Source organism: Nelumbo lutea, chromosome 1 (assembly GCF_056320005.1).
Source record: "Nelumbo lutea isolate HS-2025 chromosome 1, American lotus-T2T, whole genome shotgun sequence".
Classification (NCBI taxonomy): Eukaryota; Viridiplantae; Streptophyta; class Magnoliopsida; order Proteales; family Nelumbonaceae; genus Nelumbo; species Nelumbo lutea.
The window spans coordinates 57,941,550-58,085,728 of NC_142684.1; the positions used below are offsets into that span (position 1 = coordinate 57,941,550).

At 40.7% G+C, this 144,179-nt stretch overlaps 2 protein-coding genes, 2 long non-coding RNA genes and 3 other non-coding genes across 9 annotated transcripts; 3 read left to right on the plus strand and 4 right to left on the minus strand.

Moving 5' to 3' along the window:
- Positions 1-260: 260 nt before the first annotated feature.
- On the minus strand, positions 261-35,875 carry LOC148874705 (amino acid-ligase). Of its 2 annotated transcripts, none has more exons than XM_088964590.1 (4): positions 35,271-35,875; positions 3,525-3,641; positions 1,028-1,440; positions 261-945 (listed from the first exon to the last, which is right to left on the minus strand). In XM_088964590.1, exons 1-4 carry the CDS (start codon positions 35,566-35,568, stop codon positions 667-669), a joined length of 1,107 nt encoding a protein of 368 aa, XP_088820716.1. In that variant the 5' UTR covers positions 35,569-35,875; the 3' UTR covers positions 261-666. The 2 variants fall into 2 exon arrangements, with proteins under 2 accessions (XP_088820716.1, XP_088820717.1); XM_088964591.1 differs by having other exon boundaries at positions 261-912; positions 35,271-35,873.
- Positions 35,876-61,289: 25,414 nt separating this feature from the next.
- Positions 61,290-61,396, minus strand: LOC148874706 (small nucleolar RNA R71). The gene has a single exon (XR_016106252.1). It is a non-coding gene; the product is annotated as a small nucleolar RNA R71 (small nucleolar RNA).
- Positions 61,397-76,980: 15,584 nt separating this feature from the next.
- Positions 76,981-78,559, plus strand: LOC148874707 (uncharacterized). Its single transcript, XR_016110905.1, has 2 exons — positions 76,981-77,540; positions 78,246-78,559. It is a non-coding gene; the product is annotated as an uncharacterized LOC148874707 (long non-coding RNA).
- Positions 78,560-79,329: 770 nt separating this feature from the next.
- Positions 79,330-85,012, plus strand: LOC148874708 (uncharacterized). The gene is made up of 3 exons (XR_016110922.1): positions 79,330-79,760; positions 79,839-79,929; positions 84,750-85,012. It is a non-coding gene; the product is annotated as an uncharacterized LOC148874708 (long non-coding RNA).
- A 12,185-nt stretch (positions 85,013-97,197) lies between these two features.
- On the minus strand, positions 97,198-100,295 carry XRI1 (x-ray induced transcript 1). Of its 2 annotated transcripts, none has more exons than XM_088963620.1 (9): positions 100,002-100,295; positions 99,216-99,271; positions 99,007-99,129; positions 98,765-98,904; positions 98,400-98,463; positions 98,217-98,316; positions 98,090-98,130; positions 97,911-97,994; positions 97,198-97,820 (listed from the first exon to the last, which is right to left on the minus strand). In XM_088963620.1, the coding sequence occupies exons 1-9, from the start codon at positions 100,004-100,006 to the stop codon at positions 97,543-97,545; spliced, it is 891 nt and encodes a 296-aa protein (XP_088819746.1). In that variant the 5' UTR covers positions 100,007-100,295; the 3' UTR covers positions 97,198-97,542. The 2 variants fall into 2 exon arrangements, with proteins under 2 accessions (XP_088819746.1, XP_088819747.1); XM_088963621.1 differs by having other exon boundaries at positions 99,013-99,129; positions 100,002-100,139.
- Positions 100,296-121,673: 21,378 nt separating this feature from the next.
- Positions 121,674-121,780, minus strand: LOC148874710 (small nucleolar RNA R71). The gene has a single exon (XR_016106135.1). It is a non-coding gene; the product is annotated as a small nucleolar RNA R71 (small nucleolar RNA).
- A 17,950-nt stretch (positions 121,781-139,730) lies between these two features.
- Positions 139,731-139,837, plus strand: LOC148874711 (small nucleolar RNA R71). The gene has a single exon (XR_016106064.1). It is a non-coding gene; the product is annotated as a small nucleolar RNA R71 (small nucleolar RNA).
- The last annotated feature ends 4,342 nt before the right edge of the window (positions 139,838-144,179 follow it).

Sequence of the window (144,179 nt, forward strand, 5' to 3'; positions counted from 1 at the left end):
GCCTAAGGGCCAGAATGCCGAGCTAACAAGGACCCCGGCACCTCATCAATGAAGGCCAAGTGTTAGCGCCAAAGCAAGCTGCACGAGTATGGATCCCGAGGTGCATAGCCCGGGACCCAATTCTAGTCTACGTTAACCAACCCAGGCGAAGAACAAATCGGGCGTATAGCCTTACTACGTTAACTCGCCTCGAGGCCTAATTCTAGCAGTTCGGCAAAAAAAAGAGAGAAAATGACAGTGCACAACACTTAACCAAAAAAGGGACATTTCATTGCAAAATATCTTGTTTACATTTCATTCCAAAAAAGAGAGAAAAAACAAACAAAAACGAGCTCGCAGGCTCGGCATACATCAACTCGGGGGTACATCTCCCTTGCCTTCAGAAGGAACCTCGGCAGCACTCAGAGGGTCCGCTTCGTCTTCAAAGTCCGCATCATCGTCAGCCGCGGCAGCCATCTCCGGAGTGATGCGCGACGTGGTTATGGCACTGGTGTCGAGCTCATGGTACGCATGCTTTATCATCCATTGGCTCAACTTGAAACCCCTCCGGTACGAGCCCACCATCAGGTCATCAAAGCGCGCCGAAGCAATGTAGTCATCGACGACCTTCACCTTAGCATCCTCAAGGCCCTGGAGGAAGATCTCGGTCTTCTCCTTGATATCGGCCTAGAGGTATTCGACCTCGTGCTCCAAGATCCCTTTCGAGGTCGCGAGGTTCTTCACCACAAGCCTCAGAGCCCCGTTGTCCCTCTGAAGCCTCTCCAACTCGGTCTTCTGAGCCGAAGCATCGCTCTCAAGACAATGAATCCGCTCCCGAGCTGTCTCTAGCTCGGCCTGCGCTGCCCTTAGCTCTGCCTGCGCCACGTAAGAAGTCTCCTTGGCAGCTTGTGCCCACTTCAAGTCCCTCTCCGCCTGAAGAGTTAGGGTATGGATGGAGGAGTTTAACTACCAAGCGAGAACAAGTCAATCCAACAAGAAGAGAATAATAGCACAAAGGAAAACACCAAGAGAAACCACTACGACTTACCACCATAGCATGTGACGCAGCGCACGCCCCGATGTGACTTAGAGGGAGGTCAGCCCACACCGCAACCTCCTCGGGGTTGACAGCCTTCTTGCTCTTGCGAAGAGCGTAGCTTGGCGTCAGTATGCTACCAACCCCCTCCTGGCTCCCCGAGCTGGAGAGCACCGTCCGAGTGTGGGAGGCTGTGGTATCGATATCCCGAGCCTCTACTATCTCAGGCTCCGTTGCGGCCTCCGGAGTAGGCCCAGCCACCTCGGGCTCCCTGGGAGACTCCAGGTCGATGACTGGGGGACGACTTGGGGCTTCGGGCTCCACGGCTCGAGGAGATCCAGCGCGAGCCCGCTTGGTAGCCCGTTTTAGCCTCTTCATCCCTTCGAGCAAGTAGGCACCTCGAGTCTTCTTCGCCTCCATGACACCTACAAAAGGAGCTCGGCATCAATAAAAAAAAAAAAAAAAAAGAGAAAGGAACTGAGCAAGAAACCTACCCGAACTCAGACCGGCCTAGATAAGTCTGGCATCCGTAAGATAATCTTTGCATCTGAGCCCAAGCTGGGCCCAATCCTAGGGGGCAATTGATGGAGGGAGATTTGGCCCGACCCCTTGGCCGAGCGACACGTGGAAGCAACAGAGTATGACCTGGCAGGAGCGCCAGCTCGGCATAGCGGCATGCCCGACCCGAGCTCCCCCAAAAGGAACCCACACTTCCCAGGAGGAAGAGCCCGAGCTTTCCCTTGGAGACCCCGAGCCTTACAAGGAACACCGCAAAAAGCAAAAACCCAAGATGGCCCACCTCAGGTCAGTTCGGGCCACACTTCTATCCGAACTCAAGGCCACCTCACGAACCACCCCAGCACTTCGGCTCAAGGTCACGTGACTAGTCAAACCGTACCTGATACCATAGAAATCCGTACCCGGAGGCAGCACACCTGACTGATTAGGGGTCTGACACATGACAACCGCACTTCAACAGCCACTTACTACCACCATCTTAGTCGTTGCAGAGACGACCCTAACAGGGAAGACAGTGGCAGTTATGTCTGTCCCCGCAGAGGTGACGGCACCCGATCTGGCAAAAGTTTGGGAGTGAGTGTACCTGGGTGGTTATAAAAGGCCTTCTTCCCCTAGAGAATGGGGTATGTCATTTTGTGCTTTCTGGTCTTCAAATCTCTTGTTTTTCCTTGCCTCCTCAAGAATATTAACTTGAGCTTCGGAGTAATCCCACTGGGTTCCTCCCCGAAAATCTCTAGTTCCTTCCTTGTTTCAAGTATCTTCAGCTCCATCAGAGGCAAGGCCATCAGCAATTAGGACCAACTGGATCGCGCATCATCAGAAAGAATAGAAGAAAAGATGTCGAGGTCGAAAAGAAGGTTATAGTCGTGAAAAAGAGAAATGGTTCCTACGACATTGCGGATTGAGTTCGGGTGCAATTGGTCTATGGTGATGTTGAATAATTTTATGACTTCGACTATCAGAGGATGAAGTGGAAGACGAAGACCAGCTACGAGTTGCTCCTCGAAGATCACGATCTCGTCGTGTTCATGTTCCCAAGAGAAATTACCTAAGGGGATACTGTAGACGAAGTTGTTGAGAAGTCTATACCGGGGTACCAAGGATAGGAGCCCGTCCGCCGTCATTGTTGACAGGCCAAAGTTATCTGGCAACCGACCTCGTTGTGAGGTGGAAGCCAAGCTACCAGAGGCCTCTCGCTCCCCCCGGAGTAAGTCCACCTCGGGAGGACCGTGGACCGCATCCTGACCCGAAGTAACCTCCTTGGTAGGACGAAGATCTACGGCCTGAGCCGAGGTACCCACCTCAGCTCCAACAAATTCACCGCTCCCATCTAAAAGGCTATCGAAACTAAAGCTAGACATAATGGATAGATGTGGAATCGAAAAAGAGAGCTAGGGTCACATCGACATTCAATCGAGTTCAAAACTAAAAGACTTAAGTATCAGCTCGGGGCTACCAACCTGGACCACCACGTAACGATCCCAGAAGTCTCTCCAATAGACTCCGAACCTCACGAGATCACGCCACATAACAGCAAGCCTAATTTTCTCCCTGCCCGGATCGGACGGAATTGATAATCTTTATTAATTGATGTATTATGCCCCAATTAAAGCGAAAACGAATCCCATCAGGGCAAAGATCCTATAACCAATCCGCAAAGCCCACGATGACTCAACTATATAAAGGCACCAACCCCAATGACACAAGGTACGCATGATTTTTCTACTCTCTTAACTCTCTAGCTCTTTCAGCTCGCGCCACCCCACCCTGATCCGCTATCATGCAGATTCATCTAGTTTGATCTGCTACATCAATAGGCATTTGATATTGCATTTTATTCAATGCCAATGATTGTCAAAAACTCTTTTGATGGCCTCAAAGAGCACGGACTCTAGATGCTTGCAAATCCCGTCCCCCCAATACAAAGAGTCACTTAATAGTTAGAACATTTCGTGATGTTTTAAATGAGTATAGACTAAAATTAGTGTACCTGAATTGGTTTCATTTAACTTTTTCTTCTTAAGCAAGTTGAATTCTTCCAGCCATGTCTTTCTTTTACAACCAAGGCCAATGTACTCAATGGTCTGATGAAGCCCATCTTCAACGCCTGAAGAACCACAACTAAAATTTATTGGTGTTGTAAAACTTATGGATTTCTTGAAAAGAAGAGCAAATAATGTAGTTTTGGTAAAATGGAAGAACAGTAGTTAAAATCATCCATAGTGCCAATACAATCCAGTGCACTTAGAACAAGCAGAGGTAACTGTAGAGGCTCCTAAAATTCAGTATACAATATTACATCAAACTAACATATCCAAGTTGTTTTCTTTCATCTTCTGCTTCTTGAGTTGATTGACATCATTCAGCTGTGCCTTCTTTGTCAGGGCAAGGCCATCACATTCTGTTGTTTGGTGATTCCCACCTTCACCATCTCTAGGGTTATGAGCTCCTGGAAGATCATGAATCAGTAATGTAGTAAACTAATTAATTCCGTCGATGAAAGATACAGAAAGATATCGAGTCACTATTTGTAGTGTACAGAATGTCTGTCACACCATTCATTGACCAAGGATGTTCAATTTGACAGATACTTGATGCAGGTTGGGGCATCAAGTAGAAACAATTAGAAGAATTACCGTGGCAAGGTGCCAGACGTCTCTCCATTATTCTATTTCTATGTAAAAAATATTTTAAGATATCATGGTGAAAATGGTTAGAATCACCCAATTCCTTAGGACCTGAGAACATAGATAAAATTTAGTCAGAACTATCTCTGGAGACTGCAACTATGGCTGTGTTACTGGGGCTCCCCAAAATACAGCCATCAAAATTAAATTTAACTTGGTTTGCAGTTGGAGGGGACCACTCCATGCAACCATGGAGCTTTGAACTTGATCAATGTGTTACAACTTGCCACCCATGGATGATAACCTTATTCCACAGTTTTTCCTGACCATGAATGTTGCTAATAACCTTATACCACAGTTTGTCTTGATCAATGGGGTACTTATTCATCAAATAAAAAGGGGAATATCCAAAGCTATTTCCCAAGTAATGCTTAGTTCCTATGAATCAGTCTGCCCAGCCCTTAGTCCTCTCTCTTACTCTTACTAACCAACTCCCACCTAATTAAATGTTCTTTCTTAAACCTCCTCAGGCTCCCACAAGAGACCTCTCATAATCTTTCCTAACTTCTTCAAAATTGAGATTGGCATCCTATAATATAAAAACCAATAGTAAGTACATGGAAGGTTGGCCAGGTATGCTCTAATAAGTGATTCTACACCCATGAGAAATACAATTTCTTTTCCTTTATTGCAAGCTTCTTATTGAACTTATCAACCACTGGATTCCATAAAGTTCCAGTTTTTACATTTCACTCTAACAGTAGTCCTAGACATTTCAATGGCCACTGCACCACAGAACAACCCAAGACTCTAGCATACCTTCTAATAGTGCTCTCTTCCAAATTAATCCCCACAATGCAACCCTTATCAAAGTTTACTTTTTGATCGGAGATCACTCCGATCACTTTAAAGCACTCAATCAGCAATTGTAAATTTGTGAAACACACCTGCAATAATTCAGAAATATAGAAAAAGAGAAGAAAAGAAAGAAGAAAGAAAGATTTCAGCAGAGGCTTGTGGAAGAAGAAGAGAAGGGAAGAGAGAAGAGAAGAGAAGAGTTTGATCCTTTCTCTCTAGCCCCCCCCCCCGATAGCTTTTATTCTCATAATATGGTTGAATATGTTTGAATATATTTGAATCTTTTTTAATAGGAATGTAAATTTTAACTATTTTACTTTTAAATTTTTAAATAAAATATAAACAAAAACAAAATGATTGACATTATAAAAAATCACAAGGAGTGGAGATCCCACGGGGATGGGGATTTTCGTGGAGACAGGGATGGGGAGTGGCTCCTCATCCCTACCCTACCCTACCCCGTTGACATTCCTACTAGGAAACAATGTTCCCAGCTACCATAGTGGACCTCCTATCATCACCATTATCTGTCCAATCAACATTTATATATGCTTATACCTTCATGTGACCATGTTTAGCAAATAGTATACCCTTTCTGGAAGTTCCCTTAAGATAGCATAATACCCTTTCTACAGCAGCCATATGTCTGTTTCTAGGAGCATGCATGAATTGGCTAATTACACTCACAGCATATGAAATGTTTGGACGAATCATAATAGGCAAAGAAGTTTCCCCAGTAATCTCTGAAACACTCTCCTGTCTACTAAAAGTTCTCCATCATTAGCTGAGTTAATAATTCACGTCAACAGGGGTGGAGGCAAGTTTAGCATCACGTTTTCCAATCTCAATAAGAAGATACCTTCCACTAAGAAATAAAGATACCTTCTTTAAACCTAGCAACCTCAATGCCCAAAAAATATTGCAACTTTGCTAAGTCTTTAATCTCAAATTCATAATTGAGGAACTTCTTGATACCATTAACTTCTTCTGTATCACTGTAATAACAATATCATCCATATAAACAATAAAAAATGTAACCAAAGTATTTCTCCTTTTAACAAAGAGGGTATGATCTAATTGAGTCTGAGTGTAGCCGAACTGAACAAGAGCAGCCTTAAGCCTATCAAACCAAGCATGTGGAGATTGTTTCAGGCCATAAAGTAACTTCTTCAATCTACACACCTTACTTTGCATCTCCTTACCATATATACCAAGGGGAAGGGACATATTTACTTCTTCAGTGAGATCACAATTCAGGAATGCATTCTTAACACCAAACTGATAAAGAGGCCAATCACAACTCACTGTTAAGGATAAAAAAACTCTCACAGAAGTCATTTTAGCAACTGGAGAAAAAGTCACAATATAATATATCCCATACACCTGGGTATATCCCTTGGCAATAAGACGTGCCTTATATCTCTCAATTGACCCATTTGTATGATACTTGTGAGTGTAAACCCACTTGCACCCAACAGGTTCATTCCTAACTAACAAGCAACAATATCCCAAGTATTATTTTTATGAAGTGCTTCTATTTCAACCCTCGTAGCATCCCATTCAGCCCATTCTCACTACAAGAAATTCTTATCTCCCTGCACTCCATCTTCTCAAAAAAGAATGATGTCATATGCAAATTCTATATAGGTAGCAATCTTACCACCTCTACCTACCCTCCACCACCAAGTCTATTTGCCCTCAAAATTAGCAAACTAAGAACATCCGCAACAAGAGTGTAGTAAGAATGGGCCGAACGGGCCTTAGTTTCTTTAATTTTATTGAAGTCATGTCATAGATTTCAAGGCACCAAGACGAGGCTAGGTGACAGGGGAGTGCTTAGTCGCCTAGGCAGGCGCCTAGGCAATGGATTTTTTTATGTAGAAAACATAGATCCTAGGGTGGTTCCCTAGGTACCATAACCATATTTCCTTTATAATTATTCATAATTTTCATAAGAAACGTATAGAGTTTGTGTTATAGTATATAAAATCAAAGTTTTAGTGAGAAGAAGAAAAAGAAGGAAAAGAACATTCAAAAAATATAAGGGCTGAACCCTTATCTTTGTTATAGGAAAAGAAGAAAAAAGTAGTAGTAGAAAATGTGTTGATTAGACAAAATTTAAGTTCTTCCTTACTTATTGGGTTCAGGTTTTAAAGTTTTTGAGGGTTCAATAGAGCATTTAGCAATGTTTGCATTGATTAAACCCTAACAAATAAGAAAATAATAAAAAGAAATTAGTGTATAAACACACAAAATGAATATATTAGTTTAATAGTGCCTATTTTATAATTATAATGTCAAAAAATAAAGAATAAAAAAAGTATTTTATAATACATAGTACAAAACTAGGCGATTAGGCGAGGTGAGCCTCAAAGGGTGCCTTGTCGCCTAGGTGTCACCTTGACAACTATGAGTCATGTTATGTTTACGTTTTTTGAGTAGTGGGCCTTAGTTATGGGCCTGTTACTTGTTTTTTATTGTTTCTTTAAGTGTTGCCCCCCCCCCCCATTAAGGGCACTCATAGAATTGTACTTAGAATAAAATTAAAAGAATAAAAGAGATCAAAGGGGCTAGAGAGAAAGAGATCAAACTCTTCTCTTTTCTCTTCCTTCTCTTACCTTCTCTTCTTCTCTCATCTCCTTCTACAAACTTCTACTGAATTATTTCTTTTCTTCTCCTTTTTATTTTTTCTGAATTACTACAGGTGTGTTTTTCAACTAAGAGTATATAGGAACAAAGAGAGGGGATCTCCCCCTAAGACCTATTCCTGCAGGAAAAAGTCTTTCACCAGCCCATTAACAATGGTAGGGTAATGGAAATTAAAATATACAAGGGTATAGTAATCAACCTAGCTTCATCTTCGGCCATTAAGGAGCTCACAACCTCCGACTTCCTTCATAACTCACTCAGTAAAAACATAGTACTGAGTCGTTTAATTTGGTCACTTCAGCTGTTATCGAATGGCTACATAAAACATAAAAATAAAATATGAACTGAGAATTTTATTTTGGTAATATAAAGCAAAAGCCAAGATGGCAAGGTATCCAAACTTAATAAGATTGGTTTCATTTTTGGGTGGATTTGGAGGTCATCATGATTATATATACAGAGACCAAGATACAATGAAAATGCCTTTATCCGTACCAACCAAAGCTGTAGGGGAGACCTACAGGAGGTCAATCTCCAATACCATTGGATCCCACCAAGAATATCTCATATATAAAGATCTTATCCAACTGTATGAGAACCAACCACTTATTTCATTGGGTTGTTATCATTTCATTGAGTAACCTAAAGATAATATGGCATAGATTACTATAAATTAAAACCATATATTTTTAACAGGTTACTTTTTTCAATCGATAGTGCCCTTTTTAAATGTGGATACCATTTAATCACCATATCATAAACACACTACTTTCAGAAGTCAGGTTTGGTGCACGTATTAGCTCTAGAATTACTACAGTTATTCAAGTAGTATATGCCATTGGAAAAAACTATAACTAACTTAATGACCCATTAGAAATTTTATATTCTGAATTAGTTCATACTAACACAAGTTTAGCTTAACCATTGAGAAAAGGCATACAAATACTCATAGGATCAACCAATTATCATTCCTTTACAATGTCACAGAGAACTTAAACCATATCCAGCTGCTTGTATACCCAAGACAAGTACAAAAATCAAACATGTCTTGAGGAAAACACAGCAGTTTGGCAAACCTAGTGGCCCCTGCCCACAGGAAGTTTTGATTCCACAAGTACATGCAATAGACTTGGAACAAAATCCAACACTGCACAGGCAAGGAATGGTGGCATGCCTTGCATGTGTGGGGCCACTTCACATATCTCCACAGGGAGAGCATGAGGCAATGAATCTTTTAAAGGGCACCAATTCAATCTTATTAGGCAGCAAAAATAGTAACCACAACATCTCTAAGCTAACAAGTTTATTTTGAGTTGTGAACAATGGATAGACTCAATAGTAAGCAACTTCTCTAATGCATGCCTCCTTAATTTTATCATTTGTTCTAGATTTTCTTTTATCAGCAATACAGAATAAATTTCATTAATATTAGATAAAACAAGTACAACAAGAAGTTGTGAACCCAATAAATCGACCAAGTCATTTGTTCTAGAATGTTCTTGAATGTATCTTCCACCCAAACCCTCACAAAGCTTCATGAACTGTAACTGTTGACATGAATACATGATCCATCCCCAGGTCCATCCCCAGGCCATAAGAAGGAAATCCTACCATGTCTCAATGAAGTCAAGATTGCTCTGAATACCCTTAGTAGAAGAATATTGGGTATCAAAAAATATCCTCAAACAAGAGGTTCTAGATCTTAGACATAAAACCATGGTTTAAAAACGAAGGCAATATACAAAGTTGTAATATCTATCGTGGCGTTAAAATCATGAGCCACATTATGAAACTTTGGGAAGGAATAATTAAACAAAGGTTACAACATAAAACAACTATATCAGAGAACCAATTTGGACTTATGCTTGGGAGTCAACCAGGAAGCTATGTTTCTTTTGAGACAATTGATAGAAAAGTTTAGAGAGAAGAGATCTTCATATGGTGTTCATTAATCTAGAGAAAGCATAGGATAGAGACCCTAAAGAGATAATATGGTGGGTTTTGGAGAAAAAAGGAGTTCCAAATAGGTATGTGGACCTAATTAATGATATGCATGAAGGTACAACAATCAATGTTAGAACACTTGTGGGAGAGATACAAGAGTTTACAGTTACAATGGATCTTTATCAAGGCTTAACACTTGGTCCTTGTTTATTTGCACGAATCATGGATGCCCAAAAAATGGAGAAAGAGCAGTTTGGTGCCTATATTTAAAAACAAAGACGACATGCAAAGTTGTAATAATTATTGGAAAATTATTATATCAAATTATAAGAATACACTCTATATATGTAGGGGTATCATGACCTGACAGGACCAGGTAGTAGATCTGAACTCGACTTTGGTTGAAGAATTAAAACCCTAGCCTGACTATACACCCAAACAAACACAACTCTAACCCAACCTTATACGGTTGGATCAAGCCAGATTTACTATTTAACCCAACCCGTTGACATCCCTATATATTCTATGTAAATTTAATAATAATAATAAAAGGACTGCAAATCAAGGTACACTTAGGATTAGAGACTAAGAGATAACTCAATGTGACCCTTTTTTGGAACCTTGGTTCAACAATTCATAACAAGGGAGAGATTGAGCATTGAGCAATAAGGGTGTCAATGGTTGGTAAACAGTAAACCCAGCTTGACCTAACCTTATTGGATAGGGTTCAAGGCAAGCTAAGTCAGTTGTAAGGTCAAGGGTTTTTAATGCTATCCTGAGTCAAGCTCACAACTGCTTCTAAAGATCGAAAATTTTTTGGTTTGGGATACCTTGCATTCTCATCACCAACAATGGCAAGCAATTCAGTGATGGCCCCTCTAGGGTATTTTGTGTGCAACTCACATCAAGTAGACACTCACTTCAGTCCACTACCCACAACCCAACCGGCAGAACAAGGTGACAAACAAGACACTGCATGGGTTGAAAGCAAGGCTCAACCAGGCAAATGGCTTATAAGCGGAAGAATTGGACATTCTATGTGCATACCGAACTACACCCAAGTTGGCAACAAGTGAAACACCCTTCAACCTTGCCTTCAAAACCAAGGCCATGATACCTACAAAGATCAACTTACCAACCCTGCGAACAAGCAATTCGATGAGACTACCAATGACAAGTAGCTCAAAGCAAACCTAAACTTGTTGGAATAAGTCTGAGAAATAGCTTGACTCAGAACAACCATTTACCAATAGAGGACAGTTAAGTATTACAACTGTTTGAGTTATGGTTGAGCTGGCCCCGGGTGCCACGTGTTACCTTCACAGCCGCCTTATCACTTCGGCCACGTCGGCACCACGTCATCAGATAAGCGTGACCAAGATAGGAGAGCATCATACGGATAAGGAGGATAGCTCTGCCAGGGATTAGGTCTTATCTCGAAGACCTCGACAGGCAATCTCATCCCGACAACCTCAGAAGCTTCATCTGAATCGGACACGAATCTTTGACTATAAGTAGGTAATCTCCTCTCAAGGTAAGGGACTTTTGGACTTTCTAGCACCCATATTGTTACTCTGCTTGGACCAGCATCGCTCTCTCAACTACTCAGCCCAACAACTCATTCTTCTCACTGACTTGAGCGTCGGAGTGCCTACCCGGGGAATAACTCCTCGGGCCTCTGACTCTATTCTTGGTTTTAGATCTTGCTGCACGGCTTCATCCTTCCACCTCGGCTTTGTCCAGTTGGCAAGATTATCTGACTGTGACCTCGGTTCGGAACACCTTAGATCGAGCAGCATCATATTGGTGTCGTTTGTGGGAATCGCACAAAAAGGTCAACCGGATCCTGCTCTCACCGCAGCCCCTGCATCGCGAATCTCAACAACAGCCTCAACTGTAGACCACATCGACCTTGCCCAGGTCTAGGCGATGCAACAGAAGGTCAACCAGATCCTAGCAATGATGCAGAAGTTGGAATCTACAGCACAACCTCCTCAGACCGTCTCCCCTCTTGCCCCAACGCTTACTGCGTCCGGTTCTCACTAAAGCGCCGATCAAACAAGGATAGGGCACGGTCTAGCCAAGAAAGGCAACAGTCTTCAAAAGGACGGTCTGAGGAGGTTGGCTCCTCAACCCGGTCCCGTGAACACAACAACCGCAGTAAGACACACCATTTTGTGCTAGTTCTGGCGAAAGAAAGGCTCAGCAAGAGGACGCAACAGCAACCAGTCTCTATCGCAAAGTCTAGCTTGGTAAAAGATCGCCCGACAATGCCCAAGAAAGAAAGGGTAACACATGCAGCCCCAAACGACAGGGACGCAGAGATCAGAGAGCTCAGGCAGCGCCTAACCGAGCTGGAACGCAACCAAGATGAAAGAATCGTGGCTCCTCCCATGGTTCAGCCCGCGGAACCAGTGATTTAAAAGGCGTGCCTCAGACGTGCCTAGGCGCACAAGCGAGGCACATTTTGGGGTATGTGCCTCGCCCAGGTCCTAGGTGCACTTGCGCGTGATGCGCCTTGCATCTCAACCTAGGCGTGCACCTTTTTAAAATTTTGCGCTTTTTGCTTTTTTTGAGTCTAACGGCTGAGGTATGCGCTTTTTTTTAGCTTTTTGCGAAGCTCCGAGAACCCCATATTTTCTTATGCTGTTCATTCATTCATTGCAATAAAATATTTTCTTAAAAGGCAATGAATGTTGTAAAATCATTATTTTTTATGAGAAATAAGAATTTCAAACCATAACATAGACTTGTTCGGGCTTGCCTCGAGGGGCGTGCTACGAAGGCAACTCATAGAATCAAGAATGCAATATGTTTTACATCACATTAACTACTTGAAGCAATGCAATTAAGGAAAAAAAGAGATTGTGGGTTTTACATGCTTGAAAATGCTTTATATGTTTGCTTTTATTTTTATATTTTCATTTGAATACACTTTACATGTTTATGTATTTTAATTTTAGATAATAGGTTTTTTAAATCATTTCTTTTAAAATTTAAGTTTATATTTTTATTCACATTATGTTTAATATTTTTTTAATTTTTTTTGCATTTTTTTTAAATTTTTTGGCATTTTTTTTGGAATTTTCTGACTTCTTTTTATTTTTAGCTTTTTTTTTGTAATTTTGTGCCTTTCTTAAAAAGGCACATACCTCGCCTTGCGCCTTGCGCCTCAAGTGCAAATTGGCCCTTGCGCTTTTAAAACACTGCACGAAACTCAATAACCAGCCCGCCAAAGAACTAGTCTTCACCCAGGACATCGTGGACGAGCTCCCCCAAGCTGAATGGCGAGTTTCGCAGTTCGAAAAGTACGACGGGTCAGCAGACCCCAGCAACCACGTGGAAGGCTTCAAGGCCCTAATGATGTTGCACGGTTCCTTTGAAGGTTTAATGTGCAAGGCCTTCGGCGCCACCCTCAAAGGAGTTGCCCGGACGTGGTACTCTTCCCTTCCCCTGCACTCCATCTCTTGGTAGAAGCTGGAGAGCCAGTTCCTGGCACAGTTCACGACAAGCCAGCAACAATGGAAGACTTCGGTCAGTCTCATGCAAGTGCAACAGAGGAAGGGAGAGACCCTAAGAGAGTACTTGGTGAGGTTTAACACCAAGGCCCTAAAAGTCTGCGCCCTTAACCAGTCAGTAGCGGTCACAGCCATCATGCAAGGCATGCGCCCCTCCCCCTTCAGTTTCTCAATATCAAAGAAGCTTGCTCAAAACATGGCCACGCTGATCAAACATGCCCAAAAGTATATCAACGTCGAAGAGACGAAAGCGCAACTGAGAGACGAGGAAGAACATCTCGACAGGAAGAGGAGGGACCTTGACGACCGCAAGATAGAGAGGACAGACAGAGATAGCAAGAGACAAAACCGCAACCAAACAGAAGACCGAGGACTCCACCGCTGACCTACAGAAACTTCACGCCATTGAACGCTCCTCAATTGGAGATTTTGATGCAGATCCGTGACCGCAGCTATGTCAGGTGGCCTGAAAAAATCAAGTCCCAGAACAACAAAAGAAATAGAAACAAATATTGCGACTTCCATTGAGACCACGGCCACGAAACGAACAACTGCCACGACCAGCACCACCTCTCGAGGACCTGATCAGGCGCGGGTACCTTGGGGGATTCATCGGCATCAAGGAGGACAAGCCAAATAAAGAATCGAGTCCTGTAGCCAGACCTCCAACCTGAGCTCCCCCAGCCAGATCGGTCCCTCATCAATGATCCAGATCTCACTCTGATGACACTTGCCACACATCTCATGATTAAGGGGTTGCTCTAACAAATTCCTCAAAAGATGAAGAAATGCATTAATGAGAGCACCAATGCCAGCCACACGAGCAAAGGCAATGCAACCACCTAGATAACATGTACAGCCCACATGACATGGATAGGAAAAGCCCATTGTGTCTCCTCAGATTGGCCACGGCATAGCTCAAACTCGGTACCCACTCTAACAAGCCACTCAATTACTTTATTTGACTATGCCAATCTCTCACTAGACAAGAAGCAAGACGACCACCTCAATTTTGAAAGTGGGGGGCAAGTGATGAGGCCCATTTACATGATCAAATCCCGAGCCAATGCATCTCCCTAAACAGAACACTCAAGGAACTCGCCGATGACTCAAATCAGCCCAACCACTGATTCAACCAACTAGGCACGATCAAACACCTCCAACGGGCCAAGATCTCAATAAGGACAATCACCAAGAACCTTGAGTCAGGCATAGAAGCCATGGCACCCCCCCTATAAGTAGATGAGGCGCATTCACATCGTCTTTCAACTTTCACCGTTGACCTAGCTTCATCTACTCATCCGACAAACTTTTGCTCAATTAATAAATTAAGCATCAGAGAGTTCTCCTCCAAGGACACACCTTGAGACTCTCTGACTTTCTTGCAGGTGCCTTTGCTCAATTCATATGACCTCTTCAACTTGTTTGGTCCCAGAACTCTACCCTCTCTCATCTATTGCTCAAATTTCGACTGCAACACTATAGTAACCTCCTAACTTTGGTTAAATAGACTTTTATGTTGAAATCCAAAATCTTCCACTTGTGTGGTCTGATAATAACCTCCTACTTATAGTCCACAATTGACCTGTCTTCTATAGGTCACTCTAGTAGTCAAAGGACTACTCCAGCTCTGTCTTGCTCTAGTAGAGCATACCCGAATCTGTTATGGATCTCCCTGGACCTTCTTCCAAGGGGAAAACCCTATGAGAAACTCAATAAACCAGAACCAACACTAGGGTTTTAAACAACCCAAAAACGGAAATAAGGAAAAAAGGGAAAAACAACAGCTAATTTGATGTCAAACCAAGAAAAACTAGTATTAATGCTCCAATACCACGTTAGTTTTCAAATTAGAGAAGAAAAAGGTTGAGAGAAATGGGGCAACAGATCTAACCAGCCCCTAATCTTATTATTTATTTTAGGGTTTAAGACAAGAATACAAAGACAAATCTACCCCTAATTAGTAGGCAGAAAAGAACATATTAGTATAGAAGAGGCCCAAGCCCATTAAGCTTAGAAAGAAACATAGCAAAGGACCACATAACATAAATAAAAGAAAGCCCAAGCCCACTATGCTAGGCCTCACAACATTAAAAACTGGGAGAGACGATAACCTAAATTTAGAGGTGAAGTAAAGGATGGAAGTGGGGATCTAACATAAATAAAAGAAAGCCCAAGCCCACAATGCTAGGCCTCACAACATTAAAAACTGGGAGAGACGATAACCTAAATTTAGAGGTGAAGTAAAGGATGGAAGTGGGGATCTAAGGAAAATTGCTGAGAGAGATGAGGAGGTTGGCAAAGCTTTGGATCTTTTTTTCTTGGGCGATGAGGCTTTCTCCAGAAGAGCTTTCAAAGAATTTGAGAAAAGGAAGAAGGAAGAGAGGCTGAAGATTCCACAACAGGAGTAGGAGGAGAGGTGTGGGATGAGGGGGAAGGACAAGAAGTTGAATTAGATGGGAGGGAATAATGTTGTGCAAAGGGAGAAGTTTGTTAGTCATTAAATCATGTTTTTTCCATTTTAATATATGTTGTAAGGTTATGATGAGAGTTGGATGTTTGTTTCGAGGGTCTTTCTTCTCTCGGGTGATATCTTATCACCTTTCTCCTGTATTCTCTTTTTCATTTTATGAATTTTTAATTTTACTTATCAAAAATCAAGAAAATATTTTTAAAAAGGGTGTAACTATGCTACTTCTATCATTTCATAAAATATCATTCTATGTTTCCAAGTATTTCACAATGTTTCCACTTTATATATAATTTTTACAATTTTTCAATACAACATTTCCAACATGTGTCCTATATTTGGATGACCAATATTTCCATTAGCACAAACATTTCATAGATTCTCTCACTACCATACACAAGCAACACACACTAGGCATAATTGTTATTCTAAACCAATGTTTTAAAACGCGGAGGCGTGACGCGAGGCATTCCACTACCTAGAGGCGTGAGTCGTAGTTCAGAACACAAGAGGCGTAAGCCTCCTGAAGAGGAGGGGGTTAGAAGGAGGAAGGGGGATCTCATTTTTTCTTTATTTTTAATAAAAATCTTTCATATTAAGAAGAATAAAGATGCATAACATTAGTTGAAAGGGGGGGTCTTGTCGAAGCGGAGGCGAGCGAGCGAAGAGAGGGGTCTCGTTGGAGCGGAGCAAAACCCCCCTAACTCAAAAAAACAAATTGGGCTGCATTGAGAAGGAGGCAAGGGGGTCTGGGGGGCGAAGCCCACCAGCCGAAGGGGTAGGGGGCAAACCACTTTCTTTCCCCTTATCTTTTCTTCTCTTCCCTTTTCTTTCCTTTTCTCTTTTTTTCTTCTCTTTCTTTTTCTTTCCCTTCCCTTTCTTTTCTTTTCCTTTCCTTTCCTTTCCTTTTTTTTCTTTTTTCTTTTCTTTTTCTGTCTTTTTATATAAGATATGCATGAGGTGTACGCCTCTAGCACGCCTCATGAAAAAAGCGCATGAGAAGTATGCTTCAGAGGTATCAGCGCCTCTAGCATACGCCTCAAGGCATTTTGGGAGTGCGCCTCCAAGCATACGCCTCCCATGCCTTTTAAAACACTGTTCTAAACTGTGATACCCAAATATATGTACATATAAATTACTTGGCATAGCAATGTCAGATAACATACCATTATGACATTTGATGATGCATGGACACTTCTAGAGAATATTTTATAATGTTAACACTTTTAATTAACAAATCATACCATAAAAATCATGTATATGTTAGAAGTTTAATTCACTTTGACAAATATTTTAGTACTAAGAAATGACACTTAGCTTCAAAAACTAGACATAACAATAAGCATGATATAAGTAGGGGTGTAATTCGAGTTAGCCCTTAGTTAGCATTTTACACTGCTTTGGGCTTGACCTTCAAGCTGGGCACATTCAAATTAAAAAAAAAAAAAAAACCCAAGCCCACCCAAGTTGCACCCCTTGATATAAGGATATTAAATGGGATACCAATATCCATATTCATGACTAAGATCTTAAGAAATGCTTCCCTACTTAAAAAGTATTCATCTTCCAGTGAGCCACTTTTAACAAATAGTATTTATTTCAGGATAAGCATAGACATCCTACAAGATCTTAAGAGGGAAGGAATGAGGTTAAGAATAACTAAAGGCAATGACAAAGAAAAGAAAAAGAGGGCAAGAACATTTGACTCCAGCACCCAAACCTTATTGTCCCCTCATTGGAAAAGGTAGAAATCTTCTGAATTAAAAATCTGCAAAGAAAAGAAGGGAGAGATTCTGTTGCTCTACTCGGATCTCTTAGGAGTTGGAGACTCTATCAAGGCAGAGCTATTAGCCTTTGTACAAGGGGTGCAATTTGCAAACCAGTTGGGGGTACATCATCTAATAATTGAAGGGGATTCCAAAGTGGTGGTGGGCTGGTTGAAAAATCCTGAAGATGCTATATGGCACTACAAGAACGAAATGAAGAAATTCAGTTGGTTGACAAGGGAACTGTTGGTCTCTTTACAGTGGGTGGGGAGATCAGCAAATACTTTGTCCGATGTGTTAGCCAAGCAAGGGGTAAATAGGGAAGAATTGTTTTGGGCTCAGCTGTGATTCCTGTATTTCTTTCCTAATTTACTTGTAAGATTCAAGGAGGGGCTGCAGCTCGCGCCTCACCCCGGGATGTTGTATGAATTCACAACCATAAATCAGCTTCTGAATTAATAAAATTTACTTTTATTCATCAAAAAAAATTTGCAAAGAAAAGAAGAGTTTCTTGTGGAAGTAGAGAAAGAGAAGAGAAAAGGTTGAGAAAGAAAGAGAGAGCTAATCAGATCTGGCCACCCTCCCCCATTGGCATTTATACTTCTAGTAAAAAATAAGTACAATGACTAATATGCCCTTATAGGGTGGCTAACACATAAAACTGCATTAAAAAAAAAAAAATCTTAAAATCATCACTCCAAAGGGTCTCAACAAGAGTGTTGTGGTCCCCAATTACTATCTAAACAAATAATAAACAAAAACAACTAACAAATCTGCACAAAATCCTCAACAGAAAATGTCTTCACCTTTCATCCCTTGCAAACCCTTCCCAAACCCAATGTTTCATGACACACAAGGGTTTTATGCAGACAGATAAAAAAAGAATGAATTGACTATGGAGGCAAGAGAAATGGAAGAGTTAGGCAACCTCTGGCCATGGAAGGAGTGCCCCCACCATGATTTTTCCTAAATCCTATGCTATAATCAGAAACCACATTATACAGACTTAAATTGGAGCTGCAAGGAGGATTAAGGCCATGTTCGGGAGTGCTTATTTGGGCCAGGACCACAACATTAAGCACTTATTGGTGTTTGGGAAATAAGCCTGAAATAAATGCTTATTTTACAAATAAGGGCTTATTTTTTAAGCCCAAATTTCCAACTTTTCTTTAAGTGCTTATACAATAAGCACTTGTTCAATTCTTTTCTTCCAAAATTGTCCCTAGTTGAATCTTAAAATACCACTTATAAAATTATCCCTAGTTGAATTTTATAAAAGTACTTTCATAAAAGTGCTTTTATAGTTATGAAAGTACTTTCGTAAAAGTATTTTCATTAAAATTTTTCGTAAAAGTACTTTCATAAAATTGCTTTCATAAAAGTACTATAAAAGCGCTTTTATAAAAGTATAAAAGTGCTTTCATGTAAGTATTTTTCATAAAAGCGCTTTCATAAAAGTGTTTTTATAAAAGTAATTTAATAAAAGTACTTTCATAAGGGTATATTTTGAAAATTTGAAAGAAAATGAAGGACAAAATAGTCACAAATGCTTATTTAAGTGCTTATTGGAGAAAAAGACTACCAAACACCCAATATGAAATAAGTGCTTATTTTAAAAAAAAAAAGCACTTGAAAAAGTTGGGTAACAAATGCAAGCAAGTGCTTATTCGAATAAGCACTTGCTTTTAAGCACTTATTCAATAAGCACATATTTTTAACATAAGCACTCCCAAACTGGGATTTAGTTAAGCACTAAATCCTAGTGTTTTAAAAGGCATGGGAGGCATATGCTTGGAGGTGCGCCTCCAGGTGAGGCACTCCCAAAACGCCCTGAGGCATATGCCAGAGGCACTGACACCTCTGAGGCCTCATGTGCTTTTTTCATGAGGCGTGCTAGAGGCATACACCTCATGCACACCCTATACAAAAAGACTGAAAAAAAAAAAAAGAAAAAAAAAGAAAAGGAAAGAAAAAGAAAAGAAAGGGAAGAGAAAGAAAAAGAAAGAAAGAGAATAAAAAAAAGAGAGAAAAGGAAAGGGAAGGGAAGAAAAGATAAGGGGAAAGAAAGTGGTATGCCCCTGGCCCCTTTGGCTGGGGGGCTTCACCTCCCTTTTCAATGCAGCCCAATTTGTTTTTCTTTTTTTTTATGTGTGTTAGGGGGGGAGGGGGTCTTGCTCCGCTCCAGCTTGCTCGCCTTCGCTTCGACAAGACCCCCTTTCAATTAGTGTTGTGCATCTTTATTCTTCTTAATATAAAAAAATTTTATTAAAGAAAAAATGAGATCCCCCCTTCCTCTTCTTCCTCCTCCCCTTCCTCTTCCTTCTTCCTCTTGACCCCTCTCCTTTTAAGGAGGCTTACGCCTCTTATGCTCTAAACTACACCTCACGCCTCTAGGTAGTGGAACGGCTCGTGTCACACCTCTATGTTTTAAATCATTGCTAAATCCAACATTGAGCAATGAATAGCACACTCATAAATATTTAAACCTCCCATAGGATTTCTATCTAGGAATAACTTATGATTGGAAATTAAAAAGATAAACCCAACCAATCTAGGGAAATTGAATTGTGACTGACAATGCCTGTGTTGAATATTAGAAAAGACTAATGTTTAATCAAATCTAGGGCACTTTTTGAAGGAAGGGGAAATCCATCATATAGATGGCCGAACCATGGTAGATGGTTGGGTGAAATTTCAAAAATTTTCTTTTACCCTTCCGGGAATCATATTCCCGGTTTTAGAAAAACTGCATTTTCCAAGGTGTTAGACAGTTGTATGCCCTTAGATTTAATCAGAACTATGTACATTATGAATTTATTGTAAATGAATAAAGTACACATTTGATTCATGTTCCTATGGTGTGTTTCTGAGTAATACCCTTAAACTGGACACTTAATGAAACTTGTGTTAGTTTAGAATGTTCACAACCATTGGGTAAATATGGGGAGATTTATCCTGCCATGGCTGACACTGGTGTACTGCCAACTGTTGGGGTGGTTTGTCTCAGCTACCAGGGTGAGACCCGAAGCACATGCAGTGTAGGATTAATACAACCTTTGAACCGGACCAGATTTCCAATATTGCCCTGGACCTTGGAGATAGATGGGCAAAACTGAAAAGTTACACCTAACCCCTAGACTCGATTATGATACTACACTAGGTGTCGGATTGGGCTGTCTTTGATGTGCCAATCAGTGAGATCCTTAGCGGGGGTCAAAACCTGGGTATGTTGGGGCAGTCCGAGAATTCATCTGAGTGGGTGATCATAGTGACAAAATCAACCCCTTTTGTCGGACAAAGGTAATGATCGGGGATGCACTCTCTCTGATGGAAACCAAGACTGCCGGCAGCCGATTTCAATTGTTGAAGTTTTGTTTTGCAAAATATATAAAGATATATATATATATATATGTTATGGTTTCGAAATGATTTGCAAAAGGATTTAATTCCTAGGATCCATGTAAGCAGAGAGTGCAACGCTGTTCCTTGCAGTTGAGGGAGAGGTCCTCCCTTGTCGGGCAGTGTTTGATCATTATGGGCTGAGAGGTTAAGTGTAAGACCATTGAGGATAATACCTGATGGGCTAATCTTGCATCTGCCCACAGTCCCTGGGTGTTACAAGGTGGCTTGGCCCAGGACCACTTAGAGTAAGTGTTGGGCCCATAGAGCCCATAAGATGGGTTTCAGGGGGTGCACTATCTATAACAGTGTATTCGGCCAAGCCTTGTAACAAAGGTTGGGCTGAACCCATGTGGCTGATGTGTAGATCAATGTTTGGGTCCCACGCCATACAAGGAAGCCCAACTGGGCAGCAGTTTGGAAGGCTAAGTGAGTACATAACCTTAAATGGGCCTTAAGCCCATTTCGAACTGGGCTGATTTGATCAGTCAATAAAAGGGGGCGAATTCTGAGATGGATCAGTTGATAGGATTGGGTCTAAACCCTATCCACTTAGAAAGTCCAAGATCTAAATAAGATTTAGATCTGGAAGCCTCCTAATTAGATTAGGAGATGGCTGATCTGATCTGCATAAAAGATAAGGGTTCTCCCTTATCACTTAAAGGAACTTCTAATCCAAATATAATTTGGATCAGCAGCTCCTAATCCTATTAGGAGCTGATCCCTTTAAATCTATAAAAGGAGAAAGGGGGTGACAACCTTTAGAGAAGCAATCTAAGTGATGAACTTACAATTTATCTATAATTTTTGAGGACTTTAGCATGGATTTTTATGCCGATTTTATTAATTTTTGCCTTAATTTAGCTTAATGCTAAGAATAAGTTCAGGGATAATTAATCCAAGAAAAGGAAAGAAAAAGGCAAGAAAAGAAGGTTCAAAAAGACCAATTTCAGTCCAGTCCGGTCGTGGAAGCAAAAGAGAGCACTTCGGCCCAAGAAGAGCAAGTGAATTTCTTGAGAAAACCCAAGAAAAGAAAGCCTAGCTATGAGTAGAATTCGGCCCAGCAAGGAAGGCCCATTCTCAGCCCAAAAGAGCAGCTCAATGTATAGCTATCATGTGCTAAGAGAGAGCCTAAGTGCAGCCCAAATAGCAGCCCTTATGAGGCTTTCAAGAGAGCTCTAGAAAGTTCAAGAAAGGGGTGTAATACACCCCATTCTAGAGGCTTCAAGAAGGGGCAAGAGCCCCCTTGAAAAACTATATAAGGAGGCCTCTAGGAGGGGGGAGAGGTGTTCAATTGCTTGAGAGGAAGGCTCTCCCACTCTTAGAGGTTCGGCCACCTTGAGAGAAGAGAAGAGAAGAAGGCTAGGCGCAAGGAAGAAGAAGAAGAAGGGCTGAAGGAAGTTCAAGACAAGCAAGCTAGAAGAGAAGGTGAGTTCGAATTGAGGGTTTGTGATTCAAAGATCTTTTGTAATAAATCAATTGTAGTTTCATTCTCTTTTGATTCGAATTCAGTTTCTTTGTTAAATTTTCTTTCTTCTTTCTCCTTTTTTCCATTCTTCCTTGATGTATTTCAGCTTGTAAAATTTCAGTTCAGCAATCTAATTCTTTTTTATTCATTCAAATGGTCATGAATTGTACTTGAAGTTTCTTGAATAAGGGTGTTATTGCAGATCAATTCGGCCAACTAACCTTCAAAACTCAGATCTGAATTCTCAGATCTGAGATTGCAATATCTGAATTGCTTGAAAGAGAATTCAGATCTGCAATTTTCAGATTGGCCGAATTAATCTACAGCTTGGAATTCCTAGAGTGCTTGAGAGAGACTCTAGGAATTCAGATCTACTATTCAAGAACTGAACTGAGTGCAAGGTTAGAGATAACTTGCACAATTCAGTTGGTGATCAATTCAGATTTAAATTGATGCCTTAGAAGTGTTTGAAGAAATGCATGCATGGGGATTAGATTCTTGCTAGAGATAGAAGAACCGTCACTCATGCATAGGATGAACATGCGCTTGAGAGAGGCTGTTCATGACCTTGGGGTTTCACCAACCCAAGGCTCAATCATGATTTATTCGAATGATCCAAATTGATAGATTGCTGAATTCTGAGATTGACATTTACTGCTTACTCTTCTAACCTGATTTGAAGGCAATTGGGCCAATGATTTAGATAGATTTTAATTTAGGATTTTTTAGCTTTCATTAAAGTTTTGATTTATTTGTTGATCAGATAAGAAGTGCTCAATTTAGTATTGGTAATTGTTTCCTAAATCCTCGTGGGAACGATACTTCACTCACTACTTTATTACTTGAACGGCTAATGCACTTGCTAGTGTCACAATGAGCCACACATCACTAAGACTCTTGTCTTCAAAGCTGAAATCATAGAAGAGAGATTTCTGCAACCTCTGCAAAATCTCTCTTGCCGCCTCCTTCCTGCCACCGCCATTACCTTCAGTTCGATCTCCAGTTCTTGGGAGAAATCAAGATCATACCAATCTTTTGGGAAAAGATTGATTGGAGTTGTACTCACAAGCCATCCAGTTGATTCTTGCGAAGGGTCAAGTTCTTTTGAACATTGCTGATTCTGCTCCATCCTGCACTGCGCCATCTTTAGTGGGCGTGAACACCTCCATTGGAAGATACTAATTCTCCGTATCAGGTACATCCTCCCTCCTACTCCTTTTGGTTCAGATCTGGTCTGGTTCATGGTTCAAGATTGATCCTTGAAAAATATGTTTTTCTAAAATAGGGAATTCGATTCCCTGCAAAGATGGGAGAAATTTTTTTGAAATTCGCACAGTCCATTCCGCAAGACTTGGGCGTCCATGTGATGGATATCCCATCCCTTCAGTAGTATCAGAGCCATGGTTCAAATCATGAATCAATTTAATTCAGAACTGAACTTGCGCAAATGGGCAGAAGGTGTTCTACTCAATTTGCGTAGAAAAGTGTTTTGGGGAATTTGCTCCCAAAATTATGGGCGAATAATCTGAAATTAAATTTTATATAAATTTGATTATTGTTTAGAATAGCTCTTTATGATTTTCTTGATTTATGGCTTGTTCGTACAAGAGGAGATCGAATTCTTGGTTTGCGCAGGGAACCTGCAAGATTTGCAGTTTCTTGATTTATTCATTACATTTGGTCTGTAAATAATTTTTTTATTTTTTAGACTAAATGTATTAGGTATTCGATCTGATGTAATTATAATAGAAATTAGGTTTTCTATTTATATTTTTTTTTGGATCAAAGATGGCGGCGCAAGGAAGGAGATTTTGCAGATGGGTCGTTCGCACTTGCGATTTGCAGTTTGTGAAACTGCATTCTATGATCTAACCTCTGTTTTGCAAGATGGATTGTACAAATAGCCCTGGATTGACTAATTCTTGTTTTGCTTCATCAGTTCTTTAATTTCATATTATTTTCTTGAATTAAAGATTTAATTAAAAATCAAACCCTAGACCCATTCGAACCAAGATTTGTTCAAATTGTTTGGACCAAATCTAGGGTTCGATAAAGGCTGAATATCAGCCCTTTTTTTTGGGCCTAAGGATTGATAATTAATTGGATATTTAATTCAGCCCAACCTGTAAGGCCTAGTTTTAAATTGTTAAAACTGCCAAAAGCCCATTTCAAAGGATAAAGCTATATGGGTCGAACTGGGAAACCCTAATTCAACCCATATACCTAGATGTTACTAATTGTTAATGTTATGGATTCAAATGGGTTTTTACAGATAATTAATTGATTGGATCAATTCCTCCCTGCATGTGATGTATGGATGTGTGATGTGCTACGTTCATGGGCCATAAGTGCTTGGCCCATGCAGATTTGATAGGGGCTCTTGCGCACACCATGGCTGAATGCACATCATTGCCATGGTGTCCCTCCTGGTCATTAGATGACCTCCAATGGTGGGCCCCACACCTCCTCAAGAGGTTACATGCGGAACCCTAGCCGATTTAGGTCCACCGAAATCTGGCTTTATGAAAGTCAGTGGGAGCCACATTGGTTTGACCTAAAATAGACTAGGGAATAATTCTTGTTCCCTCTAATAAATATGAGTGCACGTGATACGGAGATTCTGAAAAAATGGTAGGACTCATCTAATGAACGCCATGAAAGGTGCGGAATGGGTGGGCGAATTTCAAAAATTATCCTACCTTCTGCCAACTGGGAATCATATTCCCTAAATTTAGAATACAATATTCAAATATTCTACTTAAACCATAATCGAACCAGATCTGAACCAAAAGAAATAGGGAGGATTATACCTGATCCAGAGAAACAGTATCTCCCAAAGTTGGTGTTCACGCCCAAAGAAAACACCAAGATCCGCTCCTACTGAAGATGATATAGCTGTGGATGGAACGGATCCAACAGGTTGTGTCCTACACACTGGATCCTTCGCAAGAACCCACTGGAAACTCTGAACACCGAATCCTTTTCAGTCTTTTCTGCAAGACTGATGTCAAGAACTGATTTCTTGACTTCTTTCTTCTGCAAAGATCGAATCTTGCAAGAGGGGATGGCGGCGGCTGGAGGAGAACTCCTGGGACGAAGATGGCTGAACAGCTTTTCTTCTCTCTGGAGTTTTGTGAGATCTAATCTCTGTACGCAGAAGACTTTCTTCTCTTACTCTAAAACTTGGTTTGAAATCTGATATTTTCGAATTAGTTTTCTCCTTTCTTCTTGATTAAGAAAAAATCCTAATTAGGAGTTATCCCAATCCAAATCAATATTTGGATAGGGGATTATCTTAATCCTATCTGCAGGTTAAGTTAGTTTACTCCTGATCTTATCAGGAGGTTACCAGATTCAAATCTGATTTGAATTTGGTCTCCTAGAGTGGATGGGTTATCATATCAGCCCAGCTCGTAATGGGCTTTTGGCCCATTAAATGTTCAGTGTTTAACTAGTTTCCAATCTGCTGCCCAGTTGGGCTTCTTTGTATGGCGTGGAACCCAAGCATTGATCTACACACCAGCCACATGGGTTCGGCCCAGCCTTTATTACAAGGCCCAGCCGAATTCACTGAAAAGCTCAGTGACCCCTTGAGTCCATCACATGGACCCTATGGGCCCAACACTTACATTAAGTGGTCCCTAGGCCAAGCCATCTTATAAAAAACCCAAGGACTATGGGTAGGTGCAAGATTAGCCAATCAGGTATTATCCTAAATGGTCTTACACTTAACCCCTCAGCCCTTAATGATCAAGCACTGCCCGACAAGAGAGGACCTCTCCCTCGGCTACAAGGAACAGTGCCACACTCTCTACTCACATGGATCCCGGGAATTAAAACCATTTGCAAACCTTTTGAAACCGTACATATACATTTATATATATTAATTTTGCAAAACAAAATTCCAACGATTGAAATCAACTGCCGGCAGTTTGGTTTCCATCAGAGATAGTGCATTCCCGATCATTACCATTGTCCGACAAAGGGGCTGATCCTGTCACTATGATCACTCACTCAGATGAATTCTCAAACTGCCCCAACATGCTCAGGTTTTGACCCCCGCTAAGGATCTCACTAATTGACATATCAAAGACAGCTCGATCCGACACCTAGTGAAGTGTCATAATCGAGTCTAGGGCTCAGGTGTAACTTTCCAGTTTTGCCCATCTGTCTCCAAGGTCCATGGCAATACTGGAAATCTGGTCCAGTCCAAGGATTCAGGTAATCCCATACTACATGTGCCTTGGGTTTTATCCTACTATCCGAGACGAGCCATCCCAACACTTAGTGGCACACCAGTATCAGCCTTGGCAGGATAAATCTCCCCATACTTATCCGATGGCTGTGAACATTTAAAACTAACACAAGTCTCTATAAGTATCCAGTTTTAGGGTCTTACACAGAAATATACCAAACAACATGAATCAAACATGCACTTTCTTTATTTACACTAAATGTCAAAAGTACATCAAATTGGATTGAAGCTATACAAAACTGTCTAACAGATTCATGTAATAAACTCTCTAAAGGCCTTCCATCATTAGCATGAGGATGGGTCCTTCAGTAATGAGGAGACGCACCAGAAAATGGGCTATCCATTTGCTGTTGGGCTTGTCCAAGTGTTTCATAAGATGATAGCGGCATCATAGACCGATGTGGGAGGGGCTTCACCAGAAAATGGGAACTCTCTCACGGTACCTTGGCGTTCACGAATATGATGGGTGAGCACTCATTGGACAGAAAGGTTTACCTGAAAACGGCTCTGAACCTTGTCTGACAGAGGCCAAAGGGAAAATTCATATGATGAGTGGATATGATACTTCACAGAAAGGTGGTGGTGGGGTTTTGCAGTTGAAACAGTTGGCTCCATGCACCCTATGTAGTTTCCCACATTTCCAGAGACAAGTCGCTGTCTCCGTCCCTGAGAAGGAGGGAAAACTCGGAGATGAATAAATGGGAATGGAACATAGATTAAAATCCATGTTTGTGATATGAACATGAATCAAATAAGGTTGTGGACTGATATTTGTTGTTTTATCAGAAAATGGCAAACAGACAATTTGCAAAGCTTTTTGACGACAACAAGCTTAAGGGCCCAAACTATGCCGACTGGTACTGTAACCTAATGCTAGTTTTAACATCTGAAAAATTGGACAAGGCAGTCAAGTCTCCTGCCTCGGAGCGTCCGGGTGATAGGACTTCTGAAGCCTGAAGGAGAGAATTCAAAGATTGGGAGGATAAAAACTCCCTAGCCCGCTGCTATGTCGTTGCTTCTTTGAACAACTCAATACAGAGGCAGTTCAATCAGATCGAACTCGCTAAGGACATATTGGACAGTCTGAAAACAATGTACGAAGAGCAGAACCGTTCTACTCGGTAGATGTCCAAGGGGCTGAAAGTTCATGACCATTGTCTTCGGATGATGGGATACATTAACGAGTTGGAAGCCCTTGGATCCGAACTAGATCTTGGCACTCAAGTGGATGTCATTCTGAACTCCTTGCCCTCTTCCTTCAATGGGTTCATATTAAACTACAATATGAACAAGCTGAATGTCAGCGTCCAAGAGCTCAGCAATATGTTGCAAAGGGCCGATGACTTACTTAAGAAGGATGAGCCTGTGGTGATGCTTGTTGAAGCTAACAAAACGGGCAAGAAAAAGAGGAAAGCAAAGAAGCCTCAGAAGAAAACTACCAAGCCCAATAAGCAGAAGAAGGACAGGACAGCAGATGCATGTCACTTCTGCAAACAAACCAACCACTAGAAGAGGAACTGTCCTCAGTACCTGGAATCCAAGAAAGGTAATTTCGAATCTTCTGTCATAGAAACCAACTTATTGGTGGCTTCTGCGTCCTAGTGTATTGACTCCGGGGCTTCAACTCATGCGTGTATCTCATTGCAGGGGTTCAAGGTAAGCAGAAGGTTGAATGATGGAGAAGTGATGCTCTACTTGGGGACTTCTGCAAACGTTGCAGCTACGGCAATAGGCACCGTAGAATTAAAATTTAGAGAATGAAATATTGTACTTAAAAATTGTCTTTTTGTGCAAAATCTAAGAAGAAATTTGATTTCTGTCTCAAAACTGTGTGCGGATAGATATTCTGTCTTTTTCAATAATACAATTACTATTAAAAGAAACAATAAATTCATCGCATATGGGGAACTGGAGAACGGTCTCTATGTTCTACATCCTTCTCTAGAAACTAACATAGTCGAAACTACGTCGGCTGAAATCCCCAAGAAAAGAGCATATGATACAGTTAATCCCACGTGCCTGTGGCATTACCGACTTGGCCATATCGGTATTGACCGAATCACAAGACTGGTAAAGGATGGTCCTTTGGATTTTCTAACTGTAGAAGATCTTCCCACTTGTGAGCCTTGCCTTCAGGGTAAGATGACAAAGAGGCCATTTAACGGTAAGCCTGAAAGATGTACAGACACGCTTGACCTTGTACATACTGATGCATGTGGTCCCCTGAGTGTTAGGACCCGTAACCAACACGTGTATTTCATTACATTCGCCGATGACTATTCTCGATATGGTTACGTGTACCTAATGAGACATAAGTCTGAATCCGTTGAAAAATTCAAAGAGTTCAGACAAGAGGTCGAGAAACAGTTAGGGAGAGAAATTAAATCCCTTCGATCAAATTGAGGCGGCGAATATCTCTTTGACGAATTCAGTGACTACTTAAAGGTAAATGAGATAGTATCACAGTTAACTCATCCCGCTACATCACAACTTAACGGTGTTTCAAAGAGGAGGAATAGAACCCTATTAGATATGGTCTGGTCACTACTCATCCATTCAAAATTACCCACATCCTTTTGGGGATACACATTAGAGACTACGATATACGTGCTGAACCGGGTTCCAACCAAATCGATTCCTAAGACGCCCTATGAGCTTTGGACCGGAAAGAAACCAAGTGTACGACACTTGAAGATTTGGGGTTGTCCGGCTCACGTTAAAAGAACGAATCCAAACAAATTGGAATCCAAGACCAGTCATTACCTATTCGTAGGCTACCCAAAGGAATTAGTGGGCTACCTATTCTATGATCCAAGTGAGCAGAAGGTGTTCTGCAGTCGGAATGCACAATTCTTGAAAAATGACTACATCCTGGACAATCTTCGTCAGGAAATTGTTCTTGATGAGGAGAGCTCAGATGCAGTGGGAGGTAAGTTCCAGGTAATAACCAACCTAGAAGATCTACCTGGGTGTCCAGGCCACCGGTCCGTTTTGGTTACAATCAGGATAGTTACCTGGTCGAAACCTTGACTAGTGAAGAGGATCCCGTGACTTATACGGAAACTATATGGGACATAGACTCCCTTAAATGGGTAGATGCCATGAGAGCTGAGATGGACTCAATGGAAACCAATGAAGTCTGGACTCTAGTGGATCCGCCCTCCAGGGTAAAAGCAATTGGTTGCAAATGGATATACAAGAGGAAGAAGGGTCCCGATGGCAGGGTTGAGACCTACAAAGCTCGTTTAGTGGCGAAAGGATACACTCAGAAAGAAGGCATCGATTATGACGAAACCTTTTCGCCCGTGGCCATGCTTAAATCCATTAGGATCCTGCTAGCTGTAGCAGCTTACTATGACCATGAGATTTGGCAGATGGATGTCAAAACTGCGTTCCTGAATGGAGATCTTACTGAAGATATCTATATGCAACAACCGCAAGGTTTTGTAGCTGCGGGTCAGGAACACATGGTTTGTAAGTTGAATAGACCCATATATGGACTCAAGCAATCTTCTAGAAGTTGGAACATCCGATTTGACTCTACAGTCAAAAGGTTTGATTTTGAGCAGAATCCGGATGAACCCTGTAGTTAACATTGTAGGAATGTTAACTACGATAAAAGTATGGCTATCACAGCAATTCTCCATGAAAGACCTTGGAGAAGCCTCCTATATACTGGGTCTTCGACTCTATAAAGATAGATCAAAGCGGATAATAGGATTATCCCAATCCGCTTATATTGACAAAATAGTCAAGAGATACAGCACGGAAAACTCCAAGAAAGGAAATGTTCCTTTCAGGCTGGAGTCAATCTCTCCAAGAAGATGTCTCCAAAGACCTCTGAGGAGATCGTAAGCATGAAAGACGTTCCCTGTGCCTCAACCGTAGGGAGCATCATGTATGCCATGTTGTGCACTCGTCCTGACATCGCCCAGGCAGTGAGTGTAGTAAGCAGATTCCAGGCCAACCCAGGGCAGGAGCATTGGACTGCTATAAAATGCATACTTAAGTACCTTCGAAGGACAAAAGAGTTTTGTCTGGTATTCGATGGTAGTTCACTACAAATCCAAGAATATACAGATGCGGATTTCTAGTCGGATCCGGATGATAGAAAGTCTACATCTGGATATGTTTTCACGATAGGATCGTGTGTTGTTTGCTGGAAAAGCAGAAAACAGGGGTACACAGCAGACTCCACAACCGAGGCCGGATACATTGCTGCAAGTGAAGCTGTCAAGGAAGCCGTGTGGATGAAGAAGTTCGTTCACGAATTAGGAGTAGTTCCGTCCAGCACATCACCCATCCCATTGTTGTGTGACAACAATGGAGCGATTGCTCAGGCTAAGGAGCCACGAGCCCACTCAAAGTCGAAGCACATCGAGAGGAAGTACCACGTACTCCAGGAGTTTGTTGGTAGATAGGACATCTTGATTCAGAAGGTAGCATCAGCGGAGAATGTAGCAGACCCATTGACTAAGCCACTGACACAGAAAGTGTTCGAGAAACACATGAAAAGTATGGGACTTCGGCTTATACCAGATTTGACCTAACTGCAAGTGGGAGTTGTTAGACAGTTGTATGCCCTTAGCTTCAATCAGAAATATGTACATTATGAATTTATTGTAAATGAATAAAATACACATTTGATTCATGTTCCTGTGGTGTGTTTCTGAGTAATACCCTTAAACTGGACACTTAATGAGACTTGTATTAGTTTAGAATGTTCACAGCCATTGGGTAAATCTGGGGAGATTTATCCTGCCAAGGCTGACAATGGTGTGCTGCCAACTGTTGGGGTGGCTTGTCTCAGCTACTAGGGTGAGACCCGAAGCACATGCAGTGTAGGATTAATACAACCTTTGAACCAGACCAGATTTCCAGTATTGCCCTAGACCTTGGAAATAGATGGGCAAAATTGAAAAGTTACACCTGACCCCTAGACTCGATTATGATACTACACTAGGTGTCGGATCGGGCTATCTTTGATGTACCAATCAGTGAGATCCTTAACGGGGGTCAAAACCTGGGTATGTTGGGACAGTCCGAGAATTCATCTGAGTGGGTGATCATAGTGACAAGATCAGCCCTTTTGTCGGACAAAGGTAATGATCGGGGATGCACTCTCTCTGATGGAAACCAAGACTGCCGGTAGCCGATTTCAATTGTTGAAGTTTTGTTTTGCAAAATATATAAAGATATATATATATATATATATGTTATGGTTTCGAAATGATTTGCAAAAGGATTTAATTCCCAGGATCCATGTAAGCAGAGAGTGCAACATTGTTCCTTGTAGTCGAGGGAGAGGTCCTCCCTTGTCGGGCAGTGTTTGATCATTATGGGCTGATAGGTTAAGTGTAAGACCATTGAGGATAATACTTGATGGGCTAATCTTGCATCTACCCATAGTCCTTGGGTGTTACAAGGTGACTTGGCCCAGGGACCACTTAGGGTAAGTGTTGGGCCCATAGAGCCCATAAGATGGGTTTCAGGGGGTGCACTGTCCATAACAGTGTATTCGGCCAAGCCTTGTAACAAAGGCTGGGCTGAACCCATGTGGTTGATGTATAGATCAATGTTTGGGTCCCACGCCATACAAGGAAGCCCAACTGGACAGCAGTTTGGAACGTTAAGTGAGTACATAACCTTAAATGGGCCTTAAGCCCATTTCGAACTGGGCTGATTTGATCAGTCAATAAAAGGGGGCAAATTCTGAGATAGATCAGTTGATAGGATTGGGCCTAAACCCTACCTACTTAGAGAGTCCAAGATCTAAATAAGATTTAGATCTTAAGGCCTCCTAATTAGATTTGGAGATGGCTGATCTGATCTGCAGATAAGATAAGGGTTCTCCCTTATCAGTTAAAGGGACTTCTAATCCAAATATAATTTGGATCAGCAGCTCCTAATAGGATTAGGAGCTGATCCCTTTAAATCTATAAAAGGAGGAAGGGGGCGGCAGCTTTTAGAGAAGCAATCTAAGACTCTTGTCTTCAGAGTTGAAATCACAAAAGAGAGATTTCTGCAACCTCTGCAAAATCTCTCTTGCCGCATCCTTCCTGCCGCCGCCATTACCTTCAGTTCGATCTCCAGTTCTTGGGAGAAATCAAGATCTGATCTTGATACCAATCTTTTGGGAAAAGATTGATTGGAGTTGTACTCACAAGCCATCCAGTTGATTCTTGCGAAGGGTCAAGTTCTTTTGAAGAACATTGCTGATTCTGCTCCATCCTGCACAGCGCCATCTTTAGTGGGAGCAGTCTTTGGATCCTTCCTTGGGCGTGAACACCTCCATTGGAAGATACTAATTATCCGTATCAGGTACATCCTCCCTCCTACTCCTTTTGGTTCAGATCTGGTTTAGTTCATGGTTCAAGATTGATCCTTGAAAAATATGTTTTTTCTAAAATAGGGATCCGATTCCTTGCAAAGAATGGAGAAATTTTTTTGAAATTCACACAGTCCATTCCACAAGACTTGGGCGTCCATGTGATGGATATCCCATCCCTTCACAAAGATCATTCTTGCACCGAATCGGACCAGATCTGAAACCAAAAGGAATGGAGAAGTATACCTGATACAGAGAATCCACAAGTATAGCTCCCAAAGTGGTAGTTCATGCCCAAAGAGGGTACCAAAACCAGCTTCCACTAAAGATAGCGCAGCTTAGGTTGAAGTCGGTTCAGCAACATAGTCCTTCAGCAAGAACTGTAATCCAACAGCTTGGATCGAGCAAGGGAGGTGAGCACGAATTGAATTTGATTTTTCTCGCAAAAATCAGAAACCAAGACTAATCAAGATCAGTCATAAGATGGAGAATGAACTAGGGTTTTGGGTGGCAAGAACAGGAGAGAACCGAGAGCAGATGTAATGTAACTGGAGCAATTTGCCCTCCTTTTATAAACCTTAAGGATCAGCACTCCTAATCCAATTAGGAGGAGTCTAATCCAAATTTTTATTTGGTTCTAAACTCTTTAAGTGGATAAGACTTATCTTCTTATCCTAATTGCTGATTGAAACCCATATCCATACCCATATTCGCCCATGTTACATGACTACTTAAGTTGTCATGTGACTTCTTGATTAATCTAATTAATCATGGGCTTTAGGCCCATTAAGTGGCTCACGACCCTAGATAGTTGTCGGCCCATTTGGCTTTCTTCAGTATGGCATGGGACCCCCACAATGACCTCACATAAATGATCCTATGAAAAAAGTTGGTCAAATTCACTATCAAGTACAGTGAACCCCTAAGTCCATCAATATGGGCTCTTAATGGGCTCAACATTTACACTAAATGATCCTCGAGTCCAACCATCCTATGAAGGCCCAAGGATAATGGACTTAACTGAGATATAGCCCATCAGGTAAAACAGCCCTAAATGTTCTCTTACACTTAACCTCTCAGCCCTTAATGATCAAACACTGCCCGACAAGGAAGTACCTCTTCCCTGGCTGCAAGGTGTAGTGTTGCACTCACTGCTCAGATGGGTCCTAGGAATTAAAACATTTTTGCAAACATTTTTCTTAAAACATAATATATATATTGTCATATAAATATATTTTGCAAAACAAATCTCAAACAAGTTTGAAATCGACTGCCGGCAGTTTTGGTTTCCATCAGAAAGAGTACAGTCTCGATCATTCACTTTGTCCAACAAAGGAGTTGATCATAACACTATGATCACCCACTCGAGTGAATTCTCAGACTACCCCAGTATACTCAAGTTTTGACCCCCAAAGGATTTTATTGATTGGCATATCAAAGACAGCCCAATCCAACACTCAATGCAGTACCATAATCGAGTCTAGGAGTTATGTTTAACTTTACAGTTTTGCCCACCAGTTTCCAAAGTCCAGAGCATAATTGAAAATTGGTCCGGGTTCAATGTTTCAAACAATCACACACTGCATGTACTTTGGGTCCAACCCTAACAACTGAGACAGGATGCCCCAACCTTCTTGGCATCACACCACTGTCAGCATTGACAAGATAAACTTCTCCAAGTCTATCCAATGGCTAAAAACATTCTAAACTAACACGAGTCTCATAAGTGTCCAATTTAAGGGTAATTACGTAGAAACACACCAGTTATAACATAAATCAATCATATACTTTTATTTATTTACAATAAATGCATCAATACATCAATGTGATTGGAATTAAGGGCATACATTGTCTAACACTTTCTAAATATTCTGATTTTGAAATAAAATACAAGTCCATATGAGTATTGTTGCATAGAATTCCTAGTATTCAATGAAATTGAAAGAATCAGGTAGAATTGCTGCACAACAGTGACTTATGATAAATGGTCCTAACCCACGACCATGTGAGGGTGAGGCATCAAAGAGAAGAGGCATGATCACCTAAGCATCCTGAAAATTGGAAATGTGCACCAGAAACCAGAAATGGCTACAACTATCTACAAAGTACAATTTTCTACAATCTTGGAAACACTCATCGCAAAATAAAATTTGGGAAATAAAGAGATAGATGAGAATATCATACAAAACCTTACCGAATAACCCCATAACACTATAGAATAACCCATAGCTATCGGGCAACTTATGGTAAAACCTTAATGAATATGCTAATACGCACCAAACTTAATCCCCAATTTTATCCAGGGCAGTTTCTTCAACAATAACCAAGACACCATTACAGACACAGATAGAAACACGATTAAAGCACTTTAAGAATCTAAGACAGCTTTCAAGAACCAAAGACACCATTAGAGCCCACTTATTTATAATATTGACTGGTTTAAAGAAAACATACTCTTGGTTCCGACCTTGCAGAGCTTCCCATCGACGATGAGGGCGTTGGCATCATTAGCTCCGGTGGACAAACCCCGAGCAGAGAAGAAGGAAAGGAGGGATTTCCAGGTGACGGAAGAAGCTATGAGATCGACCCCTCTGCTGATGAAGTGTCCATTCAGCTTCAAGGTCGCCGGGTCAAGCCCGAACGTCCGAGCAATGGAACCCAAGTCGAGCCTCTGCTCTTCCAATGCCACGAATGGCAACAGCTTCGATATCGATGGGCAGAAAAGCTTGATCGTTCTACTCGTCTCAGACATCAGTATCTATAACCCCAAACCCAGTATCTCGTATTTCATCTCTCTCTCTCTCTGTGAGCGTGTGTGTGTCACTCTGTGAAATGCTTCGTAGAATCACTAAACACTATAAAGAAAAGACTACAGAGAGTGTTTCATAGCCTCAACTGCCAGCTCAAGCGCTCTACCGCTACCCTGCTTTCAACGGATTCTCGAAGTTTCTGAAAAGGCCTTCTAGAGCGAATGCTAGACGGTGCAACTTAATATGGTGTGCAAAATACATTTTGATCTAACGTATTAAAATACCATCCATCCAACTATCCAAGATTCGAATTTTGGTATCGGATGAGTTGCGCTTTTAATCTTGTGAATTACTCGCCTTGAATTTGACAACCCCACCTTTTATAACAAATCTGATAGATTTGGATATTATTACGTAAGAAAATAATTTATAAAAGAAAAATTTTTTACTTACAAGTTTTTGGAAAAACATCTATTTAAAATAAATAAAAATTTATGGATAATAATATATTTAATTATAAAATAAAACAATAAATAAATAATCATGGCCATCGAGCAATAGAGTGAAAGAGGGAGAGATGATTTTTGTCATTGTATTTTTTGTTTGATATAGTGGAATAATTGTAAACAGTTAAATAATTAATTTAAATAAATAAATAAATAAATTTATAAAATAAATAAGATAAATAGACAATCAAGTGAGAGAGTAAATATATATATATATATATATATATATAAATATATTCACGATTCTATGTCTTATTTTGCTAGCAATAATAATTTGTTAGATTATTAAATTATTAACTAATTAAATAATTTAGTAAAATGAATAAATAAACAAATAAAACTTTTTTTATTTTGTATCTATTTTTTAATTTATGTTAATTTTTTCATTATTTTTTCAAAATTTTAAATAACATGGGTTAGCCTGGTTTGTGGCTCGGCCTAGCCTAAGACTTGGCCTGTGACACAACGCAAGCCTACATGGACTTGGGCCGAGGGCTATGCCAGGCTGCCCCTAAAGTAACCTAGGGGAGGGAAGCACGGCCCACATGACACAGCCCGATTGTAAATAAAATGAGAGATAAAGACAACTTTTAACAAATATGAAAAAGGTAGAAAGCATTATTCTAAGTTGTAAATAATTACATGTTTAGTATCAATTATGAAAGAGGAAAAGGAGAAAGGACAAGTTATGACTATCTTTTTGTTTTATTCAATGATATCATTATAATTAGTTAAATTTGTAAAGGTAAAAAGCATTAAAAGGGATTATAAGATTTCATTTAGGTTATATAAAAAAAGATTCCATTTGGCAAATGTACAGTAATTGGCCATACCCAAAAAAAAAAAAAAAGATTTTTTAAATGTAAGGGAGTACAAATAAGCCGAATTAAAAATTGAAAGTTAAAAATGAAGTGGTGTCTACTTCATATGGAAGAGAATAGAGATAGGAAGGGGGTTATTTGTTTAGGAGTGTTAAAGAAAGAAAAATGACGTAATCCCCATTTTATGATTTCTAACTCGTGCTGAATTCTAACTGCACTTATTGGGACTCCCCATTGACTATCTAAATGCTAATGCTGTGGAGAAGATTGCTTCATCAATCGGATATCCATACAAATCTCCCCATCAGTAAAACCAATTGAATCTGATCCGTTGCTGCATAATAAACTTAACTAGCAGGGAAGCCTTTGCTTCGCAAGGGCAAAATAGAAAAATGCCATTTGAAGATACAATAATAAATTAAGATATATTTTTCAAATAAAATAACTATAATTATATTATTATAAATAATAAATAACTATAGAGGGCTCTTATCTAGTTTAGGGTTGTTAATAAGTTAGGACTAAGTAGAACCAATCTTAAATCAATTATTTAATTGGGATCAAATCAAAGGCCTGATTATATTGAAAACAATAGTTAAAATAATACTAATTTATTTTTATGTTAATAAGGTAAACATATTTAACTAATATTATCTTATTTATTATTTACCAAATTTACTATTTCAAACATGAAGCATGATAAAAATTACAAGAAAGAAAAAATTATATATTTCATAAAATATTTCATTTCGGACTTGAATCAATTCTAGACAGGTAAGTACAAGAATCAATCCAATAATTAATCAAGACAAAATCATTGAATTGAAACAATCATAATTATGTTTGGTCAATTTAACTCCATCAAGATAGACCCAACGCATTGGTTCAACCCTAGTTTTTCTTAAATAAATTAACGTTTATTGGGATGGAACTGGTATAGGCTATCTCAAAATAGACCCGACTCATTGGCATCCCTAAATATGGGCTCAAGGGGAGAGAATAATTTGTTAGTAAATTATTTCTAAATAAATAAATAATTTAGTAAAATAAATAAATAAGTGTTTATTAAAATCTTTCTCTCAATGTCGCAACTCCTTTATTTTACTTATTCATTTTATTAAAATAAATAATTTATTTAATTTCATTGGATAAATATATGTTTAGATTGATAAATAAAATAAATGAATAAATAAATAAAAATTTTGATAGAGAATAGGAGAGAGAGAAAATCAAGAAAAAAGAGGGATAACATTTTATTTATAAGATGGCATAATCATAAATTATTGTATGTGGCACTCTTGTAATTTTCTTATTAATTACATAAGAAAGTTTGTGTTATATGTGATATTCCTATAATTTTTTAATATCATAAAAGCAATTATATGGCAAAGTAAAGATAAGTGCATTTGTCTGATATATGACATTTTTATAATTTTCAAATATTATAGAATCAATTATATAGGGATGGAGGTTTGTCTTATATGTGATATTCTTGTAATTTTCAAATGCCAAAGTAAAGAGAGGTGGGAGAGAGAGAGAGAGATAGAGAGAGAGAGTAAAGGAGAAAGCATGCCTATCAAGGTAAAAGCAAATCACGTGTCAACCTCCAAATGCCTCATACATCTTTCCAATGCTTTAAGTAAATAGTTATAGATATGAAGAAACATGCAAGACTCACTATTGCGACCTCCAATTCTACATCAACAAACACACAATGATCAACATCTCTAAGTCAAGGGTGGAAGCTGTCAATTACCATCCCATCAGCCATGAAGACTCTTGCATGGAATTGCCAAGGCGGGGAAAGTCCCGTGGCAATTCAACATTTCAGAAGACTTCTCCAAGACAACAATTAAACCCAATATCATCTTCTCATCAAAAACGAGGTGTTCAAAACATAAATCCTGAAACATTCTTCAAAGATTTCCTGATAATCGATTTGATGTTGTTGCTAATAGAGGACGAAGTGGTGGACTCTGGATCGGTTGGGACGGATGCATTTCTTTGCAAATCCTATACAAGTCTACTCATTATTACATTGTTACCATCCTCAATCAAGCACACGAATTGCTTTAAATGGACCCTAATCTGTATGTATGGGCATCCACAATCATGACAACGGGTTGGCCTATGGAGAGAAATAAGTTCTATATGTGCACAGCTAACATCCCCATGGATCATTATAGGCGACCTTAATGATATAGTTTCCCAAGTTGAAAAAGATGGAGATCGCTTACTTATACAGCAACAGAACAATAGTCTGAATGAGTTTATTCAATTGCATCATTTACACAATCTAGGATTCCAAGGATCCATATTTACATGGTCAAACAAGAGAATGAATGGATTAGTTCGAGAACAGTTTGATTGCTCTTTATGTACACAAAACTAGATAGAACATACGGATCCTGATCTGATTATGATAAGAATTCAGAATTTATCTTGATAATCCTTGTAGATAATCTTGGCAGTGTTCATGTTTATTGCAATAGAAAAGAATTGTTCTACTGATGGTTCTTTTGAAGAAAACAACCATAGAAGGAAAGGGAAATTGAATAAGGAATGATGCATAGACCACGTCCATGCAACAATATAAGTTAAAATCATATCTCATGAAACTAGTATACATATTAAAAGAAAGATAGAACATATCAACAGTAGCAACCTACAAGATATTGAAGTAAAACCTAGAAATCTGAAAGACAGAATCAGTCACAGTGCGTAGACTATCATACAATAGCATGCCGATTGGCTTAGCCGAATGCATCAAAAAGAGGCTTAACCCCAAAGACATACGCAACCCCAAACACTTTCATTCTTTTAAGTCTTAGAATTTATTCTTGCTTTCCCCTCTTTTCTTTTAATTTAAGCAATTTTCTATCGGATTTTCATCGACCTCGTAATGATGCTATTGCCAAGAAGCCATTTCCTTCTCTAGCATTATATTTTAAGGGAGCCCTCCCCCCCCCTTACTTTTATTTTTTATTTTTTATTTTATTCTATTGTATTTATTATTTTCTGCTTCAAGCAGGCTTAGGCATCTAATGGGGTGTGTCAGATTCAATTAAGGGGCCTCCATTCTTGGATTAAGGTATGGTTTTGTAAAATAAACTCCAACCTATCTTGTTACATCCAACAATCTCGGATTTATTATGATTTATGTACCATTTCTATTATCATTATTGTATATATATTTTTTAGCATCCTTTTCTTTTACAAGATACCCAAGTCTGTTATTTCTATGATATGGATGAAAGCTCCTCAATTTGATACTTGCTCATTACTGTAACACCAGATTCCTGTTGTTCTAAAGTTTATGGTATGTTGTCTGTGGGACTGCTGATTGGAAGGAAGGAAAACACGTTGGACATTATTTTGTAAAAGAGGGGTTAGTCTATTAATGATCAGTATTGTCAACCTTGCATTCAAAGATAAGAAGGAAATGGAATTCACAAAAAGAAACAAGGTGACAGGAGTCAATCAAGCTTGAACCTAATTAGTCAGCTGTGGCTTGTCTGCTTGTCTATGATGACACGAAGTGGAATGGGTAAGCAGCTGTAAGGTAGCTCATGCATGTGCAAATTACACATAAAATTCTGGTGTTTATGCATGGTTTTCATGCTGGTTTGTGTGAGTTTCTACCCCAATTTAGCTTAATTTCAGGAAATCATTAAGGGAGAACAGTTTAAAGAAAAGAAAGCAAAAAAACCAAGAAAAATGAGCTAAATTTGAGGTAATTCAGCCCAGCTGGAACAAAAACCTAGCTAAGAGGTCAAAGGAGGGTTGTTCGGCCCATGCAGCCCATGCTGCACTTTTTGGGAGATGCTCAAAGAGAGAGCCTAGCCGCAGCCTCCAAAGGAGCATATTCGACCCAACAAGGAGGAGGCCCATTTGCAGCTCAAGAAAAGCCCAAATTGCAGCCCAAGAGAAGCTAGGGGCAGCAACTTCTAGAAAGTTCAAGAGAGGCTAGGGGCAGCAAATTCTAGAAAGTTCAAGAGAGGCTAAGGGCAACAACTTCTAAAATTCTTGGAGAGCTGAAGGAAAAATTATTTAAGGAGGTCTCTTGGAGGAAAAAGATGTTTAGCACCTTGTGGTTCAAGCCCCTTTGGGGGTCAAAAACCTTTTGGGCAAAATTCCTTTTGGGGGAGAAGAGAAAGATAGGCGCAAGAAAGGAGAAGAGAGGAGAAGAGAGGAGAAGATTCAAGAATATTCAAGAGAAGAAGAAGCTGATTTCGAATTTGGAGAAGAAGTCATTGGAGGATATCAATCTAGGTTGTCTTCTTCCTTGATTTCTGCACAAATGATAATCGAATTCAGTTAGGGCTTTCATGTTTATTTTCTACATTAATTCAATCTTTCTTGCTGTAATTGAATGATGTTTCATGTAAATTCAGATCTGTAATTAGTTCTCTAGGCGAATGAATTAGATTCAATTTTGATGTTTCTTGATTAGAAATTCAATTGTAGAACTATTAGCCAAACTGCTATCTTGTAATTTCATATCTGAAATTTCAGATTATGAACTTGTAAGTCTGAATTGCTATTTTGTAATCTCAGATCTGTAATTTCATCTCATGAAAATATAATATCTGAATTGCTTGAGAGAGAATTCAAGTAACTTTAACTTAGTTTGGCCGATTTGTTTTTTGAAAATCCTAGAGTGCTTGAGAAAGACTAAGATTTCAGATCTACTAATCAAGAACTGAATTGATTGTAAGGTTAGAGACAACTTGCGTAATTCGGTTGGTGATCATTCAAATCTGAAATGATGCCTGTTAGACAGTCTTGTATGCCCTTAGCTTCAATCGGATTTGATGTACTTTTGTTATTTAGTGGAAATAAAATAAAGTGCATGTTTGATTCATTTTGTTTGGTATAATTCTGTGTAAGACCCTAAAACTGGACACTTATAGAAACTTGTGTTAGTTTTAAATGTTCACAGCCATTGGATAAGTCTGGGGAGATTTATCTTGCCAAGGCTGATACTGATGTGCCACCAAGTGTTGGGATGGCTTGTTTCGGCCATCAGGGTAAGACCCAAGGCACATGTAGTATGGGATTGCTTGAACCCTTGAACTGGACCAGATTTCTAGTATTGCCCTAGACCTTGGAGACAGATGGGCAAAACTGGAAAGTTACACCTGACCCCTAGACTCGATTATGACACATCACTAGGTGTCGGATCGGGCTGTCTTTGATGTGTCAATCAGTGAGATCCTTAGTGGGGGTCAAAACCTGGACATGTTGGGGCAGTCTGAGAAATCATCTGAGTGAATGGTCATAGTGACAGGATCAACCCCTTTGTCGGACAATGGTAATGATCGGGAATGCACTCTCTCTGATGGAAACCAAACTGCCGGCAGTTGATTTCAATCGTTGGAATTTTGTTTTGCAAAATTAATATGTATATGTATATGTACGGTTTCAAAAGATTTGCAAAAGGTTTTAATTCCCAGGATCCATGTGAGTAGAGAGTGCGGCATTGTTCCTTGCAGCCGAGAGAGAGGTCTTCTCTTGTCGGGCAGTGTTTGATCATTAAGGGCTGAGAGGTTAAGTGCAAGACCATTTAGGATAATACCTAATGGGCTAATCTTGCACCTTCCCACAGTCCCTGGGTTTTTATAAGATGGCTTGGCCCAAGGACCACTTAATGTAAGTGTTGGGCCCATAGGGTCCATGTGATGGGCTCAAGGGGGTCACTGAGTCTTTCAGTGATTTCGGCTGGGCCTTGTAACAAAGGCTGGGCCGAACCCATGTGGCTGGTGTGTAGATCAATGCTTGGGTCCCACGCCATACAAAGAAGCCCAACTGGGCAGCAGATTGGAAACTGGTTAAACACTGAACACTTAATGGGCCAAAAACCCATTTCGAACTGGGCTGATATGATCACCAGTTCATGGGGCGAATCTGAGATTAATGTTAGTAAAAGGATTGGGTCTTTGACCTTATCCACTCCAAGAGACCAAATTCAAATTAGATTTGAATCTGGTAACCTTCTGATAAGATCAGGAGTTAACTAACTTAATCTGCAGATAGGATTAAGATTAAGCCCTATCCAAATACTAATTTGGATTGGGATAACTCCCAAAATATTGGGAGGTTTCTTAATCAAGAAGAAAGAGGAGAAAACCCTAGTAGAAATATCAGATTTCGAACTAGGGGTTTTGAGCAATCAAGAAACACATCCTGCAATCTGAGATTTGATCTCTCACAGACTCCAGAGAGAAGAGACAGTTCTGCCCTCTTCGTCCCTGGACTTCTCCTCCTCCAGCCGCCACCACTCCCTGTTGGATGATTGGATCTTTGCAGCAACAGGAAGTCAAGAAAGCGGTTCTTGACAATAGTCTTGCAAGAAAGACAAAAGGATTCGGTGTTCAAGGTTTCTAGAGGGTTTTGTAAAGAATCCAGTGTGTAGGACGCGCCCTGCTGGTTCCGTTCCATCCACAGCTGTGTCATCTTCAGTAGGAGCGGATCTTGGTTACTTCTTTGGGCATGAACACCAATTTTGGGAGATATTATTTCTCCAGATCATGCATAATCCTTCCTATTTCCTTTTGGTTCAGATCTGGTTTGTTTATGGTTCAAGTAGGATCCTTGAATAATGTATTCTAAATTTGGGGAATATGATTCCCAGTTGGAAGAAGGTAGGAATTTTTTTTTTGAAATTCGCCCTCCATTCCGCACCCTTCTTGGCATCCATTAGATGGATCCTACCATTCTTTCAGGCCGATTTGTTCTTTGAAAATCCTAGAGTGCTTGAGAAAGACTAAGATTTCAGATCTACTAATTAAGAACCGAATTGAGTGTAAGGTTAGAGACAACTTGCGTAATTCGGTTGGTGATCATTCAAATCTGAAATGATGCCTGATGCTGCGCAATCCGGGCACTCCTACCTGGTGACGAACAGTTCCTGAGAAGAAGACAATGAAGGATTCTCGGGGGGCTTGCCCGATGGGAATACTCCGATGCTTAAGTTAGAATGCTAGAGAAAGCAATAAAGAGTGCAAAGAAGGTTAAGAGTGCAGGTCACACTAGATCACTGAGTGTTCGATATTAGCTCGAGATAGAGCTCAGATATGTTCAAGATGTAAGATATAAGATACCTTTTCCCCTTCGACCATGGGTCTCTTAAATATGAGCATTCTTGTCAAATCGGGCGTAACCGCCACTGGACCTCTGTCGCAACCGTTATCTGCCAGGGCTGCGCAAGTGACCGTTGCAGAGTACTACCCAATTGGATGAGTGACACATCCTGGAAGGACAGACACACCACCATCTATTGAGAGACGTGGGTGCAGTATGTCGGGCTGGTAGGGATTGTGCCGCCAGTCAGGAGACATGGTACAGTCTGACGGGTATGGTCTTGTCAGATAGAAACTTCCTAAAAATGTCACGTCACTTAGTAACGAACTGCCTTGTAGCAAGCTACCCTGTTGCGAGCTACCTTGCAACGAGCTCCTGGGGGTACTTCGAGGTGATTCCTCTTGAAGTGGCCCTTGAGGCAGTTTTTCTGCCTAAGTATGGAGCGAGCTGGTTACCCTAGCTCGTGAGCTGGGATAGACTTGCCTTGGAGTATTCCCTTTCAGTACGCCGGGGGTCCTCGAGCTCGCGCTATAGCAAGTTCTCCCTGTGGCGAGCTGTGACGTAGAAAGCTGCCCTGCGGGCTTGTTACTTAGTCACGATCAGGCCATTGTGATGAGCTGTTACTTGTGCTGAGTCATGTCCACGTGTCATCGTCTCAAGGGATCGGGTCAAATCACCCTCCATCAATTGCCCCCCACTCCTCGGGTTAAGGGTGCTACCTTAGCGTGAGGAGTTCATGAAGTGTGATTTGACTAATCTCATAAAATACGTGCGCAGAAGTCAGGGGGTCTCTGGACCTTTTGAATGTCAAAAGATGTGCCAAAGCGGCTCACGGTTCCGGAAGACGTGCAGCCGTCATTACCTTAATCATGGGAGATGTGTAGCCAATCACATTTCAGCTTCAGGAGGCATGCAATCAGCCTAACTGTGAACCGTCAGATCCATTTTAATCTGAGTTGTCGATTGAAGGGCACCGTGGCTATAAATAGGAGGGCCACAGGCCTCCTTTCTTTTATGCTAACTTGCCATGCCTTCGGATTCTGAGGACACATCTTCATCTAGCTGCCTGAGCTCTTCTTCTGTTCACACTATCTTTTCGGTTCTTCCTTGTGAGTCTTATCATTTTGTCAGTATGTCTAGGTATCCGTACCACATCTTTTCTCGGGGTGATGACCAAGATGACGCCCCCTCGAGCTCACGGGGAGCTTGGGGGCAGGCTCCAGAAGCTCGAGAGGCTTCTGGCGAAATTACTTCTACCTCTCGAGGCAGGGAGCCAAATAGATTTGGTCCTTCCTCCATGTCAATGGAAAGACTTAGGACCTTGGTTCTCCAATTTAAACTCCCCAGAGACATTGTCTATAGTCTCCCCTCCAGTGACTATCCCTGAGAGCACGGTCCTGATGAGATAGTGATCTTCTAGGAGTAGCTCATCGCTGGCCTACGTCTTCCTCCGCATCCTCTGATAGTGGAGGTTTTGAATCACTTCAACGTCACTGTTGACCAGCTTCACCCCAACTCCATCCGAAATGTAGTTGGGACTATTTCTTTATTTTATGAGTACTGTATTCCCCTTAACCTTGACTTCCTCTCCACCATTCTTTGCATTAAGAATGCTTCCCCCGGAGCGCCTCCAGAAAGGCGTTCCAACTATTTTTCTCCCCACCGCGGCTTCAAGCTCTTATACGAGCTGCCAAATAGGATCCCAGCCTGGAAGCAGGACTATTTTGTAGTTCGCAACCCCGAGGGGTGGTCCTTCCCAACTCATTGGAGGGCCGCCATCCAGGATTTGGGGATCAACTTGGATCCCAAAGTTTGGGAAACGCTACAGTCCTGGGCAGCAGTTGGCTTTCATTGGTCAGACTACTTGACCAATGACAAGCTCGTGCAGGCCGGCCTAAGCCCTGGTAGGTTGCCTTTTAGGTTGCATAGTGCCTTGTAAATTTTTTTTACTAGACTAATACCTTGTGATTTTTGGCAGCCATCATGTCTGGTGTAGACGCACGCCACCTTCTATCCAGCAACCAGAAGCGCAAGGCAAAGAGGTCGCGTCTTGACCGAGCTTTCCACTTCTGGGGGTGCTGAGCTCGAGGCTGCTGACCCAGCTTTCGCTTCTCCACCGCTTGAGGTCCCACCGGTTCCATTCAAGGGAGTTTCCATGGAAGGTGGCACAGAAGAGCCCGAGCTCCCGGCGTAAGGGCAGTTCCCTTCATCTGGGCCATCTCGCCCCTTCCCCTTCCCGCAGTTCCCTACCAGGAAATGGGAGGGTGTTAATGACTACATCGTGGCTGCACGAAAGAGCCAAAGATCGGTCTACCACGAGGAGGTTGCTTGCTGGGGAGAGATGGGCCCCAAGGAGCTCGCCAGGCTAGCCTCCGCTCACTACATGGTGGAAAGTGGCATTTTTCTTCCTTCTCTTTCTTTTCTCTCCTTTTCTCTTTTTTGACCTTAGTCTTCTGTTGGCAGGTGAACTCCGACATCCACGCCATGGCCCTCCAGACCAACATTCACTCTGGCGATGCTCGTGCTCAGAGGTCAACCATGCAAAAGCTCCAGGGTGAGCTCGACCGGGCCCGAGGTGAAGCCCTCCAGGCTCAAAAGGGGAGCGAGGCCCAGGAACTGCTCGTCCGGGACCAGGAGGCGCAAATCTCCCGACAATCTGAGGAGAGTACTCGCTACCAAGAGGAGTCGTCGAGGGTGGCAGCGGAGAGGGAGATTCTTTGCTAGCAGGTTCGAGACTTGGAGTCCACGCTTCAGAACCGAACTCAGAACTTCGACTCCATGGTGGAGGCTGAGCGGGCAAAGGCGGTGTGGGACTTCAAGGACTCCCAAGAGTACCACGACCTCCAGGTGGAGTATGGCTCGAGCTTCTACCACTCTGGATTCAAACTCTGCCGCTAGCTGGTCCGAAAGAAGTTCTCCGGGCTTAACCTCAACAACATAACAATGAAGGGTTTGGATCCTGAGACGGCGGACGTAGCGGAGGAGGAGGAGCCTGACTCTCCGGAGGATGATGATGAGGTGGAGGCGGTGGACCCCTGAGGCTGGTTGCTCTTCTATTTTTCTTCTCTGAATGGATTTTGGTGGTTCCCGGGTATTAGAACTCGGTTTTAAATATCTCTTTTCGATGAATTTTCTTGGGCGGTTGGGCCCTACCTTTTTTTATATAAATTAGTAATGAAATTTTTATCGTTTTTCTGCTAAATATGGTGTGCTCTTTACTTTCTGCCAAAGCGATTTTATCACTCGAGCTGTCAGAGCTATATACCTGAAGTAGGATTTTTCGGTAGTTGTTACCCCGAGCTATCCTTTGATGTTTGAGGTATTTTTATAGTATACCCCAAAGCAATTCACAGGTCGTTCCTCGTTGGGTCCAACTGGTATACCGAGACGAGCTATGCTCCATAGGATTCACCCCCGAGCTGCCCACACCTCTGGTACCAATACTTAGCCTTTGCTAGTGAAGTGGTTAGGTCTTTCACAGTGCCGATGTCTTAGTTAGCTCGGTGTTTTAGTCCTTAGGCTGATGGAGTGACTTATAGTCCACTCTTGGAGTTCGCCCATGCAATGGATGCGACTGGGTTTTATTGCGCCGAGGTCTGTGTTAGCTCGGCAGTTTGGCTCTTAGGCTTTGAGAGTGACTCGTGGTCTGCTCAGTTGTTCATAGGTAGTATTGCCTTAAGTTAGCGATATTATATGCCTGAGGTAATTGTTTCCCTTCTAGGGTTTCAAGCTCGTATGTTCTTTCCCCAAGCACCCGTTTCACTCGTTAGGGTCCTTCCCAATTCGGTCCGAGCTTGCCAACACCGGGCTCATGTACCATAACTTTACGAAGGACCAGGTCGCCGATGCAGAGGTTCCGCTTCTTGACCCTGGCATTATAGTACCGAGCTACTCTTTGTTGGTAGGCTGTGGTCCTGATATATGCGAGGTCCCTTACTTCATTAAGTAGGTCGAGGTTGGTACGTAGCTCATCTTCATTTGCCTTGTCGTCATATGCTTCCAGTTGTAGTGAGGGAACCTCGATCTCGGCTGGGATGACTACCTCAGTGCCGTAGGTGAGGTTGAAGGGGGTTTCTCCCGTGGCGGTCTTTACTGTGGTTCGATAAGCCCATAGAACACTGGGTAGCTCGCCTTCCCATAGTCCTTTAGCTCGGTCTAACCATGCCTTCAGTCCATGGAGGATAGCTCTGTTCATGACTTCTGCTTGACCGTTTGCTTGAGGGTGTGCAATAGAAGTGAAGTTCTGTCGGATCCCCATGTTTTGGCACCAACTTTGGAATTTAATGTCTTTGACTACTTACCGTTATCAGAAATTAGTACCCAAGGTAACCCAAAGCGGCACACTATATTTTTCCAAAAGAAGTTTTGTACGTTTCGAGCTGTGATTGTCATGAGAGGTTCAGCTTCTACCCACTTGGTGAAATAATCAACTGATACCACTAAGAACTTCCTTTGGCCTGTCACTAGTGAAAATGGTCCGAGTATATTGATGCCCCATTGTGCGAAAGGTCACGGGCTAGTGAGATACTTGAGGTCGGCAGCGGCTTGATGGTGGATATTGGCATGCTTCTCGCACTTGTCACACTTTTTGACGAGCTCAATAGCATATATTTTCATTGTTGGCCAGTAGTACCCCTGTCGTAGCGCTTTTTGGGCGAGGGCCCTGCCGCCCAAGTGTCCATCGCACAGGCCCTCATGAGTGTCGCGGAGCACAAGCTCGGCTTCGGAAGGTCGTAAGCAGCGCAGGTAGGGAACTATGTAGGATCTTTGGTACAGCCGTTCGTCTATCATGACGAATTTGGACGCCTGACGCTCTACCCTTCTGGTAGCATTGCAGTCTGCAGGGAGGGTCCCATGTAGCAGGAAGCTCGCAAGCGGATCAGTCCAGCTCAGCTCTGCTTGAACAACAGGAGCGACATCCTCTACCCCCCCAAGAATGCTAGTCGAGGCAGGTTCTCTATGTACACGGTTCTCATAGTATTATCACTGATAGCTATAATTATATAACCCTAGCAAGTGCACTAGTTATCAAGTTTTATAAAGATATCGTTCCCATGAGGATTTAACAAAATAAGTATTAGAACTATAGCCTTCCTTAATTATTTGGACAACCGAATTTTAGATCTAACAATAAGAACTACTGAAAATTAAGAATAGAAGAAAAAGAAGAAATAAAAATAAGGGAAATCAATGATATCAATTTATTAGATTAACCAAGATAATTTATTATTTTCATAAGCTGAAGTTTTTCCAAAATTATTTAATATTCCCTCTCAGGATATATCAAATCTACATCTATCAAGTAACCCTTCAATCTCTCGACTAGAGTTCTCGTGATAGAAATGCATTGAGTTCTATGAAAAACTTATATCATCAGATGAATCACGTATATATATATATATATATATATACCATTCAATTCACACTATGAATTATTCAGTCGATTATGTGAATTCCTTTCTTGATTCATTCACATAAACCAAATCAATCAAGAGGTGGCCAAGCTCTTAATCGCATTATGCATAATAACTCATAGACAATATGAAAATAATAATCTTGGATAAATCAGAATAAAAATCAATTCATTGTCGTGGTTAGGCTTCCCACAGTCCTAGCTACAAATAAATTAATTCATGATAAAGGAAATAAAACAAACAAGGGGAAAGAAAGAACTCATGATGTTGCCCTTGAAGCTGAGATCTTGTCTTCTCCTTGCCGCCACCTCCTTCTTGAAGCCTTCTTGCCTTGCTGATCTCCTTCTTGAAGCCTTCTTGATTGTCTTCTTGATTTCTTTAGAGGGAGAGCTTGAATGCTTGATGCCCAAAAGCTAGTCCCCCCCCTCTCCTTTATATAGCTTTAGGAGGAGGAGTTGTGTCCAACTCCTCTTAGGAGTTCTTTCTTAAAAATAGAAAGTCCTAATTAGATCTAATCCTATCATATCCTATCTAGTAATCTCAATCTTTTATCTTTCTAGAATTACAATTGAAATTTAAATCTTATAGGACACTTTATTCTTGAATTCGAGTTGGGATTCTTTAATAAATTGGGCTGCTACAAGGCTTTTATGCGAATTGGGCTTTAGCTGTGAAATGGGCTTTGCTGCGATTTACTTCGACTTCGGGGCAGATTTTGAACTCGATCAGACCGAATTTGTCAAAACCATAAACATGAAAGTTGTGGAATTCTCCCTTATCTTTTTGATGCATCTTGAATCATCCCAATTAAAGTCTGGATGTGAAAGTTATGCCCAAATTACTAAACGGTTCCGAAATTGTGCAAAATCATCCAATTAGCCTTGTTTCCCTCCTGTCACCTTATTGCTTGCCCTGAATTGAAATACAAGAGTAATGAGTCCAATTAAGTGTTAATTAAGTGTAAAAGAATGAATATTTAGGGATAAAAATATGATAATTTTTATTCACATCAATCACTGGTGCTGGCTAACCGGGACAAGGCGCCGGTTTCAGCATTCTCCGACCTCGGGATTTGCCTAATGAAGTGTGAGTGGAAGTTGAGCAGAGCCTCTCTTACTTTGGCTAAGTAGGCAATCATAGTTGGTTCACGAGCTTCGTATTCGCCTGTGACTTGATTGACCATGACCTGGGAATCACTGTAGATGACGATATGCTTGGCTTTCACTTCCTTGGCTAGAGCTAGCCCGACTATTAGCGCTTCGTACTCCACTTCATTGTTGGATGCCGTGAACTTGAAGCATAGTGCGTACTCCAGTTTTGTGCTGCTTGGGCCATATAGAATGATTCCGGCTCCGCTGCCCTACTGGTTTGAGGAGCCATCAACGTGAAGGATCTAGGGCTCCTCATCCCAGTTCACACTTGGCCTGATTGGGAGAAATGCCGCGCTGGTTGCTACCTCACGGTGCTCGAACTCAACCTACCCAGGAACTTCGGGCTCGCCCGAACTGGGGGCCTCATGCTCAACCGGCTTGGGTACTTCGGAGCTGAAAGTGCATTCTGCGACGAGTCTGCTAAGGCTTGGGCCTTGATAGCAGTTTGCGGCTTGTATTGAAGGTCGTACTCGCTGAGCTCAACAACCCACTTCGTCAATCGACCAGAGACCTAGGGCTTGAGTAGAACATGCCTCAGAGGTTTGTTGGTGAGTACAACAATAGTATGAGCTTGGAAGTACAGACAAATCTTTTGGGCTGCAATAACTAGTGCGTATGCCAACTTTTCTATCTCTGAATATCTCGTCTTTGCTCTCTGCAATACCTTACTAAAATAGTAGATAGGTCGTTGGGCCGGGTTAAGACCGGTATGCTAGCGAGGTACTTTTTGAGCTCGTCGAACATGAGCTGGCAATCTTTAGTCCATTCAAACCCTTCACTTTTAACTGCTTTAAAGAAAGGTAGGCAGCGGTCTGCCGACTTGGACATGAAGCGGCTCAGAGCAGCTATTCGTTCATTCAGCCTCTGAACCTCCTTCATTTTTCAGGGAGGTCTCATGTCTAGGATGGCCTTTATTTTATCTGGGTTAGCCTCAATGCCGTGCCGGTTAACGATGTACCCCAGGAACTTACCCGAGGTGACACCAAAGCCACACTTATTCTGGTTCAGTTTTATGTTAAATCTATGCAAAATTTCAAAAACTGAATGCTAGTCTTGTATTAAATCATGTGAAAATTGGGTTTTGACGACCATGTCGTCTACATAGCATTCTACTTTTTGGCCAATCAATGGCTCAAACAACTTATTTACAAGTCTTTGAAAGGTTGCCCTGGCATTTTTCAACCCAAAGGGCATGACCTTGTAGTAGTACAGGCAAAGCTTGGTTATGAAGGCAGTCTTTTCTTCATCAGTCGGGTCCATTCTGATCTGGTTGTAGCCCGAATAAGCATCTAGAAAGCTCAACAACTCATGCCCTGAGGTCGCGTCCACCAAACGATCAATTATGGGGAGTGGGAAGCAATCCTTTGGGCAAGCTAGATTCAGGTCGGTGTAGTCGACACACATGCTTCATTTACCATTAGCCTTTTTCACCAGAACGAGGTTGGCCACCCAGCTCGGGTAATGGGCTTCCCTGATAAAATTGGCTGCAAGGAGCTTCCCAACCTCCTCGTCGACTACCTTCCATCGCTCTGGGGCTAGGTTGCGTTTCTTCTATCTAACAGGCCTAACTACAGGATCAGCATTAAGCTTATGAGTTATAATGTTGGGGTCTATGACGGGCATTTCTTCCATGGACCATGCAAAAATATCTAAATTTTCAAGTCAGAAGCGTACTAGTTTAGATCGCAGAGGCTCTTCAATGGAAGCGCCGATCTAAAGTGTATGAGTTGGGTCCTCTGTCGATGCTGGGATGGGGCGGTCTCTTCTGTGGGTGCAGCTCGCTCCTCGCTCTACTCTGCAGGTCACTCCAGCTTGAGGTCGTCGGCCACCTTGGCTTTCCCTTTGAGGGCGACGACGTAGCACTTGTGAGACTCAAGATGGTCACCTCGCGCTATCCTGATTCCGAAGTTCGTTGGGAACTTCATGGCCAAGTAGTAAGTGGAGACCACAACTCGTAAGGCATGGGTGATCGACCGACCTACTATGGTGTTATACTGGGAGGGGGTTGCAACCACTAAGAAATCGTGGTTGAGCCTCACTATGCTAGGCCAAGTGCCGACTTCCACAGGTATTGTAATCCTTCCCAGAGGCCTGACTTCCTCTCCGCTGAAGCCTACCAGGGGAGTGTTCGCGGGCTTCAGTACAGTTTCTTGGAGCTGAAGCTGGTCGAAGCCTACTTTGTGACGAGCGCACCATCATGGGGGTAGTTCACCCTACGTGCGTCATCTTCTCTGAAGAAGATCGAGTCTTCCATCCTTGGCCACTTCGGGAGGTTCTGTTCTTCCCTGGCGTCCTCGTGAGCTGATGCTCGATGATGAGGGTAGAATTTATCACATTTTTATCCCCAAATATTCTGTCTTGCATACTTAACTAGTATTTAATTGGACTCATATTTCTTGTATTTTCGTTCAGGGCATGAAAGAAGGCATCAGGAGCAAAGAAAGGCAAATCGGATGATTTTTCATAGTTTTGGCACCATTAATTAATCTGAGCCTAACTCGCGTATCTAAACTCCGATTGGACTGATTCAAGATCCACTGGGTGGGTAAGAGAAAAATCCACAACTTTCATGTTTTGGACTTTTGTAGATTCGGCCTGAATTGAAGTCAAATCCGGGCCTGAAGTTGGGGAAAATTTGTAGAAAGGCCCAATCCGCAGCTTAAGCCCAACTTGCAGAAAAGCCTGGCAGCAGCCCAATTCGTAGAGGATGTCTAATACGAATCCAAGAACAAGAAACTAAGAAGAGTCTTATCAGATCTAAATTTATGATGTAATCCCATAAAGATAAAGAGATAGGAATAGGATTAGACTAGGACTTTCTATTTTTGAGAGATTAACTTCAAGGAAGAGTAGGAGACCATCCCCTCCCCTTGAGCTATATAAAGGGGTAGGGGCGGACTAGAGAGGCATCAAGAAGCAGAGGAGCAATCAGTCAAGAAAGCAAGAAGACTGCAAGAAGAAGGTGGCGACAAGGAGAAGAGGAGATATCAGCTCCAAGGGCAAAACCATGAGTTCTTTCTTTCCTCTTGTTTATTTTATTTCTACTAGTATGAACTAATTTATCTGTAGTTAAGGTTGTGGAAAGCCTAATCATATCAATGAATATATTTTTATTCTGATTTATTCAAGATTGTGATTTCCATATAGTCTATGAATTATCTTGCTTAATGCTATTAGGAGTGACCATCTCTTAATTGATCAGGTGTATGTGAATGAATCGAGAGAGGAATTCACATATCTGACCACATAATTCATGGTGTGAATTGAATGGTATATAGGGGTATATACACATGATTCATCTGAATGTAATAGTTTTTCCTTGGACTTAATGCGCTTCTATCTTAAGAACTCTAGTCAAGAGATCGAGGGGTTACTTGATAGAAGTAGTTTTAGTATATCTCGAGAGAGAATATTAAATAAAATTGGAAAGACTTCAGCTTATGGGAATGACAAATTATCTTGGATAGTCTCATCCATTAATATTCATTGGAATGGTTAGGTGGACTGAAAGCCCTAGCGAATTCAACCAATCGTTACATACTTCAACATTGTTACTTTTGCTCTTGTTTTCTTGTTTCTGTTTTTTCATTAGTTATTATTCTCAAATCTAAAATTTGATTGTCCAAATAATTAGGGAAGGCTGTAGTTCTAATACTTATTTTGTTAAATCCTTGTGGGAACGATATTTTTATACTACCCGAGCTGCGGCTGAAGTGCAGCCCGCTACAACCAAACCTCCGACAATCACGTGGATGGTCTCCCAAACTGGTCTCTCTTTGGAGGGGCTACTTTTGCAGCTGTTCTGCCTGCCTGCCTGCTAGACTCGAGAGCATCTCTACTCTGCTCCCCTTGCCGATCTGCTTTATTACTACTATTATTTTGTACAAAATTTTTCAAATACCCGCGACGGACGAGCTCTTCTATCTCGTCATGAAGGCTTTTACAATTCTCGATGCTGTGACTGTGGTCTCTATGAAATCTACAATACAAATTTTTATTTCTTACATTGCCTTCAGCCAAGGTGGCCACTTCACATACGGGCGGCATCCTTGATCGCTATGAGGATCTCGGCCCGCTTCATGTTGAGGGGCATATAGTCCCTCTCTACTACTGGAGCTCGGAAAGGCTGATTTGGCTTTGCCCCCCGAGTTTGGTCCTTCTTCTTCTTGTTGTCACCGTGAGCTGGGGATTTTGGTTCTCTCTTTCTTTTCTTGAGGGCCTACTTGCCCCTCAAGCTGGGAGTTCCCCAATCTTGAGGAACTCGATCACGGTCTTAGGCTGATTGACAACCACGTGCCACTTGAATTCTTTATGGGTAATACCTTGCTTGGCTGCGGTGAGACGAACTGCGAGGTCCAGGTCGGGTATTTGCAAACAAGTGTTGTTAAACCGCTTGATGTAACTCCAAATGGACTCCCCTTCCTTTTGCACTATGTCGAGAAGGCTTTCTTGAGTACTTGGGCACCTCTTGCTGGTGACAAAGTGGGAGGTGAAGACTTGCACGAACTGCGCCTAGCTTCTTATCGATCTAGGCGTGAGATTTCGGTACCATGTGCGGGCTACCCCTTTGAAGGTGGTGGATAAAGTCACACACATATAGGATTCACTGGCTCTTGCCAGATGCATCTGGGATTGAAAGGCATCCACATGATCATTCGGATCGAAGGATCCATCATACTTATCCAGGGGGGAGCTTGAAGTCCCTTGGCATGGGGACAACAAGAAGTTTGGCGACAGCAAGGAAGGAACTGAAAAGAGAGGAGTAGTTTTTACTTCATTTGAGCTTACCTCCTCCTTACCTTTGAGCTCGGGCAAGACACGAGTAGTAGTTCGGCGAGCTCGTCGGTGTCTCCACTGCTACTTTGTCAGCTCGGTGTTGGTGTTGCTTGCTTCAGTATTACCAAGCTCGATGGGCTCGGACTGCTAATGGTAGCTCTAAACCGAAGGGCCCTGCCTGTAGTCTGTTGTTAAGACCTCAAACGGGTTTTTTGTGAGCGAGAGCTCGAACTGAGAGTTCTGGGGCAATGCGGGCTTGTTCGGCTAGGAGGCCCCCGACCTACCCACAGGCTGTGAGGCGGGGGTGGCTGGCCTCTCCTTTATGCCATGGGGTGAGGCTTGGCTCTTGGAAGGATCCTGGGCCGGAGAGGCTTCTCCCTGGCGAGGTCATTTGCTCTGATGGGAGGGCTTGGTTTGCTTTGTGGCCGGGTGCCGAGGGGGAAGCGGCTGTTGGGCCTGAGGCAAGGAAGGGAACTGCCACTAATACTGGTACTGAGATACTTGATGCAACACTTGCTGCTGGTAGAGTTGGAACTGCTGGAACTGCTGCATTTGAGCTTGCATGGCTCGCATGCACTGCACTAGGTCTTCCAACTGTTTCAGGTTGGTCACTGGGGGCACAACCGATGGTTCAGCAAAGGTCGCTCCAACCGTGGAAGGGAGTGGAGCATTCACGGGTGCCACTCTGAGATGCACGTTCAAACTGGGGATTCCATCCACAGAGAAGGGAATGGTGAACTGTCCAATACAGACAATGGGGAGCTGGGGTTGCTCCCAAGAAGCGTTCTGGTTGGCACCACGTCCGGTATTGCTGGAGGAGGCCATGAATGTTAATTCTTCAAAGGGAAGTTGTTGAAACTTAGAGGAAGGCTTTTTTGAAGTGTTTCCCACAAACAACGCCAAATGATGCTACACAATCCGGGCACTCCTAGCTAGCGACGGACGGTACCTGAGAAGAAGACGGTGAAGGATTCCCTGGGGGCTTGCCCGGTGGGAATACTCCAATGCTTAAGTTAGAACGCTGGAGAAAGCAATAAAGAGTGCAAAGAAGGCTAAGAGTGCAGGTCGCACTAGATCACTGAGTGTTCGAGATTAGCTCGAGATAGAGCTCATATATGTTCAAGATGTAAGATATAAGATACCTTTTCCCCTTTGACCATGGGTCTCTTAAATATGAGCGTTCTTATCAAATTAGGTGTAACTGCCACTGGACCTTTGTCGCAGCCATTATCTGCCAGGGTTGCGCAGGTGACCATTGCAGAGTACTACCCAATCAGATGAGTGATATAACCCGGAAGGACAGACACGCCACCATCTGTTGAGAGACGTGGGTGCAGTCTGTCGGAATGGCAGGGACTGCACTGCCAGTCAGGAGACGTGGTGCAGTTTGGCGGGTATGGCTTGTCAAATAGAGGCTTCTTGAAAACATCGCATTACTTAGTAGCGAACTGCCTTCTTGCGAGCAACCTTGTAGCGAGCTCCTGGGGGTACTTCGAGGTGATTCCTCTAGAAATGGCCCTTGAGGCAATTTTTCTGCCTAAGTATTGGAGCGAGCTGGTTACCCTAGCTTGCGAGCTGGGATAGACTTGTCTTGGAGTATTCCCTTTCAGTACATCAGGGATCCTCGAGCTCGTGTTGTAGCGAGCTCTCCCTGTGGCGAGTTGCCCTGCGGGCTCGTTACTTAGTCGCGGTCAGACCGTTGTGCTGAGCTGTTACTTGTGCTGAGTCAAATCACCCTCCACCAATGGGGGTCGGATCAAATCACCCTCCATCAATGCCCTAGAATTTCTAGATCTTAATGCATGCATGGGGATTAGATTCTTGCTAGAGATTGAAGAATCATCACGCATGCATAGAATGAACTGAAGGGATAGGAAATCCATCACATGGACGCCCAAGATTAAGGAATAAAGGGGGCGAATTTCAAAAATTTTTCTCTCCCTTCCACTGGGAATCGAATTCCCTATTTAGAAAATCATATTTTCAAGGATCATTCTTGAACCATAAACTAAACCAGATCTGAACCAAAAGGAGGAGAGAGAGATAATACCTGATACAGAGAAATAATATCTCTCAATGGAGGTGTTCACGCCCAAGGTAGAAATGAAAAACTGCTCCCACTGAAGATGGTACAGTGCAGGGTGGAGCAGAATCAACAGTATCCTTCCTAAGAACATGATTCTTCCCAAGAATCACCTAGACGGCTTGTGAATACAACTCCTACCAATCTTTTCTGCAAAAGATTAGAATCAAGATTCAATCTTGATTTCTCCCAAGCAATGGAGATCGAACTGCTATAGGCGGCGGCTGTAGGAAGGAGGCGGCTAGAGAGAATTTGTAGGGTGCAGAATTCTCTCCTCTGTGATCTAAGCTCTGAAGACAAGATTTGAGTCTGTTGAATGTTGTGTTGGATGTCTAAAGGCTGCCGCCCCCTCTTCCTTTTATAGACTTAAAGGGATCAGCTCCTAATCCCATTAGGAGTTGCTAACCCAAATCATATCTAGATTAGAAGTCCCTTTAAGATAAGGGATAATCCTTATTTTATCTGCAAATTAGATCTGCCAGCTCCTAATCTAATTAAGAAGTTTCCAAATCTAAATCTCATTTAGATCTTGGATTCTCTGAGTGGATAGGGTGTGGGCCCAATCCTATCAGCTGACCTTATCTCAGAATTCGCCTCTTAAAGACTAATCAAATTAGCCCAGTTCGAAATGGGCTTAAGGCCCATTTAGGGTTATGTATTCATCAAGCCTTCCAAACTGCTGCCCAGTTGGGCTTCCTTGTATGGTGTGGGACCCAAACATTGATCTACACATCAGCCACATGGGTTCAGCCTAGCCTTTGTTACAAGGCCTGGCCGAATACACTGTTATGGACAATGCACCATCTGCAAACACATCAGATGTGCTCTATGGGCCCAACACTTACCCTAAGTGGTCCCTGGGCCAAGCCACCTTGTAACACCCAGGGACTGTGGGCAGATGCAAGATTAGCCCATCAGGCATTATCCTCAATGGCCTTACACTTAACCTCTCAGCCCATAATGATCATACACTGTCCGACAAGAGAGGACCTCTCCCTTGGCTACAAGAAACAGTGTTGCACTCTCTCAAATTTGGATCCCGGGAATTAAAACCTATTTGCAAACATTTCAAAACCATAATATATATACTTTTATATCTCATATAAAATATATTTTGCAAAACAAATCTCAACGATTGAAATCGGCTGCCAGTAGTCTTGGTTTCCAACAGTGAGAATGCATCCCCGATCATTACCTTTGTCCGACAAAAGGGCTGATCCTGTCACTATGATCACCCACTCAGATGAATTCTCAGACTATCCCAACATACCCAGGTTTTGACCCCCGCTAAGGATCTCACTGATTGGTACATCAAAGACAGCCCAATCCGACACCTAGTGCAGTATCATAATCGAGTCTAGGAGTCGGGTGTGACTTTCCAGTTTTGCCCATCAATCTCCAAGGTCCAGGGCAATATTGGAAATCTGGTCTATTTCAAAGATTCAATTAATCCCACACTGTATGTGCCTAGGGTCTCACCTTGGTAGTTGAGACAAGCCACCCCAACCGACTTGGTGGCACCACAGTGTCAGCCTTGTCAGGATAGGTCTCCCCAGACCGACCCACTGGCTATGAACATTTTAAACTAACACGAATCTCATTAAGTGTCCAGTTTAAGGGTATTACACAGAAACATACCAAGGGAACATGAATCAAATATGCACTTTTATTCATTTACAATAAACTCATAAAGTACATCATTTTGATTGAAGCTAAGGGCATACAAAACTGTCTAACATGAACATGCACTTGAGAGAGGTTGTTCATTGCCTTTGGATTTCACCAAACCAAGGCTGAATCATAATCTAATCGAATGACCTAGAGATCTAATTGTTGAATCAATTATGTGCATAGTTAGCTTGTCTTCTCAATTTATTTGCAATGTGTTTGATCAAATTTGTTAGAGCGAGTTTTGTAGTTAGGATTTCAGATTTGAATTAGACTTAAATTTTGGCTAATCAGATAAGAGTTGGCTGATGTACTACTAGTAGTTGCTACATAAGTCTTCGTGGGAACGATACTTTATTCATCACTCTATTACTTGTGCGGATAGTGCACTTGCTAGTATAAGTAATTACACATCAATTTTTGGTGCCGTTGCCAGGGACTTATTGTAGCAATATTATGAACTATTAGCCACTGTTAATCTGATATCTAATTCTTTATGTTAAGATTCAGATTTGTATTTTGTAGCCTCCATTGCTGATATAAGTAGTTTTCTTTCCCATTGCTGAATTGCTTCATCTTTGATTGCTATCTTAGTCTCAGTAGTGTAGCTGCATTTTAGTTCTACATATTTTACAAAAATAGTGTGGTTCAGATCTGTATACATTACTATCATTGCTGAATTCAGAATTCAGATCTGAGCACACAGAAAAAAAATAATAATAGAGTTGTTCTAGTTCAGTATTGTAGCCGATAGAAGTAGTTTTAGTTCTATACATTATAGTTCTGATCTGCACACACTAACCTACATTACTGATTTAGGTAATATCTTCTTATAGCCGAATGCTTCTAATTCTATACTAGGTAATCTGAATTTTTTTTTTCTATTTGGTTCAGATCTGTAGATAGTGTAACTTTCCTTGCTGATAGAAGTAGTTTTTTTGCTTAGTGTTAATTGCCTCTTTCTCAGTTTGTTGTTCTATTTTCAGTAGTGTAGCTAGTTTCAGTAGTTCAGATTTTTTTTTCTCCTTTCCGAATGCATCTAGGTTACTTTGATGATTTGACAGATTTCAGATCTGTGTTTTGCAGAAAAAAAAACTCTATAGCTTGTTGTTCCATTTCTGGTTTAATAGATCTGATATATTTCTAATTTGAAGTAGGATTCAGATTGGTATTTTATGATATCTATAGTTTCTCTTCTATTGCTGATTTGTTTAATTTTGATTACTGATCTAGTATTGCCAGCTGAACTTATTTCTGGTTCTTTATATCTCATAAAATCAGTGGAGTTCTGATCTGTACACATTAGCTTTCAGTGCTGAGTGCAGAAATCATACCCGAGCACACCAAAAAATCTTAGGCTAATATCCATATCTGTGTTAGGCTGCTGATTGTTATGAGATATAAAGAACCATATTCAATTAGCTTTCAATTAATCTTCATTGTTGAAATCAGAATTTCTTGCCGATTTTCTCTATGTTAGGCTGCTCTTCTTGCTTCAAGTGTGCAATGTGCTAGAGTTGATAGGCTACTTCTCTGATTTCAAGCTAGTATATCAGAGTTCAGATCTGTCCATATTCAGCCTGCTGATTGTTATTATGTTTAAAGCTTTGTCTTCTTAGATAACATTCAGTCTTTGCCTTGTAAATTTCTGTTAGATTAGGATTGCTAATTGTTTAATTATTTACAATTCTGATTTGAGTACATTAGTCTTTTTCTTGCTTTGACTTGTACAGTTAATGACAAGCAGATCTGAACTAGAGGAAGTCCCTTACGACCTGGAGATTGAAAGAACCCTCTGCATCTGCTTACGAGCTACTAGACAAGTTAGAGCTGAAATTGAAGAAATGGCCGAACCAAGGTCTATGATGGACAATGCCAAACCAACCCTAACTAAAGCTGCTTCAAGCATTGTAAGACCAGCCATTGCTGCTAATAATTTTGAGACCAAACCAACCATAATTCAAATTATCCAAAACACTGTTCAATTTTGTGGGATGGCTCATGAAGATTCAAACTCTCACATAGCCAATTTTTGGAGATTTGTGACACTTTCAAACATAATGGGGTGAGTGATGATGTTGTTATGTTGAGGTTATTCCCATTTTCATTGAAAGACAAGGCCAATGCTTGGCTGAATTCATTACTGGCTAGATCTATAGCCACTTGGGATGAGATGGCTAGCCGATTCCTCTTCAAGTACTTCCCTCCATCCAAGATAGCAAAGATGAGAAATTACATCACCACTTTCTTCCAACAAGATGGAGAATCTTTATATGGGTCATGGGAGCGGTATAAGGAGTTGTTAAGGAAGGTCCCTCACCATGGACTTCCTATATGGCTGCAAGTGCAAACCTTCTACAATGGTCTAATCGAATCCAACCAGACCATCTTAGCTGCGGCAGCCAGGGGCTCCATCAAGAATAAGACCCCTGAAGTGGTCCATGCACTCATAGAGGAGATGACAACCAATAATTACCAATGGCATTCAGAGAGAACGCAAGTGAGGAAGCAACATAGTCTTCACAATGTGGACTCATACACAGTTCAATCTACACAAATAGGTGCACTTAGCAAGAAAATTGATGAGATGCATGAAGGGTTGAGAGATCCATCCCATGGACACAAAAAGATTGCGGAATAAGGGGCGAGTTTCAAAAATTTTTCTCTCCCTTCAACTGGGAATCACATCCCTTATTTAGAAAATCATATTTTCAATGATCAATTTTGAACCTTAAACTGAACCAGATCTGAACCAAAAGGAATGGGAGAGAATGATACCTGATACGGAGAAGTAATATCTCCCAACGAAGGTGTTAACGCCCAAGGAAGGATCCAAAGACTGCTCCCATTGAAGATGGAGCAGTGCAGGATGGAGCAGAATCAGCAGTGTTCTTCCCCAAGAACTCTGTCCTTCGCAAGAAACAGTAGGATGGAACATGAGCACAATTTCCTTTTCAATCCTTTCTCAAAGAACTGATGTCAAGATCCAATCTTGACTTCTCCCATAGCTGGAGATCGAACTGGCAAACAGGGTGGCTAGAGCAGGGAGGCGGCAAGAGAGTATTCGCAGGCTGCAGAATTCTCTCTTTTTGATTTCAGCACTAAAGAGGATTTGATGTGTTTCTTGGTCTCTCTCAAGGCTGCCGCCCCCTCCTTCTTTTTGTTACCTTGAAAAGATCAGCTCCTAATCCCATTAGGAAGTGCTTATCCAAATCATATTTGGATCAACCTTTTCTTCTAGTGATAAGGTTAAACCCTTATCTTATCTGCAGATTAGATTAGCTTTATCCTAATTTTATTAGGAGGTTTCTAGATCTGAATCACATTCAGATCTGGACTCTCTGAGTGGATAGGGTTAAGACCCTATCCTATTTGCTAATCTATCTTAGAATTCGCCCCTTTAATTAACAAAATAAATAGCCCAGTTCGAAATGGGCTTTAGGCCCATTAAGCTTATGTGCTCACTTAACCTTCCTAACTGCTGCCCAGTTGGGCTTCCTTGTATGGCGTGGGACCCAAGCATTGATCTACACATCAGCCACATGGGTTCGGCCCAGCCTTTGTTACAAGGCCTGGTCGAATACACTGTTAAAGACAGTGCACCCCCTGAAACCCATCAAATGGTCTCTATGGGCCCAACACTTACCCTAAGTGGTCCCAGGGCCAAGCCACTTTGTAACACCCAGGGACTGTGGGCAGATGCAAGATTAGTCCATTAGGTATTATCCTCAATGGTCTTACACTTAACCTCTCAGCCCATAATGATCATACACTGCCCGACAAAAGCGGACCTCTCCCTTGGCTGCAAGGAACAGTGTTGCACTCTCCACTTATATGGATCCCGGGAATTAAAACCTTTTTGCAAACATTTTAGAAACCATAATATATATACTTTTATATCTCATATAAAATATACTTCACAAAAACAAATTTCAACGGTTGAAATCGGCTGCCGGTAGTCTTGGTTTCCAACAGTGAGAGTGCATCCCCGATCATTACCTTTGTCCGACAAAGGGGCTGATCCTGTCACTATGATCACCCACTCAGATGAATTCTCGGATTGTCCCAACATACCCAGGTTTTGACCCCCGCTAAGGATCTCACTGATTGGTACATCAAAGACAGCCCGATCCGACACCTAGTATAGTATCATAATCGAGTCTAAGGGTCGGGTGTGACTTTCCAGTTTTGCCCATCAATCTCCAAGGTCCAAGGCAATATTGGAAATCTGGTCCAGTTCAAAGATTCAATTAATCCCACACTGTATGTGCCTGGGGTCTCACCCCGGTAGCTGAGACAAGCCACCCCAACCGACTTGGTGGCACCATAGTGTCAGCCTTGTCAGGATAGGTCTCCCAGACCGACCCACTGGCTGTGAACATTCTAAACTAACACGAGTCTCAATAAGTGTCCAGTTTAAGGGTATTACATAGAAACATACCAAGGGAACATGAATCAAATATGTACTTTTATTCATTTATAATAAACTCATAAAGTACATCAATTTTGATTGAAGCTAGGGGCATACAAAACTGTCTAACTGCTCCCACTTGCACTTAGGTCCAATCAGGTACTAGCCGGAGTCCCATGCTTTCCACGTGTTTCTCAACCACTTTCTGTGATAGTGACTTTGTCAATGGGTCTGCTACATTATCCACTGACGCTACCTTCTGAATCAGGACGTCCCCTCTACCAACAATCTCCCGCAGTACGTGGTACTTCCTCTCGATGTGCTTCGACTTCGAGTGGGCTCGTGGATCCTCAGCCTGAGCAATAGCTCCATTGTTGTCACACAACAATGGGATGGGTGATGTGTCGGACGGAACTACTCCCAACTCATGAATGAACTTCTTCATCCATACGGCTTCTTTGGCAGCCTCACTTGCGGCAATGTACTCGGCCTCGGTCGTGGAGTCTGCAGTGGACCCCTGTTTGCTGCTTTTCCAGCAAACAGCACACGATCCTATCGTGAAAACATATCCAGATGTAGATTTTCTATCATCTAGGTCTGACTGAAAATTGGCATCTGTATACCCTTAGATCTGTAGTGAGCTACCGTCGAATAATAGACAAAACTCTTTTGTCCTTCGAAGTCCAATGCTCCTGCCCTGGGTTGGCCTGAAATCTGCTTACTACACTCACTGCCTGAGCTATGTCAGGACGAGTGCACAACATGGCATACATGATGCTCCCTACGGCAGAGGCATAGGGAACGTCTTTCATGCCATCAATCTCCTCAGAAGTCTTGGGAGACATCTTCTTGGAGAGAGTGACTCCGTGCCTGAAAGGAACATTTCCTTTCTTGGAGTTTTCCATGCTGTATCTCTTGACTATTTTGTCAATGTAGGCAGATTGGGATAATCCTATTATCCGCTTCGATCTATCTCTATAGAGTCGAAGACCCAGTATATAGGAGGCTTCTCCAAGATCTTTCATGGAGAGTTGCTGTGATAACCATACTTTCACCGTAGTTAACATATCTACTTCATTCCCAATGAGTAGAATGTCATCTACATACAGAACCAAGAAGGTAACTTTATCTCCACTGTACTTCCTGTAAACACAGGGTTCATCCGGATTCTGCTCAAAGTCAAACGATTTGACGGCAGAGTCAAAACGGATGTTCCAACTTCTAGAAACTTGCTTAAGTCCATAAATGGATCTATTAAGTTTACATACCATGTTTTCCTATTCTGCAGCAATGAAGCTTTGTGGCTGCTCCATATAGATATCTTCAGTAAGATCTCCATTCAGGAATGCAGTTTTGACATCCATTTGCCAAATCTCATAATCATGGTATGCTGCTATAGCTAGCAGGATCCTAATGGATTTAAGCATAGCCACTGGCGAAAAGGTTTCCTCATAATTGATGCCCTCTTTCTGAGTGTACCCTTTCGCCACCAGATGAGCCTTGAAGGTCTCAACCTTACCATCGGGGCCCTTCTTCCTCTTGTAAATCCATTTGCAACTGATTGCTTTTACCCCGGAGGGCGGATCTACTAGAGTCCAGATTCCATTGGTCTCCATTGAGTCCATCTCTGCTCTCATGGCCTCCACCCACTTCTGGGAATCTATGTCCAACATAGCTTCCGTGTAAGTCACGGGATCCTCCTCACTAGTCAAGGTTTCCACCAGGTAACTATCCTGGTCATAACCATAACAGACTGGTGGCCTGGATACCCGAGTGGATCTTCTAGGTTGGTCACTACCTGGAACTTGTGGGACATCTCCCACTGCTCCTGAGCTCTCCTCATCAAGAACAACTTCCTGACGATGGGTTTCCAAGAATTACGCATTACGACTGTAGAACACTTTCTGCTCACTTGGGTCATAGAATAGGTAACCTACAGAGCCTTTTGGGTAGCCTACAAATAGGCAATGACTGGTCTTGGATTCCAACTTGTCTGCACTCGTTCTTTTAACGTGTGTTGGACAACCCCAAATCTTCAAGTGTTTGACACTTGGTTTCTTTCCGGTCCAAAGTTCATATGGAGTATTCGGAACCGATTTGGTTGGAACCCGATTCAGCACATAAATCGCAATCTCTAATGCGTAACCCCAAAAGGATGTGGGTAACTCTGAGTGTATGAGAAGCGACTGGACCATATCCAATAAGGTCCTATTCCTCCTCTCTGAAACACCATTAAGTTGTGGTGTAGCAGGAGGAGTTAATTGTGATAATATCCCATTGTCCTTTAAGTAGTCCCTGAATTTGTCAAAGAGATACTCGCCACCTTGATCTGATCGAAGGGCCTTAATCTCTCGACCTCTTGTCTAAACTCTTTGAACTTTTCAAAGGATTCAGACTTGTGTCTCATTTGGTACACGTAACCGTATCGTGAAAAATCATCTGTGAAGGTGATGAAATACACATGTTGATTTTGTGTCCTAACACTCAGGGGACCACATACATCAGTATGTATTAGGTCAAGTGTGCCCGTACATCCTTCAGGCTTACCGTTAAATGGCCGTTTCGTCATCTTGCCTTGTAGGCAAGGCTCACAAGTGGGAAGATATTCTACAGTTAGAAAATCCAAAGGACCATCCTTTACCAACCTTGTGATTCGGTCAACACCGATGTGGCCAAGTCGATAATGCCACAGACATGTGAGATTAACTGTATCACGAGCTCTCTTCTTAGGGATTTCAGCCAACGTAGTTTCGGTTATGTTAGTTTCTAGAGAAGGATGTAGAACATAGAGACCGTTCTCCAGTTCCCCGTATGCGATGAATCTGTTGTTTCTTTTAATAGTAATCGTATTACTAAAGAAGACAGAATAACCATCTGCACACAGTTTTGAGACAGAAATCAAATTTCTCCTTAAATTTTGTACATAAAGATAGTCTTTCAGTACAATTATTCCTCCTCTAAAAATTAATTCCACGGTTCCTATGGCCGCGGCTGCAACAGTTGCAGTAGTCCCCAAGAAGAGTGTGACTTCTCCTTCACTCTTCCTTCTGCTTACCTTGAACCCCTGCAGTGAGTTACAAGCATGAGTCGAAGCCCAGAGTCAATACACCAGGATGCAGAAGTTACCAACAAATTGGTTTCTATAACACAAGTTTCGAAGTTACCTTTCTTGGATTCCAGGTAGGCAGGACAATTCCTTTTCCAATGGCCGGTCTTCTTGCAGAAGTGACAGGCATCCAATGCTTTGTCTTTCTTCTGCTTCTTGCTCTTAGCGGCTTTCTTCTGAGGCTTCTTTGCCTTCCTCTTTCTCTTGCCTGTCTTGCCAGTTTCAACAAGCATGGCTACAGGCTCATCCTTTCTAATCAGTTCTTCAGCTCTTTGCAACATATTGCTGAGCTCTTGTAAGCTGATATTCAGCTTGTTCATGTTATAGTTCATGATGAACGAATTAAAGGAAGGAGGCAAAGAGTTAAGGATAGCATCTATCTAGGTTGCAAGGTCCAGCCTGGATCCAAGAGCCTCCAGTTCGTTGATGTATCCCATCATCCGAAGATAATGGTCGTGAACTTGTTGACCCTTGGACATTTGTGCGGTCATGAAGTGTTTGAAGACCTTTTGTCAAGTAGAGCGATTCTGCTCTTCATACATTGTCCTGAGACTGTCCAATATGTCTTTGGCAAGTTCGATATGATCGAACTGTCTCTGTATCGGATTGTCTAAGGAGGCAATGATGTAACACCGGGCAAGGGAGTTTTTCTCCTCCTATTCTTGATAGTCTCTCTTTCGGGCCTCAGAAGCCCTATCACCCGGACGCTCCGGGGCAAGATTCTTTGCCACTTTGTCCAGCTTTTTAGAAGCTAGGACCAACATAAGGTTCCTGTACCAGTCAGCATAGTTTGGGCCCTTCAACTTGTTGTCATCAAGTAGTTTTGCAAAAGATCCGTTTGCCATTTTCTGATAAAAGAGCAAACATCAGTCCACAACCTAATTTGATTCATGTTCATTTCATAGATATGGATTTTAATCTACGATCCATTTTCATTTATTCGTCTTTGAGATTTCCCTCCTTTCTCAATGATGGAGACTACGGGTTGTCTCTGGAAATGTGGGAAATCACATAGGGTGCATGGAGCCAATTGTTTCAGCTGCATAACCCCACCACCTTTCTGTGAAGGATCACATCCACTCATCATATGAGTTTTCCCTTTGGCCTCTGTCAGACAAGGTTCAAAGCCGTTTTCAGGTAAACCTTTCTGTCCAGTGAGTGCTCACCCATCATATTCGTGAACGCCAAGGTACCGTGAGAGAGTTCCCATTTTCTGGTGAAGCCCCTCCCACATCGGTCTATGACGCCCCTATCATCTTATGAAACACTCAGACAAGCCCAATAGCAAATGGATAGTCCATTTTCCTCATGCTAATGATGGAAGGCCTTTAGAGAGTTCATCATATGAATCTCCCTATCACATGCACTCATATTAGCTGGAGGGAACAAAATTATGCCCTAGTTTGATTTAGGTCAAACCAAAGTGGCTCCCACTAACTTTCATAAAGCCAGATTTCGGTGGGCCTTGAATCGGATAGGGTTCCGCACGTAACCTCTTGATGAGGTGTGGGGCCCACCATTGAGGGAAGTCATCCAATGACCGATAGGGACACCATGGAAATGATGTGCATTCAGCCATGGTGTGCGCAAGAGCCACTGTCGAATGAGCATGGGCCAAGTACTTATGGCCCATGTACGCAGCACCTCACACATCCATACATTACATGCAGGGATAAATTGATCCAATCAATTAATTATCTGTAAGGCCCGTTGGAAGCCCGTTGAAATTCCATAATATTAACCGTTAATATTATCTAGGTTTGTGGGCTGAATTAGGGTTACCCAGTTCGGCCCATATAGCTTTATCCTTTAAAATGGGCTTTTTCAGTTTTAACTATTTAAAACTGGGCCTTTACAGGCTGGGCTGAATTAACCATTTAATTAAATATCAATCCTCAGGCCCATTAGTGGGAAATTAGGGCTACTTTCAGCCTTGATTAAACCCTAGAATTGGTTCAAACAGTTTTGAACCAATCTTGGTTCGAATGGGTCTAGTGTTTGATTTTTAATTAAATCCTTAATTCAAGAAAATATTCTGAAATTAAATATTGATAAAAGGAAATACAAGAATCAGTCAAACAGGGCTGTTCGCACAATCCTTCCTGCAAAACAGAGGTTAGATCACAGAATGCAGTTTCACAAACTGCAAATCGCAGATAGCATTTCTTTCATCTGCGAAATCTCCTTTTCTACACCGCCAACTTCGATCCAAAATAAAAATAAATAGAAATTCTATTTCTATTAATAATTACATCAGATCGAATACCTATACATTGAGTCTAGAAAATAAAAAAATTATTTACAGACCCAAAATAAATCAAGAATTGCAAAATCGCAGATTCCCTGCGCAAACCAAGAATTCGATCTCCTCTTGTACGAACAACCCATAAATCAAGAAAATTATAAAGAACAATTCTAAATAATAATCATATTTATTTAAAATTAATTTCAGATTATTTGCCCATCTGTTTTGGGAACAAATTTCCCAAAACCAAATCTGCGCAAATTGGGTAGAACGCCTTCTCCCCAATTGCGCAGGTTCAGATCTGAAACAGAATGGTTCAATATTTGAACCTGGCTCTGATATCACTGAAGGGTTGAGAGATCCATCCCATGGATGCCCAAAGATTGCGGAATAAGGGGCGAATTTCAAAAATTTTTCTCTCCCTTCAACTGGGAATCACATTCCCTATTTAGAAAATCATATTTTCAATGATCAATTTTGAACCTTAAACTGAACCAGATCTGAACCAAAAGGAATGGGAGAGAATGATACCTAATACGGAGAAGTAATATCTCCCAACGGAGGTGTTAACGCCCAAGGAAGGATCCAAAGACTGCTCCCATTGAAGATGGCGCAGCGCAGGATGGAGCAGAATCAGCAGTGTTCTTCCCCAAGAACTCTGTCCTTCGCAAGAAACAGTAGGATGGAACGTGAGCACAGCTTTCTTTTCAATCCTTTCTCAAAGAACTGATGTCAAGATCCAATCTTGACTTCTCCCACAGCTGGAGATCGAACTGGCAAACAGGGTGGCTAGAGCAGGGAGGCGGCAAGAGAGTATTCGCAGGCTGCAGAATTCTCTCTTTTTGATTTCAGCACTAAAGAGGATCTGATGTGTTTCTTGGTCTCTCTCAAGGCTGCCGCCCCCTCCTTCTTTTTGTTACCTTGAAAAGATCAGCTCCTAATCCCATTAGGAGGTGCTTATCCAAATCATATTTGGATCAGCCTTTTCTTCAAGTGATAAGGTTAAACCCTTATCTTATCTGCAGATTAGATTAGCTTTATCCTAATCCCATTAGGAGGTTTCTAGATCTGAATCACATTCAGATCTGGACTCTCTGAGTAGATAGGGTTAAGACAATAAACTCATAAAGTACATCAATTTTGATTGAAGCTAAGGGCATACAAAACTGTCTAACAATGCAGATGGCAGCCATGAATGTACAGTCCGTGACATGTGATTGGTGTGGGGTAGGCCACATCAACACTGAATGCCAAGTTGGCAATCAGTTTAGGCAATCCACAAAATAGGTTGACTTTGTTTGCAACTTTGCAAGGCAGCAAGGAAATCAGCACCACCATGCCTTTAACCCCGAATGGGGAGGATACTTGAATTAGTCATGGCCAAATCAACATGTGCCGAAGCCCTTCCCCCAAAACTTCTATCAGCCGGAAGACGAGCTTTATAGGTCTCAATGTTAACATCTTTCTGAGTGTACCCTTTCTCCACAAGACAAGGTTTATAGGTCTCAATGTTAACATCTTTGTCCTTCTTCCTCTTGTAAATCAATTTGCAACCAATTGCTTTCACCCTAGAGGGTGGATCCATAAGAGTCCAGACCTTGTTGGTCACCATCGAGTCTATTTCGGCTTTCATGGCATCTACCCACTTCAGGGAATCTATGTCCAATATAGCTTCCACATAAGTCGTGGGATCCTCCTCACTTGTTGTGGCTTCTACCAAGTAACTTTCTTGGTCATAGCCGTAATGAACTGGAGGCTTGGATACCTGGGTAGAGTGTACCCTTTCTCCACAAGACGAGCTTTATAGGTCTCAATGTTAACATCTTTGTCCTTCTTCCTCTTGTAAATCCACTTGCAACCAATTGCTTTCACCCCAGAGGGTGGATCCATAAGAGTCCCGACCTTGTTGGTCACCATCGAGTCCATCTCGGCTTTCATGGCATCTACCCACTCCAGGGAATCTATGTCCAATATAACTTCCGCATAAGTCATGGGATCCTCCTCACTTGTTGTGGCTTCCACCAAATAACTTTCTTGGTCATAGCCATAACGAACTGGAGGCTTGGATACCTGGGTAGACCTTCTAGGTTGAGTATCTGGAGCTTGTGGGACATCTCCTACTACTCCTGGGCTCTCCTCATCAAGAACAACTTCTTGCTGAAGATTTTCCAAGATGTAATATTCTTCTAAGAAACAGGCATTTCGACTGCAAAACACCTTTTGTTCTTTCGAATCATAGAATAGGTAGCCTACAGAGCTTTGGGGTAACCTACAAATAGACAACGGCTGGTCTTAGATTCCAATTTGTCAGCACTATTTCTTTTAGCATGTGTCAGACAACCCCAAATTTTCAAGTGTCTCACACTTGGTTTCTTACCGGTCCAAAGATCATAGGGAGTTTTCGGAATGGATTTGATTGGAATCTGGTTTAGCACGTAAATCGCAGTCTCCAATGTGTATCCCCAAAAGGATGTAGGTAATTCTAAATGGATGAGAAGTGATCATACCATATCCAATAGGGTATGGTTCCTCCTCTCCGACACACCGTTTAACTATTGTGCAACGGGAGGGGCTAATTGTGATACTACCCCATTGTCCTTTAAGTAGTCATTGAATTCGTCAGAGAGATACTCACCACCTCAATCTGATCGAAGGGCTTTAATTTCTCTCTCAAACTATTTCTCGACTTCTTGTTTGAACGCCTTAAACTTTTCAAAGGATTCGGACTTATGTCTCATTAGGTACACGTAACCATACCAAGAATAATCATCGGTAAAGGTTATGAAATAAACATGCTGATTATGTGTCCTAACATTTAGGGAACCACATACATCAGTATGTATCAGGTCAAGTGTGCCTATAGATCTTTCGGGCTTTCCTGTAAATGGCCGCTTCGTCATCTTACCCTGAAGGCAATGTTCATAGGTTGGAAGATCTTCTACGGTTAGAAAATCCAAAAGACCATTCTTTACCAACCTTGTGATACGATCTATGTTAATGTGGCCAAGTCAGTAATGCCACAGGCACATGGGACTAACTATATCCCAGATTCTTTTCTTGGGGATTATTTTCGATGTAGTTTCGGTAATGTTGGTTTTCAGAGAGGGATGGAGAACATAAAGACCATTCTCAAGTTTCCCATATGCTAGGAATTTGTTATTCCATTTAACAATAATCACATTACTAAACAAAATAGAATAACCATCCATGCACAATTTTGACACAAAAATCAAATTTCTTCTTAAGCTCGGTACGGAAAGACAATCTTAAAGTACAATAATCCCTTACTAATTCTACAGTGCTTATGGTCGTAGCTGCAACATTTGCAGAAGTCCCTAAGTAAAGTGTCACTTCTCCATCGCTTAGTCTTTTACTTATCTTGAACCCCTGCAGTGAGTTACAAGCATGAGTCGAAGCCCTGAGTCAATACACCAGGAAATAGAAGTGACCAACAAATTGGTCTCTATTATAAAAGAATCAAACATACCTTGTTTCTTTGTCTCCAGTTATTGAGGACAATTCCTCTTTTAGTGGCCGGCCTGCTTGCAGAAGTGACATTCATCCGATGCCTTGTCTTTCTTCTACTTTTTAGTTTTGTTACCCTTCTTCTGAGCCTTCCTTTTAGCCTTCCGCTTTTCTTACCCGATTTGCCACCTTCAATAAGCATGGTTATCGGCTTATCCTTCTTAATCAGTTCTTTAGCCCTCTGTAACATATTGTTGAGTTCCTAAAGGCTAACGTTTAGTTTATTCATGTTGTAATTCATGATAAATTGATTGAAGGACGAAGGTAAGGAATTGAGGACATCACCAATTTTGGTGCCATGATCTAACCCTGACCTGAGAGCTTCCAGTTCATTGATATAACCCATCATCTTTAGACAATGGTCATGAACCTATTCGTTCTCGGTCATCTGTGTGGTCATAAACAATTTTAAGACCTTTTGTCGAGTAGAATGGTTCTACTCTTCATACATAGTCTTCAAACTATCCAATATATCCTTGGACACTTCGATCTTATCAAATTGTCGTTGTATCGGATTGTCTAAAGAGGCTATAATATAACATCGGGCAAGAGAATTTTTCTCTTTCCATTCTTGATACTCTCTTATTCGAGCCTCAAAAGTCCTATCACCTGGACTATCTAGAGCAGGGTTCTTAGCAATTTTGTCCAATTTCTCAGATGTCATAACCAACATAAGGTTTCGGAACCAGTCAGCATAATTAGGCCCCTTGAGTTTGTTATCATCCAACAACTTGGTGAAGTTTCCGTTTGCCATTTCTGGTAAAGGCAAAGCAGATTTATAAGTCCACAACCTAATTGATTCTTGTCATCACATAGAAAGGGCTTTTAATCTATGTTCCATATCCATTTTGGGCATCTTTGAGATTCCCTTCATCTCGGTGATGGAGATAGTTGTGTCTCTTGAAATGTGGAAAACCTCATGGGGTGCATGGAGCCAGCTGTTTTAGCTGCAAAACCCCACCACCTTCTGTGAAGGATCTCATCCACCTCATCTTATGAGCTTTCCCTATGGCCTCTGTTAGACAAGGTTCATAGCCATTTTAGGTTAAACCTTTTTGTCCAGTAAGTGCTCACCCATCATGTTCATGAACGCCAAGGTACTGTGAAAGAGTCTTCTATTTTGGGATAGACCCCTCCTACATCGGTCTATGACGCCTCTATCATCTCATGAAGCACACCAACTACATTAGCAGATGGATAGCCTAACTTTATGGTGCATCTCTTCCCACCAATTCCGTCAACCTTCATACTAATGATGGAAGGCCTTTAGAGAATTCATCATATGAAATTCCCTATCACATGCACTTATATTTAATGGAGGGGACAAAAAACCCCTTAAATATGATTTAGGTCAAACCAAAGTGGCTCCCATTGACTTTCATAAAGCCAGATTCAAAGTGGGCCCAAAACGGCTAGGGTTCCAAGGTGTTCCTCTTAGGGAGAAACTGAAGTGGGCCCTATTGAGAAAGGGAGATCATTCAATGATCTTAAGGGCACCATGGCAATGATATGCATTCAGCCATGGTGTTCGAAAGAGCCACCATTGAATTTACATGGGCCAAGTACTTATGGCCCATGTACGCAACACATTACATCACATACATCACATGCATGAAATCCATAATTGATCCAATCAATTAAATAACTGTAAAAACCATAATTAAAATTTAAAAACCTTTTCAGCCCATTTAAAACTGATAATATTATCAAATAATATCATCTAGGTATATGGGCTGAACTACAAAGAGCAGTTCGGCCCATATAGCATTTATGCTGAATTGGGCTAAAGCAGTTCTAGTAAATCAAAACTGAGTTTTATAGATGTGGGCCGAATTGCATCTTGCAATTAACCATTAACCCCTCATCCCAAGAAGGAAATTTTAGGGGTGAGAACAGCCCCCATCAAACCACAGATTCGGTCCAATCTGGTTCGAATGGGTCTAGGGTTTGATGTTTAATTCAAGATCCAATTCAAGAAACATGATTTGAAAATAAAGAAACTGATACATGACAATCAAGAATTAGTAAATAATAGCAAGAGGGCTGTTTGTAAGGCTGCAACCCTGCAAAACAAAAATTAGTTTGCAATTTGCAGTTTCCAAAACTGCAAATCGCAGATTGTCGAACTCAAATTTGCAAAATTTTCTCCTTCGCACTTCCACCTTTGTCTTCAATGAAGTAAAATAGAAAACCTAATTTTTCTATTGATATTACATCTGAGTCGAATTCCCATACATTTAGACTAAAATTAAAAAAATTAATTAATTATAGTCCAAGAATGAATAGAAAAAAAAACGCAGATGCATAGATTTCTTGTGTCGCAGAAAGATTTCGATCTCCTCCATACGAACAACCCAAAATTCAAGAAGTATAAATAGAACAATTCCAAATATATAACAAAATAATAAAGATTTATTTTTAGATCATTCGCCCAAAACTGGGAACCAATTTCCAAGAAAAAATAGCTAATTGCGCAAATCGGGTAGAACGCTTTTGCCCATTTGCACAGATCCAGATCTAATTTAATTCGGTTCAAGACTTGAACCTGGCTCTGATACCACTGAATGGATGGGAGATCCATCATATGGATGGCCGAACCCTACAGGAAGGTTGGGCGAAATTTCAAAAATTTCTTTTTCTCCCATCCGGGAGTCGCATTCTCTATTTTAGAAAACTACACTTTTAAGTATCAATCTTGAACCCAAAACCAAACCAGATCTGAAATAATTCGGGAGGAGAGTGATATACCTGATAAGAAGTAGCAATATGAAGGTATTCACACCCAAGGAGAAGACCAAAACCCACTTCCACTGAAGATGTCACAGTGTGTGATAAACCATGATCAACAGGACGATTCTTCAGCAAGAACCAGGATTCTTCAGCAAGAATTGAATAGGGGCTAGTGAGCATGAATTCATATTGTTTCTTTAACCAAGAAACAATATCAAGAACCATTCTTGATCAATTCCACAAGAGGAGAACGAATTGGGTAGGGATGGCAAGAATATGAGAGAATTCTACAGCTTGTTGTGTGTTAAAATTGAGGAATTCGTCCCCTATTTATAGTCTTCTTTGGATTAGCCTCCTAATCTAATTAGGAGAGATTTTCTTGATTTAAATCTGACATTTGGATCTGGACTCTTAAATGGATAAGACTTATCTTATCCTTTCAGCTCATCGCAATCAAATTATAAATCGGATCTTGTCTCCTTTAAATTAACTAATTTAAGCCCAGTTCGAATTAGGCTTTAGGCCCATTAAGCTTATGTGCTCACTTACCCCTTAACTTGCTGCCCAGTTGGCTTTCTTTGTATGACATGGGACCCAAACATTGATCTACACATCAGCCACATGGGTTCAACCCAACCTTTGTTACAAGGCTTGGCCGAATTCACTGTAGGAGACAATGAACCCCTGAGTCCATCACCATGGGCTCTTAATGAGCCCAACATTTACACTAAATGGTCATTGGGTCCAGCCACCTTATGAAAATCCAAGGACTGTGGGCAGATGCAAGATTAATCCATCAGGTATTACCCTCAATGGTCTTATACTTAACCTCTCATCCCATAATGATCAAACATTGCCCGACAAGAGAGGACCACTCCCTCGGCTGTAAGGAGCAGTGTTGCACTCTCTACTCACATGGATCCCGGGAATTAAAACCTTTCACAAATATTTTGAAACCATATATATATATATATATATATATATATATATATATATATATATATATATATATGTATGTATGTATGTATGTATGTATATCTCTATATAAATATATTTTGCAAAACAAATCTCTACGCTTGAAATCAACTGCTGGCAATTTAGGTTTCCATTAGAAAGAGTGCATTCCCTGATCATTCACTTTGTCCGACAAAGGGGCTGATCCTGTGACTATGATCATCCACTCAAGTGAATTCTCGGACTGTCCCAACATACCCAGGTTTTGACCCCTTCTAAGGATCCCATTGATTGGCATATCAAAGACAGTCCAATCCGACATTTAGTGTAGTACCATAATCGAGTCTAGGGGTTAGGTGTAACATTTCAGTTTTGTCCATGTATCTCCAAGGTCCAGGCCAATACTAGAATTTGGTCCGGTTCATGGTTTCAAGAAAACCCACACTGCATGTACATCAGGTCTCACCCTGGTAGCTGAGACAAGCCACCCCAACCAATTTGGTGGCACATCAGTGTCAGCCTTGGCAGGATAAATCTCCCCAGATCTATCCAACGACTGTGAAGATTCTAAATAACACGAGTCTCATAAGTGTCTAGTTTAAGGGTATTATACAGAAACACACGATAATGACATGAATCAATTATGTACTTTATTCATTTATAATAAATGTCAAATGATACATCAATCTGATTGGAGTTAAGAGCATAACTATCTAACACTTGCGGTATTTCCACACATGTTTGAAGTTCATCACGGGTCTGCGTGTGTTTAAAGCTCATTGCAAGTTCACGCATGTCTAAAATTCATCGCAGATCCACATAGGCCAAAGCTCTTCACAACTTATTTCAGGTATGAGTTCATCATAAATGTGTGATGAGTTATAAACTCATTACAAACATGCGATGAGTTATGAATTCATCGCAAGTATCCATGTAGTGTTGGTTTGACACCCTTTGTAATTTGATGGTCTTACTGACCATTATGTACCTACACTTACTATTTCATCACAAGAACGATGGTCTTACTGACACCCACTTCCCCACCATCGTCTAGTATGCCACCTCGCGCATGGTCCCGCAACAATCACTTGTCGATCGATATCAAAGTCTCCTTCGTTGTTCTCAAAACTGCTTCCAGATGAAGGATGTAGGGTTTCCAGAACTTCTATCCACCGGTGTTCTCATTATAAACCTCAGAGCTTATAGCATGTTGAGCACCTATGGGCTTAGAAGAGATTGAAATCTCCTTCTCTACAGATTCTTCTGTGTGCGTCATCACCACCGTTCTTGTGATACTTCTCTCCTTCCGTCGATTTCGAAACTCTAGGAAGCAACGAAGCGTGCAAAGCAAACGGTAGGAAAGGGAAAGAGGAGAAACAATCTGTTAAGAGGACTCTAACAAGACAATTGATGCCAGAAGTCGGAGCACAGAGAGGAACACATTTGGTAGGAGACAGAGTTCATTGCTGGCTATTTCGGCCAAGAACCTTTTCGATAGCAAGTGAGTATGACAAAACAATATTATAAAAGAAATACATTTGATATTTTTTTCTTCTATCGAGAGCGATGCATTTTTTATTATTTGCATTTATTTCATATATATTTTCATTACTTCTTTATAAAAAAATTCTAAGTCGAGATTATCGTCTCTATGTTGTTTGGCTTCCGTTTGTGACGGAGGCCGTCGGTAGGAAGTACTACCCTCTGAACTCCGAATATAGAAATCTAATTATTTGAAGGTAGAACCTTTTTTCTTTTGTGACCTCATAGTTGGCCTATATGGTTATTAATCGTTATTGTTTTTTTCTAACATATTAATTAATAATCTTCTAGGCATTTGAAATGGTTTGTTTCTTCTAAATTTTGAAATTTATATAAAATTCCTCTGGTAGATTTCAGAGGGGCCTTTGGGTTTTGTTCTCATTAGATATTGAAGACCTGGGATATTGCTTAGTTCCCATGATTGAGATAATACTTTCTCGGGCTTTAAGTGTGGTCTCAATTCTTAAAAGTTTTCCATAGATACAGAGAAATTAAACTATGAAGTAGAAGAATAACTTATATATACTGTAGGTTTTTTCTTTTTCTTTTTCTTTTTTTTTTCAGCTTTAAATTTTCATGTATTACTTTTTTTTTTTTTTACTTTTGTATCTACTGTAGTAGTTTCTGGGTTGGAATTCATTATATGTGATCATCTTGCTTGTAGAGGTCAGGGAGAGGAGTTCAAGGTTGAAGTTGAAGCCATTGTAGGCCTTGTTGGATATTGTGCTCCTGTGCAGGGAATTTGGGATGTTATCATTTACTCTAGATGGAAGTGAAAAAGGATTCCTTATAAAGTATTTTTATTTTTATTTTCGTAAGATGCTTGTACTGGTTTTTTCAGTATGCATGTATATAATGACAATTTAGAGCAATGGTTGCATGGTGATGTTGGGCCGGTTAGTCCTTTGACATGGGATATTTGCATGAAAATTGCCATAGGAATGGCACAAGGGTGTGATATTCTATCTTTATCTTCAATTTCTTCATTTTTCTTTCTCTCTTGATTATAATCATCAATCATCACTAAAACAATTACTTTTAATTTTAAATGCATTGCTTAATGGGCTTATTTGTTAATTTGATTGACCTATTTAAGCATAACTTTGAAACTTTAGTGTGCAAATCTGGTCATTTTCTGAACTATTAATTATAGGACATTTTTCCATATTGGATCAAATTCTTTTTAAGAGGTCATAGTGTGGATTAATGTGTTTAGATTTTGTATGTGCTTGTTTACAAATCCATCATGGGTATTCATGGTCAGAATGTTTGTATGTGTTTGGTTTTTTTTCAACATTGTCTCCCCAATTGATTATTCTAGACACCATTAAATTATAAAACAAATTCTTTGTTTTTGTTCACTCCAATTCTTTTTGTGTTTATTTATCAACAGCATTCCCTGTGAGTACATTTCAGTTCTATATAAAATGTGGCATTATTCACCACTAAGTAATTGGTGAAATAATGAAAATTCAAGTAATAACTTTTTCCTTGAAAAATGTTTTTATAAATTACATGTTTTATGTTTTGTATAAAAATATGTCACACTTTGACTGATTAAATATAGATAGCTTACCAAGTGGTCTTTTAATAAGACATTTTATATAATAAATTGAAATAAGCAATACTAGAATAAGACATTTTATAGACACCTAAAGTTTATATGTTTAAAGGCTAGTTGAAGATAAGTTAAGAATTTTCTTTTAAGCTAATATAGAATAAAACCACGTAAATCAAGAGCATGTGGTCTCAACCAATGCAAATACCTAAGGCTTTATTTCGAGGAGTGTAAATACCGGTTCAGTGCATTATTGCATCCGGGATCACAATTGCATGCATTTGGAAATGTTGCAAGAACACCTCTAAGATCGATGTAAAATTGCGAACATGCCATGGTTTACATTGATATTGGGCTGAAAACTACTTCGATTTTTTCGAAGTAAAAATTCACGTTAATAGGCTATGAATTTACCCTCGTCCACCAGAACGGCGGTCCGAGTGTCTATCTGAGCATTTGAGCATCCGGCTATGCACAAGAAGAGCATCATACTTACTCCTACCACCTGAGAACTCATGGTTGGATTTTCCGATATCTAAGTTTCTGTGCCAAAGACTTGAAATCTAGACAACGGAGATTTGAGAGACAACAAACCTCTTGTTTCAACTCGTTCTATTACTGGTGAGGTTTCTTATTCATTTTTCCATTTGACCTATCAAATAGATGCTGATATACTTTTTTGTTTTTTTGTTTCTTTAGTTTTTCTCTTCTTCGAAGCTTGTTCAACCTTATCATTTTCAGATCCCCCTTCAACGTACCCATTTCTAAGACATTCTTGGACCACCTGAAAGTAAGGACTTCATTTTTCTTTTCGTTTTTGTTTCTTGTGTTTTCATTTTCTCAATATGATCTGTAGTTTTTACAGATTTGGAAAATTTTTCCCGTATTTTGTAGTAACATTTATAGATGTATATGTTTTTTTTTTTTTTTTTTATCTATTCAACATTTCCCCTTCATTTTATAGTTATAATCAGATCTATAAAATATTTCCTCTGTATCTCCTACATTTTATATATCGTACTTGAGTTAGGAGGCTTTGTAGCGTTTCCAAAATGGTTTGGATGACTTTATAGTTAAATAACCCTGATTAGTTCAATTAGCCATTGGAAGTCATTTTTCTTCTATGTTATGGTTTAACCATCTATCTTCTTCTGGTGGGGTTTCTGATTAGATGGAGAGCTTCTGATTTAATATATTTTGTTATCTTTGTTTATTGTTTTTTCCTGTTGATTACTAATGTTGATTGGTCCATTTGTTGTTTAGGAATCTTTTTTTTTTTCTTTTGTTTTGTGGTTTAACCATTTGCCTTTTGCTGGTGGAGTTTTTTATTAGACATAGATAGGAGGGTGTGGATGGATGAGACAAAAAGCATTGATGTGCCATAGGTGTGGGGTCTGTTGAAATCAGACCTGTTGTGGGTTGTATAAGGATCCAAGGATAAAGAATCATAGATTTGTGTGCTGTAAAGAAACCATAACAACATGATAAAATTTGGACCAAGAGCTATATATGCAAAAATTGAATTCAATCATTTTGAAGAACATAAAAGAGAAGTAAGAGAGGATAAAAAAAGAAATATGTTTTTTTAAAGGGAAACAAGTAGAGAAAATAGGCCTTGATACTTCCAAGGAAAGACTCAATTCAATTCAAATATAGATTTGAATCCATAGGTGGGTCTACCCTTAAAACTTATTCTTAAAATAGAAAAGAAAACCCATCATGTCAATAGAATTACCATATTATTCCCAAAACTATACATGATTCACAAGATCTTGGTCACGCTTGAAATTTCCAATGGCTTTGGGAAACAATAGTCCAAGGGGACATATAGGAATGGTGTGGATGGAAAGTTGAACAGGTAGCCGATCCAGAGGATCTTGGAGCAATTTAAACTATCCACATTATCCCTCTAGACAGAAAAACATGGCAACTCATGTAGGGAAGCTCCTGACTTGACCTCTCTAGCAAATAGAAAGAAAGGTAACCCAGAGGCCTACACAAGGGTGCTTTATTGGGAGATTGAACTGGTGGATAAACCATGGATTCTCCAATTTGTTAATGGTTCAGATTAGTTACATCAGCACTCCTTGTGGAACAAATATAGTAGGTTTGTGTGGAACTTTACTTAAGCCAATATGTAGGTATGCATGATCAATCCAAGCTCACAAGACATCATGTCTATCTCCTTTAATTAATTAAAAATGGCACAACAAATCACTTGTTCAAGCTGATTGATTGTTGTGAAGGGCAATCAACTATATAGTTAAATGAAAGATTGGAGGGGCAAAGAAGCTGATCATATACATGTTACATATAAAAGAAAATTCAGGAGGAGAATCTTCATCATTTGTCATTACACTTTTAATGAATGGGAAACTATATCTAGCTGGTGCATGTTGGTTAAGACCTGTTTTTGGTGACAATCATGCAGAAAATAGGATTGCCATTTTATTTGGAGGTACTTGTGGTTAGTTTTATAATGGTGATTTGAAAAGCATTACACAACTAAGCTTTATTCCAACCATTTGAGTTTGGCTATAACAGTTTATAGTAGTCTTTCTCTGCCATTTCTACTATTTCTAAGGGCATATCCTCTATTTAAGAATAAATCAATATGTTTCGCTCTATTTCAAATCACATTCTTATTAACCTTCATTTGGCCTTTTAGAACTTCATGCATGTGAAAGAGGATTTCATTGGAAGTGGACCAACATGGATTATATTAAGTCCATTTCAATGGGCTTGAGTGAAATCACAAAGAAAAGTCCAAGAAGATGGTTCATTTTCCACTTCCAGAGTATATTTGGTTATGCATTTGATAACTAATGTTTTTGAAAATTTCAGTTATCTTGTTCTGATCAAGTCTAGGCAGAAAAATAGAAATAAAACTGCCTCCAAAATCTATAACTAAAAAGCAGGGCCTTCAAAAAACCTCAGTTTAAATAGAATAGCCGTAATAACTCCATGTATGTATAAAGTTGGGTTATTTTCAGTGCTTTATTCAGTTTTTATTTATCTTAATGATTATTTGTTGTTTTGGGGAAACTGTTTCAAGGAAAAAAAAAAGGGCTTAAGAGGTGTCTCTCTTTGTTGGTTTCTGATAAAAAAACACATGAATCTTCAAAAGCCATTGTTTACCACTTTGTGGAACTAAAATAATGGAATGGAAATGGTATAGAGACCAAGTACTTTAAAGATTTCATAACTTTATGCGATCCTTATAGAAGGTGCACTAGATTTTAGATAATCATAAAATAGGCATAAATATTCATGGAAACTAAGGATTGTTTGATAATGGCTGAAACTGAATTGAATGACTTTCTTTTTGTGTTTTAATGATTAAGTAGGTTGTGAGCTTTTTAATTGATACATGGCATGTTGCTTGATTACTATTTTACTGACACTTTATTATATGACTAATTCACCCATGAAAAACAATGATCCATTCAATTCAGCCACATCAGCTGTTATTAAGGGCCCCTAAATATGCAAATAAAAGTAACCATTTGAAATAGGGTAACACTAGGATTAGAGCCAAATGTCTATTCTACTACACATTTAAAGAATTAATGAAGCACATTATGATTTTACTTTTGATAAAAAACCTAATGGGTCTACACACATATCAAACCCCATAATCCCCTAGCTTTGGCTGTCAATTGATGCTTTTCATCAAATGCTTTAGCTTTATTCATGGCATCTTGTCCAATAGCTGAGCCTTTAGCCAGCATGCTTGCAACAACATCCTGAGCTTTACTAACATATATCCATCCATTTCTAGAACTGCTTTTAGTCCGTGACAAAGATAGAAATACACATTCACAAGATTAACAGCAAAAACAAAAAAAGCAAGAAAATCGAGGTGGCTACAAAGTTATGGGGTAAAAGCCTGAAACACTCAAAATTGCATTAACCATGACAGACTTGCAAACTTAGAAAATAGAAATATTGTTTCCATAGGCATGATCATGATCACAATTATTCATTTCTAAATCCCACTTCAGCCATATGATGACTAGATATATACATGCATAGATATTTTTTATGAGTGAGATAGACAGATGTAGAAAACAAGGATACAAATCTCTAATTCCTATATGATTTTTTAATGCGATTTATCAGAACATATCATTCTATATATTTCAAGAGTTCATTCTCATGTTGGGCATGTATCATGTTTGGTATAAGTATCATGCCACAACAAAAACAATCTTTACAGTTTATTCCCACATGCAAAATGAATATAAACTTTAATTGTTGAGCACAAGCAAAATAAAACCAGCCCCAAACTTTAATTGTTGAGCACAAGCAAAATGAATACCTTAGTGACCATAATGGCCACTTTTTGTGGTTTAATTCAAATCACTAACAATAGATCCGATTATGTAGCTTTGAAATGATTATTTTCTCCTTTCTCATCTTTGTTTTGTATCAGGTGGTAGGGTTTCATGTATTGTTGTTGATTCAAAGTCAAGTATATTTGCAGTTGTAATCACCATGGTAAGGTGGAGGTTGATCAGTCTTCGAAAGTTCCAAGGTGGCAGTCAGAAAAGAGAGAGGATGTGGGGAAGAGAAGAGAAGAGAGGAGAGAAGGGAGTTGCTTCTTGTGAGAAACCCTATGTCAGAGTTATGATTGTGTTGTCTCCCTAGGGAAGAATTTCTCTCCCCCTTTTATAGAGAGAGTTAAGGCTATCAGGGAAGGAGTTATTTCCTATTAGGAAAGAGGATTTCTCTTGTTAGGAAAGGAGGTCTTGTTAAGGGATCATTATTAGAGAATCCTATGCCTTCTGGATTCTCTTCACACGTGACCCTATTGTACTGATGTTGTGTGCGTAACATTATCGTTTGGTGTGCATACCTGCATGCGTAATCCGTGATTCAGCAGGGATCATTAAAAGATGCACGTTATAGCCAGTATTTATTCCTGATCTACCGTGATTCAGCAGTTCTTTGTAATGGTGTTGGGTTTGTCGCAATTTTACTCGTATTCGGGTTCATCGGTAATCCGTGTGCGTCCGAGTTCATCGCAAACCCACACATGTCTTAGCTTTATTGCAGATTCGCATTAGCCGAAGTTCATCACGACTTGTCCCGAGTATGATTTCATCGTAATTGTATATTTGCGATGAACTCATGCAAATATGCGATGAGTTCTGGATTCATCGTAGGTGTCTGTGTAGTGTTGATTTGACACCTTTTGTACTCTGAGGGTCTTAGTGACCACTATGTACCTACAGTAGTAGTTGGTGATGAATGTCAGTTGTTAGTGTCAAATAACTTGACATATATATATATATATATATATATATATATATATATATATATATAATGTCAGATATTTGTAGTACCTCAATCTTCATGAATTTTTATTTGTTCAGGCATTGGAGTTGTGTCATCAACCGACAACAAACAGGAAATACTTCCTTCTATCAGCAATGGAGGGATTAATGAATTTTTTTCAAAAGCTATGATTAATGATGCTTGTCAGAGTTAAATTTTATTTTTGGTCTTCAACCTACTCCTGATAGATTTTGTATAGTTGAGAGCAAGTCTAGTTTCGTTGTCCTATTCATAATATTTGAAAGAAATGTTTGTACTTTGCATATGCAGGGATAGACCTCCTGTACACCATCAACAATCAATGAGTCAACCTCTGACTGATTTAGATCTTCTAAAACTTCAGCTACAACATTAATCTATTATTTTTTATATTTATTTAATGGTTTGTTATTTTTTATATTTGTTTAATGGTGGAAGTAGCTAGAACACCATTTGATAGCAAGACAGTTGTATTTACATTGATGAAAATGCCAAACATCCACAAAAATTGTATTCTTATTTGCATCTTTCAAAACAAATGAATTGAGTGCAAAGTCGGTGTGTAAATCTTGAACCACTTTACACTTGCATGAACCAAACTTTTTTTGTTTTGCACTCTACAAATTTATATTTGTACTCCTAAATGTAGCCTAAATAACATAGATATGTGAGCCCTACCCATATAATGCTTTCTTCATAGCCCCACAAGGTATGATCTGCCAGCTGTAAGTTTTCTATCCTGTCTCCTTACAAACAAGGTATGATCTGCACCACTCCGAGTGTACCCCACTTTCTTCATAGCCCCACAAAGCCTCTTAAACCATGCACGAGGAGAGTGCTTCAAACCATATAATGCTTAATTCAGTTTACACACCTTTCTACCAAAGTCATAGCATGGTGGAGGTTCCATAAATACCTCTTCATGAAGATCACCATTTAGGAAGGCATTCTTCACATCCAGCTGATGAAGTCCCCATGAAAAAATTGCTACTAGTGACAATAGAACCCGAATTGTGTTGAGCTTAGCTACTAGGGCAAAGGTTTCTTTGTAATCAATTCCTTCTTTTTGAGTAAACCCTTTTGCCACAAGTCTGGCCTTGTACCTTTCAATGGACTTGTCCTCTCTATGCTTTACAGTAAACACCCACTTGCACCCAATAATGCCCTTCCCCTCTGGCAAATCCACTAATTCCCAAGTTGTTGCTTTCATTAGGGCCTTCATCTCTTCATTCATAGCTTCTTTCCACCTTGGATCAGACACTGCCTCTGAGTACCTAGAAGGAACACGTATAGAGGAAAGAGCAAACACAAAGGAGTGATAGGCAGGAGATAAATGTGAGTAAGAAACAAAATCAGCAATGGGGTGCGGGGTGGTACAAGAATGAATAGGCTTACGAAGAGCAATAGGAAGATCCAAATCAGAAGTATATAGGTCAGAATTACCTTGAATTGCAGAGACAGATTGATCTGAGTCCAACTAGTTGCTGTCATGAGGTTGAGGGCCCTTTTTTTCTATTGTATGTGAGTATCTCCTTTATGTTGCCTACTGGAGCCTTCAGGGACATCTGCAGCATCAGGAGAAGTAACCGGCACAGTGGGAGCCTCACTAGGTTGACCCGGAATGCTACAACTAGGAGTAGCAGAAGAGGATGGAAGGCTTGAGGCAGATAGAGGAACAAAAAAGGAGGGAGAATAAGATTCCTCTTCCATCCCACTAGTCTCCCCCTAAAGAGGATTCTGAGAAGACTGAAAATAGGGTTGAGACTCAAAAAAGACCACATCTCTGGTGACATACTTTCTCTTGGAGATAGGATCATAACACTTGTACCCCTTCTATTTAGGAGAGTACCCCAAAAATATTCCCTTCATAGCCTTAGGATCTAGCTTGGTCTTCTTTGGATCCTTCACATGTATGAAACATATACAGCCAAAGACCCGTGGAGGGAGAGGAAAGTCTGGAAGACTGAGACACAAAATAGAGAAAGTGGTTTTCATACCCAATACCTTAGATGGCATCCGATTTATCAGATATGATGTAGTAAGTACAGCTTGAGACCAGTATTGCTTGGGAACTTTGTGCTAGAATAGTAAGGCTTGAGCTGTCTCCAATAGATGTCTATTCTTGCGCTCAGCAACCCCATTCTACTGAGGGGTATTAGCACAGGATGATTGACATAACATGCCAACATCTTCCATGAATAAGTTCAAGGATTTTTCAAAATATCCAGCAACATTATTTGACCGAAATTGCTTAATCTTCTTATCAAACTGTGTTTCAATCATCTTGCAAAAAGCCATAGTTATCTGTGGTACTTCATCCTATCATTTTAATAGATAGATCCGTGTGCATCGAGAATAGTGATCAATAAAACTGATAAAGTAACGGAAGCCATCAATGGAAGCAATGGGTGAAGGGCCCCAAACATTAGAATGAACCAAATCAAAAGGAGCTCGAATTTCATTACTGGAAATTGGATAAACAGTTCTACATTGTTTTGACATTTGACATACTTCACAAATTAAACTCTGATTTGAAATGCCCTTAAACAATTCAGGAAACAACACTTCTAATGAAGAGAAAGACAAATGACCTAGCCTAGCATGCCACAGATGCAACCTAGCTATTGACTCCACACTCTCCGGACTACTAGCATCAGATGCTTGTAAGGCTGAACCGATGTCTGCATCAAAATAGTAGAGGCCTCCATACTCATGACCGCTCCCAATCGTTCTCCTCGTCAATCTGTCCTGAAAGACACAATGAATAGAAAAAAAGTTATACTACAGTTCAAATTTTTGGTAAGTTTTGAAACAAACAAAAGATTTGATGTAAGACTAGGAACATGTAGAACTGATTTAAGAGAGAGGTCCTTGCTTAGGTCAACCACCCCCTTTCCAGAGATGGTGGAGAAAGACCCATCAACAACTCTCATCTTATCTTGACAAGACAACAAATGATATGAAGAGAATAAGGAGGACATATGTGTCATGTGGTTAGTTGCACCAGAATCAATAACCCAAGAAGTAGAGTCAATAGAGCTAGTTGCACTAAAGGCAAAGACTGTACCTGATCTGGCAAGAGAGGTGAAAGCAAAAGAATTATTCCTTAGACGGGCTAATGCCCGGCTAAGAACCTCTACCTTACTAGCAGTGAAGCCCAAAGCACTAGCTCCAGAGGAATCGACAACCTGCCCCATAGGAGAAGAAGACACTGTTGGTATATTCTGTGAGTTGTCACCATTGTTGTTGGTGACAAGATTCCCACTTGTGCATGACCCTTCTGTTGTTTCTTGTCATTTCTCAATGTAGTTGGCTTCAGGTGAGGATACAGGACCCAACACTTTTCTTTTACATGTCTCTCACCACCACAATGAGTGCACTTAAGGTGCCTCTTGTCTGGATGTATGTTTCCCTTAGTGGAGACCAAGGTTGAATGTTCTCCAAATTGTTCAGTTGGTTGAGTCTGAGAGTCAACTTGCATCTCCTTTCTCCTGACTTCTTCATTCCTCACCAGATAATAAACATGGTGTAACTCGGGCAATTCATCTCTCCTTAGAATTTGTGACCTTATGCCTTCATACACTGGGTCCAAGCCAGCCAAGAACTTAAAGGCTCTATTCTCTTCAATCTTCTTATCATGTCTCTCCTTGTCCTTGGCATTTTCCCAATCCAATATCAAGTGATGGTCAAGCTCTTCCCAAAGGCCTTCTAGGGTTGCAAAGTATGTTGCAACTGTCATATCCCCTTGCCTTAAGGCCGCAATGTCTTGATTTAATCTTTAGATTCTAGCATTATTTTTCTTCTGTCCATAGGTCTTAGATACCTTTTCCCAAATTTTGGCTGCTGTAGGAAAGTGATGAACAGTCCTGGCAACTCGAGGAGTCATAGAGGCAAGCAACCAGGACATAACTATGGCATTCTCCTTGCGCCACACATCATACTCAGCACTGCCAACCTTAGGTTCCTTCTTGTTCCCATCTAAGCAGCCTGTGAGATCACGGGAAGTAATAAAAAGCATTGCAAACACGGACCACTCCTTGAAGTTGTACTCATCCAGTAACACACTTGTAATCTGTAAACTGTGCAGATTAGGGTTTTCTAGATTTGAAGAACTTGCAGTAGGTCTGTTGTCCCTAGAAGAAACCTCTCCGGATACTGAAGACATCTTGACTGCAGCCTCAGTGTAGATGCCACTGTTTAAGACTAGCCGAAGTGATCACAGTGGTGAAAGAGAGACTAGTTGCAGAGTTGAAGAAGGTTTTGACAGCTCACAACACTGTTTCAGACTTGCCAAGACTGTCACAGTTCTGAAGCAGTTCAGTTACAGCAGCAAATGAGGTGTTTTGGGCTGGTAACTGACCTGAAACTAAGGGCTCTCCAGCACTGTGCTATGCAGACTTCACTTGAGCTTCGAGTGCTGCAACTGTAAAGAGAGTTCTCCCCCTTACGACTACTGCTAGGACTGTTGAAATCAGTCCTCAACTAGGTCTGTCCTATACAGACCTCTCTTAGTAGCCGAATAGCTACTATCTACTAGAAACAGTCTAGTAGGACATCAGCGTCTGGGTCTTATTTCCCTTGCGCCCTACAACCAAGGGAAACCCTAGGTTCGAACCCTGTTTTGTTCTCCTACAACCCTAGGGTTTCACAGTAGCAACCCAGAAAAAAAAAGAAAAAGAAAGACAGCAAGAGAGAAGAGATGGTGTCGACTGTAACCAAGAAGGTGCTTAATGCTCTGATACCATAAAAGCTGAAGTGTTGTAGCTGAAGCAGTAGAAGAGAGGAGAAGACCAAGAGAAGCTGAGAATGTCGAACTGAACCAACCCAGTCGACAGTACTGTTATTTATATTAAAGTACAATACAATGTTACATGAAATGACTGGGATGCCCCTGATTAGTGATGGGACACCCAGACAACTTAAAACACTAAACAGACTTAGGCCCATTAACACAGGCCCAGTACATAACAACTTAAACTCAAATACAGGCTAATAAGAACTCTTAACAACCGAACCATCAATACATACAAAACCTTCAACCTAACAATAACTTTCAAAATATATAAGAGAAGTTCTATCTCCAAAACTGATTTATTCATGGAGGATATATTCGCTTTATCTGATGGCCTAATTATCTTCGGTATATTCATTTGGGTTATCTTCTGTACAAGGAAAAAGTTCTAATCACAACATTGTCAATCTCCTGCAGTATATTCAAGGAGGTAGTACCTTACTGTAGTCACTTTCTGTTTAGATCATATATATGATTATTTAAGTTAGAATATAGGGCTGTGACCGTCTGTCTGGGTTGGTTGGCTGCTACCGCATTTGTTTGTGAATCCTTTTCAGTATGGATTGAACTAAGGTAATTGTTTTCTTTGAGCAAGTGGGTAGTTTCATATGTAATTGTTGGTGACAGAGAATTAATCTTTTAATACATGATTGAAAGAACCATCATTGCCAAAAACAACAAAGTTTGTACAGAAAATTAAAAGGACCATTTAGTGTATAAGATACAAGGGGAAATAGAATATTTCATTGCCAAAAACAACAAAGTTTCAGTAAATCAGTCATATCAAATAAGTTAATTTGTCCATATTGCATTCATCCTAAAAGGACGAATATTTTCTAGTTCTAAACAACTTGCATTGTACCATGTGGTGATTATACTTGGAAAAAAAACATGGAGTCATGTCATCATGACAACGATAAAATTCTGTAAGAAGGGTTTATGGCCTGAAATTTGTTTGAAATCTCTTTGTATTTTTAATGTTTTGTTTACATAAAGTTTCTGTTAAATTTTAGACTAAATTTGGGTACGTACGTCAGTTGTTTGCTTGATTAATCATACACATAATTCTATTTTTAAATATTAAACTGAATCAATTTAGGGTACATGTGATCCTCAAGACTTAACATAAAGGAATCTCCTACATGTAACTACGTACAAGGAACTGAACAAGAAAAGCGATGGTTATGACTCAAGCTGAAAAGAATAATCTGTTTGAACCCAGTTTAGTTTTAGGATGTGTTTTTCTTTGATAATACACATTAAAGGGTTCATCAAGATCAAGGACTGACATTGGATTAGCATAGTTGTCTGTGATTGGTCTCACACCAAAGTTAGGCAAAGAGAGACTCGAATCCCATAGTACTCATGGCTGTGTTTTCTGATCCTGGGTTCCTCACAATGAACAATCCATCTCAGATTGGTTAAAATTTTACCCAGTATGTAGGGGTGATTTACCATTTACTGACTTACAACATTAGTCACAAAAATATGTTTAATAAGATTGACTTGCCATTGATGGGCAGTTTGGTCATGAAAATTGCATTTATTCTGATGTGAGCAACTTCTGTTAATGTAAAAAACTCGCTGATATGGGGTTTTTTTGACGTTTTGAAAAAATATAATGAATTCAAGAGAAATGCTGAAAAGTCATGGTGAGTTTTAGACAATTTCTCTAAAATGTACAGATCTAAGTTATTCATAATAAAAAAAAATCACCTCAATCAGACAAAAAAATACAAAATTATCGGCCACAGCAATTATGGTGCGTTGCACTTGCACCTGTGACCTGGTGACGAGATCAAGAGGGTCAACAGCCCAACTCCGTTGGTAGGTAGGACAGTTTTTTAACCAAGTCAACAGTTTCTAGTTAATTTCTAGGTTAAAAAGAAAAAGAAAACTGGACGTAAAAATAGGAGACGGTGACAGTTCAAATGGTTGAACCAGAGTTGAAAATATTGTATAAACCTAGACCTATCTTTTGATATTGGACCGGTCATGATTGTAATACTGGTTCAATTCTAGCCCAATTCGGCAGGGGTTGTAGTCTAACAAGGGACCATTGCGCGGGAGAATTTAAACAGTGCACTACTGTCGATCAGGTGAGTGACGATATTGAATCTGACTGCCTCACCAATTAATCATGTGGCTAAAAGTCAAACCCTAAGGCTCAGTTTGGAAAGATTATATTTGTTTTTGTACTTTTTCTAATTTTTTTAGGTATTTGGTGATATACACCACTAATAATCCATCATTTCTAAAGTCAATGATTGTAGGAAATGAACCTGCATCTATACAGGAATGAACCCATAACATACCAATTGAACCAAAACCAACCACCCTTCAATTGAACCAAAACAAACAGCACTTCACAACTGAGAGAACTTTGCAATCACCTTTTCACGGTGGATTTAAAACCACCTCAACGAGTATTAAGAAATTTTGACAAACACAAAGAGGTGTGAATTCGTTATCCACAGTTGAAACTGTACGGTACCTACAATTTATAAGGACCCAAAGTTTTTTCGATCACAACTACGCTCAAATTTTGGCCCATTTTGAATATGCCATATAAAATTTTGGACCCAATCAAAAGTTGGCATGCCATCTAAAATTTGGCAAATCTATTTAGGCTCCGTTTGGTTCATAGAAATAGGAGTCAGGAATCGGAATCAGAATGGGCTATTCCGATTCCAATTGTTTGGTTTAGTGGAACCAGAATCCCATTCCCATTCCTGTTGGAAAGGATTTTCCCATTTGAGAGAATGGCCATTCCCTCTGTCTCTCCCTTAGGAACGAAATCTCATTCCTAATGATTCTAATTCCCATTTGCATTCTTATCTGAACCAAACAAATTATGGGAATGAACCATTCCGATTTCAATTTCAAAGGATTTCAATTCCGATTCTGACTATGAACCAAACTGACCCTTATTTATGCAGGAGTGCCCATGATTCCATTTCTAAAGTTCTCTCATAATACTGGACCAATAGCAGTGTACATCAGCTCCATAACCATAATAAGGCTGCAAACGGATCTTATCTATTGGATTTTATATATATTAAAATCTAATTGCAATTGGATATTAAATAGTATAAATAAATTAAATTAAAATTTATGAAAATATTATATATTATTTATTAAAATAACTAAAAATGACTGTATTTCATGAATAAAAAAATTAAAAATTAATTCTATAAAACTTAAACATATGACAATTTAGTAAAAGCACAACAATCAAACCAACTTTGCCAATAGACATAATATAAATTTGAGAGTGAGGTTTGGGACAATGGCTGGGTTGTTTCATTGAGACTTGGGTGACTAGGGTTCAAATTTTGGAAACAGCCTTTGTATGTGCAGGTGTAAAGCTGCGCACATCTAGATCTCCCCAAACCCAACATTGGCATGGACCTTGTGCACTAAGCTGCCCTTTATATGAACTTATACATTTAAATCAAATTAAATTGGATCAGATCTGATAAAAGGTAGATTCATATTTGATCCGATTAAAAAATTTTATGGATCAAATTCAGTTTACCCTTAATGGGTTCCATTTAGAATTCAAAGTTGCTCTCCGAAGTCATGCTAGCATGATGAATCAAGATCGGGTGGGTGCATATTTTGATTTCAATTTGAATCAACCGTATAGAGAAAATAAAAGAGTGGCCCTGAATATTAGCTTGCTAGAGGCCAAGTCTCCTTACTCTGACACGTCATTGGTTGATATGAGAAAATACTCAAACGGCACATCAGCCCATCAGTGTGAGTTACATTTGTTAAGTAGAATCCAGCATGGGGGATCCCTTTTGGAGGAATTCTTTAGGGCCCAATCATTTTTTGGATTTTGAGAGGGAAGAAAGTTAGTCAATAAGATTTTGGTTCCCATTGACCAAGATACCAATGTTCTTTTTCAGATTTATGTGAGATCAATGAAAATTTTATTTTGGATAAGTGATATCCATTTCCCAGGTGGGTAAGTAATTTTTCCACCTACAGGTAAAGTTGTCAAAACTTATGGAACAAAATTGTCCCTTTTAATAATGACTTTTTTATGGCTAAAACAATAATTGTCTTATTTATCTAAGAAATAAAAGAATATGGGTAAATGCACTTGCCTGAATAGTGTGCATTTATCCGAGTAACTTCCCGAAAAGCAAACAGGGCCTCAGTTAAATAAGAACTAAAACCATCTGTGAATGGATTAACCAACGACCTCAACATCCATCTGCCATGTGAAAGTCTGAGGCTCTTCACATCCCAGACATCCAATTCTTATACTATTTCTTCAGTACTAAATGTTTAAAATATGAGAACCCTGCTAACTTGACAAAACATAAATAAATACAACCATACAAGTAGATCAATATTAAAACCTTGTCAGTTGTCACCAACCAAGAATAACCAAATTCAGATCCGGACCGTTATATCGCTTTAAAAAATATGTACAACCAAATTGGAACAGTGCAATAACTCAGACCACCCAATGCTCTCCTCACACAAGTCACAAAGCCCAAATTGGAACAGTGGAATAACTTCAGATCTAACAGTAACTTGTAAAGTATACCTTCTCATAAATAAGCTCATTCTCTGGTTTATTTGTAGTGCAAATGGGGAGAAAGTAGGGATGCAGTTGTTCCAATTCCTTTTGCACCACCTCTCATAGCTCATCTCATACTACCAGAGTCTACCACACAACCAGTTCCTGTTTCCTTTTTGTTTCAGGTTCTACTTATTTATATATTTATTTTTTGAAACCAACTTCTAATTAATTTTGTCAGGAGTAAAATAGGAAATAAATGATGTGGTCCCCTACTTGTATGGAAGAGAATGAAAGTGGGTATTGCAAATTTCCATTTCATTTTTTGGATGCAAAAAATAAAATGCATCGCCTATAAGTACAAACATAAAAGTGCACATTCACAAGTATGGATGCAAATCCTAGCTGTATAAAACGCCTGCAAATTCAAATCCTTGGGAAGATCAACTCACCAACCCATCCAAACAATTTTAATGCTCAACCTCAACAAACCTATCCAAACAACTTTAATGCTCAACCTCACCAACCTATCTAAACAACAAACCTTGGTGATTGCATGAAAGGAAAATATCTAAAACTAATGTAATCTTTACCCAGCTCCCATTTTCTCAGGTCATAAAGTTATCTCCATCATCATTAAAATTACTACCAGAATACACATAAAGCAACAAGAAAACACCTATAGAAATGAAGAAAATGCAAAAGAAACTAATTAAATGGTTGCAAGCAAAAATGGTACAAGATGGTCAGAGAACTAGCTGCAAAACCATGAATCTCCTAGTCAAATTCTTTATTCATCAAGGTAGAACTCAATTAAAATATAGAGCAAAAGGCAAAGCAATACTGGGTAGAAAATTCACTATTGGGGAATATAATGTAAATTGTTCTCATTATTATCACTTAAAAAATTCAGCTCTAGCACTTCAGATCCAGTAAATGACATCACTATTGCTTGCCACATATACACAAGACATGAAAAGAAAACACATAAAAAACAGAAAGTTATAGAAGTTCAACGAGTTAAAAACAAATAAATCTTTGGACATTATCTAGATACAACACCAAGACAACAACTTGTATGGCTGATCAAACAAAGGTACTACTCAAGGGAACAAATATGCGGAATGACAACATAGCCAATCTACAGCACTCACAATGGGACACAACAAAGTGTATCACTGGCGTAGTACAATAATTTGCATCTGATTGCAATATTTAATTAAAGGAAGATGGTACGAAAAACCACAGTGAACCTATATATTCATCATTACGCCAGCCATGGGCCTTGGAATCCAAGAATGCTGTCCTAGAACCCAGCACTGCAGCCACTTGAAGATTGCTATATAACCAGGAACAAATAAGGCATTACAAGAAACAGTTCCTAAGCCAATTATGTTCCTTCTTTACAATAAAAGTCCAATTAAGGCTTTTCATCCAAGCAAATTAAGAGTGTAACTATGGCCTTCAGTGTCATTTTAGCTCTTTCCCTTCAATGGGTGTATTGTTTATTGATTGCCAGCATTCTAGCCATAAGATATAGCCTTAATTGCAGCCACTTGAAGAATGAAGATTGCTATATAACCAGGAACAAATAAGGCATTACAAGAAACAGCTTCTAAGCCAATTATAGATGTTCCTTCTTTACAATAAAAGTCCAATTAAGGCTTTTCTTCCTAGCAAATTAAGAGTGTAACCGTGGCCTTCAGTGCCATTTTAGCTCTTCCCCTTCAATGGGTGTATTATTTATTGATTGCCAGCATTCTAGCATTCTAGCCATAAGGTATAGCTGTCTTATAAATTTTTTCCATTAGTTTAGTTTGTTTGCTTAGTCACAAAGTACTAAATTTGAACACCTCTACTTCATCATCCACCCTGCTTTATGTTCTTGAAGACAACCTAATAAGTACAGAAAGAAGATAGAAACAAACTCTCACTATTCAGCTATAATTTAATTAAAGATGCCCCCCCCCCCCGAAAGAGGTTCCAAAATTATGTTCTTCATTCACTACTTACTGTAAAACCTAAGAAATCTTAATTTTGTTCTTTTAGCTACCTCCAAAATGAGCCAGCCATGCTGGATTTTTCTTATTGACACTTATTTTTGTAGGGAGAGGTACCACTTCGTGCCTCTCTAAGGGTTGCTTGCAAGTGATTTTACTTGTCAAAAAAAATAAAAAGAAATGATTATTGGCACACTGGGACACCCAAAAGCCTATGGACTATAGAAAGTTAGGGATATAAAAACTTAGACCTGAGGGATCCATAAGTCAATCACATATCACCATTTCTAGTTTCTTAGTCACATTAACCAAAATTATGTCATCTACAAGTTACATGACAAAGCTGCTTCTATATGTATTCAATAACACATCATTCATACTGAATACATATATGGCCTCAAATAAGGATTATCATGATACATTCGTCAAGGGTAGATATTCCCATTCAGTCTCAGTTATAATAAGCTATTGATAGAGACATTTGAGAAAGATTTCCACAAACGCCCAACCAAAATTATCTATAAACACATCAAATTCGGTTTTTTTTTGGTCGGGGGTCAGAGCAGGACTCTTAGAAGTTAGAAGAATGATCATCTCCTTGGAATTTTCAAAACACAATATCTCCAATGATTTATACCATGCAACGTTAGATCTTTTCTCTCTTTAAGAATCCAAGTGTAGAACTTCTCTCTTATGTCCAAAGAAAAGGATTAGATTGGGGATTTTACAACTTCATAAGATTTTTCAGCCCACTAGATCTCTCATATGGAAGATATTTCTTGATTGCCAATGTATTTAACCTACTCCTATATTTCCCCTTCGCCAAATATTTACACAACTTTCAATCATAATGCAAATTTTAGTTGATAAAACTAGATGGACTTATACTTAATAGCATACTATGTTTCTCAGCAAATTTCTTGTGACTACATCAGTAAGTTTGATTGTCCAGAAAATGAGAGAACGAGAAATATTCTAGAATTTGCCATGAAAACCCTAAAACAAGCATTTGGTCAGTCTAAGAAAGTGGATAAAACCCATTTCTCAAAAAAAAAAAAAAAAAAAGTGGAGAGAACCCACAATAGTGGGCCCCATCCCTGCAACTCTTTTGAAATTGCCATTTTTTTGCCAAATTAAGCACTTTCAAGAAAAGAAATATTTTCTTTCCTCCTACTGTTTATCTTCTTCTAGTTTCTTTCACTTTCTTACATATAACAACCAAATGAACCCCATAAAGACCAAGTTCTAGACAAGATTTCTTGTCATGATTTTTCAAGTCCTCAAACAGCCAAATCTCAACTTACTTTGGCCTTGAAAAGTCCAAACAGATCTTATAACAAACATCAAAGTAGCATTGCAAAATATGTGTAAAACTAATAAGAAGCACAAAGACATAACAAGGCCACAAGATTTACCAAGTAAAGGTACTCTGAACTTTGCACATTATGAAATATAGTGAAAGCACAATTATAACTTGCCAAAGCCAAAAGTGGGTAAAAGGATCTCTAAGACATTAAGATCCTTACTCTAGTTCTGAATTGCATACATAAACATCAGCTGTGATCTCACTCCTAGAAACCACTTGAATATAAACACATTGAATTGTTGGATGAATCCCAACAACTGTCCTTCAAAAAGCCCCAATGTCAACTTTTAAACTGGCCTCAGAAATTATACAAAAATAACCCTCACAACAAAAATAATGGAGAGAGAAGCCACAGAAAATGGGGTGGAAATAAAAGAAAACTTATAAGTTCAGCCTTTGGTTCTCATGATTGTAATGCTGCCTTTGCCTCCTTCCGTGCAAATTTTGGTTTTAACAACTACAGGCTTTCCAGAAAAAGCTGAAGTGGGGTAAGAAGCAGAAGAGTCATCATCAATATTGTGCTTTGACTTTGATGGTGGTGTGCGTATCCTTTGGTTTATGTCCTTCAGAGTTACATTTCCATGGATCCCACATGGTTTGATGAGGGCAAATGGATAAGCAACAGAAGAAGCAAGTTTTGTGGGCGTCCGCATGTACAATTTCCTTCCTATGTATGTCAAATGGGAACTCTCAAATCGATTCCTTTGAAATCTGAACAGCACAAACTAAAAATTAAAGACTGCAAACAGATTAGTACCTTTAAAAACATTCCGAGGAGATGGGGTCGCACATTCTTGCACAACATTAGGTTCTTCTACTTCAGGAGGGGTGTTGCAGAACTCTAGGGAGAAAAATATTGTATGTCAAAAATTTTTAGTTAAGACACCATTAAATAAGTCTAATTATTGATTAATTGAATGAAGATATATGAAATACCTGAAATATCAAGTTGCTCATCAAGCAACCCAGACACATTGCTGCAGCCCATGCGCATCAAAAGAAAAATTATTCAAATGAAGGTGCAAACTGATTGCATAAAAATGTAAAGTTGAAAGAAGCATACATATCATCAGAGCTAAAATGCATCTCCGCATCATTAAAGCAATTGGCAAGCCACCCCTCACATGATTGATCCAGGCCCTCATTCCCAGAGGTAAACCTATCTACTTGCACCAATGAAATAATTAGAATAGCCTTCACTTCAGCTCAACAATATTCATGTGACAACAGAAGTTATGAGAGAAACCTGTAAATTCTGAAATCCACTCTGAACTTTGAGGTAAAGCTTCTTCAATTGAATCTTCCCTATCCTGCACAAAAAGTGAAGAACATAACACCCCCATCTTGCATATCATATCCACTGTAATAATTAAGAATGACATTTCTATAATAAAAAATACAAGTATATCTATGTCTGATGGCATATCCATTATAGTGCAATCATATTTCAACCTACATTAAGGAAATAAGTATGAAATGCATCATTTTCCCTAATTTGGTGGTCAAATAAAACCCATATGAAAAAAAAATAAACCAATAATGTACAGATAAAAAATAACAATAATTAACTCTATGTAAAATTTTATCAATGAATTGTGATGCTCCACTGACCTTTGATTTTACGAAGGCAGATGGTAACTCTTCATTACAAAAGCAAGGATCTATAACTTGAGTATTGAATTGTAGCATCCGCCGCCTCTTTGTTTGGGAAGTAGGCTCTCTATATTCCTCCAGTTCCTTGTTCACATTTTCTGAAATACATTCGTTCATATTAAGAAGTCAATATGCAATACAACTAAACTTGTAAACACAAAAGCAGCAAATATTACAAAATAAAAAGAGGAATAACGCACTCCCACTTTCAGCAGCATGGTATGCTAAATCTCCACAAGCCTTTATTGGGGTTGCTTCATCAAACATGTAGGATAGATCTTCTTCATTCTGGCTCACATCATCCCATAGATAATGAGAGGTGTCTGCTCCAAACAAATTGACTGATTCCACATAAGATACCCTCTCAAAATGTTGTACGTCTAACAGAAGAAATATTGTGAGGACTTACCGAGATGAGAATCCTTTTGGATATAATATTCATCACTTTTCCATTCCCATGGCTCGCTATAACCATTTCATAGGAAAGAAAAAAGGAGAAGAAAAAGATTCAGTCAATCAAACTGAAGCAGAACCCATAATTAATTAATACAATAAAGCTAAAACTAGAACAAATAAAAATGTGAAAATTACTGGGATTCAATCTCCAGGCAGATCCATCGTGATAGAAACTTAACAAAATCAACTCAAAATAGATGTTACAAACAAATACTGATAAAAGGAAAAAAAAAAAAGCGGGATTTGACTGTCCTAAAATTTTGAAGAGAAAAGATAAAGGATACAAAACAACGACCAAAAACAGAAAATAAAATATGAATAATCTCGGTTCAACTCACTAGTTACCGAAATCTTCATAAACACAAACAAAATACTCAATCAACACCCAAGTAATGTAAGAAAAATGGGGAAATACAAAATCCCATTTAAGTCACTACTTGCTACATTTCTCATCAACATCAAAGAAATGCAAGATTAACCCATCAAAATGCACGAAAAAAAACTCACAATGCAAACAGTTTACAGCGAGTACATTCCAAGGAACGGCGAGATTTTCAGAGATTCAGCAGCAATTTCCAGAAAAATTTAACCCATCAAAATGCACGAAAAAAAACTCACAATGCAAACAGTTTATAGCGAGTACATTCCAAGGAACGGCGAGATTTTCAGAGATTCAGCAGCAATTTCCAGAAAAATTTAAAACAAACAAAGTCAAGATGATCAAGAGTTTTAAACTTACTCCATTTTGTTTTAGACCAACAAGATCAGTTCCCAGGGATTGTAACGTCGACTTAACTGTTGAATCGCCGGTTGAGTATGTATTGATCTCTGCTCCCTGCTGGAGTAAAACCCTAGAGCAGACTGCTTCGTTCTTCCCTCTTCAAGTAACTGTCATAAATAAAGGAGAGAGACGCATGCGTACCTGTGATTCGGTAGAGTAGGACTTGTTTGATCCGACCCGATATACGAAGATCCGAATCTTTACACGTAGCACGTGGCTAATTCCTCGGCTAAAATCTAGGTCAGGTTCGGCTTGGTGCCTGGTGGGATGTGGATTGTATAAGCCAATGTAGAGTGTAGACCAATTTTAGACCCGCATCCGGTGGATAAAATGGATTCATATACAGCCCCATTTACTCTTTCAGGTCTAATTGCATTTCTAACTTATGGGGCTGTTAGGTGGCCTTTGATAAATTTAAAATCCGATATCTGAAAAGCTAAAAAGTAAAAATGATTTTATGCTATTGTTTGGGTTTAAAATCTAAAATGAAATAGAAATGATTTTATGTTTTTTAAAGGCTCTAAAAGATAAAATCATTTGAATTGAGAAACATGCTTCAAGATGGCTCACATAATCCGAAAAAAAAAAAGTTTTATTGATGAATAATTTAACCAAGCAAGGTTTTAAAATCCATTGTGGAAAACATTTTTTTGGCATTGAACTTGTGCTGATTTTATGATTTTTAGGGCAATGAAACCAAACATAATTGTGATCATATAGTCGACGGGTCCATGATACAAGATCTTAGCGACCATCCAAATTTGCTAAATCGCTCCATTTTGTATTCGGGTTTGGCCCGGACAGACACATACCTTTCGGGCCGTTGAGAAATCTTTTGGACCATTGACCAGCAGAGAGGAACGTTACCCTCGGAGTCACGAAAGGAGCACATATCCAAAAACACGGGTAGTGGCACATTGCTCAATTACTAATGGACCGTTGCTGCCCCATGTGAAATGGCATAAACGCCCTCGCCTTGGGATGTCTGCTCCTTTCCTGTTAAGATCGGCCGCGAGATGGGTTGACCTTAACGAGATGCTTGCAAACAACGACACCGTGCAACTCCTCGTGTTCTTGGATGCAGATAAGGTGGGACCCGTTAAAACATGTCCTTTCATACGGCCCACAGGATGAAGTTTCCAAGAATTGCTGCTCTTTTGTCTGCAACTCCAAGCAGTCAGGTTGTACAATTCTCAGTACATTTTAACATGAAGCCTTTTTCAAGTTTTAACCGTTGATCGCTTGTTCTTGTGTGAGGATTAGCTTTTAAATGGGTCCCAGCTCATTCACTAGCCAATCCATGAATCTATGTTGGTTGTTGTTGGATCAGACCGGACCGGACGTAGAACCTGTTTGGCCAGTGGGTCGTAGGCTAAATGGTTTAATCGGTGCATTTGATTATTTAATTAAGGAAAATGTAATAACTAAAAATTTTAAAATAGCAGAAAATAGTTTTAAATTATCTTTATATGATGCCAATACGTGCTTTTCTTTAAAAGGTAATCATTTAAATTCGGCATAGTATATTGGTGGAATCCATAATATTAAATTATTAATGCTTATAAAAGGTAGTCATTTAAATATTTTAATCTTTAAATCATCAATAAGTTAATGCACTTAAGGAAGTTAATGAAAACTCTTTCAAAAATTAAAGGGAAAATTATAGATAGTCACTCTACATTTAGAAGGATGCAATATTTAACCCCTAAAATTTTGTTTTGCGATAAAGAACCCCCCCGGCAAACATCTAGATTCCATTATTTTGCCTCTTAACCAGCTAATGGGGTTAACTTAAAATTAAATTAATAACTTGGCCATTTAAGATTTTTTGGACTGATAGGAACAAATGATAATACCGTTTTAAAGCATAAATTATTCTCAAGATGAACTTTGTTGATGAAAGGAAGTTGATAGAAACATGTGAGAGTTAGGATTTTTGAAAAAAAAAAAAAAAAACTAAGGGTCCGTTTGGTTTGTGATTGGAATCGGAATGGGAATCCCTTGGAATTGGAATCGGAATGGTCTAGTTCCCCTACCTGTTTGGTTGAAACAGGAATCAGAATCAAATCCCGATTGATGCTATTTGTTTCATCAAGAGGTTGGAATCGGAATCAGCCATGATTTCCAATTTGCCCTTAATAAAAATAAAAAAATAAAAAATGCATGAAAATTCCAAAAAATGTAGAAATTGCAGAAATTTTGTAGGAAATGCAGAAATTATAATAATTTTATAGCAAATTCAAAAAAATGCATGAAAATTTTGTAGCAAATTCAGAAATTTTGCTTGTAGCTATCCACCGCTTCTTCAAACATCTCCTCTGTCTCATTGTTAATCCACCCATACTTGCTCATGAATGGACTGACTAGGGATTTTGGAGGGTAATTAGCAATAAAATCCTTCCACACGTTATCACCCTCTAAATCCTTAACAACCTCCAGAAAGGCAGTTGTTGCATTTGAAACCTCCCCTGAAACTAATCATCATCACCCTGTCACCTCTTCTCAACCTCCGGCAGCCCCAAACTCTTTCCCACCCCGTCGATAACCACCTTTTCCGCCAGTTGAAGGCAAAAATGGTCGATCCCAGTCTTGAAATTCACTCCTGCTTTGACATCGCTGCTCTTGCTAGCAAACGCGTTGTCCTTCTTGGGCCAAGAAAGGAGGTGTGTTACTATAACATATCGAAGCAGCTCCCTTAGCAGTAGCACTTAGGTGCTAATACTGTTAGACAGTTTTGTATGCCCTTAGCTTCAATCAAAATGATGTACTTTATGAGTTTATTGTAAATAAACAAAAGTGCATATTTGATTCATGTTCCCTTGGTATGTTTCTGTGTAATACCCTTAAACTGGACACTTAATGAGACTCGTGTTAGTTTAGAATTTTCACAGCCAGTGGGTCGGTCTGGGGAGACCTATCCTGACAAGGCTGACACTGTGGTGCCACTAAGTTAGTTGGGGTGGCTTGTCTCAGCTACCGGGGTGAGATCCTAGGCACATATAGTGTAGGATTAATTGAATCTTTGATACTGCACTGGGTGTCGGATTAGGCTGTCTTTGATGTACTAATCAGTGAGATCCTTAGCGGGGTCAAAACCTGGGTATGTTGGGATAGTTTGAGAATTCATCTGAGTGGGTGATCATAGTGACAGGATCAGCCCCTTTGTCCGATAAAGGTAATGATCGGGGATGCACTCTCACTGATGGAAACCAAGACTGTTGGCAGTCGATTTCAATCGTTGAGATTTTTTTTGCAAAATATATTTTATATGAGATATAAAAGTATATAAATTATGATTTCGAAATGATTTGGAAAAAGGTTTTAATTCCTAGGATCCATACTTGAGAGAGTGCAACATTGTTCCTTACAGCCGAGGGAGAGGTCCTCTCTTGTCGGGCAGTGTATGATCATTATGTGCTGAGAGGTTAAGTGTAAGACCATTGAGGATAATACCTGATGGGCTAATCTTGCATCTGCCCACAGTCCCTGGGTGTTACAAGGTGGCTTGGCCCAGGGACTACTTAGGGTAAGTGTTGGGCCCATAGAGCCCATCTGATGGGTTTCAGGGGGTGCACTGTCTATAACAGTGTATTCGGCCAGCCTTGTAACAAAGGCTGTGATGAACCCATGTGACTGATGTGTACAAGGAAGCCCAACTGGGCAACAGTTTGGAAGGCTAAATGAATACATAACCTTAAATGGGCCTTAAGCCCATTTCGAACTGGGCTAATTTGATTAGTCACTTAAGGGGCGAATTCCGAGATGGATCAGTTGATAGGATTGGGCCCACACTTTATCCACTTAGAGAGTCCAAGATCTAAATAAGATTTAGATCTAGAAACTTCCTAATTAGATTAGGAGATAGCTGATCTAATCTGCAGATAAGATAAGGGTTGTCCCTTATCTTAAAGGGACTTCTAATCCATATATGATTTGGGTTAGCAACTCCTAACGAGATTAGGAGCTGATCCTGTTAAGTCTATAAAAGGAAGAGGGGGCGGCAACCTTTAGACATCTCATCACAAGCAAACAATAGACAACCACAAGCAATAGTCTTGTCTTCAGAGCTGAAATCACAGAAGAGAGAATTCTGCACCCTGCAAATACTCTCTTGCCGCCTCCTTCCTGTAGCCGCCGCCTACAGTAGTTTGATCTCCATTCCTTGGGAGAAATCAAGATTGGATCTTGATTCCAATCTTTTGGAGAAAAGATTGGTGGGAGTTGTATTCACAAGCCGTCCAGGTGATTCTTGAGAAGGATCAAGTTCTTTTGGAAGAACACTGTTGATTCTGCTCTACCCTACACTGCGCCATCTTCAGTGGGAGAAGATTTTGGATCCTACCTTGGGCGTGAACACTTCCATTGAGAGATATTATTTCTATGTACTAGGTATTATCTCTCCCTACTCCTTTTGGTTCAGATCTGGTTCAGTTTATGGTTCAAGAATGATCATTGAAAATATGATTTTCTAAATAGGGAATTCAATTCCCAGTTGAAGGGAGAGAAAAATTTTTGAAATTTGCCCCCCTTATTCTGCAATCTTTGGGCATCCATGTGATGGATTTCCTATCCCTTCAAACACTTTGAGGTTCTCGACAAAGGCACGAGTGGCAAATTTGGGGAGATTCTTGCCAAGGTGAAACTCTAGTCTACCCGCGGCATCTTCCTTCTAAATTGCACATCCAAAAAGAAAAAAAAAAAGGAAACTAATAGCGGAATGGGAATCACATTCTGGGGGAGGGGGTCGGAAATGGACATTCCCCCATATGGAGAAATGGCATTCCGCCTACTCATTCCCATTCCGATCGACCAAACATCCAGAAACGGAATGATCCATTCCGATTCCGATTCCAGAGTTCTATTCCCTCAAACCAAACAAACCCTAAGTGAAAAGGGCAAAATGATCTTACAAAATAGCAAAAAGGTAGTTTGGTGTTTTATAAATGTTTAACAAAACATCTCATATAGTTTGATGACGATATGCCAACAAAGGGGGCAAGGTGAAAAATCCAGAGGTTCATGGGGCCTTTGTCACAAAGCAAAAAAGTTCAAGGGGCTACTCACTACCTCCCAATTACACAGCTGTATGTTATATACCCAATATATTTTCATGTATAATCCTTTAATAATTTTCACTTGTACTTGTCATGGTGTGTGCCCTTCTGGTAGTCTAATAAGGTTAACTATGTCAACATTTCTATAACCAATAGAAATTCTAATTCTGGCTCATTAGTTTACAAGTCTTATGAGCCATAAGATAGCCAATTATGTCCTTCCCCCCGGATTTCATTGTCAACCAATTTGGGTGAGTTTGTTGCTTTCTATTGATGATTAAATGAATCTTAGCTTCTAGGCTTCTAAAAATATAAGAAATAAAAAATAAAAAATTTCGCTACTAGCTAGTTCATGATTTTGAAAGTCCAACCATCTAGTCCAATTTAAGTTTGACAACTACTACAGAAAAATAAAAATGTTTGACAACATTAATATTAATAAACAAGTTTAATGCAAGAGTTGGATTTCTTTGATCTATAGAAAGTGGGACCTATGAAAAAAAATCCGATTTTGTGTTGCAATGTGCTTTTAATTTTCACCCACAATGCACGAGGCAAATTTTTCAAGAATAATTAATAGCATCCTCCATCCTTCTTATATTTTCATATTTGTTTGAAAGAAAAAGACATGCAATTGTTTTCTATGAAAAGACATTTCCAACTTTGCCTTATAATGTGTGATGAATTTCATGTAAATTTTCCAACTTTGCCTTATAATGTGTAATGAATTCCATGTAAAGAAAAGAATCAAAGTGTTGCATAACACATGCTTTCACTTTTCTAACAATTCATTTTCATTTGGGGTTTGGAGAGGAAATGAGTTTATGAAAGTTTCAAAGCTTTTCCATGCAAACATAGTAAGATTCATAGAAAGGCAGACAACAAGACATTTTCATGGGTCCTACCTCATCTCTAGAGTGAGGAAATCCAAAAGTGGCACAAGACAAGGTGGTGGGACACATGACACACTATTAGACAAATTAAAGAAATATATCTTGGTGCATGGGTCCCACCTTATATCTATAGGGCAAATAAATTTAAGAGTTGCATAGTTTATTAACACTTTAAAGTTTTAAATTTCGAATTCCATTTTGAATTTTAAAAAGTTTTGAACAATGGAGTTTTTTATGCAAAGTATTTCATTATTACTATAAGTGGTAACCCCAAGAAGTACTATAAGTACCACCGCGGCGCTGACCATGATACCAAGGACTATTACAAACTCAAGAATGAGACCGAGTCCCTCATCTTCCACGGGCACCTGAAGGTGTATGTTGGGGGTGATGCCGGAGCCTTGTCCTCACAGCAACAGCAATAGACCAGGCCCTAGGCCCATTACCCCCTACCTGGAGTTATTGAAGTCATCGTTGGGGGCTCAGCCTTGGGTGGAACATCTACCTCGACCCAGAAGGCATACGCCAGGTAGTACAACATCTAGAGCTTGGTGCCTAAAAGGCCAAGGCCGAAAGACACAATCTCCTTCTCCGACGAAGACTTGCAAGGGGTCTCATTGCCCCATGATGATGTGTTGGTGGTTTCTATGTCTATCACCAACTACATGGTGATGAGAATCCTCGTGGACAATAAATCCTCGGCTGACATCTTGTTGTACGACACATTTGAGATGATGCAACTGATGCTGGATTGGTTCCAACTTGTAGATGTGCCATTAATGGGTTCTCCGGAGTAGTCATCAAGCCCAAAGGGAAGATCACCCTACCAATCACAATAGGGACCGAGCCTCAGCAAGTTACCTGAATGACTGTGTTCTTGGTCATGAAGATAGGCTCCCCATATAATGTCATCATAGGTAGGCCAACCTTTCATTCACTCAAGGTGGTTTTCTCATCCTTTCACCTCGCCATAAAGTTCCCTACTGAGCAAGGTGTGGGAGTAGACAAGGGGAACCAACAAGTTGCCAGACAGTGCTATGTTGTAGCACTAAAAGGCAAGAACAATGAAGCTTTACCGCTGAAAGGACTCGACCTCAGCAATTAACCAGCGAGCTGAGGCTAGCTGGCCGAAGACCTCATATTGTTTCCCCTAGACGATGTTGAGCTTGGGAAGACAATATGAGTCCAGTCATGCCTCCCTCAAGACACACTTAATAGGTAAGCTTCCTCAAAACTAATGCAGACGTATTTTCTTGGTCTACCGTTGATATGCTAGGAATTGACCCCTCGGTCATTACTCATAAGCTAAGTGTGGAACCGAGTTGTATGCCGATTCAACAAAAGAAGAGGAAATTTGCACCGAAGTGTTGAAAACCCATCGGAGAGGAGGTGGATAAGCTACTTGATGATGACTTCATCCAAGAGGTACACTACCCTAAGTGGTTGTCTAATGTAGTCATGGTTAAGAAACCTAATGGGAAATGACACATATGCATTCACTTCACAGATCTCAACTAGGCCTGCCAAAAAGACAACTTTCCTTTGTTAAGAATTGATCACCTTGTCGACGCCACCACGGGGTGTGACTTATTAAGCTTCATGGAAGCTTCCTTTGGGTACAACTAGATCAACATGCACTCTGATGATGAAGAGAAGACATTGTTCATCACCGAGCACGACACCTGCTGCTACAAAGTAACACCATTTGGATTGAAGAATGCCAGAACCACCTACCAATGGCTGGTAAACAAGTAAGATATTCAAGGACCAGATGGGGAGGAATGTTGAGGCCTATGTCAACAACATGGTGAAAATCCTAAAGGCTAAGCGCAGCTCGGACCTCGGCAAGACCATTGGGGTGCTAAGGAAGTACAGCATGAAGTCGAACCCGAACAAATGTGCCTTCAGTGTCACCTTGGGCAAGTTTCTAGGCTTTATGGTCACTCAACGAGGCATAAAGGCCAACCCTAAAAAAATACAAGTCATACTTGACATGGAGCCTCCTCGGTTCATCAAGGAAACTTAGAAATTGACCGGCCAAATTGCAACCCTCATCTGGTTCATGTCAAAGTCAACCGGCGACTGCATACCTTTCTTCCAAGTTATCAAGAAGCTAAAGGACTTCCAATGGAAAGAAGAGTGCTAGAACATCGCCTCCTTTGCTCACGCTACCCCTCCTAGGAGAGACCTTTTTCTTGTACCTCTCAATCAGGGACGAGGCTATCAACTCAATTCTAGTATGAGAAGATGAAGGAATTCATAAGCTAGTTTATTATGTCAGTAAGGTCCTCTGTGACGTCAAGACTAGGTACCCAGAAGTGGAGAAGATAGCCTTCGCACTAGTAGTCTCGGCTAGAAAATTAAGGCCCAACTTCCAGGCTCATAACATCTTGGTACTAACCAACCAACCCTTCAAGTCAATCCTCTACAAACCATAGATCTTAGATTGGCTAACCAAGTGGCCATCGAGTTGTCAAAGTTTGACTAACACTACTAGCCGAGTCCCGCAATAAAAGCACAAGCGCTGGCAGACTTCTTGGTCGAATGCACTTTTAGCCAAGCCCCCGGCCAGGCCCCTGAAGAGGATGAAAGGCCTTGACCCACCTGGACTTCGTTTGTGGATGGATCCTCTGGTGCCAAAGGAAGTGGAGCCGACCTCATACTTTTCACCACAGATGACAATAAGTTAGAGTATGCAGTACGGTTTGTCTTCCCTGCCTCCAACAATGAAGTTGAGTATAAGGCCTTGCTCACTAGCCTACAACTCTCCGAAGACCTCGGAGCCAGGCACCTTGAGATCTTCAGTGATTCACAAGTGTTTGTAAACCAAGTGAACAGGGAATATGAAGCTAGGGAACCAAATATGGCTAAGTACTTAGCTGAAGTCCGAGAATTAATCAACCATTTCCAACACTTCACCCTGTACTAGGTCCCACAGGCTGAGAACACAAGAGCCGATGCCTTGTTCAAACTTGTAAGCTATTCGTGATCGGCCCTCGGCTGCATAGTACACATTGAGAACTTAGCACGACCCAACATTGAAGAGAAGAAAGTGTATCCCATCCAAGTTGAGCCCTATTGGATGGACCCCATCCTCCCCTATGTACAATGCTAACAACTTCCATCCAACAAGAATGAAGCAAAGAAGGTCCAACAGTAGTTAACCTGCTACGCCCTGCTTGAAGACAAGCTATATAGAAGATCCTTCACTTTTCCTTACCTTAGATGCCTCCACCGAGATGAGGGTGAGTATGTACTCTAAGAGATCCACGAAGGCATCTATGGCAACCACTTGGGGGCAAAGATCTAGCACAAAAGACACTTAGGCAAGGATACTTTTGGCTGACCATTTAGAAGGATGCTATCGAGCTGGTACAGAAGTGTGATCGATGCCAGAGACACTCTAACATCCTCCATCGGTCTACGATGACCCTCTTGGCCCTTGGCAATCCATGGTCCTTTGCAAAATGGGGAACGGACCTCCCCGGACCATTCCCCCCAGCCATCGCCATTGGGAATATGAAACACCTCATTGTAGTAGTGGATTACTTCACCAAGTGGGCCAAAGCCGAGCCCTTGGCAACCATCATGGCTAAGGCAATTCAAAATTTCTTCTAGAAGAATATTATTTACTATTTTGGCATCCCCCACATGTTCGTCACAAACAACGATCGACAGTTCATCGACAAAAGGTTTAGAGAATTGTGTGGAAGTCTGGGGATAAGACAATAATACACCTCGATAGGCTACCCCCAAACAAACGGGTTAGCCAAGGTCACCAACAAAACCATCCTAGACAGGCTGAAGGTAAGACAAGACAGAGCTAAGGGACTTTGGACAGATGAGCTATACATCATTCTATGGGCCTATCGAACGACACCTTGAACTGCCATGGACAAAACTCTCTTTAATTTGGCATATGGAACAAAGGTTGTCATCCCACCAAAGATCGGCCAGCTGATGCTTCAAACCAAGTTGTACTAAGAAGCTGAGAATGATGAGGAGTTAAGGAACAACCTTGATCTGTTGAAAGGCAATTGAGAGCAAGCTCAAATAAAGGTCGTGGCCTATCAGCAAAGAGTTGTCAGATATTGTAACTCCCATGTCAGAGAGCTTCACTTCAAGGAAGGTGACCTCGTCCTTAGGAAGGTTATGGTTCCCGAGCCCGACGTCAGAAAGCTTGGCCCTAACTGGAAAGGGCCCTACATGACCAAGCAGGTGGTCAGCCCTGGCACCTTTTGGCTAGAGTACATGAATGGAAGACTATTACCTTGTACCTGAAACTTTGAGAACCTCCACACATATTATTAATGATGTAAAAATTGCTAGTGAAAATTTTGTGAATAAAGTATGCAAGTTCCTCTCACCTTGGCTTGATTCACCATAGTGTAAAAGTTCACATTTTATCCAATCGTCAGGACCCCTTGACCGAACGACTGGTTATAGCACATAACCTTCATTAAGTTTATACACTCGGATTGGATGTTGGCCCAAGGCACATGACTCTTTGACAGTCATATGCTTAGTCGCCTTTTTAGCAAAGGCAAGAACTTCTAGTACCTCAACCATTATTAATGGGCGGCCTTCGACACTGGCCTCGGCCTCAAAGACCCTCAAAAGAAGTGAGTCTTTGTATAGGCCAAAGAGCTAATGTCAGCCCATTACTTAACACAAAAAACGATGAATAACACATTAAGCAAATAATGCTACTCCATCAAGGAAAAGGGACTCCGCGACCTCAACCACGTACCATTCTCTAGTCCTCGACCGCACGCGAGTCCGGTCATTAAGTCCCTAAGGAAGGACACCCCAGGGCCAGGCAGGCTAAGGCAATCGCCTCCTTTTCTTTACGTTAAGGAAGAGGGTCCCGAGACCTCGACTCGACCTTTCCTTAATAGCCTTAAGGTGAAACGCCTTCGCGAGTAGCTAAGTCAGGAGTTAAGAGTTTCTTTGCAAAATATGCCTCTCTGAGGGAGGCATCAACCCCTTGCGTGAGAGAAAAGAAAAAAGTGAGAAAAAGAATCAAACGACACAATTTTGACAAGAAACTCAATATGGAAAGAAGTATATCAAAGCAAAAGAAAAAGAAACAAGAACTGTCCAAAGGGCACAATTTTAAGAAGGGAGCCTTTGTTAGACGTTGTATGCCCTTAGCTCCAATCAGAATGATGCACATTTTGACATTTAATGTAAATGAGTAAAGTACATATTTGATTCATGTTATTATGGTGTGTTTCTGTGTAATACCCTTAAACTGGACACATATGAGACTCGTGTTAGTTTAGAATCTTCATAACCGTTGGATAGATCTGGGGAGATTTATCCTGCCAAGGCTGACACTGATGTTCTGCCAAGTTGGTTGGTTGGCTTGTCTCAACTGCTAGGGTGAGACCAGAGATACATGCAGTGTGGGTTTTCTTGAAACCCTGAACTGGACCAGAATTCCAGTATTGCCCTGGACCTTGGAGATAGATGAGCAAAACTAGAATGTTACACCTAACCACTAGATTCGATTATGAAACTGCACTAGGTGTTGGATTGGGCTGTCTTTGAAATGCTAATCAGTGAGATCCTTAGAGGGGGTCAAAACCTGGGTATGTTGGGACAGTCCGAGAATTCATCTGAGTGGGTGATCATAGTGACAGGATCAGCTCCTTTGTCCGATAAAGTGAATGATCAGGGATGCACTCTCTCTGATGGAAACCGAAGATGCTGGAAACCAATCTCAATCGTTGAAATTTGTTTTGCAAAATACATATATATATATATATATATATTATGGTTTCAAAATGTTTGTAAAAGGTTTTAATTCCCGGGATCCATGTGAGTAGAGAGTGCAACACTGTTCCTTGCAGCCGAGGGAGAGGTCCTCTCTTATCGGGGTAGTGTTTGATCATTATGGGCTGAGAGGTTAAGTGTAAGACCATTGAGGGTAATACCTGAGGGGATAATCTTGCATCTGCCCACAGTCCTTGGGTTTTTATAAGGTGGCTTAACCCAGGAACCATTTAGTGTAAATGTTGGGCCCATTAAGAGCCCATGGTGATAAACTCAGGGGTTCATTGTCTCCTATAGTGAATTAAGCCAGGCCTTGTAATAGAGGCTGGGTTGAACCCATGTGGTTGATGTGTAGATCAATGTTTGGGTCCCATGCCATACAAGGATACCCAATTGGGCGACAGTTTGGAGGATAAGTGAGCACATGGACTTAATGGGCCTAAAGCCCAATTCAAACTAGTTTAATATGACTAATTAAAGAGGGGCAGTTCTAAGATTTAGATCAGCAAATAGGATAAGGGAATGTCCCTATCCACTCAGAGAATCCAGATCCAAATAGAGATTTGCATAAGGAAACTCCTAATCAGATTAGGAGGGTTGATCTTTATCTACAGATAAGATAAGGGATTATCCTTATCTCTTAAAGAGAGTCCAGATCCAAATACAAGATTTGGATTAGGAAACTCCTAATGGGATTAGGAGAAGCTCTCTTTAAGCATCATATTACTGATTCAAGAGAGAAGACAACTGTAGTTGGACTGACGCCATCTTCTGCTCTTGCCTTCTCCAGTTACTGCTGTCATTACCAGTTTGATCTCCACATATAGGAGTGATCAAGAAAGGCTCTTGATATTAGTTTTTGGGAGAAAAACTGATCTGAAGTCGTGCTCACTTAACCTCCATCAGATTCTTGGTGAAGAATCAAGTTCTTCCTGAAGAACCACCCTACTGATGGATCTCTCATCCCTTCAGTGGTGTTAGAGATAGGTTCAAATCTTGAACCGAAATTAGCCAGATCTGGAATTGCGCAAATGGGTAGAAGGCGTTCTACCCGATTTGCACAGATAAGAGATTTTCTAGGAAATTGGTTTCCAAATTAAGGGCTATTGATCTGAAATTAAATTTTATAAATCTGAATTATATTTAGAACGGTTCTTTATATTTTTCTTGATTTATGGGTTGTTTCTACTATGGAGATCGTAGTCTTGATCGGCGCAAGAAATCTACGCTTTGCAGTTCTTTCACATTCTTGTCAATAATTAATTTTTCCTTTTAATTTTTAGACTGAATCTATAGGAATTCAATTTGATGTAATATTAATAGAAAATTAGGGTTTTTCTATTTTATTTCAATCAACATCGAAGCTGATTGTGTAGAAGGAAGGATTTTCGCAGATTAGGGTTCGCCCATCTGCGATTTGTAGTTTGAGAAACTGCAAGTTGCGAACTAACCTTTGTTTTGTAGGGTAGCAGATCTATGGACAACACTTGTACTGATTCTTGATTGTCTTTTATCAGTAATTTAATTTCAGATCATAATATTGAATTAATTCTTGAATAAAAAATCAAACCCTAGACCCATTCAAACCATATTGGACCAAACTGGTTGGACCAAATCTGTGGTTCACTGGGGGCTGTTCTCAGCCATAATTTTTCACTCTTGGGTCAAGGGATTGATAGTTAATTGCAAGATCTACTTCGGCCCAAACCTATAAAGCCCAATTTTAATGTGTTAAAACTACTTAAGCCCATTAACTGCATAAAAGCTATATGAGTCGAACTGCTCTTTGCTATTCAATCCATATACCTAGATAATATTAATCAGTAATATTATGAATTATTATGGGCATTAATAATGGGTTTTACAGATATTAATTGATTGGATCAATTTTATCCCTACATGTGATGTATGTGTGATGTGCAATGTTCACGGGCCATAAGTACTTGGCCCATGCTGATACGATACTGGCTCTTGCGCATACCATGGCTGAATGCACATCATTGCCATGGTGTCCCTAAAGATCATTGGATGATCTCCCTTCATGGTGGGCCCCACACCTTCCCACCAGGAAACGTGCAAAACCCTATCCATTTAGGGCCTACCGAAATCTGGGTTTATGAAAGTCATTGGGAGCCACTTTTGTTTGCCTAAATTAAACTAGGGCATAATAATTTTGTTCCCACCTGAAATATGGGTGCATATGATAGGAAGATTCATATGATGAACTCTCTATAGGCCTTTGATAGCTATAATTATATAATCCTAGCAAGTGCACTAGTTATCAAGTAGTATAAAGATATCGTTCCAATGAGGATTTAACAAAATAAGTATTAGAACTATACCTTCCCTCAATTATTTGAACAACCGAATTCTAATAATAGGAACTACTAAAAATTAAAGATAGAAAAAGAAATAACATAAATAAAAACAAAGGCAACCAATGACTGAACTTGCATCGATTTAATTGAAAGCGCTAGGACTATTGGTCCACCTAACCATCCCAATGAACATCAATTTATTAAATTAACCAAGATGATTTATTATTTTCATAAGCTAAAGTCTTTCCTAATTTATCTGATATTCCCTCCCAGGATATATTAGACCTACTTCTATCAGGTAACTCTTCGATCCCTCGATTAGAGTTCTCGAGATAGAAAGTGCATTAAGTTCTATGAAAAACCTGTGTCATCAGATGAATCATGTATATATATTCCTATATACCATTCAATTTACACTATGAATTATTTAGTCTTTTATATGAATTTCCCTTCCGGTTCCTTCATATAAACTAAATCAACTAGGAGGTGGCCAAGCTCCTAATTGCATTACGCATAAAAACTCATAGACAATATGAAAATAAAAACAACTTGGCTGAATTAAATAAAAATCAATCCATGGTCGTGGTTAGGCTTTCCACAGCCCTAGCTACAAATAGATTAGTTCATGATAAAGGAAATTAAACAAACAAAGTATAAGAAAGAACTCATGATGTCGCCCCTTGAGGTTGAGATCAATGAACTTCTTCTCCTTGCTGCCGCTTTCCTCATTTTCTCCTCCTGCGTTGCCGACTGCCTTCTTGAAGGCTGAAGCTCTCTTGGAGGATTTCTCCTTGATTGCTCCAAAAATTGATTGATTGATGCCTTGGTGCTAGTCTACCCCCCCTTTATATAGCTTTAAGAGGAGGGGCTGTTTCCAACTCCTTTTTGGAGTTCTTTATCAAAAATATAAAGTCCTAATTCCTAATGATTATTTTAGATCTAATCCTATCCTATCTCTTATCTGGTAATCTCAATCTCCTTTATCTTTCTAGAATTACATCAGAAAATTAAATATGACAGGACTCTTTGCAGTTTCCTTATTCTTGTATTCGTATTTGCTTTTACTGTGAATCGGGCTTCTGGTACGAACTGGGCTTCCCTACGAATTTGTTTAGACTTTGGGCCCGATTTTGACTTTAATTCATTCTGAATCTATGAAAACTCAAAACATGAAAATTGTAGAGTTTTTCCTTATCTTTCCAATGCATCTTGAATAATCTCAATCGGAGACCGGATAGGAGAGTTATGCTCCGATTACAATGCAGATCCAAAATTGTGCAAAATTACCCGATTAGCCTTGTTTTTCTCCTGACGCCTTCTTTCATGCCCTGAATCAAAATACAAGAATAATGAGTCCTGATGTAACCATTTCTAGTCACATACCAATTTTTTATTTTTTGGCTAAGTACCTCGTCATTTGACCTGCTCCCAAGAGAGGATGGTGGAGCTCCCTCGTGGTGAACTGCCTGGGGGAGAGCTATGCCGAGCTGCCTGAGCTATGCCGAGCTGGGGAGAGCTATGCCGAGCTCTCTGATGGCTAACTGCCCGGGGGAGAGCTATGCTGAGCTGCCCGTGCTATGTCAATCTCCCTGATAGCGAACTGCCCGGGGGAGAGCTATGCTGAGCTCCTTGGTGGTGAGCTACCTTGGTGGACTCGTCATTTGACCTGCTCCTTGGTGGCTTGTAACTCGGAAGATGGTGGAGCTCCCTGGTGTAGCGTGACCTGACTGCCCTCTGCATGAGGTGATCTTCTCTCCTTTGTAGGCAACGGGAGCTGAGGGACTTGTGAGAACTCCATCTTTTCCTCCTCTTTGTAGGCGGCGGGAGTTGAGGAACCTACGAGAACTCCATCTTTCCTCGTCTTTGTAGGCGGTGGGAGCTGAGGAACCTGCGAGAACTCCATCTTTCCTCCTCTTTTTAGGCAATGGGAACTTGAGAAACCTGTGAGGGCTCCATCTTTCCTCCTCTTTGTAGGTGGTGGGAGTTGAGGAACCTACGAGAACTCCATCTTTCCTCCTCTTTGTAGGTAGCGGGAGCTGAGGAACCTGCGAGAACTCCATCTTTCCTCCTCTTTATAGGCGGCGGGAGGTGAGGAACCTGCGAGAACTGAACTAGGGGGCCTGAGGGTATTTACCCAGCAGGGACTCTCTGATGCCTAAGTTAGCACTCCGATTGTAGAGGACTTGAGGATGATATTAGAGGAATGAGAGAGCTAGAGAGCAGGGATTACCTCCATTTTTTCATTCTCTTCCCCTTGGCTTTGGGGGTTGGAGTTCTTATATAGCAGTGCCCAATCACATTAGGCACAACCGCCACTACCCTAGTCAGTACTGCCAGGACTGAGGTGGAAGGTGCAGGCTGCTGCTGCAGGGTACGAACTCGTCAAGCATGCCATGCTTTTCAGATACGACAGGCACAACGCCACCTGGCAAGAGATGTGGGCGTTGCCACCAGATCTGTCAGGTACGGTTGTCAGGCAGGAGATCTTCTTGCGATATGCCGAACTGCTCTTCTGTACTGAGCTACCCTACAAGTGGTGAGCTACCTATGACGACGAGTTCCTTGGTGGCTACTTGGTGGTGAGCTCCCTAGTAGTGAGCCACCTTGATGTGTTGCTGAGTGCGCTGCCTTGGTGGCGAGCTCCTTAGAGAGCTACCTAGCTCCTTGGTGGCGAGCTCCTTGGCGATGAGCTCCTTGGCGAACTCCTTGGAGAGTTGCCAAGCTCCTTGGTGGCGAGCTCCTTGGCGAGTTGCCGAGCTCCTTGGTGGCGAGCTCCTTGGCGAGCTGCCGAGCTCCTTGGAGAGCTGCCTAGCTCCTTGGCAAGCTCCTTGGAGAGCTGCCTAGTTCCTTGGTGGTGAGCTCCTTGGTGGGCTCCTTGGAGAGTTGTCAAGCTCCTTGGTGGTGAGCTACTTGGTGAGCTATCAAGCTCCTTGGCGAGCTCCTTGGAGAGTTGCCTAGCTCCTTGGTGATCTCCTTAGTGAGCTGCCGAGCTCCTTGGCGAGCTCCTTGGCGAGCTTCTTGGTGAGCTCCTTGGAGAGCTGCCGTGATGTTCCAGGTGGCGTAATTCCATTGGAGGGCAAAACCTGCCCTCATCATTTGCCCCCCACTCCCGAGTTGAGAGTAACTCGGTGAAGAGAGTAGATTGATGTGTGGCTCATTGTGACACTAGCAAGTGCACTAGCCGTTCAAGTAATAAAGTAGTGAGTGAAGTATCGTTCCCACGAGGATTTAGGAAACAATTACCAATACTAAATTGAGCACTTCTTATCTGATCAACAAATAAATCAAAACTTTAATGAAAGCTAAAAAAAATCCTAAATTAAAATCTATCTAATCATTGGCCCAATTGAGCTCATGTGGGCTACACTCTAGGCTGTTATTTGGGCTAAAAATGGGCTGGGCCAAAATTTCCTTCTTGCTAGGCTTCTTCCCTTGGGTTTTCCAAAGATTTAGCTTGCACTACTTGGGCCAAAATTTATCTATATTTTATGAGGTTTTTGCATGAAATTTTATGCTGGTTTAATTAGATTTTGCCCTATTTTAGCTTGATTGCAAGAAAGATTTCAGGGGGAGCCAAATCAACAAAAAGAAGGCAAAAGAAAGAAAAGAAAGCCCAAAATTTATCAAGTTCAGCCCGGCCCAGCCATGAGAGCAAGGGAGTTTCATTCGACCCAAGTAGTGCAAGCTAACTCTTTGGAAAACCCAAGGGAAGAAGCCTAACAAGAAGGAAATTTCGGCCCAGCCCATTTTTAGCCCAAATAATAGCCTAGAGTGTAGCCCACATGAGCTCAAAAGCAAGCTAAGTTGTAGCCCAAATAGCAGCCCAAAGGGAGCTTGGGGCGGCAACTCCTAGAAGTTTCTTGAAGAGAAGGAGGGAGCACTCTAGAAGGTTCATGAGGGGTGTAATACACCCAATTCTAGAGACTTCAAGAAGGGGCAAGAGCCCCCTTGAAAAACTATATAAGGAGGCCTAGGAGGGGGGAGAGGTGTTCAATTGCTTGAGAGGAAGGCTCTCCCACTCTTAGAGGTTCGGCCACCTTGAGAGAAGAGAAGAGAAGAAGGCTAGGCGCAAGGAAGAAGAAGAAGAAGGGCTGAAGGAAGTTCAAGACAAGCAAGCTAGAAGAGAAGGTGAGTTCGAATTGAGGGTTTGTGATTCAAAGATCTTTTGTAATAAAACATTTGTAGTTTCATTCTCTTTTGATTTGACTTCAGTTTCTTTGTTATATTTTCTTTCTTCTTTCTCCTTGTTTCCATTCTTCCTTGATGTATTTCAGCTTGTAAAATTTCAGTTCAGCAATCTAATTCTTTTTTATTCATTCAAATGGTCATGAATTGTACTTGAAGTTTCTTGAATAAGGGTGTTATTGTAGATTATTTCGGCCAACTAACCTTCAAAACTCATATCTGAATTCTCAGATCTGAGATTGCAAGATCTGAATTGCTTGAAAGAGAATTCAGATCTGCAATTTTCAGATTGGCCGAATGGATCTAAAGCTTGGAATTCCTAGAGTGCTTGAGAGAGACTCTAGGAATTCAGATCTACTATTCAAGAACTGAATTGAGTGCAAGGTTAGAGATAACTTGCACAATTCAGTTGGTGATCAATTCAGACTTGAATTGATGCCTTAGAAGTGTTTGAAGAAATGCATGCATGGGGATTAGATTCTTGCTAGAGATAGAAGAACCGTCACTCATGCATAGGATGAACATGCGCTTGAGAGAGGCTGCTCATGACCTTGGGGTTTCACCAAACCAAGGCTCAATCATGATTTATTTGAATGATCCAAATTGATAGATTGCTGAATTCTGAGATTGACATTTACTGCTTACTCTTCTAACCTGATTTGAAGGCAATTGGGCCAATGATTAGATAGATTTTAATTTAGGATTTTTTTTAGCTTTCATTAAAGTTTTGATTTATTTGTCGATCAAATAAGAAGTGCTCAATTTAGTATTGGTAATTGTTTCCTAAATTCTCGTGGGAACGATACTTCACTCACTACTTTATTACTTGAACGGCTAGTGCACTTGCTAGTGTCACAATGAGCCACACATCAAGTTTTTGGCGCCGTTGCCGGTGATTTAGGGAAACAATATTAGGAAACATTGAGCATTCTTAATCTGATCTCATTCAGCATTGCATTCATAGTTGGGTTAATTTGCTAACTTTTTCATTTCAGCTTGGACTGCAACTGCTGTACTAATGTAATTGTGTTTTAGTAGATTACTTTCTCTTCCCTGTTTCAGTTTAATTTTAATAAAGGGAGACCTGTTTTCCTTTCTATCTTGAAGTTATTGTCTTCTAAAAGAAAAAAAAAAATTGAAAACATGAGTGTTGCAGATCTGAGTTGCATTCGACACTCAGATCTGCTATAGCAGAAGTGCAATACTCAGAAAAAAAAATATGTTCTCAGCCCTTTATTATTCTTTTCTTTCATTACAAAAAGAAAAAAAAATATATTTAGATAATGAAAAAAAAAAGAGGGAGAGAGAGAACCATATAACCGAAAGAATGGAAACCAAGGATTCGGATCAGAACTCAGATCTGAATTCAGATCTGAGTTCCCTTGAACTCAGACCTGAACTGATATAAATTCAAAGAGTAATTGGGGGTTATCTTCACCCCAATACACCCTAGAACAAATCTGCTATCTCTATAAAACAATTGGATAGCATTGGGTAAAGAAATTCAGATCTGAAATCACTCAGATCTGAACTGGGACTGTGAACAGAGCAGGATAGAGGGCAGACTTTGCAATGCTAGATAACTTGTACTATGATTTTTTTTTGAGCTGATTTGGTTGAGAAAAAGTGTGTTTATTTTGAGGAAAAGAATAGCATGAGAGCTTTCAGATCTGAACTTCAAATCTGACTTTCAGATCTGAAACTCAAATCTGAATTTCAGATCTGAAACTCAAATCTGCTAGATTCAGATCTGAGTTAAGCTAATTGCAAGTCTGCATTCTGCTAGGTTCAGATCTGAGTTCATCTGAACTCAGACCTGAACCTACTCAATTATGACTGATATTTTGATACATCAGACTTGTCTCATGGCTGAAAATGTAGCAAAGAATGAAAGAAATTTGATGTGAATTCAGACTTGGGGTCAGATCTGAGTTCAGTTGGTTGCAAATCTGCTAGGTTCAGATCTGAGTTCATCTGAACTCAGACCTGAACCTACTCAATTCTGATGAGAATTTGGCACCCCATTCACAATGTGAGATATCAGATTAGCTTTAGGGATCAAAGGGTAGCAAGGATTGAAAAATATTTGAAAGAATGATATGTAAGCCTTCAGATCTGAACCTCAGATTTGAGCTCAGATTTGAGCTCAGCTAGTTGCAGATCTGAATGCATGTGGGTTCAGATTTGAGCTCAGCTAGTAACAGCACCATTTGATGCATCAGACTTGCCTCATTGATGAAATATAAGCCATGAATGGTAAAATCAGATCTGAATTACATGAGAATCTGAGGCAGTATGAGTACATGATCTGAAATTTCTTTGAACTTGATGTTTTGTTATCTTTTAAATCTCTTGCACCCGATCTGAATTGATGTTTGGATTAGATCTCTTGCAGCAGTTAACAATACCAAACATTGCAGATCTGATTTTTCAGGTCTTAGCAAGTGTTTGATATGCATAAGCTATACAGGTTTGGGCTTCAAATGTAGAGCTTAAAATCCTTAAACCAAGCCTAACTCTGATATCAGCCCTAACGCATCACAGATTTGGTAGATGTATATTGCAGTGTATACCAATGAGTGTGTATGAGATATACAACTCAGATCTGAATTATTATTTGTTAATTTCTCTGGACTAACAATACCAAAGACTTGTAGATCTGAACTCAACTAATTTGGGTCTGAATTCAGATGTTGCAATCGATGGATGTAGATAAAGGAACCTTGAATAAGATGATTGGTTTAAATCTGCTTTTAGTATAATCGGCTTCATTTATTCATGATAGGATGTAGGTTTTTGTATTCCAATAATTCACTTTACATTTTCAGTGTGATAGGATTAGTTATTTATTTTCTTTTGTGAATATTGGCCTTTTTATTGCTTTGACCTTAACAGTTTATGACAAGCAGACCTGAACTGGAAGAGATCCTTTACGACCCGGAGATTGAACGGACTCTCCGTGTCCGTTTAAGAGCTGCTAGGCAAGTCAGACAAGAAGCACAAGAAGCTCAAGAAGCTCAAGAAATGGCTGAGCAGAGGACTATGATGGACTATGTCAAACCCACTCTCACTGGAGTTGCCTCCAGCATTATCAGGCCCAATATTGCTGCTAACAACTTTGAGATCAAACCTGCCATCATACAATTGATTCAAAACACGGTGCAATTCTGTGGATTGGCCCACGAAGATCTCAATGCACACATTTCTAACTTTTTAGAAATTTGTGACACCTTCAAACACAATGGGGTAAGTGATGACGCCATTAGGTTGAGGTTATTCCCATTTTCTTTGAAGGATAAAGCCAAAGCTTGGTTGAACTCATTACCGGTAGGATCTATAGCCACATGGGATGAAATGGCCAGCCGTTTTCTCTCTAAATATTTTCCCCCTTCTAAAACTGCTAAAATGAGGAATGACATCACTACTTTTTTCCAGCAAGAGGGGGAATCTTTATATGAGTCATGGGAACGATACAAGGAGCTGTTAAGGAGAGTTCCTCACCATGGCCTCCCCATTTGGCTGCAAGTGCAGACTTTCTATAATGGTCTTACTGACTCAAATAAGACCATATTAGATGCTGCAGCCGGAGGCTCCATAAACAATAAGACTCCCGAGGTTGCCCATGCACTCATCGAGGAGATGGCAGCCAATAACTACCAATGGCATTCAGAAAGGACACCAGTTAGAAAGCAGCATGGCCTTCATAATGTGGATACATACACAGCTCTCTCTGCACAAATAGGAGCACTTAGCAAAAAAATTTGATGAGATGCAGATGGCAGCTATGCATGTACAGTATGATAAGTGTGGGGGAGGCCATGATAGCACTGAATTCCAAGTTGGCAGTTAGTCTTTTCAGTCCACAAAACAAGTAGACTTTGTTGGCAACTTTACAAGACAGCCAAGAAATCAGTACCATCATGCCCATAACCCCGGATGGAGAGGCCACCTGAATCAGCATGCACCTAAGCCTTTCCACCAAAACTTCTATCAGCCGGAACCGAAATCTAACTTGGAGGAGCTGATGACCAAGTTCATAGCTAGTGCGGAAAATAGATTTCAGAATAACGAAACATCGATAAGGAACTTGGAAACTCAGGTTGGGCAGCTGGCACAGATGATTTCAGAAAGGGTTCCGAGTACCTTACCTAGTAACACCATGGTAAACCCAAGGGAACAAGAGGCTGTTGGGAGAATTCCCAATTCAGATACTTAGTCATAAACTGTCTTACTTGCTTTTTGTTTTTATTTTTCATAGCATTTAAGTTTAGTTAGTTTTTCTTAGAATTTAAATTGAATAAAGATACTGATCTCCTCTTCTAGTTTGCAAGTGATTTCTAGCAGAAGAAGTTTTCCACCGACAACATATTGCAGAATTTAAGAATGATCTTCAGGGAAGTCCTCTAACTACCTCCTATTACTTGATGATGCTCTTGCTAGTTTTATTGTTACTGCCTAACACTACGAATATTGAGGACAATGTTCATCTTAAGTGTGGGGGAGTGAGCCCGAGGCTAGGGTATGAGGGCTGAAACCATGCACCCCAACACACATATGCAGGCAATGACATAACCAAAAAAGACTGGAACCCCTCAAGTTCATTACTATTTATTTGATGATTTTTTTTTTAAGAAGGAATTCAATGAGTTGAGGGAGACTGATGTACTTGTTAAGTTTTTATTCTTGTGAATGACCCAATTTGATATATGCATGAGAAAAGGGGAGCTGAATATGCCTTTCAGCATGACTAGCCCTAACTTCCTTCATGTGTATGGAAGCCCTTGATTTCATTGTTAATGGTCAAGAAAGCTAGTTCACATCTGAAGTGTTGATTCATGAGGTTTAATAATTGCAAAGAAGGACAAAAGCCCAAATTGACTCCGCTATTTTGAGCTGAATAGTAAAACTAGCAGCTCAGAACATGAGTCCTATTTACCTACCTCAAGTAAGTGACCAATGTGAGATGGAGCATAAGATGCACTCACACCAAAAAAAAAAAAAAAAAAAAGAAAAGTAAAAGAGAGATAAAAGTGTGTGAGATGGAGCATAAAATGCACTCACACCGAAAAAAAAAAAAAAAGAAAAGGGTGAGATGGAGCATAAGATGCACTCACCCTCAGAAATAAGTAATTGTGGTGACAACCCAGGTTCAAAGGGGCACTCTAAAGTTGAACTCTCATTGAGATTTAGTTACAGATGTGAAACTTAGTGAAATTTGATTATTAACCTTGACAATTAAGGAGCTGATTTATATATGAATTAGGAGTGAAGGCTAGACTATGATGAAATTCATATTCTCCTTTCCTTGGATCTGATACATATCTTAAATGGTAATTTACAAGAATAAGAGTTGAGAACTTACAAAAGTTCCCCGACTACTCAATGCATTTCTATCTTAAAAAGTTCACCAGGTAAATGGTGAGAACAGAAGGGGGGGAATGTTCAGTTTATGGCTGATGTCCTTGCTTGAGGACAAGCAAAAGCTTAAGTGTGGGGGTATTTGATGAACCTACAATTTATCTATATTTTATGAGGTTTTTGCATGAAATTTTATGCTGGTTTAATTAGATTTTGCCCTATTTTACCTTGATTGCAAGAAAGATTTCAGGGGGAGCCAAATCAACAAAAAGAAGGCAAAAGCAAGAAAAGAAAGCCAAAAATTTATCAAGTTCAGCCCGGCCCAGCCATGAGAGCAAGGGAGTTTCATTCGACCCAAGTAGTGCAAGCTAACTCTTTGGAAAACCCAAGGGAAGAAGCCTAGCAAGAAGGAAATTTCGGCCCAGCCCATTTTTAGCCCAAATAACAGCCTAGAGTGTAGCCCACATGAGCTCAAAAGCAAGCTAAGTTGCCGCCCCTAGCTGAAACAAGCCACCCCTAGCAAGAAGGAAATTCTGGTCCAGTTCAAAGATTCAATTAATCCCACACTGTATGTGCCTAGGGTCTCACCCCGGTAGCTGAAACAAGCCACCCCAACCGACTTGGTGGCACCACAGTGTCAGCCTTGGCAGGATAGGTCTCCCCAGACCGACCCACTGGCTGTGAACGTTCTAAACTAACACGAGTCTCAATAAGTGTCCAGTTTAAGGGTATTACACAAAAACATACCAAGGGAACATGAATCAAATATGTACTTTTATTCATTTACAATAAACTCATAAAGTACATCAATTTTGATTGAAGCTAAGGGCATACAAAACTGTCTAACAGCTCCCACTTGCACTTAGGTCCAATCAGGTACTAGCCGGAGTCCCATGCTTTCCACGTGTTTCTCAAACACTTTCTGTGATAGTGGCTTTGTCAATGGGTCTGCTACATTATCCGCTGACGCTACCTTCTGAATCAGGACGTCCCCTCTACCAACAATCTCCCACAGTACGTGGTACTTCCTCTCGATGTGCTTCGACTTCGAGTGGGCTCGTGGCTCCTTAGCCTGAGCAATGGCTCCATTGTTGTCACACAACAATGGGATGGGTGATGTGTCGGACGGAACTACTCCCAACTCATGAATGAAGTTCTTCATCCATACGGCTTCTTTGGCAGCCTCACTTGCGGCAATGTACTCAGCCTCGGTCGTGGAGTCTGCAGTGGACCCCTGTTTGCTGCTTTTCCAGCAAACAGCACACGATCCTATCGTGAAAACATATCCAGATGTAGCCTTTCTATCATCTGGGTTTGACTGGAAATCGGCATCTGTATACCCTTGGATCTGTAGTGAGCTACCGTCGAATACTAGACAAAACTCTTTTGTCCTTCGAAGGTACTCAAGTATGTTTTTCACAGCAGTCCAATGCTCCTGCCCTGGGTTGGCCTGAAATCTGCTTACTACACTCACTGCCTGAGCTATGTCAGGACGAGTGCACAGCATGGCATACATGATGCTCCCTACGGCAGAGGCATAGGGAACGTCTTTCATGCCATCAATCTCCTTAGAAGTCTTGGGAGACATCTTCTTGGAGAGAGTGACTCCATACCTGAAAGGAACATTTCCTTTCTTGGAGTTTTCCATGCTGTATCTCTTGACTATTTTGTCAATGTAGGCAGATTGGGATAATCCTATTATCCGCTTCGATCTATCTCTATAGAGTCGAAGACCCAGTATATAGGAGGCTTCTCCAAGATCTTTCATGGAGAACTGCTGTGATAACCATACTTTCACCGTAGTTAACATACCTACATCATTCCCAATGAGTAGAATGTCATCTACATACAGAATCAAGAAGGTAACCTTATCTCCACTGTACTTCCTGTAGACACAGGGTTCATCCAGATTCTGCTCAAAGTCAAACGATTTGACGGCAGAGTCAAAACGGATGTTCCAACTTCTAAAAGCTTGCTTAAGTCCATAAATGGATCTATTAAGTTTACATACCATGTTTTCCTGACCTGCAACAATGAAGCCTTGCGACTGCTGCATATAAATATCTTCAGTAAGATGTCCATTCAGGAATGCAGTTTTGACATCCATTTGCCAAATCTCATAATCATGGTATGCTGCTACAGCTAGCAGGATCCTAATGGATTTAAGCATGGCCACAGGCGAAAAGGTTTCCTCATAATCGATGCCCTTTTTCTGAGTGTACCCTTTCGCCACCAGATGAGCCTTGAAGGTCTCAACCTTACCATTTGGGCCCTTCTTCCTCTTGTAAATCCATTTGCAACCGATTGCTTTTACCCCGGAGGGCTGATCTACTAGAGTCCAGACTCCATTGGTCTCCATTGAGTCCATCTCTGCTCTCATGGCCTTCACCCACTTCTGAGAATCTATGTCCAACATAGCTTCCGTGTAAGTCACGGGATCCTCCTCACTAGTCAAGGTTTCCACCAGGTAACTATCCTGGTCATAACCATAACGGACTGGTGGCCTGGATACCCGAGTGGATCTTCTAGGTTGGTCACTACCTGGAACTTGTGGGACATCTCCCACTGCTCCTGAGCTCTCCTCATCAAGAACAACTTCCTGACGATGGGTGTCCAGGATATAGTTGGTTTCCAAGAATTGTGCATTATGAATGCAGAACACTTTCTGGTCACTTGGGTCATAGAATAGGTAACCTACAGAGCCTTTTGGGTAGCCTACAAATAGGCAACGGCTGGTCTTGGATTCCAACTTGTCTGCACTCGTTCTCTTAACGTGTGCTGGACAACCCCAAATCTTCAAGTGTCTGACACTTGGTTTCTTTCCGGTCCAAAGTTCATATGGAGTATTCGGAATCGATTTGGTTGGAACCCGATTCAGCACATAAATCGCAGTCTCTAATGCGTAACCCCAAAAGGATGTGGGTGACTCTGAGTGTATGAGAAGCGACCGGACCATATCCAAAAAGGTCCTATTCCTCCTCTCCGAAACACCGTTAAGTTGTGGTGTAGCAGGAGGAGCTAATTGTGATACTATCCCATTGTCCTTTAAGTAGTCCCTGAATTCGTCAGAGAGATACTCGCCACCTCGATCTGATCGAAGGGCCTTAATTTCTCTCCCTAACTGTTTCTCGGCCTCTTGTCTAAACTCTTTGAACTTTTCAAAGGATTCAGACTTGTGTCTCATTAGGTACACGTAACCGTATCGTGAAAAATCATCAGTGAAGGTGATGAAATACACGTGTTGATTTCGTGTCCTAACACTCAGGGGACCACATACATCAATATGTATTAGGTCAAGTGTGCCCGTACATCTTTCATGCTTACCGTTAAATGGCCGTTTCGTCATCTTGCCTTGTAGGCAAGGCTCACAAGTGGGAAGATCTTCTACAGTTAGAAAATCCAAAGGACCATCCTTTTCCAACCTTGTGATTCGGTCAACACCGATGTGGCCAAGTCGATAATGCCACAGACACGTGGGATCAACTGTATCATGAGCTCTCTTCTTAGGGATTTCAGCCGACGTAGTTTCGGTTATGTTAGTTTCTAGAGAAGGATGTAGAACATAGAGACCGTTCTCCAGTTCCCCGTATGTGATGAATCTGTTGTTTCTTTTAACAGTAATCGTATTACTAAAGAAGACAGAATAACCATTTGCACACAGTTTTGAAACAGAAATCAAATTTCTCCTTAAATTTTGTACATAAAGACAGTCTTTCAATACAATTATTCCTTCTCTAAAAATTAATTCCACGGTTCCTATGGCCGCGGCTACAACAGTTGCAGTAGTCCCCAAGAAGAGTGTGACTTCTCCTTCACTCAGCCTTCTGCTTACCTTGAACCCCTGCAGTGAGTTACAAGCATGAGTCGAAGCCCTGGAGTCAATACACCAGGAAGCAGAAGCTACCAACAAATTGGTTTCTATAACACAAGTTTTGAAGTTACCTTTCTTGGATTCCAGGTAGGCAGGACAATTCCTTTTCCAATGGCCGGTCTTCTTGCAGAAGTGACAGGCATCCAATGCTTTGTCTTTCTTCTGCTTCTTGCTCTTAGTGGCTTTCTTCTGAGGCTTCTTTGCCTTCCTCTTTCTCTTGTCTTTCTTGCCAGCTTCAACAAGCATGGCTACAGGCTCATCCTTTCTAATTAGTTCCTCAGCTCTTTGCAACATATTGCTGAGCTCTTGTAAGCTGACATTCAGCTTGTTCATGTTATAGTTCATGATGAACGGATTAAAGGAAGGAGGCAAAGAGTTAAGGATAACATCTATCTGGGTAGCAAGGTCCAGACTGGATCCAAGAGCCTCCAGTTCGTTGATGTAACCCATCATCCGAAGACAATGGTCGTGAACTTGTTGGCCCTTGGACATTTGTGCGGTCATGAACTGTTTCAAGACCTTTTGTCGAGTAGAACAATTCTGCTCTTCATACATTGTCCTGAGACTATCCAATATGTCTTTAGCAAGTTCGATCTGATCGAACTGCCTCTGTATCGGGTTGTCTAAGGAGGCAATGATGTAACACCGGGCAAGGGAGTTTTTCTCCTCCCATTCTTGATAGTCTCTCCTTCGGGCCTCAGAAGCCCTATCACCCAGACGCTCCGGGGCAGGATTCTTTGCCACTTTGTCCAGCTTTTCAGAAGCTAGGACCAGCATAAGGTTCCTATACCAGTCAGCATAGTTTGGGCCCTTCAACTTGTTGTCATCAAGCAGTTTTGCAAAAGATCCGTTTGCCATTTTCTGATAAAAGAGCAAACATCAGTCCACAACCTAATTTGATTCATGTTCATTTTGTAGATATGGATTTTAATCTACGATCCATTTCCATTTATTCATCTATGAGATTTCCCTCTTTTCTCAGTGACGGAGACTACGGGTTGTCTCTGAAAATGTGGGAAATCACATAGGGTGCATGGAGCCAACTGTTTCAGCTGCATAACCCCACCACCTTTTTGTGAAGGATCACATCCACTCATCATATGAGTTTTCCCTTTGGCCTCTGTCAGACAAGGTTCAGAGCTGTTTTCAGGTAAACCTTTCTATCCAGTGAGTGCTTACCCATCATATTCGTGAACGCCAAGGTACCGTGAGAGAGTTCCCATTTTCTGGTGAAGCCCCTCCCACATCGGTCTATGACGCCCCTATCATCTTATGAAACACTCAGACAAGCCCAACAGCAAATGGATAGCCCATTTTCTGGTGCATTTCCTCATTACTGAAGGACCCATTCTCATGCTAATGATGGAAGGCCTTTAGTGAGTTCATCATATGAATCTCCCTATCACATGCACTCATATTAGCTGGAGGGAACAAAATTACGCCCTAGTTTGATTTAGGTCAAACCAAAGTGGCTCCCATTGACTTTCATAAAGCCAGATTTCGGTGGGCCTTAAATCGGCTAGGGTTCCGCACGCAACCTCTTGATGAGGTGTGGGGCCCACCACAGAGGGAAGTCATCCAATGACCAAAAGGGACACCATGGCAATGATGTGCATTCAGCCATGGTGTGCGCAAGAGCCACTATCGAATGAGCATGGGCCAAGTACTTATGGCCCATGTACGCAGCACATCACACATCCATACATCACATGCAGGGATAAATTGATCCAATCAATTAATTATCTGTAAGGCCCGTTGGAAGCCCGTTAAAATTCCATAACATTAACCATTAATATTATCTAGGTATATGGGCTGAATTAGGGTTACCCAGTTCGGCCCATATAGCTTTATCCTTTAAAAAGGGCTTTTGTAGTTTTAACTATTTAAAACTGGGCCTTTACAGGCTGGGCCGAATTAACCATTTAATTAAATATCAATCCTTAGGCCCATTAGTGGGAAATTAGGGCTGACTTTCAGCCTTGATTAAACCCTAGAATTGGTTCAAACTGTTTTGAACCAATCTTGGTTCAAATGGGTCTAGTGTTTGATTTTTAATTAAATCCTTAATTCAAGAAAATAATCTGAAATTAAATACTGATAAAAAGAAAAACAAGAACCAGTCAAACAGGGCTGTTCGCACAATCGTTCCTGCAAAACAGAGGTTAGATCACAGAAATGCAGTTTCACAAACTGCAAATCGCAGATAGCATTTCCCTTATCTGCGAAATCTCCTTCTCTGCGCCGCCATCTTCGATCCAAAATAAAAAATAAATAGAAATCCTATTTCTATTAATAATTACATCAGATCGAATACCTATACATTGAGTCTAGGAAATAAAAAAAAATATTTACAAACCCAAAATAAATCAAGAACTGCTAAAACGCAGATTCCCTGCGCAAACCAAGAATTCGATCTCCTCTTGCACGAACAACCCATAAATCAAGAAAATTATAAAGAACAATTCTAAATAATAATCAGATTCATTTAAAATTAATTTCAGATTATTTGCCCATCTGATTTGGGAACAAATTTCCCAAAAACCAAATCTGCGCAAATTTGGTAGAACGCCTTCTCCCTAATTGCGCTGGTTCAGATCTGAAACAGAATGGTTCAAGATTTGAACCTGGCTCTGATACCATTGAAGGGTTGAGAGATCCATCACATGGACGCCCAAAGATTGCGGAATAAGGGGCGAATTTCAAAAATTTTTCTCTCCCTTCAACTGGGAATCACATTCCCTATTTAGAAAATCACATTTTCAAGGATAAATCTTGAACCTTAAACTGAACTAGATTTGAACCAAATGGAATGGGAGAGAATGATACCTGATACGGAGAAGCAATATCTCCCAACGAAGGTGTTCATGCCCAAGGAAGGATCCAAAGACTGCTCCCACTGAAGATGGTGCAGTGCAGGATGGAGCAGAATCAGTAGTGTTCTTCCCCAAGAACCTGTCCTTCGCAAGAAATAACAGGATGGAACGTGAGCACAACTTCCTTTTCAATCCTTTCTCAAATAATTGATGTCAAGATCCAATCTTGACTTCTCCCATAGTTGGAGATCGAACTGGCAAACCGGGCGGCAAGAGCTGGGAGGCGGCAAGAGAGTATTCGCAGGGTGCATAATTCTCTCTTCTCGATTTCAGCACTAAAGAGGATCTGATGTGTTTCTTGGTCTCTCTCAAGGCTGCTGCCCCCTCCTTCCTTTTGTTAACTTGAAAAGATCAGCTCCTAATCCCATTAGGAGGTGCTTATCCAAATCATATTTGGATCAGCCTTCTCTTCTAGTGATAAGGATAAACCCTTATCTTATCTGCAGATTAGATTAGCTTTATCCTAATCTTATTAGGAGGTTTCTAGATCTGAATCACATTCAGATCTGGACTCTCTGAGTGGATAGGATCAAGACCCTATCCTAACTGCTAATCCATCTCAGAATTCGCCCCTTTAATTAACTAAATTAATAGCCCAGTTCGAAATGGGCTTTAGGCCCATTAAGCTTATGTGCTCACTTAACCTTCCTAACTGCTGCCCAGTTGGGCTTCCTTGTATGGCGTGGGACCCAAGCATTGATCTACACATCAGCCACATGGGTTCGGCCCAGCCTTTGTTACAAGGCCTGGTCGAATACACTGTTAAGACAGTGCACCCCCTGAAACCCATCGAATGGGCTCTATGGGCCCAACACTTACCCTAAGTGGTCCATGGGCCAAGTCACCTTGTAACACCCAGGGACTGTGGGCAGATGCAAGATTAGCCCATCAGGTATTATCCTCAATGGTCTTACACTTAACCTCTCAGCCCATAAAGATCATACACTGCCCGACAAGAGAGGACCTCTCCCTCGGCTGCAAGGAACAGTGTTGCACTCTCCACTAATATGGATCCCGGGAATTAAAACCCTTTTGCAAACATTTTAGAAACCATAATATATATACTTTTATATCTCATATAAAATATATTTTGCATAACAAATTTCAACGGTTGAAATCGGCTGCCGGCAGTCTTGGTTTCCAATAGTGAGAGTGCATCCCCGATCATTACCTTTGTCCGACAAAGGGGCTGATCCTGTCACTATGATCACCCACTCAGATGAATTCTCGGATTGTCCCAACATACCCAGGTTTTGACCCCCGCTAAGGATCTCACTGATTGGTACATCAAAGACAGCTTGATCTGACACCTAGTGCAGTATCATAATCGAGTCTAGGGGTCGGGTGTAACTTTCCAGTTTTGCCCATCAATCTCCAAGGTCCAGGGCAATACTGGAAATCTGGTCAAGTTCAAAGATTCAATTAATCCCACACTGTATGTGCCTAGGGTCTCACCCCGGTAGCTAAGACAAGCCACCCCAACCGACTTGGTGGCACCATAGTGTCAGCCTTGGTAGGATAGGTCTCCCCAGACCGACCCACTAGCTGTGAACGTTCTAAACTAACACGAGTCTCAATAAGTGTCCAATTTAAGGGTATTACACAGAAACATACCAAGGGAACATGAATGAAATATGTACTTTTTTTCATTTACAATAAACTCATAAAGTACATCAATTTTGATTGAAGCTAAGGGCATACAAAACTGTCTAACAATTTATTAGGCTCTGGGAGCTACCTGTAAGTGGCAAGCTGCCTGTAAGGTGAGGAGGTCTCCGCCAGTTCAATACTGTAGCCCTTAGGCTATGGGGGGCAACTTATAGTCCACTTGTTAGACAGTTTTGTATGCCCTTAGCTTCAATCAAAATTGATGTACTTTATGAGTTTATTGTAAATGAATAAAAGTGCATATTTGATTCATGTTCCCTTAGTATGTTTATGTGTAATATCCTTAAACTGGACACTTATTGAGACTCGTGTTAGTTTAGAATGTTCACAGCCAGTGGGTCGGTCAGGGGAGACCTATCCTGACAAGGCTGACACTGTGGTGCCATCAAGTCGGTTGAGGTGGCTTGTCTCAGCTACCGGGGTGAGACCCCAGGCACATACAGTGTGGGATTAATTGAATCTTTGAACTGGACCAGATTTCCAGTATTGCCCTGGACCTTGGAGATTGATGGGCAAAACTGGAAAGTTACACCCGACCCCTAGACTCGATTATGATACTGCACTAGGTGTCGGATCGGGGTGTCTTTGATGTACCAGTCAGTGAGATCCTTAGCGGGGGTCAAAACCTGGGTATGTTGTGACAATCCGAGAATTCATCTGAGTGGGTGATCATAGTGACAGGATCAGCCCCTTTGTCACACAAAGGTAATGATCGGGGATGCACTCTTGCTGTTGGAAACCAAGACTGCCAGCAACCGATTTCAACCGTTGAGATTTGTTTTGCAAAGTGTATTTTATATGAGATATAAAAGTATATATATTATGGTTTCTAAAATGTTTGCAAAAGGTTTTAATTCCCGGGATCCATATAAGTGGAGAGTGCAACACCGTTCCTTGCAGCCGAGGGAGAGGTCCCCTCTTGTCGGACAGTGTATGATCATTAAGGGCTGAGAGGTTAAGTGCAAGATCATTGAGGATAATGCCTGATGGGCTAATCTTGCATCTGCCCACAGTCCCTGGGTGTTACAAGGTGGCTTGGCCTAGGGACCACTTAGGGTAAGTGTTGGGCCCATAGAGTCCATTTGATGGGTTTCAGGGGGTGCACTGTCTTTAACAGTGTATTCGACCAGGCCTTTTAACAAAGGCTGGACCGAACCCATGTGGCTGATGTGTAGATCAATGCTTGGGTCCCACGCCATACAAGGAAGCCCAACTGGGCAGCAGCTAGGAAGGTTAAGTAAGCACATAAGCTTGATGGGCCTGAAGCCCATTTTGACCTGGGCTATTAATTTAGTTAATTATAGGGGCGAATTCTGAGATGGATTAGCAGATAGGGTAGGGTCTTAATCCTATCCACTCAGAGAGTCCAGATTTGAACATTCAGATCTAGAAACCTCCTAATGGGATTAGGATAAAGCTAATCTAATTTGCATATAAGATAAGGGTTTAACCTTATCACTAGAAGAGAAGGCTGATCCAAATATGATTTGGATAAGCACCTCCTAATGGGATTAGGAGCTGATCTTTTCAAGTTAACAAAAGGAATGAGGGGGCGGCAGCCTTGAGAGAGACCAACAAGAAACACATCAGATCCTCTTTAGTGCTGAAATCAAGAAGAGAGAATTCTGCAGCCTGCGAATACTCTCTTGCCGCCTCCTTGCTCTTGTCGCCCTGTTTTGCCAGTTCGATCTCCAGCTGTGGGAGAAGTCAAGATTGGATCTTGACATCAGTTTTTTGAGAAAAGATTGAAAAGGAAGCTGTGCTCACGTTCCATTCTACTGTTTCTTGCGAAGGACAAAGTTCTTGGGGAAGAACACTGTTGATTCTGCTCCATTCTGCACTGCGCCATCTTCAGTGGGAGCAGTTTTTGGATCCTTCCTTGGGCGTGAACACCTTCATTGGGAGATATTACTTCTCTGTATTAGGTATTAATCTCTCCCATTCCTTTTGGTTCAGATCTGGTTCAGTTTAAGGTTCAAGATTGATCCTTGAAAACATGATTTTCTAAATAGGGAATGTGATTCCCAGTTGAAGGGAGAGAAAAATTTTTGAAATTCGCCCCTTATTCCGCAATCTTTGGGCGTCCATGGGATGGATCTCTCATCCTTTCATCACTTTTGCTAATTTTTCCCATGCTGAAGAAGTGACTAGGTCTTAAGGAATAATGTGGCCCGTAGGCTTTGGGAGCGACTCATAGTCCACTCTTCTTGACTTTGTCGATGCCGGAGAGGCAATTGGGTCTTAAGCGGTTGTGTTGCCCAGGCCGTAGAGGTTATTGGGTTTTTTAGCAATAACGTGGCCCTTAGGCTTTTGGAGAGACTCGTAGTCCACTCTTTTTTTACTTTACCCATGCCGAAGAGGCGATTGGGTCTTTAAGTAGTAATGTGGCCCGTAGGCTTTTCCTATGAGGTGTCGAGCTGACCAAGTGTCGAGCTACCTATGAGGTTCCGAACTGACCAGGTGCTGACCTGCCTGCGAGGTACCGAGCGGAGTAAGTGCCAAGCTACCAGTGAGGTATCGGGCTGGCCGGGTGCCAAGCTACCTGTGAGGTGCCGAGATGACCCAGTGGGTGCCTTAGAGCTATGATTGCATTGCATCAGCTTCGTAATGCCGATCACCCACTTCTACAAGAAGCTACTAGGAGCTCGACTTTCGGGGGCAGCACTAGTAACTTTAGGTCGCCAGCTCAGACGGGAGCCTTGGAAGGCTCGACCAGTAAGGGCGTCTATGTAGTCTGTTGGCCGCCAACTCCCGCGGAAGCCACGAAGAACTCATCTTTGTAGGGTGGACTTTGCAAAGAGGACTAATGAGGCTTTCTCCAAATTGAAAGTAAAGTTACTTAGTCTGTTAGCTCCCTGCATAGTCTTGAGTTCGTAAAAAATGTAAACTATAAAGCGAGAGCTTCAATTTCTAAAAAGTGAGGACATAGCTTTCTGGGAGAAAAGGACTTATCTTTTGTAAGATGAGAACTTAGCTTTTGTAGGATGAGAACTTAGCCTTTTGTAGCATGTTCCCACAGACAACGCCAAATGATGTAATTGTTTTTGGTCACGTACCAATTTTTTATTTTTTGGATAAGTACCTCATCATTTGACCTGCTCCCAGGAGAGGATGGTGGAGCTCCCTGGTGGTGAACTGCCTGGGGGAGATCTATGCCGAGCTGCCCAGCTCGCCGAGCTCCCTGATGGCTAACTTCCTAGGGGAGAGCTATGCTGCGCTACCCACACTATGCCGAGCTCCCTGATGCTGAACTGCCCATGGGAGAGCTATGTTGAGCTCCCTGGTGGTGGGCTACCTTGGTGGACTCATCATTTGACATGCTCCTAGGCGGCCTGTAACTCAGAGGATGGTGGAGCTCCTTGCTGTAGCACGACCTGACTGCCCTCTGCATGAGGTGATCTCCTCTCCTTTGTAGGCGGCAGGAGCTGAGGGACCTGCGAGAACTCCATCTTTCCTCCTCTTTGTAGGTGGCGGGAGCTGAGGAACCTGTGAGAACTCCATCTTTTCCTCCTCTTTGTAGGCGAAGGGAGTTGAGGAACTTGCGAGAACTCCATATTTCCTCCTCTTTGTAGGCGACGGGAGCTGAGGAACCTGTAAGAACTCCATCTTTCCTCCTCTTTGTAGGCAGCGGGAGCTTGAGGAACCTGCGAGAACTCCATCTTTCCTCCTCTTTGTAGGCGGCGAGAGCTGAGAAACCTGCAAGAACTCCATCTTTCCTCCTCTTTATAGGTGGCGGGAGCTGAGGAACCTGCGAGAACTCCATCTTTCCTCCTCTTTGTAGGCGGTGGGAGCTTGAGGAACCTACGAGAACTCCATCTTTCCTCCTTTTTGTAGGCGACGAGAGCTGAGGGACCTGTGAGAACTCCATCTTTTCCTCCTCTTTGTAGGCGGTGGGAGCTGAGGAACCTACGAGAACTGAACCAGGGGGCCCGGGGGCATTTACCCAGCGGGGACTCTCCAATGCCTAAGTTAGCACTGATTGTAGAGGGCTTGAAGATGATATTAGAGGAATGAGAGAGCTAGAGAGCAGGGATTACCTCTATTTTTTCATTCTCTTCCCCTCGGCTTTGGGGGTCGAAGTCCTTATACAGCGGTGCCTAGTCACATCAGGCGTAACCGCCACTGCCGTAGCCATTATTGCCAGGACTGAGGTGGCAGGTGCAGGCTGCTACTGCATGGTACGGACTCGTCAAGCGTGCCATGCTTTTCAGAGATGACAGGAATGATGCCTCCTGACAAGAGATGTAGGCGCTGCCACTAGATCTATCAGGTACAGCTGTCAGGCAGGAGATCTTCCTACGATATGCCGAACTGCTCTTCTGTACCGAGCTACCCTGCAAGTGGCGAGCTGCCTATGGCGACGAGCTCCTTGGTGGCTACTTGGTGATGAGCTCCCTAGTAGTGAGCCGCCTTGATGAGCTGCTGAGTGTGCTGCCTTGGTGGCGAGCTCCTTGGAGAGCTGCCTAGCTCCTTGGTGGTGAGCTCCTTGGAGAGTTGCCGAGCTCCTTGGTGAGATCCTTGGAGAGCTGCCTAGCTCCTTGGTTGCGAACTCCTTGGCGAGCTTCCGAGCTCCTTGGTGAGCTTTTTGGAGAGCAGCCTAGCTCTTTGGTGGGCTCCTTGGAGAGTTGTTGAGCTCCTTGGTGAGCTGCCGAGCTCCTTGGAGAGCTGCCTAGCTCCTTGGTGAGCTGCCGTGCTCCTTGGTGAGTTCCTTGGAGAGCTGTCGAGCTCCTTGGTGAGCTCCTTGGAGAGCTGTCGAGCTCCTTGGTGAGCTCCTTGGAGAGCTGCCATGAGGTGCCAGGTGTCATAATTCCATTGGAGGGCCAAATCTGCCCTCATCAAGTCCAATTAAATACTAATTGAGTATAAAAGACTGAATATTTAGGGATAAAAATATGATAATTTTTATTCTTATCAAATCCCCCCATACTTAAACCTTGCCCATCCTCAGGCAAGACAAAATTCAAGCAAAAATAAAACAAAAACAAACTAACTATCCTACCGATTTTTAAACTCAACTATCCTTCATCTTTCTCCACAAATATTCTAGGTTAACTATTGCAAACCGTTAAATCAATACAACCAAGTCATAAACGACTCATTCATCTATCAATCCAATTTTTGCTACAGCAAACCAGGTAGTAAATCAGGGAAAACCTCTTTATTTATTTATTTATTTTTTTCGGGAGTAAGTGCATTTAATGCTCCATCTCACTTATGGATCACTCGGCCAGTAGGTGCATTTTATGCTCCATCCTACTATTGAATTTGTTGGCTAGTAGGTGCATTTTATTCTCCATCCTACTATTGAATTTGCTGGCATGTAGGTGCATTTTATGCTCCATCCTACTATTGAATTACTTGGTTGGTAGGTGCATTTTATGCTCCATCCTACCAATTGTAGTAATGGTGAAACAACTACCTCATTTACTTAAACCTAAATTTAGGACTAGCTTAACTGGAAATGGCTTTAGATAAGTCATGTATTCCTTGATCGTACCTCATTACTAGGTTCACAAGAATTTTCCTAGAACATTGTTTCAATTGATTTCAAAAGAGTTGAGGTTTTGATTTTTTTTTGAACTGAAACAAAATTCTATACTCTCCCCCCCCTCCACACACTTAGTCTATGTATTGTCTTCAATGTAAGTTAAAAAGAAAAGGTGGAAATAACTTAACTATAAAAACAAGAAGAGAAAAAAAAAAAGAAAAACAAACTTCCCTGTTTTTAATCTTAAACCGGATCCTCCAGGTCTTGTAGTTGCAACTTCCGATGTTTTCCCCTCTCATCCATCATGGGTGAGTTTAAATCCGGAAGAGGGGCCTACATAATAGATGGGAGGAGTTTTGTGTGAGTTAGAGGTGTTTCAATGGAAGGTCGCAATTGCTTGGTAGAGGTCGGTCCATCCAATGGTAAAAAATTTCCTTGTCTTGGCTTGAACTCTTCCTGACCGGCCTCCAAATAGTTCAAAACCTCCTTAACTTCTTCATCCAAGACCTGCACATTTTTACAAGAATTAAGACTGCAACATTCTAAAGGATCATCTGTATCGACTTCAGCTGCCCAAACATCTATGCAATCAATTGCATATATTTCATGTTCAATTGTGTTGGGATACTTCATGGTTTTAAATACATTAAATACTACTTATTCCCCATTGATTCTAAGAGTAAGTAGACCTTTTTGCACATCAATTAAAGCATTACCAGTAGCAAGAAAAGGTCTCCCTAAAATCAAGGGCATTGTCCTATCTTCCTCCGTATCCAACAATGAAGTCAACAGGTATAATAAAATTGCCCACTTTGACTAAAACATCTTCTACTATTCCCCTAGAATATTTGGTACTTCTATTAGCTAATTGCAGAATAATAGTAGTAGGTGTTAGTTCAAGCAATCCAAGTTTTTCAAAAATAAAATATGGAATTAGATTTATACTGGCACCTGAATCGCATAAAACTTTCTCAAACTCAGTATCTCCTATGGTGCAAGGAATAGAAAAACTCCCTGGGTCCTTGAGCTTTGGGGGCAATTTATTTTGAAGAATTGCTGAACATTCTTCATTCAATTTCACCATTTCACATTCCTCCCATTTCCTTTTATTCGACATCACCTCTTTCAAAAATTTGGCATATTTTGGCATCTGTGACAATACATCAAGAAGAGGAAGGTTAATATGTATTTTTCTAAACACCTCTAAAAATTTTTCAAATTTTTTATCCAAGTTAGCTTTCAAAACTCTTTTAGGGTAGGGGAGAGGAAGTTTAATGGCATCTAAATTTAGTTTAGGTGTACTCCCTGCGATCTCCATTTGTGAATCAGCTACATCAATTTTTTTATCAACATCCTTGATCTCGCCAATAATCTTTCCACTTCTTAAGGCAATGGTGTTCACTTCCTCAAGCTGTTTGCCACTTCTCAAAGTAATTGCTTTGCAATGCTCCTTGGGATTGACTTCAGTTTTGCTAGGCAAAGTACCTTGAGCTCTTGCATTGAATGAACTAGCCATTTGACCTATTTGCATCTCCAAGTTCCTATTTTGGATAGCTATTTGATCAACCTTTACCTCCAACCTGTCATATTGCTTTTACATCTTCTCAAACCTTTCAGAAGTAGCCCCAATGAATTTTTCAAAAGTTGTTTCATAAAAGGGTCTATTTTCTTGTGGTGCTTGGGCCTGATTTTGATTCCTTCGTTGAAAGTTATTTTGGAAAGGTTGCCTTTGGTTGCCTCCTTGGTTTCCTGGATTTTCTCATGCTAAGCTGGGGTGATTCCTCGATTCAGAGTTGTAAGAATTTGAGCAAGGGTTGTTTGGTTGCCGATTGGGATTATTGACAAACTGGACTTGCTCCATCCCATGACAATCTGAATTATGGTGATTTCCCCCACAAGATTCTCACACTTTTGGATGGTTGGAGAGAACATTGATGTTCACTCGTTCCAAGGTCTTGGCTATTGCATCAACTTTGGAAGCAAGCAGAGAATACCCATCCACATCATAAACACCAACAACCTTTTTTGTAATGCTTCTTTCATTAGACCAATGGTAGTTATTAGCTGCCATTTCTTCAAGGAGAACATTTGCATCTATAGCATTCTTGTTCATGAGAGCCCCACCAGCTGCTGCATCAATAGTACTTCTCATTTGAGGGGAAAGACCATTATAGAACATTTGTACTATCAACCAATTCAGGATACCGTGATGAGGACACTTTCTTTGTAAGTCTTTGAACCTTTCCCATGCTTCATAGAGAGTTTCTCCATCAAACTGAGTAAAGCTGATGATGTCATGCCTCAATTTAGCAATTTTTCCTGGTGGGAAGTATTTTGCTAGAAATGCCTTTGTGAGCTGATCCCATGTAGTAATTGATCCCGAAGCATGAGAGATTAATCATGTTTTGGCTTTGTCTCTAAGAGAAAAAGGGAAAAGCCTAAGTCTAATGGCATCATCAGAAACGCCATTCATTTTGAAGGTATCACAGATCTCCTAGAAATTTTCCAAATGAGCATTGGCGTCTTCCATAACTCCTCCCCCGAACTGAGACTGCTGAACCATCTAAATGATTGCAAGTTTGATCTCAAAATTATTAGCTGCAATCGTTGGCCTTTCAATGCTAGGCTGAATGGTCAAAGTTGGTATGGCAAATTCGCACAAGGATCTGTTAGTGTCGTTTGCCATCTCCTCTTATTTTCTTATTCTCTCAAAAGCTTCTTGATTAATTTTTGTTCCTCCTTCCTGACTTTCTAGCTCCCTAGCCCTGTCTTCTTTTTTCTTTTTGAGCCTCTCCTTTTTGGTTTTATTTAATGCTTTGCACCTACGGTCAATTTCAAGATCTAGATCTTCTAATCGAGCATTTGGATCGCTTTGCATAAACACCTAAAAGGCTATGCAATGAGCAAAACAAAAAGACAGATTTAAAAAAAAAATTAAATAAGAGGTCTAACTAATAGAGTGTATCAAATTTTTTTTTATATTGACAGTACTGCCTTCCCCAACAATGACGCCAAAAACTTGATATCTATAATTATATAACCCTAGCAAGTGCACTAGTATCAAGTAGTATAAAGATATTGTTCTCATGAGGATTTAACAAAATAAGTATTAGAACTATAGCTTCCCTCAATTATTTGAACAACCGAATTCTAATAATAGGAACTACTGAAAATTAAAGATAGAAAAAGAAAGAACATAAATAAAAACAAAGGCAATCAACGACTGAACTTGCAACGATTTAATTGAAAGCGCTAAGACTATTGGTCCACCTAACCATCCCAATGAACATCAATTTATTAAATTAACCAAGATGATTTATTATTTTCATAAGCTGAAGTCTTTCCTAATTTATCTTATATTCCCTCCTAGGATATATTAGACCTACTTTTATCAAGTAACCCTTCGATCCCTCAATTAAAGTTCTCGAGATAGAAAGTGCATTAAGTTCTATGAAAAACCTGTGTCATCAGATGAATCATGTATATATATATTCCTATATACCATTCAATTCACACTATGAATTATTTAGTCTTTTATATGAATTCCCCTTCCGGTTCATTCATATAAACCAAATCAACTAGGAGGTGGCCAAGCTCCTAATTGCATTACGCATAAAAACTCATAGACAATATGAAAATAAAAACAGCTTGACTAAATTAAATAAAAATCAATCAATGGTCGTGGTTAAACTTTCCACAGCCCTAGCTACAAATAGATTAGTTCATGAAAAAGGAAAATAAACAAACAAGGTATAAGAAAGAACTCATGATGTCGCCCCTTGAGGTTGAGATCGATGAACTTCTTCTCCTTGCCGCCGCTTTCCTCCTTTTCTCCTCCTGCATTGCCGACTGCCTTCTTAAAGGCTGAAACTCTCTTGGAGGATTTCTCCTTGATTGCTCCAGAAATTGATTGATTGATGCCTTGGTGCTGGTCCCCCCCTCCCCCGTTTATATAGCTTTAGGAGGAGGGACTGTTTCCAACTCCTTTTTGGAGTTCTTTCTCAAAAATAGAAAGTCCTAATTCCTAATGATTAGTTTAGATCTAATCCTATCCTATCTCTTATCTGGTAATCTCAATCTCTTTTATCTTTCTAGAATTACATCAAAAAATTAAATCTGATGGGACTCTTTGCAATTTCCTTATTCTTGTATTCGTATTGGGTTTCCGCTGCGAACTAGGCTTCCCTATGAATTTGCTTAGACTTTGGACCCGATTTTGACTTTGATGCAGTCTGAATCTATCAAAAAGCAAAACATGAAAGTTATAGATTTTTTCCTTTTCTTTCAAATTCATCTTGAATCATCTCAATCGAAGACCAGATGAGAGAGTTATGCTCAGATTATTACGCAGCGCCAAAATTGTGCAAAATTACCCGATTAGCCTTGTTTTTCTCCTAACGCCTTCTTTCATGCCCTGAATCGAAATACAAGAATAATGAGTCCAATTAAGTATTAATTAAGTATAAAAGACTAAATATTTAGGGATAAAAATATAATAATTTTTATTCTTATCAGCCTTTCATCATTAGCATGAAAATGGGTCCTTCAGTAATGAGGAAACACACCATAAAATTGGGCTATCCATTTGTTGTTGGATTTGTTGAAATGTTTCATAAGATGATAGGGGCATCATAGACCGATGTGAGAGGGGCTTATCCTAAAATGGAAGACTCTCTCATGGTACCTTGGCGTTCACGAATATTATGGTTGAGCACTCATTGGACAGAAATGTTTAACCTAAAATGGCAATGAATCTTGTCCGACAAAGGCCAAAGGGAAAACTCATACAATGAGTGGATATAATCCATCACAGAAAGGTGGTGGGGTTATGCAGCTGTAACAGTTGGTTCCATGCACCCTATGTGATTTCCCACATTTCTAGAGACATAATTCGCAGTCTCCGTCACTGAGATAGGAGGAAAATCTTAGAAATGAACAAATGAGAATGGAACATAGATTAAAAGCCATATCTATGTGGATAACATGAATCAAATTAGGTTGTGGACTAATGTTTGCTTTTTATCAGAAATGACAAATGGACAATTCGCTAAACTGTTGGATGACAACAAACTTAAGAGACCAAACTATGTTGACCGGTACTGTAACCTTATGCTAGTCCTCACTTCAGAGAAGTTGGACAAAGTAGCTAAGAATCCTGCCTCGGAACGTCCGGGTGATAGGGCTTCTAAGGCCCGTAGGAGGGACTATCAAGAATGGAAAGAGAAAAATTCCCTAGTCTGCTGCTACATCATAGCCTTCTTGGATAATTCGATACAACGACAGTTCAATCAGATCAAATTGTCCAAGGATATCTTGCATAGTCTAAGGACGATGTACGAAGAGAAGAATCGTTTTACTAGGCAGAAGGTCTTAAAACAGTTCATGGCCGCGCAGATGTCCAAGAACTAGCAGGTTCATGACCATTGTGTAAAGATGATGGGTTATATTAATGAACTTGAGGCTCTTGGATCCAGGTTTGACCATGTCATGAAGGTGGACGCCATCCTAAATTCTTTGTTTCCTTTCTTCAAACAGTTCATCATGAACTACAACATGAACAAGTTAAATGTTAGCATTCAAGAACTCAGCAATATATTGCAGAGGGCTGAAAAACTGATAAAGAAGGATGAGCCCATTGTTATGCTTGTTGAAGCTAGCAAATCAGGCAGTAAGAAGAGGAAGGCAAAGAGAAAGCCTCAGAAGAAAGCTGCCAAGTCCAAAAGGCAGAAGAAAGATAGAGCATCAGATGCTAATCACTTTTGCAAGCAGACCGACCACTGGAAGAGGAACTATCCTCAGTACCTGGAATCCAAGAAACAAGGTAATTTCGAATCCAGTGTCATAGAAACCAATTTGTTGGTAACTTCTGCTTCCTAGTGTATTGACTCTGGGGTTTCGACTCATGCATGTAACTCACTGTAGGGGTTCAGGATAAGTAGAAGACTGAGTGATGGAGAAGTAACTCCTTACTTGGGGACTTCTACAAGTGTTGCAGCAACAACTGTAGAAACTTTAGAGTTAAATTTCAGAGAAGGAACTATTGTATTAAAAGATTGTCTTTCTGTACAGAATTTGAGAAGAAATTTGATTTTTGTTTCAAAACTATGTGCAGATGGATATTCTGTTCTTTTTAGTAATACGATTACTATTAAAAGAAATAACAAATTCCTCGCATACAGAGAACATGAGAATGGTCTCTATGTTTTCCATCATTCTTTGGAAACAAACATAACCGAAACTATGTCGGGTGGCATCCCCAAGAAAAGAACCCATGATACAGTTAATCTCATGTGCCTATGGCATTACCGACTTGGCCATATTAACATAGATCATATCACAAGTTTGGTAAAGGATGGTCCTTCGGATTTTCTAATTGTAGAAGATCTTCCAACTTGTGAACCTTGCCTTCAGGGTAAGATGACGAAACAACCATTTAACGGTAAGCCTAAAAGTTGTACAAGCACGCTTGACCTTATATATACTGATGTATGTGGTCCCGTGAGTGCTAGGACATGTAACCAGCACATTTATTTTATTACATTCATCGATGATTACTCTCGGTATGGTTTCATGTACCTAATGATACACAAGTCTGGATCATTTGAAAAGTTCAAAGAGTTCAGACAAAAGGTTAAGAAGCAGTTAGGGAG

What these genes read in the sequence shown, in the direction of transcription:
- LOC148874705 (XM_088964590.1), bottom strand. Translation starts at nt 35,568, where the DNA reads ATGTCTGAGACGAGTAGAACGATCAAGCTTTTCTGCCCATCGATATCG. An exon ending in CTGCAAGGTCGGAACCAAGA is followed by an intron (nt 3,642 to 35,270) that starts GTATGTTTTCTT and finishes GTGGTTCTTCAG; the next exon opens with GCGTTGAAGATGGGCTTCAT. An exon ending in CTGCGTCACATGCTATGGTG is followed by an intron (nt 946 to 1,027) that starts GTAAGTCGTAGT and finishes CTCGCTTGGTAG; the next exon opens with TTAAACTCCTCCATCCATAC.
- XRI1 (XM_088963620.1), bottom strand. An exon ending in CCAAAAGGATTCTCATCTCG is followed by an intron (nt 99,130 to 99,215) that starts GTAAGTCCTCAC and finishes TGTTTGGAGCAG; the next exon opens with ACACCTCTCATTATCTATGG. An exon ending in CCATGCTGCTGAAAGTGGGA is followed by an intron (nt 98,905 to 99,006) that starts GTGCGTTATTCC and finishes AATGTATTTCAG; the next exon opens with AAAATGTGAACAAGGAACTG.